Here is a 110,726-nt window from a genome sequence, read left to right as displayed (position 1 = left end):
ACTTGCTATTGCCCTATGTGCCATAAGGACCAAGTAAGTAAGTAACGCATAGATCGGCACTTTATGTTTTTTTTTTATGTATGTTACTTCTTTTTCATGCTTCTTGCCGATATATCAGGCTGTTTCCGATAGATTTTTGGAGTTTGTTCTTATGTGATCCTGTTACACTACTTAAATTCCTAGTTTAAGTGGACAGTTGAGCGCTTCCAAATATTTTTAACACTGTCCCCTTATGTGCCTGTCCCAAATCAGGAGTATGTGGTTTAGCGGTTGTTATAAGTTGTTTTCCATTACTGTTAAGAAAGTTGGTATTCTAGTTCGCATTGTTTCACATTTTGTCTTACATCCACGAAATTTGTTATATATCTTTGGAGAAAAACATTTTCAAACGATCTCAATAGTAATATTTGCTGACGAAGATATAACTTAAGTTGACCAACTGTGGACAGACAAATTGACGTGTGGTGGGTTTAAACTGTTTTCAAGGGCTCTGCACCCATCTTAATGTTGTGATATGAATTATGGTTCAAGATTAACATACAAGTCATGTTTTAGTCTTTTAAAATACATGATTTGTTTTAATAGTGACCTTGAACAGGCTGTTATCAACAACGAGTACTCTCAGATCTGTACTTTGCGTTTGTTTGTAGTAAGGGATGTATCAATACTCTCACACGCCCGGTCTGTGTTTTCGTTAGATTAGTGGAAGTTTGAGCGCTTACAAACATGTTAAAAACAGCCACATTATGTATGGGCCTGCTCCTAGTCAGAAGTCTGTAGTTAAGTGGTTGACATTTATTCTTGTCACTCATATTTTTGATTGTAAATTGTAATCTTATAAAAAAAGACTGTTACTTTTCTTAATTGAACTGTTCAATGTGACGTAACTTTTGTGCATCAATATCTTTGGCTAACATATATGTAATACGCTGTTCGGCTGTGTTTATGTGCTGATTTAAATTGTTTACATATTCGTTTTCTAAACTGTAGTTAGTCACCACTTAGTGTTAACATGTATATCTATTAAATAATCATTTTTATAAATTTACTGTTTGCAAAGGTATGAATTATTCTAAATACTGAGGATTTTCTCATTACAGGAAGATAACCTTGCCCTGGGCACAAATGTTGGATTTTTTTGTCCTCAATGCTCTTCTACTTTCGGACTTTTTTTTTTTTATGTCAGCGTCACTGACGAGTCTTATGTAGACGAAACGCGCGTTTGGGGTATTGAATTATAAGCCTGGTACCTTTTGAAAGCTATAATTTGTGTGTTTCTTAGTCTTGTCATGTAATGTTGTCATTTTAAGGTTATATTCAATATTGTCATAAAAGCAGAAGGATTGTCTAGCAACAAAACTAGGTTCATTTATTTTTAAAATGTCCTGTACCAATTAAGGAACATGGCGATTATCATATTATGGTTCGTTTCTGTGTGTGTTTCGTTAGTGTTTCTGACGGTCGTTGTCTCTCATAATTAATGTGTTTCCCTCAGTTTTAGGTTGTGACCCGGATTTGTTTTCTCTCAATCGTTATTTTAATTTCGAACAGCGGTATACTACTGTTGCTTTTATTCATCTATTTCATTTCTTGGCCTTTTATAACCGACTATACAATATTGGTTTCCTCATTGTCTAAGGCCATACGGTCGCCTTTGATTGCTTACATAGATTTTTTTTGAATTTTGGTGGATAGTTGTCTGATTGGCAATCATGCCACGTCTTCTCATTTTTATATTAAACCTATATTCATAAGTATTTTGAACGAAAATGTGGAAGGGAAATTATCATACTTATTTTCTTTATGAATATTATTCTAATACAATTGTGTACAACAAATTCTTATATTTGAGTAGTTATTTAGGGCTGACAGATTTCTGATAAATGGATTTCGGATAAAGTTTGCTATAGTAATCACATATTACTTAATTTAAAACGAAAAGCTAAGACAACGAACGAGTTTAACACAGAGAATATCAATTGCCGAAAAACTAGGCAGAGCAATATTAAGGAAAGAAAATTAAAAAGAATAGAAAAGACAAAGTATTAATGCTTTCATAAGTTAAAATGAGTTTTTTTTTATGAAACATTATAAGTAAAAGGTCCGACTATCAATATTTTATAACTAACTAAGGAGAGCAAGCCTTACTTTGGTTGAATTGGATGCTTTAGCAAACGAAACGCGCGTCTGGCGTATATACTAAATTTAGTCCTGGTATCTATGATGAGTTTAATTAGACATAGTACATTTTATTCTATAATCAGAAATTTAAATCAAATAAAAGTACAATTAACTACGCCTCTTACTACGTAATTTCTCAATTTTCGAATTCTTACTACTCGACTTCTTACTACTCGACTTCTTAATATTCAATGGATGATCTTTAGGGCACTCGCATATCTTCTCTACAATAGTGACATATCCATCTTTATTCAATGACACCTTTGCACAGTTATTGAACTTTTGACCTGGTTTCAACTGCCTCTTCAATAGTCCCTTTTCAGTTTTAAAAGACGCAAAAGTGATGTCCTCATTGAAGTTGTTTTTACCCATCGTTACATGATATTTACACTCGTTGTTGTGTATAGATCTGTAGAAACATTCCCCTTTCATTCGGATTGTATTAACACAATCTTCTGTGTCCTCCTTGAAGTCACAGTTACTTGCAGCTACAATTATAAAACAAAGAGAAACACATTAAAAGTTAGGGAAGAAAAAACAACAAATGACACATCACGATATATGGTCAACTATTAGTACATGGTACACCTGTTATATTTTAATAGTAGATAAATTAGTTTAATCCATAGTTCGTCAGAAATAGAAAACCCTCTTACTCTATTGTCCATTTAGCTGCAATGTCAAATATTCATCTGTCTAATAGTAGCCATTTTTGAATCCTTGACAGTCATATGGAATTACATAGCAAGCAAACTTGTCTTAATCAGAATATTAGACGATGAAAATAATATCATGTGGAATATAGTTCTATACCGGTATGTTCCTCCTACTGCAAGCATATACATTTACAATGGTTAAATAACAACACGCCAGGATTTAAGTCAAACAAGTACATAAAACATATGTATCTTGATGGATACTTTCTTGCGATTTATGACCGTATTTACAATTTAAGCCAGAGGTCTGCGTCAAAGCCAGAAATATAGTCAAACCAGTAATTACAATACATATACACTAACGGTTATATGCTTGGGATCCGTGAAACAGTGTCCAAATCGTGTGCAATAATAAACAGGGACAACAATAGGAACATATATAGTCTTACAGTAGTTAAAATCATGAATACATTAATGAATATGCTGGATATCTATCACATAGTTTACAAGTCACATTTGGGAGGATATGATAGAGGCAGTGACAAATTTAACCCTGTTATAAAACACATGTACATGATTGAAAATATGCATGGTATCTCTGAGTTTACACATCTAGGTAAGTAAAAATGGCCAGTCCAGTAATTAAATAAAGTATACCTGTATTGACAATATATGATTTGGATCTATGACAGAGTTTACAAATCAAATCCATAAGTAAGTGACAAAAAAAGGAACATAGACAAACCAAAAACTAAATTATAAGTACATTGATGAATATATGCTTGCAATCTTGGAAAGAAATTTATGTCACCTTAGAGTTGAGACACATCAGTTATTAACCAAATCACGGTAAATACCTTGTGAAATGGAAAGTCGTTCTTTTTTGTACTCTTAATATCATTAAGCAACATATATTGATTTTATTTCATGGAACAATTCATCTTTCAAATTGACAATCAGCATGAAATATTTTTACCAACAAGTACAACGATCATAAGAATAGAGTTCAAACGTATCTTTACTTACGAGTGCAAGAATCTATTCCATTTCCTAAGAAACTAGGCAGACAAACACATGATCTTTCTCCAGCATGTATACCACAATACCCATCTCTGTGACACTTAACATTCTTCTTGGTTTTTTTAAGTGTTCCTTTCTTGTTGCCTGGTTTACATGTGAATTCGGTTTTACAATCCTTTGATCGCAAAATTCCACCACTCTGATTAAAAAAAACACCACAAAATACATCAGATTCAATTAAGTTTTACATGTACTTTGAAACTGGCATGAAAATAAGGATATTGTTCTATTATATACGTTTGTTATAAATCTTAACAGTATATGATACTCATTGTTTTTAACTCTCAGGAAAATTCAAAACAGAAATTCCCTAATAAAATAGCAAAATCAAAAACTCAAAAACATCAAACGAATTGATAACAACTGTCATATTCCCGGCTTGGTACAGGGAAATGGTGGATAATAAACCTGATTGTATAGCAAGCTATACCTCTGAATTGTATGTCAGTTGCATCAAATTCTATTATATTGACAACGACACGTGAATAAAACAAAAAAAAATGAAAGTGAGAACAGCTACGTTCTTACATTCTGATGAATTCTAACGATATATGATACTCATTGATTTTGTAAAAAAATGGACACAATGTGTCCTATCAACAATTACCCATTTTCAATCTTAAAGACAAATCATACCTTGATATATAGTCCATTCCTATTACATCCACAATTTGAAAACCTCTTTTTCTTTCTCAAAAGCTTAACGCATTTATTGCCACTACGGATATGTCCATTTCTGCAAACACAGTCTTCAATCCTAGGACGGAAACATCTCCTGGCTATACTTCTTTGTACACAGTTATTTTGACAGGCACTTGCTCTCACAGCCCATCTCTCCGTTTTCCTGTCACATTTCTTCTTCCCTGAATTCAGATATTTCATATATGATAACTTTGAATAACATTATATCTAAAAACTAGATGTAAAAATATCGCATACATTTGTTCTGTCTAAAACAACATACCTTTGAAATGTACACAGGTCTGAAGGTCTTAAACATATGTTTAGTTATAAACTTTTCTAATATGTCCATATTCAGCTATACCTGACAAATGATCTGTACACATTTTGCAGGTACTGTGTCTGGACATATCTAAAAGACCCGCCTTCTTAAAATCATATCAATATAAGGTATCTATCAATCAATTAGAGATGCTAGTTTCGAGGACGCATGCAGTCTATAAATTACAGAACTTACTGTCTAACAATTAACAACTACTTTTGAATTCTACGTTCTGCAAGAACTTAATGTGAATGTCAAAAACGTTTTCCTTAATTCACGAAAATTAGTACCTACGAATAAAACATCATTATATTTTGGGTTTTAGTCAATTAATCTTAATCTGTTTCGGTTTTTATGCATAATGGGCTTTCAAAACTGAGCGTTCCTGATAAAAGTAAATCCACACATTATGTAGACAGATGATAATAACGAATTATGTAAAGTAAAGTTAAAAAATAGCAAAAACAACTAAGAAGTACTAAATACCGAATGTTCACAAAAACAGGTTTGCTAAATTGAATTTCACCAGGTCTATGCAATCTGATTTCAATTAAATTTGAATAAGATTGTAATAATATGAAAATTTGACATTGCAGACAAAAACGATACTAACGGTATAATGCAATTTATTATGATTCCTTGGTTTCATCCAATCTATTGACAAGGACAATGTGTTCTTAGTTAAACCTTGTTTATACTAGCGCATGCAAAGTTAAACAAAATAAAGCACATAGTTTATTCGATATACTCACTGCACTTTCCACTTCTCCATCTTATTCCACCAAATCCATAGAAATGACACATTGTATATAATGCATTTTCACTTCTACAGCTAACTTCCTTCATCACTGGCTTATCTTTGTAGTTAGCACAATAATCCCGACGACATGCTGCCATGAGGATTTCAAAAAGTTCTTTGTTTGCTGCTTTACATTTCTTGAATGATCGCTTTTTGAAAAATCCACATGTCCTCTTCAATACACGGGCTTTCACTTTACATGTTGGAGTTTCACTCGTTTTGCAACTGAAATTAAAAAGGTGATAACTATCTGTCCTATAAACGTGGAGAATATCCTAGCATTGATTTCATTAATTACAATCAGTATCTTCTTTTTTACATGAATCTATAAAAGATGATTGTAAAACTAAGCTTAGCTGAAACACATATATTGAATACTGAAAACGGAAACATTTGATAGTTACAGCTATCAAGTGCTATAAAAATGGATAAAGACATTTAATTCGGTATATAACCGAAGGAGCATTGTATTTAAACTGGATTTATTAAGTTAACAGGAAGGTTTGGATACAACTAGCTAACTTCTAAATCTAAACTCTAATTAAATGTGAAATGTTTATATCTTAGAACAAGAAAAATCGATATATTAAGATATTTACATTTTAAGGGAGCGGTTACTACAGTAGAATTATTATGTCAGAGAGGTGAAATAATAACTGATTCATGGCTTTATAAACAAAGTTAAATTCAAGTCACCATAACTTTTTTATAGACTGAGTGTTGAGTTATGAATGTATTTTTGATTGAATTACAATTGTACCGCCATGATAGTGCACAGTTTGTTTACTATGATAATTAACATCAGCAATCATATAATACTATCTTATTGACGTTAACCTCACATCTCATTTGTAAATGTGGTTATCATTCAAACTTTCAGATAGATAAGCAACACTTTCTACTATGTGTAACAGTAATGCCATCATAAATCATCAGGTGTATGAAACCAAATTTCTAAACAAAAACAAAACGCAATCAAATTTACCTTCCTGTTGCAGATGCTGATGCTACAGCAAAACTATCCCCAATCTTTGAAAACTTCAAATTATCTTTGGAAACGTCGGTCTTGTCTTTAAGTAACCATTCATTTTTGTTTCCATTACATTGTCCACAAAGACCTTCCACTCGTTTACCAAATCTTTTTGGTAAAGATAAGATAACCATTCCTGCTTCACTCCATTGTAATTCAACGGAGCATTTTGTTTCAACAAGAACATTTAAGCCCATGGTTCGAATAAATAAAGTATTTTTTTTCGTGTGGTATGGAAGAGAAACTAATTCACGGTCTATCTGCAATAAAAAGATAATTCATGAATACATATTATGAAATGTTCAATGTCATGTTATACTTTTATCCTATTCATTACTGTGCTTATGATAGCTTGATAGGTTTCAAAATAAATTAAGTCAACGGTTTTCCATTTCGCTGTATGTATTTATTCATCTGATGTGAACACCTTAAACTATTTTTTACCTTATCTCCTTAGACGAGTATAATTCATAGAAATGTAACGATAAGAATGAATCAATTTTAGAAGGAAAGCTCCGCAAGAAGGATCTTTCATTACATTTTAGACTTCCTATTTGAATTTTGGAAAGCCAAAACGCTTAATAAGCAATCAATTTTCTTTTTAGAAATTAGCCATTACAATAGTAAAGTCACATAAAATATAAACTTGTTTTCACCTATGTGAATAATAATGATCAAGTTAAATGCAATAATTTTTTATCACCAGCACCAATAATTTTTGTTACAGTGCATCTTCTTCATACATAATTTATTTTCATGATCATTCATTTTATTACTTTTAATAGCAACCTGTCTTTTATAATAACTGTTTCATCAGATGTTTACATGAATGAATGGCAACTGATTACAACCTAAAACGTTTTTTCTGACTAACAAAACAATTCTTTAATAAGCATTGCTCATTAATGTGTAATATTAACTTTATAAGCCATGACATTAACATTTTATGATGCAACATTTCAATGCATCTAATGGAAATACAGACCACACAAAAATGCCTAGAAAAACCGAAGTTGATGAACCCTAGATTTTAAAGGATCAACATAACAAAAGCCAAATGATACATTTATAGTAAAATTGTTTATTGCCAATCCACTTTCGTGACATTATGATTGATGCTTGCCTGTTTCATGATCTCGTATTTATCTTGAATGAGTTTAAGAGATTTGAACTTAGGTAAATATTTGCTGCTTCTTATTACTACTAGTTTTAGGTACTTGGATGTAAAATATGATTTGATACATAAATGGAATCAACAGCTTTAAGAGCAAAATGTATTTTACAGTAAGGTAGTAGAATAAATGAAGTGATTGCTATTGAACTTTGTTATGTAGTGGTTGCTACCATTAAACATTCAAATTCTCTATGAATGCAGGTACAAATACATCTATTCAAGATTCGTTAATTTTCCTCACAAAACCTGATTTAAATATTTTCATGTAATATACTATCAGACTAAACATAAATATTTCTGGTTTAATATAGAGCAAAGGAGTCTTTGTTATACCAATATGCAAAACAATTCCATATTATAGCGTCTTAATTATCATTTCAACATGACAAGTGCCTGGGATAAATACACCAGTCAAATCTATGAAATAACATAAAGGTGACATTCATTTTGTATTAACAAGCGAAAATTATTCACATGTAAAATTTACGTACCCTGACTTCCAATTTTGGTCCAAGTTGTACAGATATTCCATACATGTTAAGTGTAACAAAGCTCACACTGGATGCGCCATCAGATTTTTTATTCCCTTTCTCATAATTTACTTCAACATTAAACATGCATCGGTTCCTAGGCATCAGTAGTTTTGACAAAGTGTATTTACACTCTCCAGCAAACGGAAGTGCAGAATTGCTAAATCTAAGAATGGTTGGATCGCCAAAAGCTGCACAGGTGCATTTTTCTGAAATTAAGAAGAAGGTAAATAAACCTGCAATTGGTTTCCCCAAAATATAAGACCAATGAGGGAGAGTACGAGTTCATTAAGTTTACTTCTTAGTTGTGTACACACTTTCCTAGAGAGACTATTTCATAAATACCTGTGACAAATGTAATACTCACCTACATTTTGATTGGGACGAAATGCTATTGAAAAATCACATTTTATGCATTTTTTGAAATTCGAATAAAGGCACCACCTACCATGTTAGAATATTTAATTTGTTGAATAATAAAATAATTGAACATGTCGATTGATACACGTATACTTTTGAAGTAAGTTTAGAATCAGACCTTTAAAAGCCATGATGATGATTTGATATATGTTGCGACTGGTACATTTTGGATTACAAAACTTCGCTTATTTAATAATATGAAGAAAAAAGTACAATGCAAAAATATCGAACTCCTAGATCAATTCAAAACGGAAAGTCCCTATTAAAAGTGCAAAACCTAAAGCCCAAACATATAACGAATAGAAAACAACTGTTCTATTCGTGACTAGGTACACAATACATTGTTTTGCTTTTCTGGATTGAAATCCTTTACAGCTCTGATAATTGTATACTGTCCTTTGTTCTTCCTTTATTTTTAATGCTGTTGCAAAATTTTCTTATGTACATATTTTTGTCTACAGATCGACCATTACAAATGGAAAAATCTTACCTGAGACACAATCATGAACATGCTCCATGTTGATAATCTTGTGGATGGTTGTGTAATATTACATCTGAGGGATTTGTAGAATGGGAAAATTTGATCTTTGGTGGTAAATCTTAAATAGTAACTGTATAAATGATTCACAGTTCCATTGTTTAAATACATGACACTTGAATGATGATAAATTTAAAAGCACCGATTTACGGTTGAAGAATTTATGTTAATTTATCTAATATCGTAGAAGAATCTTGAGAAGCCTATTTAATTAAGTTATACCGATCCATGAAGAAAATACGAACCTTCACATTTCTTTCCATTTCCAATAAAGCCAGCATTACATACACAATCTCTATTCCATCCCTTGCCTTTACATGTTGCATCACGGTCACATCTCTTCCTCCTACATAACTCTGTAAAACACCAACACCAGATGTGTGTTATAAATACTCTTGAATTGCTGTTATCTTATCGTTCGAATCTGTTTGTTGCATTGTCGTTTTTTTTTGTTGCACTTCAGTGTTTCTATTGTTTCGTTACTTTCCTCTTATAGTTGATGAGTTTACCTGTTTTTTTTGTAACCTGGATTTGTTTTCTCTCAATCAATTTATAGGTTTCGAACAACGGTATACTACTGTTGCCTGAATTGTAGTTGTCTATGTACCAATGAATTCAATTGCTATGGTATAACAATATCGTGGATTAGTATTTTGTATAGACAACTAAATACTTGGCTTTAAATTTAAGGTGACAGATATCTCCTTTATATCATATTCCATTACTATGGATTTAAAACTTAAGAAAGTAAGAGATAATCTTTCTACTAAAAGTAAAAACACAAAAATACTTAACTCCGAGGAAAATTCAAAAGGAAAATCAAAAATCAAAAGGCAAAATCAAAAGTCCAAACACATAAAACGAATGGATAACAACTGTCATATTCCTGACTTGGTACATGCATTTTCTAATGTAGAAAATGGTGGATTGAACCTGGTTTTATAGCTAGCTAAACCTCTCACTTTTATGACAGTCGCATCATATTCCATTACATTGTCAACGATGAATGAACAAAACAAACATACTCAAAGAGTAAAAATGTCAAAAATAGGGTACAACAGTCAATAATGTGTTATACTAAAACATCTTGGGTCTGATTCTGTACAATCTTTAAATATGAAAAAACAAACAAAGGCAACAGTAGTTTACCGCTGTTCAAAAATCATAAATGAATTTAGAGAAAACAAATCTGCATTACAAACTAAGACCGAGGGAAGCACAACAACTATAAGAGAAAAATAAAGGAATAATTGGAACACTGAAGTGTAACAAAAACAATCGAACACAGTATAGATTGTACAGATCATTTGAGCTTGAACAATTGCATGAAATTAAATCCATGGAAGCGGGAATCAATTATCATTGGACAACGTCAAAAACTTTGTTATGCTAGCTTGAATTGGAATATGTACTTCTGATAAACCAGTCGAAAATGTAATAAGTTATTGAAGTTAATATACTCAAGACATTAGTTCAAACTAGACAGAGCAAATTATTTAGGTGGCAAGTTTGATATAGAATATAATAAGCGTGTTACTAAAGATTCGTAAATATCTTCATGTGATATTAATCTTAATGCATATTCAGATATTTGGAGTTGAATGATTAAGCGGTTACGTGATAATGAAAATAATGTCAAACACTCAAATATTTTTGAATATCAAATTACTTTCTTGACCACCCAATAATGCATGACAACGATCAATAAGTTAGTTAACAACTGCCTAACACTAATTATAGAATTTCATACTTCTGCATTCAGTAATATCTCCTTTCTTATCTCTAATTCCATAGTGTCCTCTCCTGCAAACACATTTATTTCTAGGACAGATACCATCTTTAACACATATCTTTCCTTTACATGTTTCTGAAATATAACAAGGAAGATAGCACACAGGTATCTAAGAGTAAGAACTTTAAGTCGATTTGAAATAATGCAAACTAACTGCATGCATTGTTTTCTCTATTAGATCTAAACTGGTTAAGATTGATAAGAGAAATAAACAATTAATTTAGCAAAATGTTTCAGATTCGTAGAAATGATATGTAACAAGTTCCAACAGGTAAAGTGTTTGTTTTAATCCCTTTTTATGAAATGTGATAATTACCTGCACACCTGTTGATTCCATTACCATAAGGAAATTTACTGTTACAAACACACTTCTTCTTTTGGCATTTAGCTTCAGCATGACATTTCCTTCTACCACATTTCACTAAAAATTTTGTAATAAAATGATAAGGACTAGTATTAGTAAAAATTAAAATCACAAAAAAAGAAAGTCCCTAAACTGAAATATTAAAGATAAATTTTGGCGCAGTTGCTACTATTGAAAAACAATATTAGGTGCAAATGATACATCCTGGAATCGTACCGCCATCTAGGACCTTAATGATTGCAAATAATGTCGAACTACATATATTCGCTTTCCGGCAAACATAGTAAAGGGGAAATGCGTTCACAAGGTGTCATTATATTATGTAGTCCAACATTAAGCAAATCTAACTTTTGGTCAAGACAATCTTTAATAAAAACAAATTTAAATAAATACAATTTCAACGGCATTAAACATGATACCATTGGCTAAAACGTTTCTATTTTATCATAAAACTTTTCACTAATTTCTAAAGGGCATGACATCATTATTGTTTTAGAGTTTTAAAAACTTTTAAAAAATCCATTGTAAGAGTACTTACGTTTACATTTCCTTTCGCCTCTACCTACATAACCCCTATTACACTGACACTTGCCCTTTTTACATGAAGCGAACCTGGCACATTTATCGTCAAAACAGATTTCTGAAAAAAATGCAAGTGAAAAAATGTGTATGTCGACAAAAGAATATCGCAACCGAAGGTATTTAGTGTTACATACTAATATATTTAATGAGAGCAAATACTGTTAAGGTTCATCATAACAAATAGACAAATATGGCGTATTTTCACAAGGAAAAAAATGCTCATCAAAATCCAAAAACAATTTTTTTTCCTGATATACAAAATTATGAAAATTAATTTAACTTAAATATATCTAGTGGATGCCTTGCCTTAAAACTTCCAAACTGCACAGTTAAGTCTGTACACAAAAAGTAGTTTTTTAGGTGAACATACGACCATATTCGTCTATTTGTTATGATGAAATTTAGTTCGACGTAATACATGTTGTAATCGGTTACATTTTTCTTATATATAATTCGATGTACTTAATTGTCTTTATTTGGATTTTTCTGTACCTATTGTGCTGTTTATATTGACATGTTTTGAAGAATTGGTTTAATATAATGATATTTTTTAAAAGGGAAATTTTGCGATAATAAGAGATTTTGACATGAAATATTTCATATCAGATGTATCTTCGGACCTCGAGTCTTCGGCTATTGGACTAAAAACTTGACTAATGCTTTCATCTGATATGAACAGATAACATGTCTTAATACGATTAGACAACATAAATAATAAAGGAAAGCGGAATTCCAATCTATTTGTTAACTGTTAAGGTATGTTTTATTATATCTTGGCCTAGTAGAACTTACGTTTGCAATCACTATAACCATTTCCTTTAAAGTTTTCTTTACATTTACATCTCCCATTATCACAAACACCATCTGTATGACACTCACTAGATTGACTACAATCTCCTGTACAAAGAGTCAATTAGAGCAAATTAGATGCTTCTTTAATAGCAAGATAATGATAAAAAGTATAATTATGACTGACTTTTGGACTGTCAATGAACGAGTAACCTACCTTCGTTTATATTTGATTTAACAAGTCTGCACATATTAATCAAACTGCATATGAGAAAAATAGTTGTTATTTTTAGTATAGAAAACAAGAATGTGTCCACAGAACACGGATGCCCCACCCACACTATCATTTTCTATGTTAATGGACCGTGAAATTGGAATAAATTCTCTAATTTGGCATTAAAATTAGAATTATCTTATCAAAGGGAACATGTATACTAAGTTTCAAGTTGATTGGACTTCTACTTCATCAAAAGCTACCTTGACAAAAAACTTTAACCTGAAATTTGCACTATCATTTTCTATGTTCAGTGAACCATAAATTTGGGGTCTAAACTCTAATTTGGCATTACAATTAAAAATATCATATCATTGGGCACATGTATACTAAGTTTCAATTTTATTGAACTTCAACTTCATCAAAAACTACCTTGACCAAAAACTTTAACCTGAAGCGGGATATACGGACGAACGAACTGACGGACGGACGAACGGACGCACAGACCAAAAAACATAATGCCCCTCTACTATCGTAGGTGGGGCATAATAATGCCAGATATTAAAACAGTCGTTTCTCAAAGTTCACCAATAATGGTCATTTGCACTATTAACACAAAAATGTCTATATACATTCAATGTCTTTTTATAATTCTTAAACAAACCCACTTTACTGAAACATTACAAGGCAAATAAAGTAACAGTAGAATGCCATTGTTGAATAATCGATAAAGAAAAACACACCGACCGAGGGAAATAATACATCAACTATTAATGGTTTGAGAGGTTTGAGGTCTATAGGGGAGGTGACGAGACGAAACATTATGAAACATTTAAAATCGCTCATCGTAGATAAATATTGACATTTGCACAAAAGATAAAGAGACTGTACAAATACCCCCTCTCCCCCCAAAACAAAACACCCACCAAACAACAACAACAAATACTTGCCATGATTAAGAGCTTATTTTGAACAACTTGTTTTCTAAGACTAAAAGTTCACCAAAACAAATTACATTTATTTTGTGTTATTTAAAATGGTATTGCTATTTTTGCCTTACTGCATATTGCATTCACACTTATGTCTCTATTTTGCAATTTTGCACTCTTTCTGATATTGTCTGTTTTACTGAACTTCTTATTATTTAAATGACCTCTTAAAATGATCTCCTTCCCTTTTTAGGCCTGAAAAAATATAGCCAACACAAACCAAGAAGTGAATAAATGTAAAATGAAAAATATAGAGCTGATTCGTGATTAACAATATTTCAATTCAGATTTGTCAAATCAAATATTGTCATACATAAATCATAATCGTTTTGATAACCACATGCTTTTACATATTTAAAAAAACCACACATATATGTTTAAAACTTCATCTTTCAATTTTTTGATGATTCCACCATGTTGAAAAATTGTTGTCAAATTTTGGGACTCTATGCGACTCTGATAGCAGTAAGAGGTAAAAACGTGGTTTAATTCACTATTTTTTAGATAAAGAAATGTCTGTATCAAGTCATGAATAAACGACAATAGTTTTCCACTCTTTTGATGTTTTTGAACTTTTAAATTTTGCCATTTTAATTTTCCTTGGAGTTTTTTTGCTGTACGATTTGAAGTTCTCCACTCGCCCATCACAACTGCGATTGCGGAATGAAGTTTCTCAAACATTTAAATTGTTCTTGCTTTCAGTATGAAATTAAATAGACATTTCAAAATTTAAATTTCATTACAATTTCTTTATTCATTTTTCTTCAATTTTTCGGACAAAATACATATCATTCAGTTTATTTTGATTTAAAACACTGAAAAAAAAGAAGTAGAACGTAAAAATTTGTTAAATGAGCAATATATTGCTAATATTTTTTTCTATTCAACAAATGCTTATAAAAGACATATAGTACTAGTATTTTTAAAATAAATTGATCTTGATTTAACCTTTCCAACATTATTTTTTGCCATCTAGTTTCTAAATAAATGGTATTTAAGAAACAAAATTATTTCATATCAATTTTAAATTAAATATTGATATAATTATATATTAGACCTAAAATTGATTTTTGTTTATTGTTTTGTACAACAATCTTGTCTATAGTGTTCTTGTTTGTATTGTTTTATATTTTTTCATGCTAATATCTGATATCTATCCGGTATAGGTTTCGCTCATTGGTAAATGCTGTGTGATGAAAATTTGTTGCTAAATTTTACGTATATAATTTATCAGAAAAGTGTTTTCAGCACAGGCACTTGTCTCATAATTATTTTCCCTATATTACTTAATATAACAGTTATATTAAGGTATATATGATTTTTCTAAGATAGGTGCTTGTGGTTTTATGGTAAAAATTTGTCTTATTGGCATTTAATTCAAATCTTCTTATCTATAAAATATACCAACAATTTGATAAATGGAATTTTTAATAATTTTTACCTGGACATTTGTTTGTCTCACAAGCCTTAGTTTCCGTGGCACCACCTTCACAACTCTTACCACCATTAGATGGAGCAGGTTTAGTACAGGTTCTAGTTCTTGATTGCATTCCACCTCCACAAGATTTAGAACATTTTCCCCATGAAGTGTAATCAGACCAACCTCCATCCACTGTAATTATATTCATTGAGATTGACAAGCCAACCAAAACAACACATTAAATATTATCATTTCCCATGCATTATAGAAATATGCTAAATAATGTTTACTTTACAGTCTGAATAAAAGTCATTTTATCAAATCATAAAAATATTTAAATAAATCAATGCAATGAATGTATCTGAATAATATGTTTATATCCAAACTTGAAATTCATTTATATGAAATACTGATTGCTGATTATATTATTTTTTATAATTAATTGTGTTATTTAATTGTTAAATTATTCCTGTTCTCTCTACACAATTTACCCCTTTTACTGATTTTGATGTAGGCCGGTCATTTTATATATTCAAATGCAGTTTGATTGGAATATTCAATATTATTTTACCTTCATACTTTTATTTATTTTTCCCAAACGTGCATTGATTACACTAGAACATGCATGAATGTGTACAGAAACTTCAAATTTGGACACTGGTCGAGTCCATGTTAACTTTAATCCATGAAACTAGGGGTATGAAAGCTTACAATTGCCACTTGTTATATTTCCGCAAAATGTTCCATATATTGAGTAGATGGATTAATTTTGAACGGCTTATACCTTACTAACTCTTGTTATGCACTATGGCTTACGCAAAATTAATTTTCTTAGTTAAAGACAAATAAAATACAGTTGATCAAACTAAAGCCAATTGGTTAAGAAAATAATGGAGTGTATATATTGTCCATTGTTGGTTATATTTCTTAATGCAATACATTACTCTGTCATTCCTAAAAAAAAATAAAGACCGAACTTCGACAACATAGACTACAAAAATAAAAACCTCCATAAGAGTATATATTTTAGCAGAGCTAAACATTACACATATATCCGCTTTTGATTCACTTCATGGTTTAATATGAGTATATTGATGGAATAATATTAGAGTGGGGAATCAATAGAAAGTCCATTAACTGCACATAATAATGTGGTTCCTAAATCATTCTCCCCTTTTTATATATATTAGACCGTGGGTTTTTCTGTTTGAACAGTTTTACACTAGTAATTGTTTGACCCTTTATAGCTTGTTGTTTGAAGTGATTCAAGGCTCCGAGTTGAAGGCTTATATTTGTCTTCTTTTTATAAATTTTGACTTGGATGCAGAGTTGACTCATTGGCAAGCATACATATTTTCATATTTAAAGAAAAAAATATCTATTAACTAGTCTTGAGTACATGCTATTTCTCTACTTGTTATTGGCTTCGAGTCAGTTTTAATGACAATCGAGTTATCTCAGATTTGTTCATTAAGAAATATATTTTTTGTTCATTTGGTTTTGTTTTATGTGATCTGATGAGTCAAGTCTGTTCAGTTGATTTATACACCAGCCGTTTCTTTGCTGTTTATATTAATTATTTTTTGGTTAAAGTTTTGTACACAAGTCAAGTGATTTTTATATACATCAGCCGTTTCTTTGCTGTTTATAATAATTATTTTTTTGTTTAAAGTTTTGAACACAAGTCAGGTGATTTTTATATACCTCAGCCGTTTCTTTGCTGTTTATCATAGCTATTTTTTGTTTCAAGTTTTGTACACAATTCAGGCCGATAGTTTTCTAGTTTGAATTGTTTTCATGTGTCATGAAGAGGCCTTGTATAGCTTGCTTAGCGTTATGGATGATTGGTAAATTCGACATTATTTGGTCTCTTGTTATACGTTGTATCTCTTCTCAAGAGCTTTATCATTTGCATTTATTCCATATCTTTATATATTTATACTGTATCAAATAATTTGACAAATAACATTAGTAAATAAGCTTTACCTGGACATTTGTTTGTCTCACAAGCCTTAGTTTCCGTGGCACCACCTTCACAACTCTTACCACCATTAGATGGAGCAGGTTTAGTACAGGTTCTAGTTCTTGATTGCGTTCCACCTCCACAAGATTTAGAACATTCCCCCCATGACGTATAATCCGACCAACCACCATTCACTGTAATTATATTCAATGAGATTGATAAGCCAACCAAACCAACAAATTAGATGCATTTGTCATTCACTGAAGATATATGTTAAATAATGTTCACTTTACAATCTGAATAAAAGAAGCATTCTAAGACATTTGATCATATATAAATTTTATTTTATAATCAATGCAGTAAAAGTATTCGAATAAAAGGTTTATATCCAAACTTGAAATTCATTTAAATCAAATGCTGACTGCTGATTATTCAATTATCGCTATTTAATTGTTTAATTATTCTTTAATACTCATTTATTACTGATCAATCAATTATTTCCTGAATTTAATTTATCATGACAATTAATTAATTTCGTCTACCTTACTAACTCTTGTTAGGCACTATGACTTATGCCAAATTAATTATCTGAGTTAAAGACAAATAAAATACAGTTGATCAAGCTAAAGCCAATTGGTTAAGAAAATAATGCAGTGAATATTGTGTTCATTGTTGGTTATATTTCTTATTGCAATACATTACTCTGTCATTCCTAAAAAAAATTAAAGGTCTATACTTCGACAACATAGACTACCAAAATAAACCCTCCATAAGAGTATATATTTTAGCAGAGCTAAACATTACACAGATATCCGCTTTTGATTCACTTCATGGTTAAATATGAGTATATTGATGGATTAATATTTGAGTGGGGAATCAATAGAAAGTCCATTAACTGCACATAATAATGTGGTTCCTAAATCTTTGTCCCTTTTTTTTTTTATATATATTAGACCGTGGGTTTTTCTATTTGAACAGTTTTACACTAGTAATTGTTTGACCCTTTATAACTTGTTGTTTCGAGTGAGCCAAGGCTCCGTGTTGAAGGCTTATATTTGACGGTCTTCTTTTTATAAATTTTGACTTGGATGCAGAGTTATCTCATTGGCAAGCATACCACATCTTCATATTAAAAAAAAGATATATTCACTAGTCTTGAGTACATGCTATTTCTCTACTTGTGATTAGCTTTGAGGCCGTTTTAATGACAATCGAGTAATCTCAGATATCTTCATTAAGAAATGTTTGTTTTTAATTTTTTTTGTTTTATGAAAGTCTTTTCAGGTGATTTTTATATACACCAGCCGTTCCTTTGCTGTTTATAATAATAATTTTTTTGTTTAAAGTTTTGTACACTAGTCAGCTGATGTTTATATACATCAGTCGTTTCTTTGCTGTTTATCATATCTATTTTTGGTTTGAAGTTTTGTACACAAGTCAGGTCGATAGTTTTCGAGTTTGAATTGTTTTCATGTGTCATGAAGAGGCCTTGTACAGCTTGCTTAGCGTTATGGATGATTGGTAAATTCTACTTTATTTGGTCTCTTGTTGTACGTTGTATCTCTTCTCAAGAGCTTTATCATTTGTATTATTCCATATCATTATATATTTATACTGTATCAAATAATTTGACAAATAACATTAGTAAATAAGTTTTACCTGGACATTTGTCTGTGCCACAACTTTGAGTCTGCTCATCATCACCTATACAACCCATACCGTTTGCAGAAGGAGCTGGATTAGTACAGGTTCTAGTTCTTGATTGCGTTCCACCTCCACAAGATTTAGAACATTCCCCCCATGACGTATAATCCGACCAACCACCATTCTCTGTAATTATATTCAATAAGATTGATAAGCCAAACAAAACAACAAATTAGTTACATTTGTCATTCACTGAAGATATATGTTAAATAATGTTCACTTTACAATCTGAATAAACGAAGCATTCTAAGACATTTGATCATATATAAATTTTATTTAATAATCAATGCAGTAAAAGTATTCGAATAATACATTTATATCCAAACTTGAAATTCATTTAAATCAAATGCTGACTGCTGATTATTCAACTATCGCTATTCAATTGTTGAATTATTCTTTAATACTCATTTATTACTGATCAATCAATTATTTCCTGAATTTAATTTATCATGACAATTAAACAAAAGGAAATAATGGGTGATACAAAAATCCAAGTTTTTTTTCACATGACCTTTACGTCATATAAAACGAGTGACCGGTGAAAAATAATGTTTATCCAATTCTTGAATCAATGCATGTATATATCATAAACTTAATCTTATGTGCACGATTTTATCATTTTGTATGTAACCATATCGTATAATCGTCTTTTTTTTTAAATGCTGGTTTAGAAGCCGAAGTTTACCGATTGACACCTTATAGTAAACAATCAACAATTAAATGTGGATATTGAGCACGTGTTTAACATGTACAATTAGATAAAAGTTTATTTAAAGGACAGATCCATGAGTATTGGGGTAACTGGATTTTACGAGAGGGTCACACTGAGTCATTTTGCATACGGAAAATATATCGGCGAATTGCTTCCTGAAAAAAAGCAATTCAAATAAAGTAAACGTCTTCTAAATATGCACAATTTAAAGAATTTTCTTCAGAAAAAAGTATATGTGCATAAGTTGAATAATGAAAACTATCCATTTAGTTATAAAAACATATGCATTTTTGTTTTAATTTGAGGTTTCATATGCCTTTAAGTCATTATTTACTTATATACTATACTGGCCCTCGGCTGTTTGCTCTTAGGTCGGGATGTTGTCTCTTTGACACATTCCCCATTTCTATTCTCAATTTTATGTGACAATGAGTTCAGCAAATTATACTCGTGACCAAACAAAACTTTGATTTCCGAATGCTCTTATGTATGAATAAATTGTTCCTTTTGCAACGACACATTTGTATTCTTGGATTAGTCTTTGTTTCGCATTGTTTTCAAAATATTATAATTAGAAAACCTTTTTCTACGCGTTCTTATATCTTATGATTAAAATACCGGGCAGAAATATCTTGACCACATCTATTGTTGAATGACGTCATTATACAATTTCTGTAACGTGTGAAATAATTCGTTTTCAAAAAAAAGTTTGTAAATATCAAATTAATGAGATAAACCATTAATTCATTGGAATTAATACAGAGATGGTAATTTTTTGGCCTTTTACCTGCGTAGTAATAAGTTATATGTCGCGTTGAAATAATATACAAATAATCGTTCCAAAGCTAAGTGGTTAAACTTGAGTTTTGCCGGACTGACGGATACCAAGCTATAGAAACCGTCAAAGTTGGTAATATAGAACGAGTCAATCGTTAACCTTCAGAACATCAAATTATAATATCACCTTCTGATGGAGATTCTTGAGGTGTTGTAGGCAACACTTGAGGTTCCGGTGCTGGTGTTGGCTGTACTTGAGGTTCCGGTGCTGGTGTTGGCTGTTCTTCAGGTGTGGTTGATGGTGGCATTGGAGGCAGTGTTTCTTGTGGTGAATTTTCAGGTTGAGCGCCTGAGCATGATTCAAGGCCAAAAGAAGCATTTTTTAGAAGCATTTAATTGAGAAAAAACACGCAAACATATGACACAACGACTTTTTTCTTTATTTTATTCATAGATTATTTCATCGTCTAATTATTTGAAATAATGAGGAAAGCAAAATGCATGTTTTGCATTTCATAATAAAACTTATTATATGTTCACAACCACAGCTCCTTGTCATTGGATTGAATATTGTAATCCTCAAAGCTGAAACTGAGCTGTTGCTTATTTAAAGTACCATTTGTTTTTAATAAACATATGAGCAGGCCATATGTTTGGTCTATTGGAAGTTTCAGGCACATGCCAAAAAAGGCAAAAAAGATGAAAATTCACACAAAATGGTAATATCTGTCGATTGCAGCAGTGTCTTTTCAGAATAAATTGATTTGTTACAAATTATATATTCAAGCTCATATAAAAGGTAGGATTAACCGGCATTTTGATTTATTTGCTAGTCTTCGGTTGATCAGACCTTTTATATGAGCTTGAATATATCTATTGTTTCGGTTGTCTTTCATTTGTACTTTACATTGTATATTATACATGCAGTTGTCTAAATAAACACCGAAAAAAGGTCAAATAAGAAATGAACACACATTTCAATTTAAGAACATGGACAATAGAGATCATTGATAATGCATGCTAATATCAAGCTTGAGTCTATTATCAGAAATACTTATTAGCTCAATTTTCATGGAACTCTTTTTTTATATGAACTTTTGTTTAATCATTTCAGATGATTGTTTTAAGGGGAAAAATCAATGATGATTATGGTTTTATATTTTAAAAGTTAGATTGATATGATGTAAATATCCGGCTTTATAAAATATCAATGCAACATTGTTAAAAATAAGGAATCGTGACTATAAGATATAATAAATATATTTACCAGTAGGTACACATTTTCCATTATCAAAATCATTATTCTCCCATGCATACCCATCATTACATTCGCACATACTGACATTAGGGAGCACACATATTTTCGGCCCATTAGGGTCATTAATTGTTGCAGGACAAGCAGTAGTACTGTCTTTGAACGTCTTTTGTTGTGATGCTTCACATGTAGGCATAGCTATAAAGTAAGTATTATTAATATAATCATATTCGATCTTTGAAGTAAAAGTAAGGGTTATTATTTACAAAATTTTATGAAATAATGTTACGTTTATAATAATTGGCAAATTTAACATATTAATTCAATTATATTAACAAAAAATGTACCTATAAGCAAAGATACACAGGAGCTGAACAAGCCAAATAATGCCAACATGGATCGATGAATGGCAATATCGAAGTCGATATATAATTTACTTACGACAAGTAGCTGTATAATCTGTAGTACTCCAGTATTTAAATGGTTTATCCTTCATGCGAAGTGCACAACGTGTCATATAAGAACGTGATAAATCACACGTTATACTAGTTAATCCACAAGACACATCACCACAATGATCTTTGGCGTTTGCTTCTATATACTGACTACATTTTGTAAATGGACCTTCATTGTTTGTAGGGAAATCCTTACATCTGATAAAGGCTGGGAGTCTACAGTTAGCACCACCAACGCACCTGTATCATAAAAAAGGATGTGCTGAAGACTAAAGACTGAAGTTTTCTATTGAAGATACTTACTTCTTTGATATTTAGAAATTGGAATGGCAATGGTTACCACTTGATTACAATATTTTATGTGAAAAAAGTTTAGAGGCAAAACAATTGCGTTATTAATTTATTTGGTGAGAACCACCATTAAGTGTTTGATGCATAAAATAATAAGAAAAAATTGATATATAGCAGTCAATGTTGATGTTACAAACAGTTTGATGTTCAGTTTATATCATAATCTAATACACATTATTTTATATAAAAAATGAAGTACCTATAGAGACTAAACACAAAGAAAATTGATAAACAAACTCAATTAAAAATCAATATTTCCTCCATCTAATTAAAAAAACACCTCGGAACTGTGACTCCTCATTTTTTGAAATTATATACCTGGAAGTTTTTTTTCTCGAAAGCATCGACAGATTTTAAGAATACAAGATGACGATTCTTGAATACGTCTAAGACTCTAACTTTTAACATTGTCCTTATCAGTACTGTCTTTATTAAAGCGGGAGACATAAGACACGATCTATATTGTTGTTCAAAATTCAACATATACGCAATAGTTATTTTATCTATATAAACACCTTATTTGTAACTGTTTCAACCCATTTGGATAGTATGAAATAACTTGATTTTTAAAATTATCAAACGCCAAAAACATTTAAAGTCCGGTCCCTAACAAATTCCATGTCAGAGACTTTTTAAATAGTCTTGTATTCTTGCCAGTGTTTAATAAGAAATGCACACTATTTATAAACATTTATAACATTATTGTTTCTTTTCATGAAATGATACCTATAGTTTATCTTTTAAGTAAATGGGATATGTTTTAAACATAGAACATGAATGAACACCTACATTTAATATATATATTTATATATCATATCCTGCTTAAGAACAATTTAATACACAGCATCGTTCTTTTTATTCTGTAATATTGGCCAATGGACGTTAAAACTTCAACCACTTATTTTGTGAATAATCTTGAACTTTATCCAAATTATGTATTTTTTCCAAGACAACTGAATTCATGTGCAACATGTACATTGAGCTGCAAAAGTTTCTTATCATCTACATCCGATTTCGCCTGGATAGATACACGCTTGGTAAAGTTAGTTTATTTGTATGGCGAAATATTGCGTGTTTTAAACGTGTTTTGAACGTGTTTTCGTTAACATTGACTGGTTGAACATTTAAAAAATCAAGTTTTGTGAAACAAACACAGGGAAGATTGTTTCAGAATTATACCACTGGCTGAAATCGATTCTGAGCAAATCGATTTGTAACTATATTACTACTAATATGATAGTATTTCTTCAACCATATTTTTTAACAACAACAAAAATTCCTGAAATCAACGTCTTATATTTCCTTTGGTGACGTTGCTAAATGCCATCTATAAACTAAACCAACCTATATTTCTAATAATGGGCTTTGACTGCTTATTTGAATAAACTTATCATCGAAACCAGTATTAAACAAATCGTTCTAATAATTTTTAGGGTAACAAATTTTTACGGTTATATGTCAATGACGTGTTGCATATTTTTTGTTTGCTAAAATATCAGAAAAATGCCTGTATCAAGTCGGGGATATGAGCTTTTGATTTTGCCACTTGATAAGAGACCTTCTGTTTTAAATTTTCCTCGGAGTTTGGTATTTTTATGATTTTACTTTTCCTTCTAGGCGTGTCAAAACCAAAACCAATACTGATCTGCCAGTTTTGCTCCTAAACTACAAAAACTATTGTAAAATCCTTACTCGATGGTTTTTGGTACAAATTCCTTATGTTTTTTACTGTTTCCACAAATAGGTGATTCCTCCAGAGTTTCAGCGTATATTTTAGAAACCAAAACATCTACAGCATGTCTATTAAACAGAACAATCAAACCACATATATGGGACAACTGTAATCGTCCTCCAATATAAGTGATGAAAAGACGATTGCCATCATTTGTATATGGTAGCTGGATGTCCGCACCATTCACCTGAATAATAAAAAGGTTATTTTTTCAGATTTTGTTTCTGAATTAGTGCTCAAATCACAAATGTTATAGAAATTTTCAATGGTCTATTTTCTAGGTGCACGAAAACCCCAGTTATTTAAAGGCAAATAAGAAGTTTCGTAATGGCATATACCATGTGAGATGTAGACCTATCTTATTGTGATTTGGTATGTTGGGCGTCAGTTTACTGGAGACTCGCATTGTATTTAACACCAAAACATCTTCAATTATTACAGTCAATTGTTTATATTATGATTATTGCTTTAAAATAATCAGTAATAACTGAACAATTGAAATTCAGAGAAGAGGATGGGTATTCGAAAGAAAAGAAGAAAAAAACGCCCCTGAAACAACTGCCCTTTGAATACGAAAATAATCAAGTTCTTTGGTGGATCAAAATGTTTTGCCCTCGCCTTTCTTATCTTCACTTGCGGTCTTTATTCAGCGATCGTATAATAAGTTGCATTGCTTTTTAAAGCACTTATCATATTTTTTCAGAACATTAATGATTTGATTTTGCTTAAGAATAACCCGTTACTGCTGGCATGTCTGTTAACTGCTAGTAGTCAGTTGGTATTTATGTATTATTGTCATTTTTTTTATTTTCTTTGGTTACATCTTCTATCATCAGACTCAGACTTCTCTTGAACTGAATTTTAATGTGCGTATTGTTATGCGTTTTACTTTTCTACATTGGCTAGAGGTATAGGGGGAGGGTTGAGATTTCACAAACATGTTTAACCCCGCCGAATTTTTGCGCCTGTCCCAAGACAGGAGCCTCAGGCCTTTGTTAGTCTTGTATTATTTTAATTTTGGTTTCTTGTGTACAATTTGGAAATAAGTATGGCGTTCATTATCACTGAACTAGTATATATTGGTTTAGGGGCCAGCTGAAGGACGCCTCCGGGTGCGGGAATTTCCCGTTAAATTGAAGACCTGTTGGTGACCTTCTGCTGTTGTTTTTTTCTTTGGTCGGGTTGTTGTCTCTTTGACACATTCCCCATTTCCATTCTCAATTTTACTCCTTAGACAAAGTTTTTAAAGGTTTTATGTTTTTTAGTGGAAGAAGACGTCAAGTCTTCTGAAGACTTAAGGGGCCGACCCTTGGCATTGAGTCTCTGTATTCCGCATTCATTTCGTGTATTACAATTTCAAAACAACTTAGATTCCTTACACCGATTTTTACACATGATTAGGCATCTGAATCATTTAATTTGTAAATCATGATTGTAAAACAATCACTATCGTAAATATGAATCTTTTATTTATGTAAATTATTAGATTTCATCTCATCCACACGAACGTTATTTGTTTACTTGTAACAGGATGTTTTAACTGTAGATATTTGTATTACGCATGCGTGAATTTGGTATTGGGACAACTCGCCCTGTTTACAAGTTCGCCCTTGAAGTTACGAATTAGAAATCCTGCAGACAAGAAGATTTTGTTTTTATATAAATAAAAAGGATATATAAAGTGTTGTCTTTATTCATGGTTTTCCTGTGTCATATGAATTAGATGCCCTTCGTAACATTCATCCCGTTTTCAGGGGTCTCCTCCCGTCCTCTCGTTTAGGAGAAAAAAACTCCCGTGTATGAAATATTTCATGAATGAAAATTTTCAGACGCCATATTTGATCATTTCTTACTACTGTACGGGTGTAATTGACACCTATGTTAAATTTTACCTGAACATCAAAGAAGATGTATAATGATATGGCTTCACTTGACAGCTTGGGTGTCAAACATACTGGTAATCAACGATGTTTACCTCCGGCTAACTGCCGTTGTGTTAATCAAAACGATGTGTATTGGGAATATTGAAATACTTTTTTGTTACTTCCCTTTGTTTTAGCCTGTTTTCAGTTATTTTGCTTTTAAAAGTGTAAATTGTAAAAAGACTATAAATGATTAATATTTTAATCAAATAATCATAAAATGATGTTGATTAAATGAATTTAAATGATTTTGGACAAATAAAAAAATTAAAATTTATAAATTATTTTAGCAATCTAGACCTCCTTTCAAGGATTACATTGAAGTTTATATGATAAATTTGTTTCTTATTGATCAGAAGTTAACAAACAATATGTACAACTAGACTAATAAAAGATCTAGTAGTCAGATTTATAGATTACTACCTAGTAAAATCTTGAAATTTATAATTGTAAATGATAGTATATATGAGATTTTATTGTGTAAGCTAAGAAATAGCAAGATATTTTACATTGTATTTAAGTCTTTTTAAGCTTTCTACAAATATGACTTTCATAATGCTTAAAATCCATGCAGTACTAGTGTTAGTGTGTGTTATTTTTTTAATTAATTTACGATGTTGCAAATATACATGTGGAGCTTATTTCTTTCTTATTTGTCTAAACATTTACAAATGATAAGGAGATGGAGACATGAACAAAAATATATACAGATATATAAATATAATGATTTATTTGCAAGCAGTGAACAATCATTTGTCAAAAACAAAACAAAACAAGAAACAGATTCTTCTTATTATTTTATTTTATTCAAATAGAGAGTCAATAAGGGAACTATTAACATTACAACTTGATGGAAATTTGAAGAAAAAACACAATTTCTACATCATTTGGTCACATTTACGACAAAATTTATGTCGATAAAAAACATGATGTTTTGACCATTCAGTACTTAATAGATGCATAGTTCTTAGGGGAAAGTTTCATCAAATAATATGAATATATATGACTTTTTTTGTGCTCATTTTTTACAGTGGGTTGTGATGATCTTCCAGTTAGGTTACCCTCATTTGGAGTGTTGTTCCCAACCTGTTAAAGGTCCATCTTTGTGCATTATTCAAAATTGGAAATTTCAACAAGCATCTAATATTCTTAATCTGGAAAATAAACCCTGGTCTCCTAGCTTCATGTATATTTTTTCTACCGATTTAATATATAAGTAGAATCATGCAAACAGACTTAAGGAAAAGTCATGTAAGTTCATCATACAAATATGACACTTTTTCCAGATCTTGCAAAATACGTCGCTAAAAATGGTAACCTTTAAAAACCCATATGGGAACTTTCAAAAGTTGGCGGGTATGTAACAAGTCTTACTATTTTTATGCTCCATTTATGGGCAATATGTTTTCTAATCTGTCCGTCCATCCTGCTTCTGGTTATAAAGTTTATGGTCGAGGTAGTTTTTGATGAAGTTGAAATCCAATCAACTTGAAACTTAGTACACATGTGTTCCTCTTGATATGATCTTCTTAATTTTACTGCCAAATTAAAGATTTTACCTAATTTTCATAGTCAACTGAACATAGAAAATGATTGTACGGATGGGAAATCCATGTACTTATGACCTTTTCTTGTTTGAAGAAAAAAATACATTTTAACAATAATGGAACAAAGCAGCCTGGGTAAGTGGGCCTGCTTTTATGGTAATTCAAGTTACTTTTTATTCACCTTCTTCCACTTCAGAGCTATCAGCTCTTTGATTTTATGTTTCAATGGAGTTATTTGTTACAGAAGTTATTATCTTTCAGATATCTTATATTTGTTATTTAGAACATCATAATTAGAGATTTATTTCTAAAATGGGCAAATTTTATTTTTTATCATTTTGTATAATTTGTTTTGCAACAATAAACTATTGCAATGCTTCATAATGTTTTGCTGTGCAGTAATGCATTCAATAATACAAACTGGGATATTTTTACCCCCCCTTCCGAGTCCCCAATTATCACTGTATGAAAAGTTCTTGAGAAAATTCAAAGCAACATCAGGCATGATCTGAACTGCCAATCTTTCCAGGGAAAATATAAGATTAAAAATGGAGTGAAGTTCGTTAGTGCTTTTAATTCCCCTTTTAAGAATTTAAAGGACTCACAGTGAAAGGACAATGGAAATCTCATTGATCGTACACCAAAATCAAAATAACATTACATCATTTGATAAATTCCCATTGTCTTGAAAGTTTTAAACCAATCACAACGTTTCACTGTACGCTTTTAAAAATATCACCCAGAACGCATTAGATTCCGAAACTGTGAGTTTTAACTAACCTTTACACTGTTATCCTGTCCCATAACAATTGTGTAACCTCTTATAATAACAAATACTTCTTCGGGTGTAGAGTATTTCAAATAACTCATTCTCGCATTTGCTGCAATTCCCATGCTAACTGATACATCAAAACTGCATTCATCATAAGAATCAAAATTGCTAGTCAATGGTGCCTTGTAGCTACATGCCTTAGTAGGATCACCAATGTTTGTATAAGATCCATCAAATAAACTCGCACGGTTTTTGGCAAGAAGAGTGCATATTAGAAGATCTGCAAATCAATTGTGCTATCATTTAATGATATAATATATACAACACGAAACGTATACCATACTTATATACATTGCTAGGATTTGCATTGTGTAAATATCGTATAGACTACATCAAATTTATGTGGTATCGGTTATCGACGAAAACAACTAGAGGCTCTAAAGAGCCTGTGTCGCTCACCTTGGTCTATGTGAATATTAAACAAAGGGCGCAGATGGATTCATGACAACTTTGTGTTTTCATGATGGTAATGTGTTTGTACATCTTACTTTACTGAAAATTCTTGCTGTTAACAATTATCTTTATCTATAGTGAACTTGGCCCAGTAGTTTTAGTGGAAAATGTTAGTAAAAATTTACAAATTTTATGAAAATTGATAAAAATTGACTATAAAGGACAATTTCTTCTGAGGGGGTCAATTGACCATTTTGGTCATGTTGACTTATTTCAAGGTATCACTTTGCTGTACATTATTGCTGTTTACAGTTTATCTCTATCAATATATAATAGTATTCAAAATAATAACCAAAACAGCAAACCTTAAAATTACCAATTCATGGGCAGCAACCTATCAACAGGTTGTCCGATCCATCTGAAAATTTCTCGGTAGATAGATCTTTACCTGATAAACAATTTTCCTTAGCCAGATTTGCTCTTAATGCTTTGGTTTTTGAGTTATAAGCCAAAAACTGCATTTACACCTATGTTCTATTTTTAGCCGTGGCGACCATCTTGATTGGATTGCCGGATCATCAGACACATTTTTAAAATATATACCCCAAAAATGATTGTGGCCAAGTTTTGATTTATTTGGCCCAGTAGTTTCAGAGAAGAAGATTTTTGTAAAAGATTACTAAGATTTACGAAAAATGGTTAAAAATTGACTTTAAAGGGCAATAACTCCTAAAGGGGTCAATATCTTACTTTGCTGGACATTATTGCTGTTTACAGTTTATCTCTATATATTATAATATTCAAGATAATAACCAAAAACAGCAAAATTTCCGTAAAATAACCAATACAGGGGCAGCAACCCAACAATAGGTTTTCCGATTCATCGGATAATTTCAGGGCAGATAGATCTTGACCTGATTAACAATTTTACCCGATGTCAGATTTGCTCTTAATGCTTTGGTTTTAGAGTTATAAGCCAAAAACTGTGTTTTACCGCTATGTTCTATTTTTAGCCATGGTGGCCATATTGGATGGTTGGCCCGTCACCGGACACATTTTCTAAACTAGATACCCCAATGATGATTGTGGCAAAGTTTGGTTTAATTTGGCCCAGTAGTTTCAAAGAAGAAGAATTTTGTAAAAGCTAACGACGACGGACGACGACGATGACGGACGACGACGGATGACGGACACCAAATGATGAGAAAAGCTCACTTGACCCTTTGGGCCAGGTGAGCTAAAAATGATCAACATATTCTTTTGAAATATCTTTTTGAAATATATCAAATTTGATCTGATCCATGTAAGAAAGAAAATATTTCAACTGCAAGACAGACTGTACATTCGATGGATATCGCTGTTCTTTTGATGTCCCCTTTGAGGATATATAACCTCCCGTATTTTAAGTTTAACTTCAGTGTTTTTGTGGATTCGTTGTTTTCCTCTAACAGTTTAAGCGTTCTACTCAGTTTTAGTTTGTAACCAGGATTCGTTTTCTCTCAACCGATTTATGACTTTTGATCAGTGGTGTACTACTGTTTTAGATGTATCGCTTTCAATGGTTTATTTGCTCTTCAACTTTGTATTTGTTTTGGCTTTTTAATTATTTTGATCTGAGCGTCACTGATGAGTCTTATGTAGACGAAACGCGCGTCTGACGTATAAAATTATAATCCTGGTACTTTTGATAACTATTTATGTTTTAAAAGTCCCCGATTAATGTAAATGCCAACAAACAAATTTAGTTGTGATATAGACAATGGCTTGAACAAAGAGCTAGGTCACTTGGGAAATATATACTAAAACATTGAGGATTGCATATTCCTATTATCTCTCAAATAACTTCCGGTCATTTGTTTCTCACCAAATTGTGATAAAATAATTACCATTAGACTCTGGAGTTTTTCCCGGTGTCCATGGAAACTTAGGTCCAAATGGATCTTCTTCTTCGAATGGATTTGTAATTTCTACAAAAATATGATTTCATTTACATTTCTGTTAAGAAATAGAAACAAATGTTGACGTACATTTTACTCAAGAAAAGATTCTTAATAGCAATAATGCAAACAGTACATGACAAAACATTGTGCAATGGTTAGATGCAACCAACTGTATATGATTGATATTCAGAAACACAAACGGAACATTTTCATTTCCATTCAAATCTCACTCCAAAACAAGCCAGACAAAATAAATATACATCAGTAGTTTGAAGACAATTTTAATCAATTAGTTATGACATCACGGATCAATAGTTTTTTTAAAATGTAAAACTGTTGATTGAAACCGTTTTCAGTATATAAAATTAATAAACGTATGTAACATGACAGTAAAACGGAGTGGTAAAATATGCGTCAAAATGCGAAAGATACAACATAAAGTAGGTCAAATTTCAATCAGATCCAAATACTTCAGAGAACTTGACGAACAATTTCTGTGTAGTTGTTTGATAATTTATTTCAAATATTTTCAAATTTATGGCAAAAAAAATCCAGTGAAACAGTGAATATCTCTTACCCCCGTTAGTTTTTTTTATGCTTATAAAATTAAGAAATAAACTGAAGGGGTGCATGGAAAAATGATAATGAGATGTACTGGTTTACTATAAAAATGAATAGTTAAGATTTGTTTAGAGCCTTTTATGTATTAATAGTGTACAACCTGGACATTTGTCTGTATTACAGGATTCAATCTCTTGGGATCTCCCAACATTTATAACAGCAAAATTCGTACACGGTCTTGTGCATGTTCTCGTTTTTTAATCGTATCATTGAAAAGAGTTCAAGTAACAAACTGTTAATTGTAAGAAATCCATGATCATTATCTGCAAGCATTTAAACGTTAAAAATATCTACTGTAATATCATTAAAGAGATTAAATAGTAAATAATGTCGTATCACCTGGACCTGGACATTCCTTTGTATTACAAGGTTTCTTTTCTTGAGATTTCCCTTCACATTCTTTTCCACCATTAGCTGGAGCAGGTTTACTGCAGGTTCTATATCTTACACTTTCTCCAGTACCACAAGTTTTTGTGCAAGGTGACCAGTCTCCATAATCTGTCCAACCACCAGGCACTTGAGGTTCGGGTGCTTGTGTTGGCTGTACTTGAGGTTCGGGTGCTTGTGTTGTCTGTACTTGAGGTTCGGGTGCTTGTGTTGGCTGTACTTGAGGTTCGGGTGCTTGTGTTGGCTGTACTTGAGGTTCGGGTACTGGTGTAGGCAATAGTTGAGGTTCGGGTGCTTGTGTTGGCTGTACTAGAGGTGTGGGTGATGGTAGTTCTGGAGGCTGTGTTTCTTGTGGGGAATTTTCAGGTTCTGTGCATGGTTGAAGGCAGAGTAAAGGATTATTTGAGACGTATTTAATTGTGAGAAAGCAAGCAAACATGTGACACAATGACTTGTTTTTCTTCATTTTATTTATATATTATTTCATTGTATAATAACTTTTAGAGCAATGTTACCAGTCTGTATAATCAGACCAACCACCATCAACTGACAAATAAAATTATACACAGTTAGAACAACGAGATTTTGCCTACTAGTATGTCATGAGTTGATTATTACTTACATGGAAACTCTCAGACGACTATTGGTCTCAATATGAAACCCGTAAAACAATGATTAATTGTTATCCTCAAGAATCGTACGAGGAGTACTACTAGTAACTTAAGGCGAATAAGCCACAGTAATCAGAGATGAGCTGTTTAATTCCGTACGTATTATCTATGCCAAATGCAGTGTATTTTACGAAGCTTACGGTATTGAAAATATCTTTGAAAGAGTTCAAGTAACAAACCTTTAAATTTCAGACATCTCAGATATCTCTGCAAGTAATTAAAACTTAAATAATCTATTTTGATATCACTGAAGTGCTCAAATATTTAATAATGGTGTATAACCTGGACATGGTGCTGTATTGCAAGGTGTCTTTTCTTGAGATTTCCCTTCACAATTTTTACCACCATTGGCTGGAGTTGGTTTTGTGCAGGTTCTTGTTCTTACACTTTCTCCAGTACCACAACTTTTTGTGCAAGTTGACCAGTCTCCATAATCCGTCCAACCACCATCAACTGACAATTGAAATTTTGTTATGAAGTTCGGGTAATAATAGAAATACTAAACGAATATCTAGAATGGAAATAAAATATTGATGAACCAGCATAAAAAAGATACATGCATCTAAAAGGCATCTCAAAGTCAACAATTTTTTTGTAACAATAGGCAAATTCCCATCTAGTCTAATTCAATTTTTAAGATTTGAAAAGATGTGATCAACATTGACAGAAATGTTCAAAGTCAAATATTCAAACTACAAACAAATCAGTAGTAAATAAAATTAGAAATTCTATGGTGAAAGGATGTGCCTTTGCCGCTTTGATAATGCGGGTTTACTTTTTGTTTTGTTGCATCTGAAGCACCGACCTGAAAATATTTATTAAATAAATTTATTTTGTTATAATCTTACAGGCAAAAGGGTTGACAATACACGAAATGCAATTCTATTAAAATGGAGTCTGTTTATCTTACTGCTAGTGTGGGCTTAAATGTATGCTTATTTAGTTATCTATACTGTCCATCGTTAAATATGTATTAACGATGTCCGAATAAAATCCTGTAGTTTTCTGGTTTGAATTGTTTAAAGTTTGTTCATGCCCTGGCCTTTTGTTGTAACCTTTAATGGCGTGTGTCTTCTTTATTTAAAATATGGTAAATAGTTGTCTGATATCAGTAGTTAAAGGTAAAAAAATCATTATAACGCAAGAAAAAAATCATGGAGTAAACATTATTCATAGAAAGATATTATGTTTATCTTACTGCTAGTGTGGGCTTAAACATATGCTTATTTAGTTATCTATACTGCCCATTTTAAAAAATGCAAAATACATACTTATTGGTTCTTCTTCTTCAATGATTTTTTGTGCTGAAAAAATATAACAGTAATTTAAGTTAAGGAATAGACAAACATCGATGACCTATACATAGATATATAAAGATGTGGTATGAATGTCAATCAGACAACTCTCCATCCAAGTAACAATTTATAAAAGTATACCATTATATGTCAAGTTACGGCCTTCAACACGGAACCTTTGATCACACCGAACAGCAAGCTATAAATGGTCCCAAAATTACTTGTGTAAAGCATTCAAACGGGAAAATAAACGGTCTAATCTATATAAAAACGACAAGCATGGTTGAGGCGTTAAGAAAAAAGAAATCCTAATTACATACAGACAAATAAAACCTGGAGAGATTTAAAATATTTTATATGAAAATGACAATGAGAAATATGGTGGTAGTATAAACAAAGTGGGGTCGTAAGAAGAGCGTGATGAGGACGACAAGGGCGTGGTAGAATCGTACTGTGGTCTTGAACAGCGTGGTGTAAACGTGGTATGATTGTCGTGAAAGTGTACTTGTGTGGCGGTGAGAGCGTGATGATCGTAATAAGGTCGTAATAACGTTGCTGTAAGATCGTAGCGCAGTCTCTCCGAATAGAATCACGCTTTCATTACGCTCTCGCTACGATGGTACAGCGACCTTTGCGATCTTAGCACAACCTTAGTGCGCTCTCACTACGCTTCTATTACGACCTGATTTCACCACGACAGCACCTCGATTGTTTTGAACATGTTCAAAATTTGCCACGCTCATCACGATCTTGAAGAACTCGCCACGACCGTGATACGACCTTACTGCGATCAACACGGTCGTACTACGATCATCAAAATTTTTTTTTTTTCTCAGATCGTAGTGCGATCGTGGCCTAGTGGGACTGCGGTATTACTACCTGTATGACTTATTAAACTTGTTACTGTATGTTCAAAGATAACAAAGAAAAAAAAATGGAACTGTGAGACACAAACACCACAGACATCAGGGGTGATGGGGTGCTCAAGAAAGATAAACAAATCCTGCTGTACATTCGACACCTGACGTGTCAATTTTACAAACTATATTAAGTTTTTAGGACTTACGTTATAGAAGATAATTGACTCTAATATTACCATAAGACAACACCAAACTTGTAAACCATTTATTATAAAAACTCTCTAACCTTTAAACTTGACAGACCATCAAATCGACAATGATGTTTATAAGATATTGACCTTGAAAATGTTAGTAAATAAATTTTCAAAATTTAAATGATATCTGCATGTTACAGTCTGTTGCAACAAAACGAAAAAAACTTAACAGAGGACATAACATGCAAGAAAAAAAAAGTGGAAATCAAATACAAAATACTCTTATTTAAGAACATACCGTTACAATTTAGAGATTCAGGATCGCTTACATATCCATCTAAACACCCGCAAACTCTTGAACCATCAATGGTTTTACACTCCTTATTATTTCCAGGGCATTTAACATCCACAAAAACTTTTACAGTAGGTGTTCCTTCGACATCTTCGCAGCTAGAGTAAGAGCCACATTCAGAGTTAGTTGGGAATGTTTTGCCCACCTGTTAGAATAAGAAAGTTTTATCACAAATTTCTCAAAATTCTATAGAAGTATTGTCATGTATATCAAACTTAAAAAACGATGCATTGAATAATATCATGTGCTCTTTTGTTAATTTTGTTGTTGCATAAATGATATTTCGAAGAACATGTACAACTACCATTTGTCATACACGTAATGATTATTATTAAATTTTAACACAACATGTTCCAAATGTTTGACATTTGTATCTAATATGTCTGTTTGTTTAGTTAACACATCGTTGCATTATAATGCAATTTTATTCTCGTGTCAAATAAGCGAGATTTTGAGCAAGCTATACAACTAAGTTAGATCCAACATTTTCATCTGCAGAAGATGCCTGTACCAAGTTAGAACTTGAATTACAACTAGTATAGAATTATATTCTAGTGCTATAATTAATCTTTTTTTTTAAATTTCCAATTGCTCTCGTTTTTATCTGCAACACAAGTTCCTTTGATAACAAACATATATTTATAATTTTGTATTGTCCTATCAGTAATGTATATCTTTCATCTCTGTTACTTCCAAAAGAGTGAAATAGTATTAATAATTCATGCAGTTTACAAACCTTTATGGATGGATAAAAAACCGACAATAAAACCCAATAATGACTGAGTAAATCAAAATTGTCTAAATACACACTGTCTTAATTTTAGATGTGAGTGGACCAACTTAATCAATCATTCTTTTTAGTTTTAACAGGCAAGTTAAAACAAGCCCAATCTACAGCAAACTTCTTTGAATTATTTACAAAGGAATGATAATAGATAATGTATTCGTTACTGAGAGAGTTTTGTAAAAACATTACTTAGTACGGGTTAGTTGTGACCATTTTGTTTATATACTGAGATACATACCTCAACATCAATAAATGTTTTATCATCCTGTACTTTACAGGTGCCAACACATTCACTTTCCGGAACACAGCGGTCATCTTTATCAACTTTTCCAGATTCACACGTGCAACCTTGATATGGAGCTGTCGTACAGTCGGAACTCTTATCTGCTTTTGTATTCATACAACTTGAAATACAAGTTACACTGTCAGATGGCACAAATGATTCAGCACATTTCAAAGCTACAATGAAAAATGTAAATATAGTGTAAAAAAATCATTTTTCTACCGGAAATTTAATGACATAAATATGTTGACCAAACCTTAGAAGTACATTTTGAATATACCAAAAGAATTAATGAAAAAAGTTAAATGATGGAAATTTAGAGAAAGAGAGAGATTGATTGAGTTGACAGGTTTGACTAAGTGTCTTACCAACAACAATTTAGGTTAAGGAAAACGACATAGAAAGACTATAAGTCCGATGGTTTCTCATTTTCTCATAGGCTTTACTTGACATCTTATACGACAAATCAAAATATCTGAAATATTTAATGTTTGAAAGTGTTAACAAATAATTATAAAGGAAACAAAACCAATTTTAAAATAACATTGACTAGCAAGCCATACTTACGACAATCAGTAACTTCTCTCCACTCCAACAAATCAATTCTCACTCCGTTCTGGCTTCCAAAGAAAACGGCTTCCTCCAATATTGGACAGTGTAAAGCTGTGTCGAGATTTTCACAAACATCAAATACACAGCTTGAATAAAAAGCTGACAGATCAAGTCCCGATTTGAAAGCCTCTTTAAATAAGCCGTTTTGAGAATCAAGGAGTCCACACCTGCTTGTTTTCTTGGCTTCCCTTGTCGCTTTGTCAGTACAATCGACAAGAGGAGTTTCACTTGGACAACTGCAATGTACATCTCAAACTTGAACCTATTATTACTGAATGTCGTTAACTGTTTCTTACTATGCATGTATCAATTTACTAATTGAAACATTTGGTTTAGTCGCTCAGTTGTGTGACTAAAATACTTCCTATTGAAACTTGACATGCATAAGATCTTCAATCAAACATTTTCTACTATGTTAACTAAGCTTTTACGTTTATTTACATGGATCATAATTTATTATCTTTGGAGATAATTATTTCATAGTGTCAATGTAATGTATGTTTTACAAGGAATTTAGGAAATATTTGTTTATTTATTTCGTTATATTCAGCGACAAAATAAAGGGCAACACTTAACTTCATAGATATTGTGTGCTGGCTGTTAAAAGATATAGATATAAGTAGATAGGCTCCATCAATGAGATATTCTTTCGTTTGATATGGAGTTTGTGATGCTCTATCTTGAGGTTTAGTTGTTGTGCATTGTGTAGTGTTTATCGTATTCTTGTTAAATTAATTCTCGGGTAGCATTGTTAGTTGGTTTCCGATTTATGAGACGGAATATCCGTTTGCCTCTATTGTTTTTATGTTCTGATTACACTTCCTAATTCGTTTTTAACACATAGCAACATGAATCGGCAAATCAAACATGGATTTTGATTTACCCTATTTCAACTTCAGTAAACCCCTTATTAGCGTCATTTATACACTTTTTACTAAGTGTTTTGGTCTGGAAAATTGCTGTAGAATTCGATATACCTTTAGATATTTGCTTTTATTTTATGATATGCGTGGTTATCTGGCATGGATTCATTTAGTGCTTTAACTGGTCTAATGTCAATCTTTTCTGTTCCCTTAATCAAGGTGTACTACGACGAAAACAATTTATAACCTGTTGACATATATTGACCTTCTTCCCCAAAATATGAAAACATTATGTATTAACTTCATCTATCTAAAAATATAACCTTTATACAAATAAAAACGACATTTGATGTTTTTACTGCAAGATTTGGTTATCTGACATTGATTTTTACATTTATCCATATGGGTCAATCAATTTTTCCAAAATTAAGTTAAGAGGGGGTAGAGGGGGGGGGGGGGGGTTCAGTGAAAAAACTATGTGGATAAAGTTTTTGTTATCCTGCATTGAACTTTTGATGTCGTCCCTTATCTCTAAATGTATAATTGATTATTCGAATCATGTGTTTCCAAAGAGAATACAAAACATGTTGATTTGATTCTTGGTGCCTCAACCTCTGCATCAGTAATATTGTCTGCGACGAATACAAACTCATGAGTTGTGATTCACAATGTCACATTCAAAATAAGGCAAATAAAGGCCGAATATGCCATGATTTTGAAAACACTATCATAAGACTACCTTTTGAAAAGGATGAATATTTTAGAGAAAAAAAATATATAGAACACAACCTTCTACTACTTTACTTTAATATAATAAACTGTTGACCATGTAATATGTCTCGTGTGATAGTATAATGAAAATGTTGAAATAAAATGGCGATACATCTAGATTATGCAAAACATTTACAAAGTCTTTGAGCCATGAATAAAGTTGCAGGGTAAAATAACCCTCATTCATGGAACACCAATTCAATTAAATACAAATGACTTATCAAGTGTTTTAACTGAAATTTACCTAATCACAAACTAATACAGTGTTAACACAGTCAGAATTAGCTTGACAAAGTTGGACTTTTTGGACTTCGTTGAGGCGAGACAAAAATAAGAAAACGTTATATGATCTCTAACGTTGAAAATTGTTAACATTCTTTGTTTACTTTTCCAAACTGTCATAATTTTGATACATATACATTGCCTACCTTTGACCAGGTGACTCCCAACTTTTTCCAATACGATAGTGAAATTTACGTGGTTTGTTAAGATTTCCTTCGCGGTCCATATAGTCATCATTTTTATCTCTATTACAGTTACCACAAATCCCAATGAACTGACCACTGTATGCACTAAATGGAGCTTGAATCATTACTTTATGTCTTCCATCAAAACTGACATCAATTTCACATTTTGTGTGTCGAATATGAATAGATCTTGCTTCTCTTGTTATTTCTATATTCTGTTCTTCAAAGTTTTGAGGTGCACTTACTGACATTCCATTAAACTGTTGAATGAATTTTTTATTATTGGCAAAAACAAGTTTATTTTAATTTATATTACACATAATAAAAACATTTAAAAATAATGAAAAGGATTTACAGGATTATATTACAAAATTAAAACAGCCCGTTATGATTCACAGTTATGACGGAAGCCAGTAAAGAGACGTCTACATTGCATTAAATTGATATATTCAACAATACTTACTTTTTACTTATTATTTTGGTGATATTTTCTTTTCGAATTTTCTTCAATATATTGCTGACGTTTATTTAAAGGAATTTACTATAAATAAATCAAAAATAAAAGGTAATACCAGTCCTTTCCTAAATTTAGATATTTCAGTTTATCACGGGAAATTTCACACTAAAGTTTACGACTCAGTTTTCAATTTTTGATAGTGATTTTACATTTGCACAATCTTACGGTGTTTATTTATCAAAACGAGTTTGCTATGCCTGTGTCTATCCTGGAGTGTTGAATTTCAATGAACATAACTATGGTAAACACATAAATCCAAGATTTTGCATCACAAATTACTTAAAACCTTTACTAAATTATTGCATAGATATACGAACTTGATTATGAAGTTTGTACCTGCCGCAAACTTTATTTCAAACGGGATAGTACATCCTCATTCCTACAATCTGTTGATACCGGTACCTTAGCATTGCAAAATGGTACTTTGTTCTCTGTTTTTCACTGTTTTTTTAAGTCTTGGCATTAAAGCTATTGAATGTTGGATGTGTACTGATGGATAATTTAGTCTTAGATTTACTTTTGTTTTAATAAGTTGTTTTTGGATTTGAACTGGTTGAAAGTAACGGCGAGTACTATCAGATGTTGCTGTATTACATATTGGTTTGTCGTTCATTATTTTGTGCATAAATCATTTTGTTAGTTTTTTCGTTTGAATTGTTTTGAATTTTTATTTCGGGGCCTTTCATGGCTGACTAACAATTATGAGGGAAGAGGCATTATTTTTCATAAAAGGAAATAACACTTAATTTGATATGTGCAGCCGGAGCGTTTTTTCTGAATTTAAATTCCTTAAGACGTCCCGAACCCAAAAAACAAGTGCAATGAATGAGTGTATAAGAAAACTCAAGAAGCTATGACTAAAAAAGACATGAAGATATAACCAAACTTATCAAAGTCATCTTTGTCCGAATGAGGTGCATCATTAATTTAACATTTATTAATTTATCAACGAATATTTCGGGAAACACATTTTTGAAATCAGCACTTATATAGTTGACATTTCTTGATATATTTTTAAAATCATGTCGATGGATGGATTATTGATTCAATCACAGTTTCATTTCATACAAATATTTATAAATGTATATTGCTATTTGTCATTATTCATTTCTTCATGCTCTAAATCAAATGAGTTATAAACATTATTTATATCAAACGTACCATAACCTCACCACCCTTTAGAATGCTATATACACCATCCCCAATTGTAAAATCTACTCTCTTGTTATATGCAACTGGTCTATCGTTACGTTTTTCTGTTGTAGTTTCAACTCTGAAGGCACATGGATTTTGGATATTTTCCAGCGCTGATAAAATATATTTACATACACCCATGTGATGTACAACGGCAGAGTCATATGTCCTTGTGTGAGGATCTCCAGATGATATACAGGTGCATAGTTCTGAAAAATGATGGAAATAAAACTATTTAAGTACATTAATTCAAATTGTAATTACCATTATACACAATCAAGAACTAATTGACAGGTTCATTGCAAAGGATGAATAATCTTAAAATAACTTATTTAACGGTCACTTTATCGGAGCTATCTAGGGTCGAATAAAGAGAAAATTTATCAAGTATGACTTGCTTAAAATAGTGCTAGTTTATTTTATTTCTATTTTCGTTCGTTTCTACAACAAAAATTGTTATCTCAATTTCTAAAAATCAAAGCTTCCAAGAAACTTTACAATAGGATAAATGTGATGATGCTAAATTGTGTGATAAAATTTCAAATTTATCAACTTCTTGTTTACCGAACATATAAATATTGTACAAATATTGCCCATGTATGAAATTCATGCCAATCTTTTTTTCTTAGAGTCTATAATTCAGAGCACCCTGAAATTTAGTACCAAGATTCATGTTGTTTGCTGTACTACGTAATGCGTTTTATTGTATGACTCTCTTCCTAAATATCTCTTCTCCGAGTACTTATAGCGAAGGTATCATTAATGAGCAGTTTTCATAGTTCAACATGTATTTTATAAAATGACATGCCATATGCTATACTATTAGATGAATTTTTATAACTTCTACAAACAGCTAACAATCATAAATAGAGGAATAAGAAGAATAAACATGTAGTTACTGTGCTTATCCAATGATCTTTGCAGTAGTGAATTACATTTTGCCTGACCAGTTTAAAAAATTGTGAATACAATTTGTCCATTTAAATTGTACAATAGGTTATCAACAGGTGGTCATTTAACTATCTGTAGATTTACCTGGTTTGTTTTTGACAGAGCTTATTTAAATGAATGATAGCTCGCTTGCTTTTTTCATGTCCAATGTTCTGAATGGACTATTATATTTAGGTATGGGACATTTTACATTTAATACAATATTTGTTCTTTCTAATAAAGATATTTATTGTAAATTTATTTATTTTGCTGACAATCAAAAATAAATCAATGCTTGTAAATCCCACTTTCATAATGAAGAACAAAGCACTGAAATTTCTATTCACTAGTAAAGCCATTTTTACTTTTTTTATATTGAAAATAAATGATTAACAGTAATTCCAATTGAAGAAGATCCTGAATATTAAATGAAACTTAGCATCACTACTATTCTATTTCAGGAATCGTAATATAACATGAAAATATATCCCATTAGAAAACACCAAACCACATATAATTCATCTTTTAGAATTATTTACAATTAGATGGGCTATCAAAACAAAAAATCCATTTCTCAAACACTTTAATTCCATATCAGGAATCAGAAACTTAAAATACATCCCTTATTAAAAACACCATGAAGCAAATATATATCTACTTTTTAGACTTAATTCACTGATTGAAATTTCCTTCTTGACTATTTAGAGACACAAAAAGAAATGGCTTAAAATGGCCAATATCTAAATAGAATAGTCTATTCAGGACATCGGTCATGATACATGAGGAAAGCAAGCTAGCTATCAGTTATTTAAATTTTGCCTTTTAGTAAAGATTTTTTACTGGGTATTTAAACGACCACCTGTAGATAAGCTCTCACAATATACCTGTTGTACAATTTAAATGGACAAATTGTGTTGACAATTTTTTATACTGGTCAGGCAATAGGTATTTAACTACCACAAACGTGATTGGATAATGACAGTAAATATAAAAACAACTTAATGACCAAACAACTATAGGCGTACATACCTGAACACTTTTTCCTTGGATCACCAGTGTAACCTCTTGGACATTTACATCTACCATTTTTAAAGATGGCATTTTCACCACAATCGTTTGCACAGTTTCTGCCTGAATAAAAATAAAACATAAATATAGGTAAGAATTGTCATAGGAATAAAGGTAAGAACATTGATAGCATTCAACAATTAGTTTATGTTTCAGAGGACATTCAGTATAGACGATTAAAAAGAATCAGCATGTTTGATTTTAATCCTGGTATCTATGATGAGTTTATTTCTAGAGATATTTTTTTCTATTGTTTGTTTGCAGTCTTCGTTAACAATTACTTTAAAAACATCTCCTTTAGTTTTTCTTTAGGGGTTTAGCTAGTTTTAACAAGGTTTAACCCACTATTTTCTACATAGAAAAATACTTGCAATAGTATTTTTGCAATGTTACTTTTTAGTTCAAAAGTTCCGAAAATAATCTTTCATAATAATGAGATACTTAGTTTATATCGTATTCTTTAAACGAATTCGACCATCTATATTCTACAGAAATATATAAACCCATACGTTATAAATATACTTCAAAGAACATAACTAATTTAAATGGACAGAAAAACAATAAGAATATATGATTATAGAACAAGTTAGAAATAAATGATGTGAGTCCGAAACACTTATCAGAATATATCTTAACCAGGTACACAGAAAGAGAATTATAAACTGTTGACACAGAAGTATGTAAAAAGTAAAATCACAAAAATACTGAACTTATAGGAAAATCAATTCGGAAAGTCCATAATCACATGGCAAAATCAAATAACAAAACGCATCAAAAACGAAAGGATAAGAACTGTCATATTCCTGAATTGGTACAGGCATTTTCAAATGTAGAAAATGGTGGATTAAATGTCTGGCGTTTAGGTAGGTTTGATAGTACAATGTAAATATTGATTTTCCTATGGAAATACTTTCACATGTAAACTATACAGGACATTCAAAATAAAAAAAAACATAACATCAGAGTCAAAAAGCAACGGTGTGAATGAGAAATGTCAAAGCAGTTAACCTGCATATCAAATAGAATTGTCTTATCCTATAGCCATTTAGACTTAAAAAAACACAAACTTGAACATATTAACTGTTCAAAGAATTCAAAACTAAAGAACATCATGAGGGGCAGAGACGTTCTTTTTCAATAGCAAAGGAATGTAAAAATACGCATACAACTACACACCAAGTATCATTGAAATTGCAATAAGAGTAAATCTTACACTGACGTTTTATCACTTAAACTATGTATAAGTGCCAAAGTCAATATACTTTGACGTATGGGATGGAGTCACACAATCGTCATGTAAATGAGAAGGGACTATTTTTTTTATAACTGCGTTCAAAAAGTATTAACCTACCTTTAGTGGTGCACCTTAAATACACCAAATCAAAAGTTTATTATGTAAACAATGCGAAAATCGATTGACTATGACGAGGATACTGTGTCAAATTATCACTATGGAAATGAAACGTAAAAAATATACAACTGCATACCAGCTATCGTTGAAATAACTAGTTGGTTTTCAACTAAATCAGATGTCAACAAAATTTAAACATGTAAACTAAGCAAAAGTGGATACACCAAGCATGACTAAAGTGGCAGAGAGGCAAATAATCTCAATTAAATGTGTTTATACTTATACAACTGTGCACCAAATATTATTTCCTTTTACTGACAGGATAACAATACTTTTCTGACAGCCGTACTGCCGACGTGGCATTCGGAAACATTATGCTCAGATTGATATGTTCCGTATTCTTCAAGGCGATACAAAGATCGTAGATGTACAAAAACACAGAAGTTGAATAATAAAAACTAGTTTTTCTTTTTTTATTGTCATATCAAAAAAGGTTCGGCATGAAATAGTCAATAGCAAAACACTAAAAAAAAATACGTTACAAGGCCGAAAATTAAAACAGAAATGAACATTAACTCTGCCACATTATATATGTATATGGTGGTGCTATGTCAGGAACCTGCAATTCATTGGTTGTCATTTGTTGGTGGGTGACATACAAATGTATTTGTTTTTTAGTTCATTTTATTGTACATCAATTAGACCGTTAGTTTTCTCGTTAGGAAGGCCGTACAGAGACCTATAGCTGTTTATTTCTGTGACATTTGTTATCTGGTTGAAAGTTGTCTCATCAGCAATTATATCGCATTTTCTTTTTTTTTTATATAAAAAAACCATCGTAGAAATGGTCTAAGAATATATTACAGATTACAATTGATGCGATATTCAGATTAGGGAAGTGACGATATAATTCACTGTCGACAATAATTTGGTATATGGTATAGTTTAACTGCATGTCATTTTTGTACCAATATAAAGTGAGATATGCAGAAGTAAAAGAAATTTCTACATTTTGGTTGAATACAAAAATTGAAAAAGAAAATCACATTACTATGAATATTTTTCGTTGAAACAAGTCAATTTATGATAAGCTTTATTATTCATCGAACAATAATTTTCTAAGTAGCGAATTAATAAAAAAAAAAAGAAACATTTTTTGTCGAAAGTAAATAATATCAAGATTTAGAATTCTTAAAAAAGTCGAAAAAACCCACGAGACTCCCTTCATTTCAAATGTAGAAAAAAAGTATTATAATTATAAGTTGTATATTACACAGAAAGACTTACCTTTTGATAAATACGTGACTTGAAATATTGCCCTTCTACAGTTTCCTCTAATCAAGAACCTGTTTCCTCTCTGTCTGATGAATCTACATTTGTTACGACGATTTCTTCTCCTTTTCTTTTGTTGACGTTTCTTTTGAGCCTTTCCCTTTCCCTTTCTTCCTTTCTTCTTTCCTTGCCTCTTTTTACCTTTATTTTTTCTGGGTCTTTCTGGATCCAAGCTAACATTTATGATTTTTTCAGCACTCTGAATTTTGCATTCCATAATCCTTCTGTTTTTTCTATGGGGTTTACAACGTCTTGACTTTACAAAAACTTTCTCATTCTTTATACAAGAAGCTGGAATTTCTATAAAAATGGAAAATAAAAATATATATTAGTTCTGAAATGTCAAGATATATCACAATCTTACATATTTGTTTTCGCTTTTGTCTAAAGGAATAACTGTATTCTAGAAACATATTCATATAATATCATTCATAATAAGGATTGAATTGAACAGGAAATTGATACATCACTAAAGAGAGATTTAGAATTAATGTATAGATGAATTTTTCAATAGCATGCCATTTTCATTTTAGACATAACATCTGGCCTCAACTGATTTCTATAAAATGATCATGTGATTGGTGTCTACGAAGTTATTTTAGCAGTTGTAATTCATATGGCTTTTATTTACTGGAAAGTAACTGAACAGACTTGGTTGAATATAAGCAAAATAATTGAAAATGACAGAATTTGCAGAAAGAAAAAATATCTTTAAAAAAATACAAACTATATTTATTAACTATAATATAAACATTTAATGACGTTAAGATTAGTATAACAGTTTTCCAAATAAAATGAAATCAAAGTAGATATTTTTTTGTAGTTGTGGACTTTTCAATGCTAGGGAAAAAAGAGCTGGCTTCTTTTTAATGCTTCTGAATAAATTATTAAAATGACCCCCACTCTAATACCCACACTATCATTAATGGATTATTTAACATTAGGCTTAAGCCTTGTAAGTTATGTAGAGTTAGATTAAAAAAATACTTTTTTGATATACTATCATTGTTAATGAATAATTACATAAAATCAAAGTTAATTGTTTCCCCTATTCCTTGATTTGAGATCATGATATTCCCGTAGTTTTTTTATATCCGGATTTGTATTAAGTGTTACAATAATAGATTCTTAGAAGTATATAAAATCTTTACCATCACACTTTTCACGCCCATCTCCAAGATAATTAGGTTTGCATTCACATTCATATTTGCCCTTTTTGACAACACACCATCCATTCTCATGACATCCATCACTTTTCCAAACTGTTTGCATCTCGCCACCAGCCGTACACTGTTCCTCAAGTGTGCAGTCGTCTTCTCGTCTAATAGCACCAATCTACAGTAAAACATCTTATAGCATTAACCTATGAAAACAAGTTTTATCTCAAGTGTCATCATATTGTTTCTAAGAAACTTTACTTGAAATCTATAAAAGTTTGTTAGAAAGTAATTTTAAAAGTAATATGATACTTTACAAAGGAAATTTAAATGGCTTATGGCTGATTGTGCTCATATACAAATAGTACACTTACTTTTTGACATATGATGAAATAAACAAGAATATTTTACAGACTATTGAAAAGTTGCTTGTACCTTCCTTAGAGTTTAGTATTTTTTTTGTGATTTTACTTTTTGTAACGAAGATATTAAGAGATTGGACATGGTGAATCACAGCTGTTAATTCAACATATGCGTACACATTAATTCTGCAATATAAGAATGTTTTAATTCAGATATATAGAGGGTGAGCAGAGAATTATGTATGTTTTAAATGAAATGTCGTCATTTTGATTGTTCGTATGTTCGAAATCTATATGACGAAGTGTGTCTAAACAATAATTTAAAAGAGTGGCCTACTGACACTTATGTGACAATTGACTGAAGAAATTCGAACAATGTCAATATAAATTGAACGTTTAGATTTGCGTCAATTCGGTTTTGGTTTTGATCGAAAAATGAAAACAATGAGTCTTGTGTTTTTTAATTTTCGTTTCTGATTTCTCAAATAGTAAATAGGCATGGACGCAAAAATGTACAGACTCAAATTCTGAACTGTAATATGTCTTAAGTGGATTAAACTGGTAACTAATATGGTAATAAATTAAACACATACAAACAGACCAATGTATTCTCATATCGAATAATCCTTTTAAAAGAAAATAAACTGAAGCATTGTCCGAGAGGACTAGTTCTACCTTATAGTACTCATTAATCCACATTACTAGTCCCCCCCAATCCTCCCTATATATTGCTCCTTAATCTAATTAGGGACTATGTTGTGAATACTAAGATACTTTCCCTTTTGGGGCCCGAACCAAACGCTGAAAATATACAGTGCAAATGAAGCATCTGTTTCACACTAATCAGAGATCAGTAAGGGGCCCAAGATATGTTAACCGGTTCTTAGTTATAGTAAATAGGCATGGACGCAAAAATGTACAGACTCAAATTCTGATCTGTAATATGTCTTAAGTGGATTAAACTGGTAACTAATATGGTAATAAATTAAACACATACAAACAGACCAATGTATTCTCATATCGAATAATCCTTTTAAAAGAAAATAAACTGAAGCATTGTCAGAGAGGACTAGTTCTACCTTATAGTACTCATTATCATCAGCAATACATCCACACTGACTTTCCAGGACACATTTCTTGTCATCTAGATAATAATCTTCGTCACATACACAGCCTTCAACAGCTGGTAAATCACAATCTTCTTCAGTTGGATTTTTGTTTTCACAGGTTGCTGGACAGTTTGAGGTGAACTTATATGTTGAATGTTCATCGCACTTCATTGCTACAAATATTTAATCATATAAAATGATACATCTATGATAAATGGTTATGCATTGAATATTTAATTAAGAAAAAAAAAACACCAGGAAAACGGCATTTTCTTAAATAGTTCTTCTATCCTTCTGTTTAGTTTTTTTGAATATTCATATCCTACTGTATCCTTGGAACCCGTCTGGACGTGGAACCCGTATGGTTGCTCATCTTAGTATAGACCCGGTGATTAGTCTTATATTGTAGATCACATCTGGAGAAAAATGTCGACAATTGTAGTGTGAGTGCTTTATCTTTATTTAGACAAATCGTTGACAGATCAGAATACAACCAAATAACCTAGACATTTTGTATATCTTATAGTAGAAACTTTTGTCAACATTTACACCGTATTTTTAAGGATTTTATTATTGAAGTTATAGTAGCACTTACGACAAAAGTCTGATTTTCGCCACTCATCATAATTAAAGTCATTTTTCCTACAATTCTGTGCCACTGCATCTATGGCAAGACAAAGTGCCTCTTTTTCATATGGGCCTCCTAAGTTCATACAAACATCTACAATGCAAGCATCAAATAGCTCCTTTGCAATTTTTTCATCGCGTTGTAAACAATCAGCAAATGGTGTCACCCCTTCTTGTCGATCTGGATTTATTAGTCCACAATATTTATCAGTTGCTAACATTTTGTTCTGCTCTTCAGTACATTCTTTTACAGGCAGTGATACAGGACATCTAAAAAGTATAGAAGTAGAACATGTGGTATAATTGTCAATGAAAAAACCTTAATTTTTTTTCATAATGCTTGAAATTACAATACTGTAACCACCAGACAGGCATTTATAATTTGAATTTATTGAATTTTGACTAAATATGTAGTAGGATGAGATAATCTACTACATATCTTGTCTAAATTCAATAAATTAGAAAACAACATTTGTAATAATTTCTGATAAACTGATAAATGTTTTCTTTAAATGATTAAACATATTATGATTATACTGATGAATACAACTTAAGGAACTCACTTCATATATATTAGTAACATACATTATTGTCCATATGATTCGAATATTTTAGTTTCACACGGATATCTCTACATGTATACCGAAGAGTTTCCAACTTCAAATATATGCAGTGAGGTTTTACATATAAATGCAGGTAAGCTGAGTATGAGTGAATTCTTTTAACTTAAAAAAGATATCAAACAGAAATTAAATAAAAAGTCGTGAATCACAAACCCGAATACTTTTACTAGAAGCTCTAAACTGTAGAGAGTCCTGGTCGCTTATTTTTCTATATACATTGTCCATCTATCTTTTATAGTTTTCTAGATGACAGACAAAAACGCATAATAATAAATGGTAAAAATTGTCATTAAAGGAGCAGTCAATTGATGATTTCGTACATTCATTTATTTGAAGAGCTTGTCTTATTGATAATTTTTTTTATATTTCATGTGTTTATTTACTAGGATGAAATGCAAAAGCCTTATAAAATAGGCAAAAATCAATAGCTCCAATCGGGAGTCGTCCAAAAATTTCGAACATTATTGAAGAAATTGTCTTACTTTTCAGTTTTTGCTGATATTAAGATTCAATCTATCTTTATTTTTTATGATATAAGACAAAATCGCAACCGAATGGATACAAACCCTCATTCACTGGCAATAATTCATATAAGGAGCCGTAGGACGATTTCAGGCATGTAAAATTATTTTTAGTCCTGTTTATCATTTTTGCGATTCATAATTTTTTGAACTTGTTTTTACATGATATTTAAATGGTTGTCTGAAGACAGTATCTTATTTTTCAAACTGAGCTTTGAGATTTATAATGTGTCAAAGATTTTGAATATAACTGTCTGAATTGAAAACCAAAGTTTAATGGAAAAAAATTAACGGTACCAATTTTCTTGCACCAGATGCGCATTTCGACAATACATGTCTCTTCAGTGATGCTCGTGGCCAAAACATTTGAAAGCTTATACTCTCGCGGGGAAAATTCCTATTTTAATATCATGACTATCATACTTCGAATGTCATTTAGAAAAAGTACGTATATAGGAGCCCCCAATCAGTTGTTAAATGTAGATCAGTCATTCGATTCTTAGTATTAAATGTTGGAATATGTAGGCACATTATTCAACTTCTCAACGTAAAACGGTATTGATATCACTACAAAATTAGCCCTTTTACAGAAGGAAATAGGGCTTTAAATAACAAAAAAGCCTGAAACGGTAATTCAGACATGAAACTACACAACCAAGAAAACTAAGGAACTATAATCACTTGTTGGTTGAGGAATATATCATTCTCTTACAGGAAATACAACCTTTACAAAGTATGAATATCCTACAAAAATGACATAATATTTGCTTACTCTTCAAGTTCTTCTCCAGAATCATCAATAACTTCCCATTCTTGTCCCCAGAGAACATCTCTTTGTCTTTTAGGTACAGTTGAAACGTCAGTTCCGTTTCTTAGCATAAACCGGTTACCGTCTGTACAATCACCACATATTCCCTCTGCGTACTGTGAGTAGTTCTTAGGGACATCAAGTTCTATTCTTGACTTCCCATCCCATATAACACGTATGTCACATTCTTCTGAATATATTTCTAGTTCTCTAGTTTCTTTTCGAATGTTTATTCCACAATTTTCGATGTTGTGCGCTAATGATGAAACTTCCAAGTTACCCACCTAAAAAGATTGAATTTGTAAAATCAAAAAGAATTTACAACATAAAGAGACTTTTCATCTATATTCTAAAATAATTGATTAAAAAATACCTTATTACGTAAAACAATGATTTTTAAACACAAAATATGAATAAAAAAGTGAAACGAAATATTCTCTGCTTGCTTTCGGGGATTATAAATATCAATAAGAAATTCTCTCTCTTTTTTAATGATGTTTGTATTAGGGAGCACATTCATAACATCATCCGTTAAAACTTTGGAAATTTAAAAACTATAACATAATGTTTTATTAAAGTTAATATTGAATCTTTTAAAACTCATTTTTTGCGCACCAACATAAATATTCATAGGGGTAAAAAAAGAAGTTTTGCTTTTGATTGGTTACTGGTTTTTATGCACGGTTTCCTATGATCGCCTAATTTAGAATGTGTCTGTATACACGCCTTTGCAGTTTAGCCAGATTGTACTCTTAAACTCTGATTTACATAACATTTTATAAGTACTGCTTATTGTGGAAAGGAATACTTTTACGGAATCGTAAGATTAACATGTTCTTTTTTAACATTTTGACACAAGTTTTAATATCCTACATGAATTCTGGTCAAGGATATTACGTGCAGTCATGAATATTAAATTTAATAAGGACAAAATAATCTAATGTTGGAACGCATCAAAACAGTTTTTTTCTATTAAGAATTTATGTAATGTAATTATCACTGTGTAAAATACTTTAAATTTTTTAAGAGGTACCCCTTGATTTGAAAGTTGATAAATGACTAAAAAAGTAGCTCAAGTACATCGCTGGTGTTTTAATGACTTGCAAGTCAATAAAATATTCACTCAACCAGATAAGTTGTGCATGTTCTAGGCATGTACTGCTTGAAATGGATAGTTAAACAAGGGTGACCGATTTAGTAAGTGATTCGATATACAAAATATCATTTTTATACAATAAGATAGCATCTAAACTAAACTACACGCAATATCTTCATGTACATTAAAGTAAGACATGTACCAAAGCAAAAAGAAGTTATGAATAATGAATACCAACCATGAATACACGATCTTTCATTATTCTAATTTTTTCACCACATATTGTAACGTCCGCCATTTTGGTGTAGGACACCGAGGTTTTTGTTCCTCTACGTTCATTTTTGACTTCAATGTTCCATTTACACTTTTCGTATGGAAATTCCTCTGTGGACCTAGAAAACGTGTATTTACATATTCCTTGGATATCCGATTTGATGTTATTAAAATCGTAATAATGAACATCACCAGATCCAGTACAACGACAACCTGCAATAGAATTGTGAAACACAATAAAAATTCTGGCATACCTTTTAGTTGCTATTACCTGACATACAATCTGATCTTATCAAAGTCCAAATTAATTGATAGACACACATAACTAACAAGACATGACAACTACAGGTGAATCTTAAGAAAATGACAGATATTTTGTTCAAATGAAAGGTGACAAGCTCGAAATCGTTCTTAATTTATGAAGCAAAACTGGATTATTCAGTCTATAATGTAACAACAGATACGGGCATAACCAACAAATCGGAATACAAAGACACTAAGATAGGACAAAAGGACCAACCCTGTAAAAAAAGACAATCAATACAACTAGGGAAAAAAAAGTCAAACAACAAAAAAATCGATCTCCATGGGAATATCAAAATAGAGAGTCCTTTCTACAATGACAAAAATAAAAGATCAAACAAATCAAACGAAAGGCAAGTAACTGTCATATTCCTGGCTTGGTACAGGCATCTCGTATCTTTTTTTCGACAATTATAGTATACAGTTTTTTGTATGAAACAGGAACAACTCTATCTTGAAGAAGTCATATATTGCTGTTATATCATATATATTTCAGGTACTTATTCTTCTTGAACAAATCTGACGCGTCAATGGATCATTGATTATTCAACGAATTTATATCATAAAATATTGGTAGTTGATGTATAATTTCTCACCATAGGTGTATTCAGCCCATTAGTAAGTGCTAGAGTAATGTCATGATTATTCTTAGTTACCATTCATAACTATAGAAATCATTTAGGTAAATGGAGTTTAAACGGTATACGGGCGTGGCTAAGCTATAACGTCTTATTATAACAAAACAAGAATGTGTCCAAAGTACACGGATGCCCCACTCGCACTATCATTTCCCATGTTCAATGGACTTTGAAAGTTGGTAAAAAATATAATAAGGCATTAAAATTAGAGAGATCATATCATAGGGAACATGTGTACTAAGTTTCAAGTTGATTGGACTTCAGCTTCATCAAAAACTATCTTGACCAAAAACTTTAACCTGAAACTCGCACTTTCATTTTCTAAGTTTAGTGGACCGTAAATTTGGGGTCAAAAGTTTAATTTGGCTTTGAAATTAGAAAGATCATATCATAAATAACATGTGTACTAAGTATCAAGTTGATTGGACTTAAGCTTCATCAAAAACTACCTTGACCAAAAACTTTAACCTGAAGCGGGACAGACGGACGAACGAACGGACGGACGAACGAACAGACGAACGGACGCATAGACCAGAAAACATAATGCCCCTCTACTATCGTAGGTGGGGGCATACAAAAATCACACTTCATATATTCAGGTGTTTATAATTCATTTTTTTTTCAAAAAATATATATGGATTACCTATTTAATTACACACATCATTGATAACGCATTTTGAGTTTTCTAGGGTAGTGGGTAGCGATGCCCGGGTATAATTAAAAAAACAGGCCAGTGATAAGTGTTCATTTTGTAGACGTATCATTACCCAAATCGGACCCGGGGAAAACCTTAGCCGGGATACAATTTAATAACATCCTAGGAATTTATATTTCTTACCTGAACCACTTTTTCTACGTTTATTTCTCCTTTCTTTCCTTATCCTTCTTAATTCAATCTTTCGATCTTCCCTGTTCTTTCCAACTGAAATATATCAATGCCCACAAAATCAGGATAGCAAAAAAATATATTTCAAAAAGCATAGGAAAATGCCTATACGGTCATTTTTATAAAATTCCTGTTACCAAATCTTTTAATTCTTCGAAAAAACTAAGGATTTTCTTATCCCAGGCACAGATTACCGTAGCCGTATTTGGCACAACATTTTGGAATTTTTGATCCTCAATGCTCTTCAACTTTGTACTTGTTTGGCTTTATAAATATTTTGATATGAGCGTCACTGATGAGTATTATATAAGCGAAACGCGCATCTGGCGTACTAAATTATAATCCTGGTACCTTTGATAAATATGTTCACCCCTGGGTCGATGCCTCTGCTGGTAGACGTTTCGACCCCGACGGTGGTACCAGCTTTAAAGTCAACTCTTAAGCGATTAAGTGTTGACAGGAATATCAATAATGTGGTCATTTTTATAAATTTGCTGATTTTTCGAAAAACTACGGATTGTCGTATCCCAGGCATAGATTACCTTAGCCGTTCTTAGCACAACTTTTTGGAATTTTGGATCCTTAATGCTCTTTAACTTTGTACTTTTGCCTTTACCAATATTTTGATATGAGCGTCACTGATGAGTCTAATATAGAAATTATAATCCTGGTACCTTTGATTATTATTATTGGGTGCTCAGTTTGAAGACTGTCATTTATCTAGAATAGGTATACAATGGATGCTGTGCTATTTGTATATTCTTATCTTTATTGCAAGAAGTATTGGAAAGTGTCAAACACATCACCTAATTTCAGAAAATGAACTTCCACAAGCACGAAAACAGTCCCCTTTATAGAGTGTTTACAATAAAATACCAAACATATCATTCAAAACAGGAGTAAAACCATAACCATTTCCAATGTGTTAATTCAAACATATTTTTACAAGGAAATGAAAGATCTTTACAGAGGGATTAAAAAAATACAGAACTTCCAAAAAAATTAAATAAACAAGAATGTGTTCATAATACACGGATGTCCCATCCGCACTATCATTTTCTATATTCAATAGTCTATGAAAATGGGTAAAAACCTCTGATTTCACATTAAAATTAAATTAGAAAGAGCATACCATAAAAAACATCTGTACTAAGTTTGAAGTTGATTGGACTTTAACCTCATCAAAAACTACCTCGACGAAAAACTTTAACCTGAAGCTGATATTATTTTAATGTATTTCTGTAATAATATTTATAAGAATTAAAAGAGTACATACCACATGTATATCTGACAACAAGATACGTAGAGGTGTTTGGACATGGATCACCAAAAAATGCTTTGTTTGCTTTTAGTCTACATCGTTTTCTCTCATCACATTTCTTCTGAACAATTGCCTCGGCATCCTCTTTCAAACAACCTGTTGTTTGAGCGCTTCCGTCATTACACGTATCTTTGTCAGCTCGACCATAAAATGCACTCAAGATCTTAATACGCCTTCTGCCTCTACACCTTATAACCATTCTCTTATTATAACAGGCAGTTTTACTTTTTTCTGTAATATATGTTTGATTTAAACAAAAAGAATAATTCATTAAATTGGACTACCTGAAAATATTGCATCAATAATGATAGTCTTATTATCACATCAAAAACGAGTAAATCACAACTAAACCGAAGCAACAGTAGTAAAACGAGGTTCGGTAGATGTCAACACGAAAGCTACTGATACATACCACAATGTTTCAACTAAGTTACACAAGATTTTTTTTAAATGAAGTAGAATCACTGAGCACTTGTATGTTGGATTATAATGCCTAACACATTTTAATTTTTTTCCAATTTTGTTTGACCAGAGAATTATGCTCACCGTCATCATGTTCATATCATATTTTTGTAAGGAATATAGCTAACGACCAAAGGTGTAATAAATTTATTAAAGTCAAAATCCTATATTCCTTTTTTTAGTTACGGCTTATCAACATATACTATTAAAATGCGCATTTAACTAGCATTCCCTATACAGAATATAAACTAAGGGTCTACGTATAGATGTACCAACTAGAACGATGAAGAACAGCATTGTACAAATACATCATTGATTTTTCAGATTTATGCATATTGCTTATTTGTATGAATTGAAACGCAAAATCAAAAAGAAAGAAATGAATAGTTCCATGATGTTTCGTCATATGTTTACTTAACACCGGCAGTGATTGTGCGATTGAATTAGCTGTTTCAAAGTATCACCCCACTATCCAGTATTTCCCGAGTACTGACCTAAAAGTATGGACATTTAAAAAATGATACAGTAGAAAAATCAAGTAGTTAATTAATGTATTTCCGCCCAACAAAGCTTTGATTCCTTGTTTGATTTCCATTTTTGTGCCTTTGGTTGTATTAGCTCTCTAACGTTTGTATTTAGTTTTGATATTAAAATATGTTAGCTTTCTACTTCACTGAAAACCCATTAATTTACAGAAGCTGTTTAGTTAAACTGGTACCGGAAATATTTTTTGTTTAATGAGCAAATATGTAGAATCTTCTTTTTATGGAATTCAATGTCAATGAAGAAACATGAAAATGGAACGTCCTATTTGACCACCTTATTAACTGTGAATGCATTTATAAATTTTTTTTCAATCCAACTGAATGTTTTTCACTCCAATTGATGAACATGTCAGTACTGAGTTCTGTTGCATTTTGATAAACACATTTTGTATGGTCTATAAAGTCATGCAAACACTGATCTGATAAACATAATCGATGTTCACTCAAGCTCATTCATATTTGCATAATCGTCTTCTAATACATCTCTTACCTTGCAAACAACTAAATGAAAAATACATATTAAAATATACTTTTAATAAGTAGTGAATTGCATAAAATGAAACGTTTTAATTTAAAAATCAATGTGATATTACCTTTAACATTTCTTGGTTCTTTTTCTGGTTTTGCGCCTGGAATAAAATCATTTATACACCCTTTAGATCAATTCGCAAAAGTACTGGATTTTTCTTTCATTTAAAAACCATACGTTGATGAGAAATAACTCTTTTTTGCAAGTTCGTTTCAATGAATTTCAAAACATAGCTGATATTGGAAAGTGTTTTTTTTTCAGTTTAAACAAAAATGAATTATTCTAATATAGTCTTTTCATATTATAAACCGTAAATATGTTTATCACATAAAGATATATGTTTGTAAAAATAACTTAGTAAACAACCAAAATGCAGTTCAATTTTCTTTAGCTGCAATTGGAAACAAATTTCAATTGACATATTTCAGTTAAACAACACATCAATAATTAAAGAAAATGTTGACAAGTACATATGGTATACGTTACATTGGATGTTAGTTTCTGAGAACATTTTGTTGAAAAAAACAATTTTCTGGATTGATTGATTGATTGTTGGTTGCTTTACGTCCCAATTTTCTGGAGAAACGAGGACAATGCGGATACCTCAAAACACAAAAGTTAAACTTTAAGAATTAATTCAAATTTGAAAACAGTGGTCAAAGTTGTTCTCCAAACGGAATTAGTTTTGGCACACTTTTACAAATCATGTCAATGATTTTCACCATAAATTGTAAACATTATGCTTTACTTAGTCTAGAAAATAATCTAATGACATATAAAAAAAGTATAAGAAAGCAAAAAGAATCCAATGTAAATTCAACTAAAGAAAGGGAGCTCATAATCTCAAGAAAGAGAATGTTAATAACTGGTACATTCATGGCTTGCTACAAGAGAAACAAGATGAGTAGTTGTTTTTGCAAGTTTAACCTTGTATTTCAGTTGTTTATGGTTCCGTCATATTGACAAAAATAACAAATTACTCTTTAAATACTAAAATTTCAAAATATTTCTGTCTTTAACCGTCAGAAAAAAAAGTGAAAAATTCAACTTTATTTTTTCATTTGAATTATAAACTATCTTAAACATGAAGGACATAAAATTCATTTTACAAATTAATTCACAGTATGTTTTGCCTGTTGAAAAGGGAAACCTGACGGTAACCTGAAGGATATGTATATGTTTACATAATAAGGACTAAATACTGTTGATATCAGAGCAACAATGTTATTTTTGTACTTACTATTTCTTTTAACTTTTAAATATAAAACTGGACTATTAACTTAAATATTTCTGTTTATAAAGATATTTCTGTCATAAAGTCAGGTACATCTTGCAAGTAAGTTACGTTCTTGATGGGTAATTGTAATAGAAAATATTACTTCTTTGACAAACGTGTTTCAATCCATTCAACTTCATTTGAGTTTAAACTCCTATATGGCGGACAATTACAAATTGGCTAAAATAAAATAAAAAAGATGCAAAGCAGATAATGTTAGTTATTCGTTCAATTGATATCATTTTGATAACTAAGCTCTTCTACATAAAATGTCTAATTAGCTTCTAACAAAAATAAATATTGTAAAAGCTTACCTTTACAGTCTAAAACAAAATGATATGTGACAAATTAATTTTTAGTATAGTATTGAAACATAATATTACAAGACTAAATGTGTATACCTTTACCTTAATCACATGACAAACAAGACAATACCTCTACATATACTGGAATTTCACATTTCGTATAGTTAATTACAAATCAGAAACCTTCGAAAATCAATTTCGAAGCCTCATTTATATGAAAACGTAAATTCATATTCAATTGAATTCCTATAAACTTTTAGGAACTTCATTGATTAAAACGAATTTGGGGAAACCGTGTAATATTAATTCAGGGAGCTTGGTTTGTTTAATATTAATACAATGTTTCAAGCCGTATGTAGTAGATTAAGTTTTCTTTAAAAAGACGAAACGGTGTTGTTTATAATTATCTTATATTTTTAACAAACATAATTATATTCTTTCAAGCTTTTAGACAAAATATGTATTAGAAACGTTGACATTTACTCTAAATGAAAAATATAACAACAACTGCGAATGATTTACTCTATGAATTATAACTTTTAACTTTACAAAAATTGATAGTTGGGAGGAAAACTGTGTTGCACATTGTGCTTGTAACCCCGTATATTTCTGATAAGGTCACGGGCGCATTCTGTTACTTATATCATCACTCCAAGTTTTTGGTGGTGTTCGTGTGGCTTATTTTTTAGTTTTCTATGTTGTGTCATGTGTTCTACTGTTTGTTTGTCCTTTTTCATTTTTAGCCATGGTGTTGTCAGTTTATTTTCGATTTATGAGTTTGACTGTCCCTCTGGTATCTTTTGCCCCTCTTTTTTATTTGTAGGAATATCATGGGTTTACAGGGAACATATGTTGAAAGTGTATATTAAAACTTATGATAGCGGTTGTGTTTTATTTTAATACACGGTTGGTATCAGTGATGCTTTCCTTTTTAAAAAAGTAGGTTTCTTATATTGAAGATTTGATTACTTTAATAATCAGCCACAAGTTTAATTCAACATTATATGAATAACACATAGCTGAGAGGGTGATAGAGCAGATTGGTACCCCGAGATAACATTGTCAACCGCGGCGAAGCTAAGTATTGTTTAATTTATTATACTGAATGTCCTATCATTATTGTCTTTTAAGGATTAATTCTATTTTCTTAACTTATTTTCTTTGACGTCACGTGATTGAGAACGTTACAGGTACTAGAAAAGACAACAAAAGATCGGCAGGTTATTATATTTTTTTAATTTGACAGTCAAATAATAAAAAAAATAAGCATTATATTTAATTACTTGATGTTAATACAATTCATTGTCCTTCAAATAAATGATTTCTGATTGGTCTGGACAGAAAGATTAACAAAATATTCACCCGCTCAGCCATGTGACAGAGTAAATAAACATCCTCGTGTTAGTCAATCAAAATTTGGCATTGTAACGTTCAGTATAATAATTTCAGTTAATCAGAAACATAAATTCGTTACACAGCTATTAACCTGATACGATATATACGAGGACATACAATTCAATATGGGATCAAAGGTTCACACAAATCTCATATGTAATTTACTGACTAAGTTTATATAGTATTAGTATAGCACACTATCAAACATAATTTATCTAGAGTTAATCATTTGTCTAATCAACAAACTGTTTCATGTCCTTTTCTATATTGCACTGGAATGTGAGTTTCAAATTCTATGAAAATAAGTTAATTATCCAGTCATTCATGTGCTGTCCTTTATAACGTCTAAAACGTCGTTTTAAAATGTGTCTTATTTTACTTTATACGATTTTGGTTATTTTACAGTTAAAAGTATAATATTTATTGACCTACGTAGATGCAACCCCGATTGTGAATATTTATCTTAGCTTTTTGTGTAGATGTTTATAAGAATAGACGCATCGTTGGCGTATTTTTTTAAAATTTCAAATCAAGCAACTTACGTATAACATTTAAAGACTTGAACTAAACGATTCATATATAAGTAGAACAAAATGAATTACAGGATGTTATTTTGAAATCAAGCAACATTTATATAATTTTATAACTAATATATACCTTTAATACGATATGTGACTTTAAATTTTCCAGAACATTTATTTCTAACTCTAACGTCATTCTGCTTCCTTCTTAATCTGTATTCTTTCTTTTTACATGAACCTTCCAAAAGCTCAACTCTTACAACTCTTTCAAGATCTGATGCTTGAACTTTACAAGATTTCCACCCTTTAGTTTCAGCTGTACAGTCAACTGTTACGTCTTTTTTGCAAGATGCAGGAAGAGCTGTAAATAAACATATAACAGATCATTCAGCACTATGTATGAAAACATCTGACATCTATTAAAGTTATAGTTTACACATTGTTTTGTCTATTATGGTAGTTATACATTATATTTGTATGAGTATGTCAAATGGTTAAGTGAAAGAAGTTAAACTTTTAGAAATACTATTACTAGTATATTAAACCCTGCATATGTACGGACATATATACATACTTGGTTCCTCTTCCTCTTCCTCTTGTGTTGGTGTTTCAGTTAGAGGTTCAGGTTCAGGTTCAGGTTCTGTAAATGTTTAAATATTTAATTTATATTTATATTATGGTACATTTAGATCAAATTTATAACGAGACAAAAATGAACGTAACCATCAATATTATTGTTAACTACAACTCCCAACAATTAAAAGTTATCATCAGACAAAAAACTATTCGGAGTTTCTATTATAGATGAAAACAAGAAACAATCAATGCTACAAAAGATGTAAATTTTATCTTTAAGCTCGATGTCGCGGAAACCCAATTAATATTTTCGCAATTAATTAACAGTAATCTATAAGTGTATAACCGCTTGTAAGCTGCTTTATAAGTACTCAACAAAGTACACATTTTAAAAAGCGTGTGTGCAGTTGCAAAAATGAATGACTGAGACTTGATAAAATGGTCACAATAAAAAATCAAAACAGAATGGGAATGTTAACTTTACAACTTTTCAAGGCAACATATTGTGATATTTAAGAATTTAATGCTTCTTGTCAATTGGTTTGGAGTGTAATAGCGTTGACCAAAGTACATTGTCTAAAATAAGTGCCTGGTCAATGCTTTTACAACCTATACTCCTATCTGACCAAAAAGTGCACAATTGCTAAAATCTAAAGAAATCCGAAGCTAATAATGTTATAATGCAGGACTTATTAAATCAATTGACAACATGTTGATTACTAGTTTCTTCTCCATAAGGTCTCTTATTAGGTTCGAACAAAATCAAAAAGTGTTAAATTTATAGCTTACCTTCACAGTCTGCAAACAAAAAAGATAAGACACATGATAATTGATAAGACAAAAGTTAACCGATAAGACACATGCTAACTGACAAGACACATGTCAACTTATAAAACACATGTTAAGACGCAGATATTGTTCGAAGAACAATGGGAGAATGTTCTGAATATTTGAGACGTTTTCCTTTATATAATCGGGCCATCACTTTAAAATCAACATGTTAAGATAAACGTTTACGTATAATGATCAAAATAACAACATTTTACAAATATTTATATATTTCATACAACGAATAAACCCACCACTTTTGATAGTCGGAAAGATAAACACGCTACAGAGTAGTCTTTTGTGAACGTTTATATCTTATTATGTCACTGACACACTGTGTAACAAAGATTATCCTACATATCATTCATTTGTAGAAATATCATTGGTTTATAGTAAACATATGGTGACAGTGTGCATTAAATACTGATTAAGCTTGGCTTTTTAAAAAATCACATTTTAACAGCAGAGCTACTTTCCTTTATCAAAACAAAATAAATGATAATACAGAAAAATATCCGCAGACACATGGTTCATGGCTGCGTTGATAAAATATTCTAAACTATGTGCATATAAATGACATATATAATTATCAGTCTTTTTTCGTTTTTTAAAAAGATATCTATCTCTGTCTCAAAATAAATCATTCTTGATAAAACTTCACTGATAATGTAAGATTGCTTTCATTTAAATTAACACAATCGTGAAAGAACAAATTGAAAATTTGACTTTGTTATTTAAATAAACATGGAATGCAAGTTTAAAAACTCAACCTAATCAAGTTTTTTTTTATTTGTTGCGAATATATTCCAATGGAAACAGAAGGTTGCTTGATTAAAGTCATAATAAACGAGTGACCGTTGAAAAATAATGTTATTCGAATTCTTGAACTAATGCATACAAACATCATAAACTTAGTCGTCTGTGCACGATTTTATCATTTGTTTTGGCTTAATTCCGTATAATCGTAATTTTTTTCAATCGGTCACTGTTGTTGATAAAATATGACAGGTAATTAAAGTTCGTGATTTGAAGCCGAAGTTTAATGAGTGTCACCTGTTTGTCAACAATAAACCAAAAATGTATGGATATTGAGCACGTGTTTAACATGTACAATCAGATAATAGTTTATTTTAAGGACATCCATGCTTATTTCGATCACCGGATGTTTACGTGATAGGTCACACTGAGGTCACCTAGCATACGGAAAATATGTCGGGGAATTGCTTCCTGGAGGAGGCAATAATAACAAAAGTAAACTTCTTCTAAATATGAACATATTAAAGAATTTTCTTCAGAAAAAAGTATATGTACATAATTTTTATAATGAAAACTATCAATTGAGTTATAAAAAAAACATATGCATATTTTTTTTTAATTTAAGGTTTCTTATGACTTTAAACAAAACCCAAATAATAAGAAATTTGGATTTGTGCTTAATTAGTGTCTTGATTTGATACATGCATACAAATAATCTTAAAACTAATATTTACCTTTAATACTATAAGTGACTTTGAATTTTCCAGAACATTTATTTTGAACTTGAACGGCATTCTTCTTTTTTATTAATCTGTATTCGTTATCATTACATGAACCCTCTATAGGCTCAATGACTCTAACTCTCTTCAGATCCGATGCTACGACTTTACAAGACTTCCATTTTCTGCTCTTAGCTGTACATTCAACAATTATGTCTTTTTTGCAAGATGCAGGAACAGCTGTAAATAAAGGCGAGTATTATTTACTAATGTTCAATTAACGCTATTCGAAAAAAAGAGAAACATCAAGGTCTCAACTTAAACACGAGGAAATAAGAGAAGCAGTGTTCTTCTACATCATATATACCATTAAGATCTAATACAAAATTCATTTGAAAAAATATGGAGTCAGACCAAGTAAAATATTTCGTATACACAAGTGAGTAAATATATAGTTGATTGATACTTAGCATGTACAGAAATATATACATACTGGGTTCCTCTTCATTTAGCGGTGATGCTTGATCCTCTTGATTAGGTTTTTCTGTAAAAGTTGAAAAAGTTATTAAGCTTTATGTAAATTATAACGAGACAAAAACAATTAATTATGCAACTTACTTTTGTCAATTTGAAGAAAGATATTTTTTCTTCATAAAATCAGTTTTCAAATTAAATCAAAATTGTTTATAAATAAAACAAAGATACCAGATACATGATTTGTATTTTGTTAAAAAGTCTCAGAATTAATTAAATTTTCTTTTAATTATGGAACGCAAAACACAAATGCCAAATAGCAATATTTGAGGAAGATTTATTGTAGTCTTTCATTTTTAATGGTAAAATAGCAATACACAATCAGTCTAGTTCTTCGATTAATTCTGCAAATTGTGAGACAAATTTGCAAATAAAATATGAAAGACTAAATAAAAATGAGAATTGAAATTAAATTGTTAAAAAGACGACATCTCTACCAAATAGTAAGAAACAACCCTAGGCAACCCATGGGTCTTCAACGAAGAAATCCAACACACAGAGGCGTGCCTCATATTGCCCTTAAACTGAATGAGTACTAAAAGTATTCTATATTGATAAGAATCAGATATTGTTTTAAATAAAACATCATATATTCAGTTATTCCCACGGGGAGATAACCTCAAATATTACTCTTTTGAATACAGACTTTTTGAAAGCAAAAAAATATTATCTCCCCATGGAAACTTGCTACAAACATATTGCAATTTTACACATATTTTACTGAATATGAAATGTGTTAATTCACATTATGTCTGATTCTTATGAATATAGAATACTTTTAGAAAGAAAAACTATATGAAAGCTTAGTTTGGACATGTTTATAGCAATTCAAAATAATAACAGTTCTTTCAGCATGGAAATTACTTTAATATACCTATACAAACTGATAAACTGATTGTGTCACAACATCTTTAAAGTGGAGTTAAAGTCTTAAAGGATTGTAAGTATGTTTTTTTTTATCACCCTGCACTTTCATGACTTGGCTGTGGTTTTCTGCAGCAGTAAGTTCAAATTTCTGACCAGTTAAACAATTTGATTTTATGAAACAAATTGCAATTTGGTCAGAATTTTGAATAAGTTGCAATAGGTGGAGATCAACACTAACAGTCAAGTCACTGTAAGAAACAATAATTATTTGGTTGTGTTCGATTTAAATGTTCTAATAAGCTTTAAAAAGAGAAAATGTAGTTTACAGTCTTAACAGATGAGAACACTACCAACATAAATATTGAATTAGATTTCAAAGTGTCGTTTTGTCGTAAATAAGTTAAAAAAAAACACGTTTTCCAATATAAGGAACGTACAGAACGTCAGATGCAAAAATGGTCTAAATAACATAACTTTGAAACGTACCTATACATTTGGAAGGATCATCAATATCTTGTTCAAATCCTTCAACACACATGCATTTCATAGTTCCGTCTTCCATTCTACACTCTTGTTTTTCCCCAGTGCATTTAACATCAGTTTTTTCGATAAGAGCTTGTTCACCATCTTTATCAACACATTGCTGATAATTACCACATTCAGATTGATATGGATATGTGTCACCAACCTGTAACAACGAAGTAGCAATGCAGTAATTTACATTTATTTAAACATGCTCAATATTCTTTATCCTGAGAGGTATAACTCTTTTTTTTTTAAATTCAGAGATCTTTATCTTTCAATGATTTTGGAGAAGATCGTCAACATGATGATACGAGATAAGTTTGTGATAACCAAACCCGAACATTTGCTACCTATCAATTGGTTGGTTTTGAAGGCTAGTCGGTTGAATGCAGAATTAGAAACCCTTTGAAGTGAAAACCCCGTTGACGAAACGGAATATGAAAGAAGCATATAGGACTTTTGTCTTTTAATGTTAATTTATTTATATTTTACATCTAGACTGATTTAACACTTACAAACACATTCACATTGCGTGTGTCTATATCAATGGAACAAGCCCTACATTCAGCTAAATCTACACAGCTGTCATCTTTTTCAACTTTTCCAGATGCACATGTGCACCCTTTATATGGAGCTGTGGAACATTCGGAACTTTTATCTGCCTCAGTATCCATACAACTCGGAATACAGGTAACTTTGTCAGATTCCACAAATGTTGTATCGCATTTCAAAGCTGGAATAAAGCCATTAAATATAATACTATTGATAATTTATTCCACAATTTTTGTTTCCGTTTTTTTTTAAATACGATTTGTAATAATTCATCTTTATAATAACGTGCTATGGACATTTTTATTCTGTACAATTGCACGATTTATTAAAGCATGTACGCTTATACGACTTACGATTTGCTTAATTATTTCGGAGTTTATGCAATTATTTTAGTTTATATCGTTAAGTTTATTGTCTCTTTCTTATCGATCAGATTTCATAATATTTTTTTTATCACATGTAAGAGCTAAAAAAGAACATTTAATCAAATATATACTTTTGGCGTCGTTTTTTTTGGTTTGAGTTTGACATTAAACAAATTATCATTTTTCTAAATCGATATCTATTTAAGCGTTTTACTAGTAAAATTAACATCCCGTACAAAAATTACATCCGGCATTTCTGCGCATTATAAGCAACGCATTACAACAATATTTAAAACCTTATCTGTTAAAGGATTTATCAAGCTTTTGCTCAGTTTTACTTTCATGCATTCAAGCCACATTCTCTGCAATAGATTTTCTATTGAGATTCACTTAACTTGTATCACTAACAAATCTACCCATTTTGTATATTATCATATTTATCAAATAAAACTACTTAACTTAAAACGCTTGTGCACACGGTTGACCATCATCATTCAGTAGTTTTAAAGAATAAATCATACTATGTTAAAAATTACTCTCAAAAAGAATCAAGTGTTAAAAATGCTTTGTTTGAAGTAATATGCTGTTTTGTCTAGAAAAAAAATACTTATTTTGTTCAATTAAAAAGACGACAATAAATAGTCAATAACAACGAAGCACTTTATAAAATATTGGGCATGTGCTATTTTGGGTTTATCTCCATAAAGAATGCTAAAAACAAATACTTAAATTCAAAACCTCAATGAAAGTATATACTACAGGAACAAATTGACAAAAGAAACCGTTACTCATCGTATTGAATAATTTGCTATAATATAAAGAGTTTCATAGTCTTTCTGTATTCCTGGGAGTTAAATGTTTTTTATTTTCCTTTTATGTAATATTCTCATAAGGAATGTTTTTTGAAAGTTATTTTTTTAATAAACTTTGCTATATATGATAATGAGTGTTTAATATACCATCCAGAAATAGAGATCAGCATATACAGAAATTAAAGACAAAAAGGTCCATTAAACAAAATTAGGAATAATGCAGTTAATATCAAACTTACGACAATTTGTAAGTTCTCTCCACTTCACAAGATCAATTCTTATTTCAGACTGGCTAGCAGTATAAACAGCATCTTCAAGTATTTGACAGTGTAAATTTAAGTCGAGGTTTTCACAGACATCAAATACACAGCTTCCATAATAACCCGACAGGTCAAAACCTTCGTCAAAAGCTTCTTTGAATAGACCATTTTTAGAATTGAGCAGTCCACACTTATCCATTTTTTCAGCTTCTTTTGTTGCTTTGTCAGGACACGTAGCCAGAGGTTGTTCATCTTGACAACTTAAATAAACATAGCTTTCATTTAAGTTACTTTTGACTATTTTTCCTTGATATATTTATATAAATGAATATCAATTTCAATGCGAAACAAAATAAAACTAGCAGTGTCTTAGTTATTTATTTAAGTAATTGATGTCAAATATTGCAAAAAAGGTCTTACAAATTTTAAAAACAACCATGATCAATTGACCTTCATTGGTATAAAATTAAATAAAAACGTTTTTTTTCAGCGTACTTGCTACGTCATATTTGCTGTAGTTTGTTTCTTATTTCAACTGGACAATTTATATGCTCCACTGAGGGGCATTATGTGTTTTGGTCAATGCGTTCGTTCATCCATCCATTCATTCGTCTGTTCGTTCGTCTGTTCCAGTTCAGGGGTTGAAGTCATAAAACCTTGCTCAGTGTTCGGAGCACAAAAATCATGCTCGAAACATGAAATCATCCATCATTTTGATTGGTTGTTTCTCGAGTCTGAGTACAAAAATCATGCTCGAAAGTTTTATGACTGCAAGTCCTGGTTAAAATGTTTGGTTAAGGTAGTTTTTGGTGAAGTTGAAGTTTTATCAACTTGAAATTTATTTCACGTGTTCCCGATAGCATGATATTTCTAATTAGAATGCCAAAATTTGAGTTTGGACTCCAATTTTATTTAACATAAACAATGATAGTGCAAGTTTGTCATTCATGGTCTATTGACACATTCTTGTTTGTAAATAAAAGAGACATATCATGTTACTATCATGACTTCTATAACCTTCTGCAGTTTGGGTGCTTATTTGCTTATCTTTTTAGTCTATAATGTAAAGTTTCAGAAAACAAACTCATAAAGAATAGCATGAGGCGTGATCTCAGTTATTTACCCATACATTTTATATGTTGACTACTTTCCAGATGTTGTGAAGCTAGTCCATTTTCTGTAAAAATGTCATAATAACTAAATTGTTATTGTCTCGCAGATTATTATTATACTAGAAGTTCTTGAATATAATATTAAGAGTGTTTATTGAGCAAAAGCTAATTAACTGCGTACACAAAAATATCAAGATATGGAGGACTTTTATAGAAATGCTATTGGAAAATCGCTTTACCTTATTCTGTTATTAAGAATTAACATGCAAATGAAAAATTTCGGAAGAAAGTTTAAAAAAAAATTATGACTGCTTTTTTCAGAATATTTTTTGAAATTCAGGAAGTTCAACATAAAACGAATAAACCTTAGATGACTTCTTAACATTTTTCGATCTCTTTTTGTGTTTTGTTGCTGTTTATTTCTAGGATCTTAAAAGGGTCCGTCCGGTTTTTTTAATCATCGAAACTAAATAGTTTTTATTAAACTAAAAACATCTTTTCATCTTCACTTTCATTGGATCAACAAACTCTCATACAAGTCTTTTTAACACATTGAGATTGATTTGCCATTTAATGATCAGTTGTAAATGTGATGTTTGTTTTTGATGGAACAAAAATGTAAGAAAAGGGGAAAGAAATATAAAACTTGACATGTTTAGTCAATATCTGAAACTGATCATAAGAGTTGTTATTCTTTCAGGTTTGGTTTAGAATATTGCTTTTTACCAGATGTTGATCCGAACTATACAGTATGGCGTTTGGTGTAAGAAATTAATATTCTCAGCATAGACACCAGGCCTAAATTTGTATATACGCCAGACGCGCGTTTTGTTTACAAAAGACACAAGCTCGAATTCAAAAATGTTTAAAAGGCCAAATAAAGTACGAAGTTGTTTAGAACATCGGTAAACTAATGTTGCCTATAAAATATAAACTTAAATACACCCTACGTGATGTTTTACATTTCTTTGCGTGAAGGCTTGATTGTAATTTGAAGGCGTTACTAGTTTTTCATTTCCATAATTTTTGAAATATGTGAAAAACTTACCTTTCACCTGGTGATTTCCATTTTTGCCCTAATCGATAATGCAGTACACGTGGTTTAGCAAGATTTCCGTCACCGTCCATATAGTCATCTTCTTTATCGCTGTTGCAATTTCCACACATTCCAGTAACACGACCACTGTATGTACTAAATGGAGCTTGAATCATTATTTTATGTCTACCATCATAACTTACATCAATTTCACATTTGGTATGACGTATCACAATAGATCTTTCTTCCCTTGTAATAACTATATTCTCTGCATCAAGATTTTGTGGCACACCGACCATTTGTCCATCAATCTGTTAAATCAAGATATCATTTTTTTTATTGTTTTATTTCTGTGAAAGTTATTTGTAATTTTGTTTCAACATTTTGTGTTTACATTATCTGAAATTTCCGTAAAAGGATATATATCCCATCTCCCAATTTACAAAAACGACACGTTTGCAAGATACGTGAAAATAGAGATGTTGTATAATTGCTAATGAGACAAATATCTACTATAGTTCAAATGAAGTGATAGTAAGCAATTATTAGTATAACTGCATTGCTTTCATGAATGCGGAAAAGCAATATAGTATAGACAGCTATAGAACAGGCAGACATAAAAAACATGAAATAGTTCAATTGAGAAAACTGACGACTTAAAATATCATCAAACAAATACCGAAAATCATCTGATATACATAAACAAATGACAACCACTTAACTACAAATTCTTTACTTGAGACATGCACATTACACATATAGCAGGGTTATGCTTGTCTGTGGTCGCTCCGCCCTCCCTTTATGTGGAAGAGTGGTGTCAGAGGACACAGTACGAACTACATTTAAACAACAGTTGAAAAGGTTACACTCAACAGATACATCGTAACAAAACTGAAAAACATCTAACACAAACACAGACCATACGTCAACGACATTTAAACATCTCTAACAAAAATAACAAAAGAACACAAAGTTAATATCTGAGATAACTTGCAGTTACTGATAAATAGTTCATCTAAATAACAAATAAAACATATATCCTATACAAAGATGTAAAACATTATTCAAGATTGGAGTGGAATGTTTCTCAAAATAGATTGGGATACCAATGGAACATTTCAACGCATAAACCGAAAATTGACTAGTAATTACATTGAAAAACAAAAGTAATACCGACCACATAAAAACAACAGTTTTTAAAACACAAAAGAAAAACTGAAGAAGACGGAGCGTCAAGAACAAAGCAAAGAAAAAACCCAAAAACAACAACGGAGTTTGTCCTGTATGCTCCAGAAGGATAAACTAATCTACTTCACATATGAAATTTGTCATGTTGCTGATCTTAATAAATTACAATATGGTTATAAGTACTATTTGATAGGTCATATTCGAGAAAGTACAATGGCAACGTATTTTAAAACAACAAGTGAAACATATCCGTTGTCATCTAAGAAATATATAATTCCATTTAGAACTCATTTGCGATGGAATCTGAAAATATTTTTGATGCATTTACATTGTGATAGACTTTTGACACATTCATTTATTTTTTGGTTCGACTAAAATATACAATAACCTATACACACTATATTTGCCTTACCTTTCTGCCATGCCATTTTCACCGAATAATTATTTTAGTTGACTTACCATAACGTCACTTCCTTTCAAAATACTATAAACAACGTTTCCAATTGTAAAATCTACCCTCTTGTTATAAGAGACAGGTCTTGAATTACGTTTTTCTGTTGTTGTTTCAACAGTGTAGGCACAAGGATCTGTGGTATCTTTCAGTGCGGACAAAATATATTTACAAACACCCATCACATGAAGCATGGCGCCATCTGTTGTTCGTATATGAGGATCTCCAGCGGATACACATCTACACATTTCTGAAAAAAAGGTCGAACATGGTAATTAAAATCAGCTATACCGGAATATGAAATTTTGTACGTAAGTAGCGCCTACAAAAGTTTCATCAGTGATGCATGACTAAGAAATTAAAAGGCCAAATAAGGAACGCAGTAGAAGTACATTGAGAAAAAACAATCATGGAAAAAAAGTACAGCTAAGACTATGGAATTCATCTCAATTATTTACATCGATTCCAGAGTCGTTCGAACATACAAATAAACTTGAACAGTTATATAGCTTTAAAGCTGCCCGCTTGTTATTTGAATATTGGGGGGTTTGGGTCAGAGAGGTCTTGATCCCGAAATCCTGGGCTTAAGAATATGAAGTCCAGAGGTCCCGAACATAAAGAATTTAAAGTTTGAAGTTGGATTCATAACAAACTGGACATATATATATATATTACAGTTAATTGCTATTAATAAGTATTGCAATATGCATTTTGTTTAAATGAATTATCAGTATTTAGTTCTAAATCAATCCTAATTCTATCTCATTTTGGAATGATAGTTTTTCATATGTGACGTCATGCTGTTTCTAAATTTCATAAATTCAAATGTGGCATAACATTTCTGCCTTTTCGCCATCGTATGTGACGTCACAATTTTTAAAATTACGTTGACGCCTGGACTGATTCGGATGTGTGTCTATTTTGTGATAAACTTGGGTTTAGTTTTCTATAATTAGTTAATATTTCAGTTTCATTATGTATATCTCTTTCATATTCATTTGTTAAAATTAACTGTTTGCAATAGCATTAAGTATTCTATATAATAAGGATGTTCTTATCCCGTGCATAAAAAACAATGCCGTATTTGTCAAAACCTTTTCAACTTTTGATCTTCAGTGTTGTACAACTTTGTACCTTTTTCACGTTCGATCTTTTATATCTAGGCGTTATGTATTCAGGTTTAGTTTTCTGTAATTAGTTAATACTTTAGTTTCTTTGTGTATATCTCTTTCATATTCATTTGATAAAATTTACTGTTTGCAATAGCATGAATTGTTCTATATAATAAGAATGTTCTTATCCCGGGCATAAAAACAATGCCGTATTTTGCGAAACCTTTTCAACTTTTGATCTTCAGTGCTGTACAACTTTGTACTTTTTTCACTTTCGATCTTTTATATCTGGGCGTCACAGGTGAGTCTTGTGTGGACAAAGCGCGTTTTTGGCGTATTGAATTTTAAACCTGATGCTTTTTGTTATCTATTAATCATGTTTTTCCGTGTCTAATATGTTCTCCTATTTATTGGTATTGTAGTCCTGTAATATTATGTTGTCATTTCAATGTTATATTTAACTTTGCCATTAAAGTGCGAGGTTTGGCATGCCTTAAAACCAGGTTCAACCCACCACTTTTATTCCCCTTTAAAAGTGTCCTGTACCAAGTCAGGAAGATGGTCATTGTTATTATATTGTTCGTTTATCTTTGTGTTGCATTTTAACGTTGAGTCGTTTGTGTTTTCTCTTATTTTTGAGATATTGAGATAAGACGTGGCATGGTACTTGTCTATCCCAAATTCATGTATTTGGTTATCATGTTACATTTGTTATTCTCGTGGTGTTTTCTCTGATGATTGGTCTGTTTCTGTGTGTGTTGCGTTTCGGTGTTGTGTCGTTGTTCTCCTCTTATATTTAATGCGTTTCGCTCGGTTTTGGTTTGTTACCCCGATTTTGTTTTTTGTCCATGGATTTATGAGTTTTGAACAGCGGTATACTACTGTTGCCTTTATTATAAATCCCGACATCCCGAAATTAGTAAAAAGACTTCTCGGATCCCGAAAGGATCAATGGCGAAATCCCGAGCTTAAAAACACCCGATTCCGGAGTCCCGATAGATGTCCTAATCCCCCACCCCGACCCCACCACAAATATTGGGATAATTGCAATTAATTGGGTCCTCGGTCTGTTACAAATGTAAAAATGAATGTCGGTCAGCTGTGTCGTTCAGGCATTACCTTGTGTCAGTTGTTTCTTTCGGTATAACAAAACACTTATTGAGTGGATATTTGGTAAATATTAAGTCAACGGACCTCTCGGATACAACTTTTGTTCTCTGCTATGCCTTATGGCAGCAGTTACACCTCAGGGACAATGAACATAATTTTCCACTCATATATATTCACTAGGTATGATGTAGCAAATTTGAAGTTTGTCAAGACATGCAATGTTTCGGCTTTCCTGTTTCTTTATATTTGGGCATTCAATGCAGGCTAATATCAAGCTGAATTTGAATAAGACAAACATGAAGGTTTCTAAGAACTACGTCGAATTCGACTTGGTCTTCAATTTTAACAATTGAAAAAAAAAACAGGCGAGGTAAATAGCTTAGTAGATATTGACTAACGAAATACTGTCTTCATGTGCTGTAATTAATGTGGCAAATCTTCAAGAACTAAACCGATAAATATAAGTGGAACAAACAAAGACTTGATGTTTCGTTATCATCTGTTTGCTGTCAGTTTAGTAAAAACCGGTAATATCAAAATGGTATTAGTTGGACACATTAAGTTTTTAAAGTGGTCTTTTTCATTAATTTTACCTTTGTTTTCACATGTCAACGTAAAATTGTATACCGTATTACATGTACTATACCATGAATACTATTAACCACAAAGTATTTTATTTGTATATTTGTTTCATTTTTAAGTCAGTTGTTTTGTATGTGTGTTATGTATTTTTACACAATTGTGGTTACTGGATTGCCGCTTAATCACGTTAAACAATTATGAACGTTTGGGGTTATATAGATAAAAGAAGATGTGATAGGAGCGTCAATGAAACAACTCTTCATCAAGTAACAATTAATAAAAGTAAACCATTTTAGTTCAAAGTACCTTTTTTTTGTTGACATGACGCCACTATAAACAAACGTCATCAAGGTGAAAGGTGAAGCCATTTATAAAACAAGTTTTAACTCTCAATTTTTGTCAGAAAATTATAAAACCAAGTCAGAATTATCACAGTTTTTTTATTTTTTTATTTCGTACGCTGGTAGACTGAACACCAAATACATATCTCATGTTGTTGTCTATTTCGTTAAATGTAATATTTGACTGCACACACCTTTTCTAAAAATGGATCATGGATTCATGATACTGACATCAGAATATAATTACATTGTATACCATAACTCAAATGAGCACAACGTATGTTTATGTATCTCATGAATTATACATCGTAACTATTTCTGAAATGTTTATATTAAAGGATAAAACTGCTATAAATTTACGTACTTGAGCATTTTTTCTTTGGATCTCCTGTATAGCCTTTTGGACATCTACATTTTCCTTTTCTGAGAACGGCATTTTCCCCGCAATCATTTTCACAGTTTCCGGCTACACGAAATATATATGTTTATAATGATAAGAAGAGTATGAATAAGTAAACTATCAAAACAAGAAACTAAAAGAACACATTGCATACAGTATAACTATGTACTTAAAACTAAAAACGGTAATGATACAACAGACATGTCATAGTTTTGACTAAAATTTGTTCAATTTAAAAATAATGCAAAGCGTTGCCATGAGTTTTAAAAACGAATACAAAATCGCATTGTGCTTAACAAAGAGAAAACGTGTAGCTGCAGATGTATAATCAAGTGAAATATTTCTTTCGAAAATGAAAAAATCCTTATACACAAAGTACATTAGTTTATCAAGGATATCTTGTATGATTATTGCAATCAACTTCTTATATGTATTTACGATGGTAAACAATAATATTAATTCTTACCTTTTGATAAATATGTGACTTGAAATATTGCTCTTCTACAGTTTCCTCTGGTTAAAAACCTGTTTTTTCTTAATTTGCCGACAACTCTACATTTGTTACGACGATTTCTTCTTCTTCTCTGCTCTGCTCTTTTCCTTTTTTTACTTTCTTTTTTGTTTTTCTTTCCTTTTCCTTTCTTGTTTCTTTTATTTGCCTTTTTCTTTCTACTTTTTACAGATACTTCGACATTCATAATTTTTTCAGCACTCTTGATTGTACACACTAAAATCCTTTTGTTCTTTCTATGAGGTTTACAGCGCCTTGATCTAGGATTGACTTTCTCGTTCTTTACACACGCAGCTGGGATTTCTATAAAATGAAAGCACATGTTATTATGAGTTTTCAAACTATTTCAGCAGGTCATACATTAAACCTTGACAAACGCCTTCTTGGTTTCCAAAATAATCCATAATCCAAAACTTGATCCATCAACTATTAATGTAATTTTCAACTTTTGACAGAAATCGATGAAAAAAAGGATTAAAAAATAACTAATTAGGCTAGTTTAATTATTTAGTTAATTTTTAGACAGAAATGCTGATGTCAATAATGCACACTTAGTTTCCAAGCATTATGATAAAAACAACAGTCGTGTACAGCTTTACAATAATCATAAATCCATTAAGTAAAAACAAATCCGGGCTACAAAATAAAACCAAAGGAAACACATCCTAAAACACCTAAAAGAGGAAAACAACATAGCAACAAAAACACCATTATCTAAATTATTTTTACCATCACACTTTTCCCGACCATCTCCACGATAATTAGCTTTGCATTCACATACATAATTGCCCTTTTTGACAACACACCATCCATTTTCATGACACCCTTCATTTTTCCAAACTTCTTCCATCTCACCACCTGGCAAGCACTTCTCTTCAAGTGTACAGTCGTTTTCTCGTCTGATAGCACCAATCTACAGTACAAAAAAAGAAAAAAAGTTGAAAACGAGAAGTTATTTTAGTATAGCATCAACCGTCTTTCATTCCGAATGTTTGACTCACCATTTAGAGATGAAGACAAAATTAGAGAACAATGTGCAGGCGGAAAACTGAACCCAGCCTTAGTACTTGACACAGTTATATTATTAAATATTAATTTGGTAGACCTGCTTCCCGTCATCTCTCCATCTTATAGAATTAATCTACGTTAACAATTTTATGAATTAAAGTTCGTTCATAAGTATGATTAAGTTGATTCTGATATCATTTGTTTATCAACAATATTAGAAAGTAACATTTTTAAACATGGAATTTTAAATTCTTGAGGATTGGGTTGAACTTTCAAAACTAACATTTTGAAAGTACAAAATTCTTTTTATGATGAGAACTGACATTTAATTTCATATCATCATTCAAAGTTTAATAAATGTAAGGATCTTCACTGTATTTCAAACAAATTAAAACTAAAAGTTATGTACGTGATATAAACAGGTGTAAGAAGCCGTTTCAGTTTAAAATATTTTTTTTATATATCATATGCAAATAAAAAAAAAGCAGCTTAGCACATCTATGTAAGCATATGTTTATATTGCGGAAGAGATTATAAACATAGTATTGTAGCTATTGTAGCAATACACATGCATATATGGAGGAATTTTCAAATGTTAAAGCTCAATACAGGTATAATATCATTATGTAAACATATAATTTAGTTTGAAACACAATATTTGTTTTTAAATAAGATAGGCATTACATCTGATAAATGTGCGATTTTACATTACCATTTCATGATCTGCTTATAGTACATTTGATCCCGTCTATAGTGCATATAGATGTAAACTATAAAGTAGTGGGATGCTTATTTTTATCAAATGCCTATTCGTTAAAAGGGCTCATTTACCATAGATAAAAACAATTTCTTACGATTCGGCATACTATGAAATAAACAAGAATGTTTTACAGATAAATAGTTGGTGTATTCGAAAATTACAATCTAGATTTGTTCACGAATGCTGATATATACTAAGGTTTCAACACCCTCAGGCAAAATTGACCGCTCTTCAACTGTTTCGGTTCGTAAACATTCTTGACTTTCACATATTGTGCAAAAAGCGTTCTTAATAAAATTACATGAAGAAAAATGATTGGGACGAATGAAATTTTGTATAAAATTTTGTTTACCCTAATAAAGAACGTTACTATCTGCTGAACAGGGGATTATTGTTGGAGTAGAAAATACACCTACTTTATAGTACTCATTATCATCAGCAATACATCCACACTGACTTTCCAGGACACATTTCTTGTCATCTAGATAATAACCTTCGTCACATACACAGCCTTCAACAGCTGGTAAATCACAATCTTCTTCAGTTGGATTTTTGTTTTCACAGGTTGCTGGACACTTTGAGGTGAACTGATATGTTGAATGTTCATCGCATTTCATTGCTACAAATATCAAAATCATATGAAACAAAAATTATTATCATGAATGTTATATCATATTACTAAAAATTTACCAGAAAAACGACACTGTCTTTTTTAATACTTTTATTTTTCTATAAGGACATGAAAATATTTTAGCAACCTTTAATGTAATATGTCATAAGTGAGGTGTTCATTCTTGACATCACATGACACTTCGTTAAGTGTTAGCAGGAACGTGAAACAATTGTCATTTCCAAAATGCTATACTGTGAAAGTACTTATATATGGGCAGGAATTCGCTAGTGAAATTTTAGGGTCAATAGTGTTTATCCAATTAAAAAATAAAGAAATCATGCAAATATGGAGAATAAACATTGTTTAAATATCAAAGTGGGTTAGTCTTTATTGCCACATGCAAAAAAAATGGATCCAATTAAAAAAATCAACAAAAAATCAGCACTTGTTATGTGCTGGCAGTTGAAAACTGTAGACAAAAAGTGTGACATTTCTGCAGTGGCAAAACCCCTACTCATATTTAGAATATGCCTGAAGAATTGTTCTACTATAATAGTTGAAAATCAACTGCAAAATGATCGGTCTATCATTTAGAAACCCCATTTTGTACAGAATCTGATTATTGCTGCAAATAAAATACGTTTGAAAATGGACAAGTGCATGTAACTTTTCGAGTCAACAAATGTTACATGCACCTTTTCATTAGCTGATTAGCTTTGGAAACAAGTTATTGGTCCAGCATGGCAAATTTTGAAAGGTGTCAACAATGGTTACAATTTGGATTTCATGATTTTTATCAATCAACTGAAGTTTGAAAAATATAGAAGGTAAGAAAATTTATTTCATTTTCGTGTCAATACTGCCCAATAATACTCATCTTTTTATAACAGTTGTATACTTTTTATAGTAAGCATTAACACAATTATTTTTTTCACATTTCAACCCACTGACAATTACAGTAAAATGTGGCTTTGTCATCTTTCACACTTGGCATCTACCAGTGATCAAGCAGATGATAAGAGAGTGGGACCAGGTTAATTTGACCTCAGAATGTCGTGTTACATGCACTTTTTGTGTAAATTAGGTTCTTTGATAATGATGTGCGACTTGCTTTGCAATTTTGTCAAAAAATATAAGTTTATCTTGTATTTAAACAGGTTTGACCCTTACGATATTCATTTTATTGCTGGAGAGATTTCTGTACATAACATTGACACGAAAATCTTTACCAAGGAAAGGTGTCTATGATACATGCAAAAGCTTTTTTTTGTACGGTTTGCCTTATCAATCTAATTTTTTACATGAAATACCACAGATTAATTGCCAATTTGATTAACTAGTACTTGTATTCATTCTCAGCATTATAAAGATAACTGGCCACTTAATTTGAAAACATAAAATGTAACATTGACACCAGAATAAAAACAATATTACTTTATTACACTTAATGCATAATTGGCCAGTGCATAATATTAAATCAAATGTAAATTTATGCTGAATTCTTAACAGAGAAGTTGTTGATCTTTCTTGATTTCTAGACTTTACAATAATTACTTGTAATTCTTATCGTTTAAAGGCATGTAACATTGACACATCTTCTGCGTCCAGGTTACATGCTACAACCTAATAAATGTGCATACAATTATTCAATCAATAAAATCTTGTTGAAATTTAAATTTGCTTCATTAAAATGATATTAAAGAAATAAACGAGTTTTAATTATTTATGGTATTTTTTTTCCTGATTGACTAGCAATTTTTCCTCATCATTTGTTGGTGTTCCTGTCAATGTTACATACATAACCCAGAATTATAATGTTTTAAAAGCATTGATTTCCAAACCTCTGTTTTGAGCTTTAAAATGAGTTTATCTGAGATTATAAATGACTAGCATCTGAAATATTGTCATCACACAATTTCTTTGGTGCTCCTATGATAACTTTAAGAGTAACATGGACTACGATTTTTGTATGAGGTCTTTTTTGTGTTACATGAGAAGATTTTACAGTGTTGAAATCAACAGTTAATCTAATTTTTAATATTCAAAGTTATTATTATGATACTTATTTTAAAAAATAATGTATAAAGTAAACCCAAATTAAACTTTTTTTTCATTAAGAAATTGTGTATGTAACATTGACAGAGTCTATTATTTAGACTTTAACATGTTCAGGCCAGTGTTACATGCGTACACAAAACTTACTGCCATATGGAGCTATTATCTTATTTTTATTTTACAAAATTAAAGCGTTTTCATGTTTTCCTGTTTAATTTGTCTTTTAACACTAGTTAGTAACATTGACAACAATATTTTGTGTCAAGATTTGTTTATGTTACATGCAAAGGTATTACTTCCTTAAAGTCAGACATTAATATAACATTTTATAACCTAAATAATTAATTAGATATTACTGGGCAGCAATTATATTATTTCTCCAAAGTTGACTATTAAGCACACCACTTTCATCTTCTTGTCTTCATGTATGTAACATTGACATACAATCTTTTACTTTCTGTCAATGTTACACGCATGAACAGAACTGATAACATTTACTAACTCCTTTGCTCTATAAAGAGATTATTGGATAATTTAACTTGTTTCACCACCATCAAACTTCATCTTTATTTCTAAATATAGATATTCTTTTTAGAAGTGTATTTTCTTCATTGACAACAAAATTGGTGTCGGTCTTGAAAGTTTACATGCAATTTTTAATCTACCGGCAATATAAACCTAAGAAAGAAAAAGATGATCAGCAATAAATGTGATGAAGAAAACTCTCAGGAAGATGCTGCAAAAAGATACTGTCCCTGTCAACCAGTCAGATGGTGATGTCCCTGACAGCATGACAGATGGTGATGTCCCTGTCAGCCTGGAAGATGGTGATGTACATATCAGTCAATCAGTTAGTTGGTGATGTCCCTGTCAGTCAGTCAGTCTGTGATGTTCTTGTAAGCCAGTCAGAGGGTAATGTCCCTGTCAGACAACAGATGGTGATGTCCTAGTCAGCCTGGCAGATGGTGATGTTCATATTAGTCAGTCAGTTGGTGATGTTCCTGTCAGTCAGTCATATGGTGATGTTCCTGTCAGCCAGTCTGACAGATGGTGATGTCCCTGTCAGCCAGTCAGATGGTGATGTCCCTGTCAGCCAGTCAGATGGTGATATCCCTTTCAGCCTGTCAGATGGTGATAACCCTATCAGCCTGGCAGATTATGATGTCTGTGTTAGCCAGTCTGATAAGGTCCCTATTAGTGAGTCAGGTGGTGACGGTCCTTTCAGCCAGTCAGATAGTAGTGTTTGTCTTTGTTAGAAAACCAGATGATGGTGACTGTGTATGCAGACATACTAGTGATCTCCAATTTGACCATTCTACAACCATTCTACAGCAGTGTAGAAGATAGTTATTTCAAAATCTTGTTTATTTATCCCTTTTCAATCACCAGTCAACACATGTATCATGTGTATTTACTGATGCTCATTATAGAACTCACGAGGAATTCAATTTGTAACATTTTTTTTTAATTGTTATGCCAATAGTTGACATTCCAGAATATCTTTTGCATTATAAGAGGTGCAGGCTCCTTCTGATTTCAAAATAATAATAACAAACTCATCATGGATATCAGAATTGAAATTTTGTAGGCCAGAAACGCTTTTCGTTTACAAAAGACTCTTCAGTGGCGCTAATGAAACAAAAAAGTAATAGAAGGCCAAATAAAGTTTAAAACAGGACTTTGGTCTAGTGGGTGTTGGTTTTCTCTTCTGAATTGTTTTACACTGGTCATTATGGGACCCTTTAAATTGTGGCTTCCTGTAGTTTAGGTAACAAGTTTTCAAGATGAAATGGCATTGAAAAATCGAAACAAGATATTTGAGAGTTTCTATATTATTGTAAATTTTATAATCTATGCATGGATTTTGGTTCTGATTGAGGGTAGATTAATTGTTGTTTTGTTTTTTTCTTTTTTCAGATAGATAGTTGAAGCTGTTGGAGACAGAAAACAAGAAACAAGAAACTTGTTTTGAATGTTTGAAAATAAAATTTATTGTTTAAACCTTAAAAAGTTATCATAAATGTAAGCTTAACCAGCAGAAATAAAACGAGATATGGGGTAATATGTCTATCAGACAACAACCTCAAAGATGAAACCCAAATTATTCTTTATAGAAGTTATGTAAACCATTGAAAATAAGATTCTCAATAAATGCAGCTGTATCAACCTCTCGTAGATTTGTCCATATTTTGTCTTAGTTTTTCATACTATTAGTTTTAAGTGTAACTGTGTCACATGAATGAGGGATACATGTAATCATTTTGTACCCTTACTTTGTCATTATAAGTTATTGAGTGAGAAACTTGTGGATGCTGATGGTTGTGTGGTTGTCTTCTCATCAATCTCATCCATGTGCATAAAAAAACGGGTTGCTAATTACTTACTGATATAAAAATGTTTCATGTTGTGGAAATTTTGGATGACTCCTTCATCAATTGATCTATCTTTGGTCTTAATTTTATTTTTCTGGTTATTTTGACATTTGAATATCTTTTAATTTAGCCTTCCATAGTGTACAACCATGAACAAGCATAACTACTGGTATAGTTAAAAAATATGTCTGCTGTCTGAAATTTAGGTGAATGGATTTGGTATTAACCACTATTTAAATAATATCAAATATGAGAAATGTGGCAGTATAATTGTATAATTTACATTCAGATGGTTGTTTGGAGGCTTTTTATATCTTTTAAGGTCAATTCTGGCATGGTTCATTATTCATATTTTTTGTGTCCACGTTACATGGAACATTTAAGTCACTATTTTATGACAGAAATGAGATAATTGCAAAAATATTAATACATTTTTTTAATGTGAGGGTAACACAATGAAAAAGAGCCTTTACATGTTCAGAAAGAAAATGATTCTTACTGTATTTATCTCTTAAACATTGCATGTAACATTGACAGAAAAGTAGAGGAAACTTGTTTTCACAAAATTTCTGAAAGAAATGAAAATATACATTTTAGAGTTTTGATGATAGACAATGTTTTGTGATCAATATATATGATATTGAATGTTGAATAAGTTAGGAATCATTAATCTCAATTTGGAAAAAGTGTCCATGTTACATGCTCCAAATTCATTATTTGCTTTGGTTCCAAACTGACACAAGTTTAAAAATGATTTTTTTGGTTACAAATAGAAGGACATCATTTGTAGCAATAGTTTGTAAAAAATTTAGAAGCTTATAACGATTTTTATTTTTTTCTTACAATGTCACACTAAAGTAGCATTAGTGAATTCATGCCCATATAGTATCAATTTTGAGGTTTGAGAAAAATTTACATGTTCGTGGGTTTTTAAATTCGTGGATTTTTAATCTTTAAATAAAGAAAAATTAAAAAATTGAATCCGTTAGAAACAAAGGTTATGAATTGTCTGAAATGAAGGAAATTGCAAAGTAAACATTGACCTGTGTAAATCATAGTGATCACACTAATTAACCCTAGAGAGAGTTACCAACAGTTCAATTACACAAAAAGAAGATGTGGTATGACCATAAAAGGTGTTAATTTATAGGCCATAAACATGTAACTTAAAGAAAACAATCGTATAAACAAAGGCTATAAACGTATCTTGAATTGTAAAATAGTTCTTATCAAAAGCAAGCACAGAATTAAATTATTTTTTCCGGTACGAGAATTATGATGATATAAAATTAACACTTTATCATAGAATACCGGAAATCTTACTTTCATCGATCAAATTTTTTTTTTTAGAATTAAAATATCAAAAGTGGTACACTTTAGGTTGTAAAAGATTAAATGGGTAAAACCCTGCCAGCAGTTGTAGTATAGTGCGTTTGTCCTGTGACTACTTTTTTAGTATTTGGCAATATTCAATATATTCTCTAGATCATAGCATTAGTCAAACCTACATGGGGATCTTTGCATTTCTTGCTGTGGACAACGAACACCGGTTGTTTTATTTCGTTGGACGCTTAAATTCGTGGATAAAGTCATCCACGAAAACCACGAAAATTGGTTCCCCACGAATAAAAGTACTTTCAGAGTATTTCGAGTCCCTTGTAACACTAAAAGGGGGAAACGATAAGAAATAACACTGCTATATGTATCAATTATACATGTATTAACTCTATATGATATTCCTGTGGGTGGTGGAGATTTATCTAAATGCAGTCTTATGTAAGTTAACATACAAGATTTCCCGCAATTGAGACTTATATTTGCCATACCATAGTATTCATCTAAAGAATATACATATTTTGTTGACATTATATGTAACTTCTGTCAACATTTACAAAGCATCTGCGTCAATGATGATATAAATGTTTCCATAGAAATCAATGAAGCCGTAACAAAATCCAAATTACTTATCATATTTATATAAAATGAAGTTTAACTAGTACTTACGACAAAGATCTGATTTTCGCCACATTTTATAATTAAAGTTATTCTTCCTACAATGTTGTGCCAGTGCATCTAAGGCCAGACAAAGTGCCTCTTTCTCATACGGACCTCCTAAGTTCATACAAACATCTACAACACATGCATCATACAACTCCTTTGCCATTTTTTTATCGGCATTTATACAATCAGCAAAAGGTGTAACTAGCTCTTTACTGTCTGGATTCAATTTTCCACAATACTCATCACTTGCTAACAATGCATTCTGTTGTTCAGTACATTCTTTCATCGGCTGTGATACTGGACATCTATTAAAGACAACGTTAAAAACGTTCATACAGTTTGTAAAGATTGTTGCCAATATTTAATTAAAAAAAATATCTGGTTTATGGATATTTAATAATGACTGAACAACTATTTAAAGAATCAGAGATTATTATTTTCATATTTTAATAATAAATACAGGTAAATAAAATACAATATGTTAAAACGGTTGAATGTGATTTCGTGTATGTTTTATTACCTCTTGAATTCATTCAAGATCAGTTCAAATTCGTTTTGCTATAAGAATAATCGGACTTTTAAAGGTTTTAGCACGCCTTATCCTTGCGCGTGAGAGTATAGTTCGTTATCGGTCAAGGTTTATCATGTAAATAACTGTCAATACGTACATAGATATGAATTATAAAGAAAGCAAACACGATTTCGAACGTCTTGACAACGATTTACCAATATAAAGCATGTAAATACAGGTAACTAAAGAAATGTAAGATTCAAAAGAAGCTGGAAAACAAAGATGTTATTCGAACATCACACGTTAGCGGAATTTCGTAACGTAAAATCGGCAACTGTCAAATTTGCCGGGAACGACGTAAAGTTTACAAAAAGGTATTGCCGCGATATTTAACGTTTATAACACAGCAGCTTAAATGAAACGCTTTCATAGTCAGATAGACATGAATAACTTGAGGATAGGTTTTCATATAACAAATCTAGTCTTCAGTCCATGTTTTGCTAGGAATGATGAAAAATAAATCCCGTTCAGGGATAACAGTTTTGCCTTAAATAATATATCATTCTTTGGAATAAATCATAAGAAACATACTCTTCATAACTAATATAATACTATTAACAACGATACATGTGCATTACTTGATATGGATATTTTAGTTACAATCTATTTTAAACTACAAGAGGAGATTTTTTTTTTTTTTTTTTTTTTTTTTATCTTTGTTTAATTTTACTTTGACATTGATGTTTCTATGTGACTCTCTGGCTGTGTACTGTGTTTAAAACTCAATAGCTATGCATAATATGTAGTGATACTTTATATTTGAATGAACGTACACCAGACTTGGGGTAATTGTAATTGTAATCATTAATCAGCTGTAATTGATTACAATTTTTCAAGTAATCATTGTAATCATTAATCAGCCTAACATCAGATAACACGTATTTCAATTAAATCAATTACATTTCAAAATACCCTGTAATGATGATTACTTTTTGATTACATTCTGATTACAATGAAAAAAATCTTAAACTGTGTTTATGGTCAATAAATTAATCTATTTGTTATTCTTATTTGATAAATATTGAACACGTTTAAATAGTTTTGTTTACTTTATAAATCATGTTAATTGATTTATATACTTCAGTAAAAAAACTTTTACAGAATTGAAAGTCATCATTAGCCTAAGAAGAAACATACTACAATTATATGTCTCTAGCCTTAGTAAAAGATATTTGTATATATATATTCAAAATTTTAAGAGAAACATATATACACATGGAAAAAAGTATTGCAACACCTTGATTTTTTAAAACTTGAAAAATCAGCCTCTTTTTTTTGGATGAAATATAATAAAATATGTGTATAATATTATTGAAACATAGTTTATGATAACATTGGCATTGAAACGAACAAAACATTTTTGAAAAAAAGTGATTTATATAACCACAATTTTAATACCAAAATGGAATGTTTTTTGTACAAAAAAATGCATTTTATAACTTTTACTGTAGTCGGAATTTACAATGTCAGACATTTCAAAATTAATCCTTAGATGACTGTTCATATCATGATTGATCGTTATACGCCAAAGAATTAGTACTTTGTGCGCAGCCTCCATTCAAACGGATAACCGCATCTAAACGTCTTCTGATTCCTGTCATAAATCGACTAATTTGTTGCTAAGGTAGCAGCAACCATTTCCGATGAAGGGCATTGTTTATTTCATGATGTGTTTGAACTGGGGTGTCCTTTCGCGCACTTTCCGCCAAATAGTGTCCCAAATATGCTCGATATGGTTGAAATCCGGGCTACGATCGTGTCAAGGAAGGTGAACCGAATTCCATTTGAACATTGGATCTTCCTCCACGATGCTAATTTCCAACTTTGGCGAGCTCTGCACTACATTGGATACGGAAAACTGTGTGTCTGTTCGTTAGCAAAGGTTTCCGAAATGGTCTTATCGCACGATAACCAGTAGCGATGACTCGATCTCGAACAGTTCTTGTTAAAAGGCTGCTGTATGGCCACCACTCTCTTTTTAGGACTGTCTTGTATGCAATGGGTTTCCTTCTGACCAACCTTCATTATGCTTGATTTTCCTTAGCATAAGGTATAGGGGGTCTTCATTATCTCGGAATGTCTTTTACAGCGTTTATTGCCTGATTTATTCTCAAAACGACTTATAGTGAAATGGTGATGACCAACAAAACGTGCAGTTTTTACAGCGACATCACTGCTTCCCTTATGCTGATAATCTGCCATCTTGCTGCAGGTAAGAGTTGTCAAGGACCCATTATAAGGTGTCAATCACATAACTTTAAAATTTTGGTTATTTAAAGGGTTAAAAGCAATGAGGATAAAAACAAATGTTTTGCTGTTTACGGGTACAGTAGCTGCATGTGCAGATAAAAAATCATCGAGTCGATATTTATTGATTAAACTCAGGTTAAATAATGTTTAACTAGTTCTATTTTACCAAATTATATCCCAAAAAAATGAAGAGATTTTTTTTAATTTCAATTTCCATTTGGTGTTTCAATACTTTTTTCCATGTGTATATATTTGATAATATTTAAGTGAAACCTTTCTTTAACCCTGAATTATAATCTTTTGTTCATATTGTGATTTTTGTCACTTTGAATTGACAAGTAGGAAACTAATTAAGGTTTGTTTTTATTGCAATTACCAATTGAGTATAGCTGCAGGACAATATATATGATAAGAGATCAATCAAAAATGTGAAAATTTAGCTTCTAGCTCAAGCTAAATTAAAAGTTGGACAAATATCTTTTGGTATGTATTTGGACTGGACATGTAAAATGCACTGATTTTAGTAATTGTTTATGTTTACAATTTGATTACACATTTCAATTAAAATTTTACATAGTTTTTAACTGGTAACGTTGTTTTATCCATATCTTAACTTCCATAAACAGCACCTTGACCTACATACAAAGTCCGGAAGAGATCAGCAAACTTTTTATCAAGCTATATTCAATTGAAGTCAAAATAATTCAGAGATCATTGATGATAAAGTGTAATGGGTCATAACCAGTGACACAATGTTCATATATGTATGTAGTGAACTTTTGTGGTTTAGCAAATACATGAAGTTTGAAGTTATCAGTTTATAATATATCAAACAAAATCGTTTCTAAAAATGCTCTAGATATATTAAATGTTTAGTTAATCACATCATTCAAAATGTTTTTTGTTTTGAATTCATTGTAATCGGATGTAATCATGATTACTTTGCTAATGGAATCATTAATTTAATCAGACACTTTTAGAAATGATGTAATCATTAATTAAATGTAATCGTACAAATGACAAAGTAATTGAAGTTTAATCAATTACATTGAAAGTAATCGGACCCATCTCTGACGTACACTGCGTATAATTAAAATCAAAATAACTAAGTAAGACAGTTCGTTACTAGGAATTACGAAAACCTCATACAAAATGGTTTTATTTGATATAAATCTACCAAGCATTATTTTATTTTCTGTGAAAATGCATGTGGCTCCCAGATAAGTATTTCTACACAACCGGAAACGTGACAGCAATCGACATATAAAATATAAAGTTTGGAAATTGCTTAATGATTATGACGGTTTAATTAAAAAAAAAAACATTAATCGCGTAATTACCTCAATATTAATTTACTATCTAAGCTTACCTACAACATAACTAATAAGCAAATATGTGTATTAAGTAGGTTATACGAGATACTAAAATATTCGGTCTTAGGTCTGAAACTAATTGTTTTCCAAGTTTCATTGGAGATTCCGCTATCTGATGATTAATCATAAAGCAGTCCATTACGATTTGTTCATGTATATAATTCGTCCGATTGGTTATGTCTTTGTATTGAATGTTGTAATTTTTAGGGAGATAACTACTTTGCAATTCATTAATCTAGTGGGTTCGACGTCTTAAAGGGTCATTATTAGATAACAAATGAACACGTTTGTGTTTAATCAAGGAAACTAGAACACAAAAGTGAAATTGAGGGTCCATGGAGGATTTGAGTTCTTATGCCTTATATTAAGGCTTAAGTTCAAGTCTTCGTATTGTCATCTCATAATGTCATTCTAATCATAACTTGAACAGTTGTATCTTCTTATAAACTCTTTCTGTTTGAACCCGTTCTGTTTCCCTTACTAAAATATACTTACAATAAACTAGATTAACTTATTAACCAACAATTAATGGTTGTATTGAGGTGGAAGAAAACATAATTGCTAACTATTGTACTTTAGTGTGAAAATAGAAATGAAATAACTAATGAATAAATTCCAGGAAATATACGGTGGGTATTTTATCGGACTCGACCGAGACTTGCATATAATTGTTAATATTAATTTCATGTTTGTGGGAACAAAAGTGTTTTGGATGTCGTACATTTTCCACAACATCATTATCCTTCAGAACATATGTCATATATCAAGCCTTTAATAAACATCTTCCTTACTCTTCAAGTTCTTCTCCGGTATCATCAATCACTTCCCATTCTTGGCCCCATAGAACATCTCTTTGCCTTTTAGGTACATTTGAGATGTCAGTTCCGTTTCGTAGCATAAACTGGTTACTGTCAGTACAATCACCACATATACCCTCTGCGTACTGTGAGTAGTTTTTAGGGACATCAAGTTCTATTCTTGACTTCCCATCCCATAAAACACGTATGTCACATTCTTCTGAATATATTTCTAGCTCTCGAGTTTCTTTTCGAATGTTTATTCCACAATTTTCGATGTTGTACGCTAATGATGAAACTTCCAAGTCACCCACCTTAAAAGATTAAATTTGTAGAATAAAAATATATAAAATTATATCATGCACATTCAAAATCAATCTTAAATAGGTTATAAAGGAACTAAGTAACGTTGATAAATAAATTTCGAACTAAGAGACAAACTATCAAATGACAATCTTAACAATTATTCTCTGTTTCCTTTGTTTTTTTTATAATTTCATGAAGTATTCTCTTTTTTTATTCATTTGTATGAAACTTTACTTTACTTGTTCTACATGGTTCTAATTTGCAAGCCAATAACACATCAACTAATTGATCGAAAGTCTGAACATAACAAAATAAATGAATAAAATGTTTAATCTCTAAACAGTTGGTCAGATCAAAATAAGTTGACTAGTATAACAACAAATTCGGGGACAAATTTGATTCAAAAACAAAAATTAAAAACGGCTTTACAAAATATTGCTGATAATATTTGAAAGTCTAATTAATTCAGTTACGAAATATGAATTAATTTACTTGAAAGGATTTTCACGACCGATGATTGCACGTAATTATATGAAATGACTTGTAACTAAAATTAAACATAATATATAAAAGCCTAAAGAAGTTAGCATGTTATTAATAATAAACACTAACCTTGAATACACCATCTTTCATTATTCTAATTTTTTCACCACATATTGTCACATCCGCCATTTTTGTGTAGGAAACCGAAGTTTTTGTTCCTCTTCTTTCATTTTTGACTTCAATGTTCCATTTACACTTTTCGTAAGGAAATTCCTCCGTAGACTTTGAAAAAGTGTATTTACATATTCCTTGGATATCCGATTTTGTATATTTAAAGTCGTAATAATGGACATCACCAGATCCAGTACAACGACAACCTGCAAGAAAATTTTGAAAAAAATAAAAATTCTGTATAATGTCCTCTTGTAACAAAGAGCACTTAATATACATGATATATTCAAGTGTGTGTACGTCAATTTGGTAGGTTTGAGTAATTCTCATGACGGATATTCCAGAAAAGGGGATCGGATAAACGATTTAACATGAAAATAAAGGCAATGTCTAAATCATGACAAATTCCTTCATAATTGTTATTTTTGTTTTATGTTAAACATCTTATTAACGTGCTACCATATAAAAAGAATCTTTAGGATAATATCTTAATAAGTGATCTACGCACATATCTGTAGATATGTATCTTTCAACAATCCTGAGTACCCTAGTACACCTTGAAGTAGATGATATCGAATTCAAAAACACATCAGTGATAACGCATTTTATGTTCTCTAAAGTAGTGGATAGCGATGTTCGGGTAAATATTCAAAAAGTCCGGCGATATGTGTTGTTTTTGTAAACGCATCATTAGGCAATGGAAATCAAAGAAAGAAAGAAAGAAAGATACTAAGTCGGGCATACCATTTTATAACATCTTAGCATTTAATATTTCTTACCTGAACCACTCTTTTTTCGTTTATTTCTCCTTTCTTTTCTTAACCTTCTTAACCTTCTCTTTTGATCTTTCCTGTCCTTTCCAACTGAAATATATCAATACTTACAAAAACATGACCACAAAGAGTCTGTATTTCAAAAAGCATATGAAAATGATATGCATTTGGAGCTCAGTCTGCAAAACGTAACTTATATAAAATAGAATGTAGCTGTTTTATATGTATAATCTTATTTTATTTGTAAGAAGTGTTAGATTTGATTTGTTTTTTTTGGTGTTTTAACGCCACTTTTAAGCACTGCATTTTGGCTATTTCATGGCGGCCAGTTTGTATTGTTGGAGGAAACCGGAGTGCCAGGAGAAAAACACCGACCTTCGATAGGAATACTGACATTCGTAATCAATGAAATTTTGAGTCAAGTGCACCCGCACGAGCCGGGTTCGAACTAATATCATCAGTGTTGAATGGCTAGTGATAACAGTAGTAACTACTAAGACCATAAGGGACGGGTTAGAAAATTTTCAACCGCTTCACCGAAATTCAAAAATTATATTTTCACAAGCAAGAAAACGCTGGCGTCTGTGGAATATATACAATAAAGTACTAAACAAATCATACACAACAGTAAAACAGCCATTACCATTTCCGTTTAAGTAGGATCAAACATTATATTCTTCAAAAGTTTAAAAAACAATTGCCACAATACTGACCTGACAAAACAATACGCCTAAGAGAGGTTTATAAGACAGAAAATTTAAAATTAAGGGATATTATTACATTATTTGAATTTTTTTTTGTAAGAACTTAAAGATACTAACCACATGTATATTTGACCGCAAGATACTTAGATGTTTTTGGACATGGATCTCCAAAAAATGCTTTGTTTGCTAGTAGCCTACATCGTTTCCTTCCATCACACTTCTTTTGAACAATTGCCTCGGCATCCTCTTTCTTACAACCTGTTGTTTGAGCGCTTCCATCATTACATGTATCTTTGTCAGCTCGACCATAAAATGCACTCAAGATTTTAATACGCCTTCTGCCTCTACATCTCAGAACCATTCTCTTTTTATAGCAGGCAATTTTAATTTTTTCTAAAAACAAATAGTTTGACTTAAACAAATAAGTTTTTAATAAACTATGCCTTCCTGATATAATTACATTAAGAATAATAGTAAATTTTATTCATTCATTTGGGATGATACCCTTGACAAGATAAAGCGGGATCTTCTATGTCAGGAATACTTCCAAGGTCTAAAAATGATTAATTTGAGAAATTGTATACAAGGGTTAAAACTTACTTGGGTTAGAAGATTATTTAAGTAAAAATCTAAATGGATTCAATTATATACCACCACCCAAAATATAAATTTTACAGAGTTAGCTTATTTTGGAATTATTAAAAAAAACAAAAAAAGAAAATAATTTTGGGATGAAGTTTTTCTTGCCTTGAAAACTATGTCAAAACTCAGACATCCATTTTATTTTGAGGAAGTCATTTTTACATTTATATAGCATAAATTAAGGCAACAGTAGTATACCGCTGTTCATACTTCATAAATCGATAGTGGAAAAACAAATCCGGGTTACAAATGTATGTACATGTGATAATGAAAATCAAAACTTGTCGGAAAGTATCTAAATTCCGTGTAAACGATCATAGGGTGTAAATTAGGTTTGCGGAAAGTTGAATAAAAAATCGACACATAATTGTCTAAGAACTAAATAAAATTTCAAATTTGTTTAAAAATATTCAATATGCAAATCAAGTTATGGTCATGTTGTAATTAATGGGCTGCAATATTGTTTTTTTCTAATTTTTTGAAATCTCAAAAAATGCCAATTTTTTTTTTAATTTTCGTTTCTAATGAACGCTTTAGATATGAAAACAACACACAGTAAATTTAGAACCTTTTGGATTAGTTTTAAGACTGTTACCGCTTTTTGAATATCACTTTACACATACTGTCTATGGTAAATCAGTTGATAATGTATACATTTTAACGATTTCTCGGGGGGCCGAACTTTGCTTAACAAATAAACGAAAAAACTGTATGATTTTTAAAAACAAATTGATGGCAAACATTGTCTTACCTTTAAATGAGAGGTTGGCACCATTTATTAGAACTTCTGTTTTTAAAATTGTCGTTTATGTAAATTTGTTAAAAAAACAAAAATCGCAAAAAAACGCCAAACGGATTTATAATTGCATAATGATAAAGTATTACTACCTTCAATATTGTTTCAATGAACGGAAAACTTTATCTTTAATTTAAAAAAAAAGTCTTGTATCGTTTCTGTTGTTGACTAGTATATTAGAAAAAAATGTTAAGGTATTCTTAACAAAGTTGTAGAAAATTGGAAAAACATACAATTGTGTAGTAATATTCAAAAAGTTTGCAGATATGTTTAACAAATGTAATTGTGCTGATGCATAGTACCATGCTTACATTGTGTTCCACAAGAAACATTTTATTTGAAGTAGGTCACACAGCACTTTTTTGATTTATAGATGTGCATTAAATAGTGTCTTAAAATTCAAATCACAATAACCCATAATGAAAATCAAATGGCAAAATCAAAAGCTCGAACACATCCAACGAATGGATAACAACTGACACATTCCTGGCTCGGTACATGTTTTGTCATATGTAGACAATGGTGATATAAACCTGGTTTTATAGCAAGCTAACCTCTCACTTGTATGACCGTCGCTAGAAAATACATTAAATTGACAACGAAGTGTGAACAAAACAAACATACATAATAGGTAAAATTGTCAAGAATTGGTAACAAAAACGTTACTAATTTTTCGGCATTGAATGTGCATGTCGATAATCAATGCCTGTTCAGTGATATGCCAGTTCTAGGAGTTTTATACAGGACAGTGTATGAATCCGTGTTACTTTCCCCCTCTCTTCTGAGTGACGAAAACTGCTCAGCGAGTCGTGTGCACAACTACAAGAAACATTCAGCGGACACGTTGTCCAGAGGAACAATTCGTGACTAACCACAGCGTGAGTTACATTCAAATCATGACAAATCATGTCTTTACATCCGCGATGAACTGTTTTAATATATTTCATATGATTTAAAGAAACTATGAACATTTCACCGTTCAAACTGTTCGTATCTGCGATTACACAATTTAATTCAAGACAGAACCCGACGTGTGTAAGAATATTCATTTATTTATTATTATAAAGAACATTAACAGCTTTATATATCTACGAACTATTTATCTGTATTTTTAATGGACTTTAATTATCATTGAACACATTGTAAAATTGTAGTTATATTTGTATTTTCAGTTTTTCACCATTTGGATTGGTAGTGAAATAAAAGTCAGCTCCTGATTGTTTTATCTTTACTTAAACTCAATCATTTTGGTTACACTCACTGATCCGGCCAGTACAATGTTCATGGCCAACATAATTGAAAATCCAAAGCTTATTAGAAGGATGAATAGCAATGTAAAGCAATCAACATTGCGTTATCACTATACAAACAAACCAAAAAATATATAAGTAAATACGCTAAAAGACATAAAGACAAAGCTGTATCATATTTGGAAAGCAAGGTCAAATGTGTTGGGGAAATTTTAAGTACCAACAGTTATCGTTTTGAAAACTGTTGTCCAGGGAAAAAAAGGTATACAACTTTTAACAGTTTCAATGCCGTATTGTCATAAGTTTACGGTATCATTCTAATATTCAATATTTATCGGGTACTGGCATGAAAATAAGGACATTTAAACTGTAGAAAATAAACCGGAAATAATTGTAAGTAGTTAAGTTATGTATCTCCGTCCTACATAGCTTTTATTCCTTGTTCGATTTTCATTTTTTTAGGTTTGGGTTCTACTAGCCTTTCAACGTTTGTATTAGCTTTGATTAGCAAAATATGTTGGCCTCCTAATTCACTAAAACACTTTAATTTTCAAAGGATGGTCAGTTGAACTGGTACCGAAAATAACTTAGTTTGATGCGCAAATATGTGATATCATCTTTGCATTAAGTTCATTGTACCATCAACATAACCTGAAAATTTAAAGTCATATTCGACCGCTTTTTTAACTGTGTATGTATGCAAAATATTCGTATATGCAATTGATATACTGAGTTCTTTGGTATTTAGTTTAACAAGTATGTTATTACAAAAAAGGCAATTGTTTATATAAAAAGAACTGAGAAGGAGTTCGACGGTGATTTTTTACATGCAAAACTAGCACGAGCGCAGTAAATTGCAGCAACATATTGACATTTGTAGTTCATCCATGTTACGTCATATTTGGATATAGTCTACAAATACATCTAATAACTTGCGTGCAACATGTTGAGAGAAAAGATAGATATCAAAAGATACATTATGTATGTGCAAGTGCATTTGATGAAGCATTTCTTAACTTAACTAAGGTTTATAAAGTCTATGTAAGAATACCTTTATTTTTTCTTGGTTTTTTCCCGTCCTTTTTACCTGAAACCAAACAAAAAGAGAAGCTTCATTGTTAAAGTTCGATGTAAGCTATACTAATATAAAGATCAATCTGTAAAATTTACCAGATACATATGTCGGAATTTCGCTTTCTTTTTTATACGGGGTATATATCTCTTAATTGACACGATATTCCCGTGCTTGCATTTCCTATTCGATTTTCTTGATAGAGAGTTGCTGCTCACAAGGAAGCTATTAAACCAAGAGTTGCATATAGTAAAGTTGAAATCATCCCTTCTTAAATTTTACGGACGCCATCACGAGTTGGTTGACCGTTATGGAATAACCGTTTCACAAATGATATCGGATATGTTCCTTTCGTCGTAACTACAACCCCCTTCCCTTTCATGAATGTGACCTACCGAATTAGACTATTTACCGGATTTGTTATCATATAAGCAACACGACGGGTGCAACATGTGGAGCAGGATCTGCTTACCCTTCCAGAGCACCTGCGATCACCCCTAGTTTGTGGTAGGGTTCGTGTTGTTTTTCTTTCGTTTTCTATGTTGTGTCATGTGTACTATTGTTTGTCGATTTGTCTTTTTCATTTTTAGCCATGGCGTTGTCAGTTTATTTTAGATTTATGAGTTTGACTGTCCCTTTGGTATCTTTTGCCCTTCTTTTTTTAATATATATATACACATAACCTTTCAAAATTCATTCTCTAAGTCGATATTATATTCAAAACGTACATTTATGTTAATCTGTCTTTTTATAAACTATTACAAATTTCATTGATTAAAACGTGCATGTGGAAACAGTGTATTTTTGATATTAAGTGAGGGAGCTTGGTTTGATATATAGGAGTAAAACTCTTAAAAAATACTATTATATTAAACCCTGCATATGGACAGAAATATATACATACTTGGTTCCTCTTCCTCTGGTGTTGGTGTTTCAGTTTGAGGTTCAGGTTCAGGTTCAGGTTCTGTAAGTGTTTAAATATTTAATATATGTATTTATATAACGGTACATGTAGGTCAAATTTATAACGAGACAAAAATGAACGTAACCATCAACATTATTGTTAACTAAGGGAATAATATAATGCTTCTACATAACATATACCAACAAGATATGATGTAAAGATCATTTCAAAGGACAAAAACTCTTAAATTGAGATTCTTGTTCAGTCTACCATTTATATGAACAAGTGTTTCCTATAACCAATTCACAAACAAAGGCATTATCAGCAAACATTTGTGATTTTAATCATTTATGATGAATCATTCCCCAAATAAGATTCTTAACAGTGACAAGTTCACATATAAATGCATCATACAGTTTTTTTTATTATTGGTGGAGTGATTTGTGACAAGGGTTAAACATATCTAATACTGAAAATAATTCCAGGATACATTTGTAGTATTACATATATGTGTTTAAACAAAACAGAAAAAAACCCTGAATTTGAGTATTGATAGCGAACAACGGAAAATCCAATTTTATTACAAAGGCATGAGTTATTTTTATACAAAACTTTCATTAAAATAATGCATTACATGGTCGTTTTTGTTTCCTAATATACAAAAGAATTTTACCTTAAACAAAACAATATAAAAATGAATAAGAGTCATGAAGCCCGAGTTTTTTTTTACATGAACAGAACACTATTATTTTTAATAAACATATCTCAACAGCTCTGTTCACATCATTTATCATATATAAAGGTTGTAGTTATCAGAATTTTATGTATTTTATTTGAATGTCGATTGATTTTTATACTATAGTATTGAAGCATGCATATGTACAGAAATATAAACATACGTGGTTCCTCTTCACCTTGTGGTAATACTTCAGGTTCAGGTACAGGCTCTGGGGAGTTTTCTGTAAATGTTAAATTTAAAAAAAACTACAGTATGTAAAATGTATGACATGACAAAAATGAGGTAACCCTCAACATGTTTGTTCACTACTGCTCACAACAATTAATGTTAACATCAGACAAAAACCTAGTTTAATTATAGAAGAGAACTATCAATAAGCAATCATTAAAAAGATGTAAACTTTATCCGAAAGCACAATATTTAATTAAATACATCGGTTTAAATAGGGATTTCTATCATTCTATTTTGTTGACATATTTTCCCAAAAAACATTAATTCTTGAAGGAAATGTTGCTCAATTTTATCAATGCAGATGGTGTATTTAACCTGGTTTTATGGCTAGTCATACCTCCCGCTTATATTGCAATGTTACAAAATACAACAATAAATAATAGAATAATACGTCACAACATCATAGTAGATGATTTAAAACAAACAGTTAATATATCAAAATAATTTTCAATCTACAATGAGTTATTTGTTATAATAGAAAATAGAGTGCGTATTGTTAATAAAGCCCAAATATCTAAGGTAAATCCATATATATTCTAAGAACTGGATGCTTATTATTATTAAGAGAAATATGGTAAAATTGCTAATGAGAAAACTATACACAAAGACGTCAAATATGATATGTTATGTTAAGGCCATGAAACAGTGCACAAAAGCAACCAATTTCATGATCTTGAACATTTTCGTGATTTCTCGTCATGAAAATCAAGTATAATTTCTACTTATAAAACCTACAGTGAGAAATTTCTCATACCTGCGTTTTAAGAAAGCTTAATGGCGAATACCAAAGGCAAAAAATATGATAGCTAGTATAGAAGTACGTAACAAAGTAAAGATTTGAACGCATCGGTGTACAGTTGAAAAAAATTGATGTGTGAGCCTTGATAAGAAGGTCACAATGAAGACCATCACCAGAGGATAGGAATATTTACTTTACAACTAATTAAGAGGCTGTCGAAGTAAGTATCAGGCAAATCCTATGATATGGGTGGAACAAAATAATTTTTTTCCCTCTGAATTTTTGGTTCCAATGCAATGTTTATATCATACAAAGGATATATATGTTTAATATATTTTTGAATCAACAGTAGATGGCTCAGAAAATGATTTGAAAGTTCACTAACAATGCAACAAAATTTTGTACAAAATGAAAAATTATCTCCCCTTTTCAATGAATGTTCAGTGCTTTCTATTTATTTTTTCCTCTTTATTTAATACAGTTATTAAAAAAACAAGGTTTACCTTTAAGAATGAACTTGTGATATGAAATAGATGAACAAAATTTTAAAACAAAATATGTCATGTGCCATCCACTGCCTGGTTTTTCCATGGACACCATCTTAAAGACAACATATTGTTGATATTATATTATAAATATTATCTTCACTAGAAATTTCTTTTTACTTAATATGAAACAGTCATAGTAACATACATTTTTCTGTTTATATATATAATTCTGACATATAGTGACTACATCTTCTAACTAAGTAAAGTTTAGTATGGCTTCTTGTAACAGCCCATATCCCTTTTTGAAAAAAATATTTCAAGCAATATAACTTCATGCCATTTGGTGTAAAACTCATATCAAACAAACACGTACAAATATCTTAAAATCCAAAGAAATTTTTAGCTGACCATCTTAAAAGGCAGGGCAGGGCATTTTAAACCAATTGAAAAAAAGTTGATAACTAATCCCTTCTTTCTACGATATCTTATTACTTTCTGTCAAAACTAAAAAGTGCGAAAGTTATAGCTTACCTGTACAGTCTGCAAACAAAAATGATAAGACACTTCTGTACTGATAAACACAAGTTAAATAAAAAGACACATGTGAACTGATAAGACAATGTTAAGGTGGCTCGGGATTATTCGACTGCGCATAATTTCACGCATGAATTACAAAAGTATTTGTCGTAAATTCGATATAATTTTTTTAAATATTTTGATTGATTATAAATGCTAAATCATTGTAGTTATGTGAATAATAGAATATTTTCGTTATAATCCGTATTTGTTAAAGGGTCAAAATGACATTTCACCCATTTTTACCATTTTCCCGCCAAAATTTGGGTTTTAAGGCAAAATATATTTTTTTCCTTATCGGTGACCTATTTTTTTTATTTGCTCATTCTTTGAAGCTATATTTCAGCTTTTTAATTTACAGTTTTGGACCAAGTGTCATAGAACGTTTTTTTGATAATCCGATAAAATTATGTCAACACCTCTATTTTCCCTATCATTTCATTGAAAAATGGTCCCTTTTACATACCTGTTCAAAAGTAAAATTTTGAGCTTAAATGGTCCGTGACCCCCTATTTTTTTTCGACCAATTTGATTTAATTTCTGTAAAGAATAAAATATCAAAAAATACGGCACTTCTGATAGAAACTTTTAAAAGGCCCCGAGCCACCTTAACTGATAAGACACATGAACAAAATCATAACCAGAATAGTTTGATAACATCGATAATTGAGTTGAATATCCTTAAATCTTAATAGGAGGTTGCTTGATTTAAAAAAAAAACCAATATCTTGACAATTAAACTTCATAAGTGACTATAACAATATATAATCTAACTAATATTTACCTTTAATACGATATGTGACTCTAAATTTTCCAGAACATTTTCTAACTGTAAAATCATTCCTCGATATTCTTAATCTGTATTCTGTATCTTTACATGAGCCTTCCAAAAGCTCAATATCTGCAACACTCTTAAGATCTGATGCTTCAACTTTACAAGCTTTCCAGATGTTTGTTTCAGCTGTACAGTCAACTGTTACGTCTTTTGTACAAGCTGCAGGAGGAGCTGTAAATTAAGGTGATATTAGTTTACTGATGTTTAAATTTCATTAATTTTTTAAATTAAAAGGCTTGTGGAATAACACGTACTCTGAAAGGAGAGCGAACGTGTTTTTCTACATAACATATATGAACAAGATAAAATGCAAAGATCATTTAATAGGACATCTAGTCTTAAATTGACTCCGTTGAAAAGAAAAAACAATCAGACAGTGAGATTAAAGGGAAATTTTGTAAAATAACGATAAAATGGTAGCTATTCCAATTTGCTTTCATTAGTATGTTGAATGATATAGCTAAAGGATTCGAACTCTAATAAAACATTTATATAACATTCAAAAAGTACTGCATATTCAAAATGTAAAGAAATATATACATACGTGGTTTCTCTTCAGTTGGTGATAACGCAGGGTCTTGTGAAATTCCTGGAAAAGTTGATAAAGTTATATAACAGTAAGAAAAAATTATAACGAAACAAAGTTGAAGGTAACCCTCAACACTATTGTGTACTACTGTTCATAACTATGACCACGAGAGAACACAACTTTTCTTTATTTCTATATGAACCTCATTACAGCTCGATATCAGTAACTTTCTTAAGATCTGATGCTTCATTTTTACAAGATTTCAATTTCGCGTTTCAGCTGTACTTTCAACTGGCATGTCTTTTTTTACAAGATGCCAGAAGAGCCGTAAAATAGTCCGACATTGATTTTGAGATGTTCAAATGTCGTTCAACGAATCAAACAGAAAAATAGCAAGGCCTCAGCAAAAAACGGAGGGAATTGCATGAATTTCGAAACGCACAATAACAAAATAAGAATACAAATTTAAAGTCCAGTTTCAATTAGATCTAAAACTAAAAATGTAACGAATAAATGCGGCGCGGCATGATATTTGGAAAGCAATGTAAAAACATGCTCACTATTTAAGGAAGCCAGCGAAGGACAAATATTGGTTCAGGAAAAATAATGATGAAAACCTCCTAGCAGATGTCATAAAGTATCATCCTATAATAGATTGTGAAAGTAAAAAAAAATAATCACATCGACAACTCACATACAAATGACAAACCCGAAAGCTCAAACAAATTGAACAAATAGAAAAAAAAACCTATCATATTCCTGACTTGGCACAAATATGTTCTTAAGTAGAAATTTAATTAAACATAGTGTGATAGCTAAATAAACCTCTCACTTGCATGACAGTTGCAATCAATTCCATTATAATGACAAAAACAGTGTGAACAAAACACACATGAAATAGCGTACTTTGCAGTATAGGCTTTTTTGCTCATTGTTGATAGCAGAACGATGACCTTTGGTTTTTAATGAATGTGCCATTTGGTCACTTGTAAAGAATTTCTTTATTGAAATCATACCACATCTTCTTTTTTATCAAATGTAAAAATGTCCAAAAAAAAAAGGCGTACAGCAGTCAACATTGTGTTATAATCTTAATCATTATAAAAGAGAACAAATATGTCAACGTAGAAAAAAATGGCATAAATTAAAACCCTCATCCAAGTTCTGTAATGAACTTATGGATATTTCAAATAAAATTCTGTAACAAAAATTGATAATCATTTTTAATAAAGTAATGTATCTCCGTATGGCATAGATTTTATTTCTGACCGATTTTTAGATTTTGGTTTTGTATGTGTTTTCAGCTCTTTTTTTATCTTTTTTTTCTTCTGTCTTGCCATTTGCACATGAAAAAGTGTTACGACAGGATGCTTTGTTCATTTAAAGTTTTCTGTGTATCTATAGTAAAGACCGCACATGACTTTACTAACAGAAGCGATCTAATATATGATACATGATAAACTGTTAATGGATGATCTTTTCCCAAAGATGTCCTTGACGGTAGGTGCTTACATTAAAGATACTTTACTATAATAAAGTACACACTTTTAAGTTGCACGTTTTTCGGTTTTCAACATGTCATCAACAATCATTAATGGTAATAAAAAAAATATTACGAAAAAGGTTTTTTTACGAAAGATGTATATTCCTGATTTTTATTTTGTAAAACAAATCTAGCAAGAGAAAATATGTAATATGTAGAGTAATTAGTTTTCATATCAAAAATCTGTGTAATATAAAATCACGTAAAGGATAGGGTGAGAAAACACTCACATACTTGCAAAATAACGATTATTGAAGTTAATTTCATCAATGTAAGATTGCTACGCCCTACCTAAATTCCCTACCACAATGTACAAATGGAATTATAAAAGGCATGCGACAAATAAGTATCAGTATAATCGATAAAGAGATGAAAGAACAACAATCAAAGGACAGACGGATGAACGAGTTGATACTAATAATATACCTCTTCCCCGAAACAGTGGTCAATTTAATATTCAGTTTGTTATAATGACTATCATTCTACCTGCGCAATAAAATATCCAATCTCCAGTTGAATCAGTTGATATTCCTATATCAATTATGTTTAGTGGTTCTGATTGGTCCTTTCCAGACATTATGTCTCTCCCGTTCCCATTTGTTAATTTAATGACTCCATTAGTCCAGCTTATTCCAAAAGCAATAATTCTTCTCCGATTCAGCAATCTACCTTTATAGGAATCTAATTCTTTACCGTTAGAAACAATACTTGATTCTTCAGATCCTATTATAATTTCATAATGAGGATCATTCTTATTCTTAGTTGTTGTCATTAACAAAATGTGTGCAACTTTCCCACTCTTTACTCCAATTTTGAGGGATGCAGCTTTCAGTGATTTAAGGTTCAAATCTGATAAAAACTTGATGTTATTTTCTCCTTCTGTTTTGACACGAATGTCTTTGCAATCTGAAATGCAAACACCAATATGATTAAGTAAAAGTTATGATGAAATATTTTTGTTTTGCTCTAAGCACATGTAACAAGATAACCACAACCGCCTTCTACAAGACCAATTTCGTTTTGTCAGAAAACACAACTAAAATAATTAAAATGCATTATTCAGATAACAATTATATTTTGCAACAATAGCACTGTGCTTAAACGGCTGCGAGTAACTTAAATTGTCCAAACACATGACAATTATCAAAGGTTCAACCTTTTTAAATGTTGGCCTTGCGCTTTATTGAACTCTAAATTAACAAACTTATGGTAATTGTTAGTTACTTCTTTATTTAATAAGCCTATAAATATTTACACTATGCATGAAAAACGTCGCAAAAGGTACATTTTAATTTAAATATCAATGAGTTAAGAGTTTGTCATCTTGGGCTGTGGTTAAGGTTCCCACAGCCGTTTAAGCACAGTGAATGGGTTGTAATGAAAACATCATGTTTTTAACCAAATTGAAATATTTTCTTTTATGTTGTTTTGGATGTGAGGCTATTACTGTTAAGACTTCACAGTTAAAACTCTGAAGATATATAACAGAATAGTATTAAAAAGATGTATTCGACGTCAGAATCACAACTTAATTATAAGTTAATGAAGAATTTCTAGATTCTAGATAGCATGTATATATTTAGCCTTATATAAACCCTTAAATCAGGTGAAGCTGTCGAAAAAATCAAACATTACCAAATTAACATAACTATAAATACTTCCATTACTACAATTTTCGTTTTTAGAATGGATTGTTTTTTATAATTTATAATTCCTAATCATTATGAAAGATGAATATACTGATAGTGTAAGTGAAAACTATAACAACGAGTCCCTAGAACTTGCATGTAAAAGAATGCAAAGAGTTTGTACGAAGGTTTTGTATTGTGTTTAAAAATGTTTAAACCTCAAAATTAAATTCCCACTGTGACAGTTACACATCTTTGTTTGATAAAAAAAATAGCAATTTGGTCAGAAATTTGATTGAGCTGCAATATGTTGATAGCAACACTTACAATCAAGTCATAGTAAAGCGTTTTTTCCCCAATTACTAATTATCAAATAAGATCTATATTTTTGCATTGAACAAACTAATTATAGGTTAAAGTAAAGTAAATTAGCAAGTATGTTTACTTTTATAATTTGCGACTTGGGTGGAAAGTGGGTTTTTTTTGGCACTCATTCCGCATCTTCTGATATCAACAAGAACTACAGTTATCTATTTTCTAAGATAATATTGTCAATAAACATAAATAAGCATCCCTTTCCACACATTTAAAAAAACATGTATCAGACATTAAATGGTAGTGTCTATATACTTATATTCTCAAATTGTGATATTAAGTATGGAAGTTTGTTTTTACTACAATTTCAAATGGGCCGTTAACAAATTATATTTTATTTGCTTTTATATCAAAGTTATAGTTATGTAGGAATGCTTTTAATTACAAACTGTCTCCTTTATAACGTATGTTATATGAACAACTCTTATTTCTACTTTTAGTAAAATAAGACGGTATACAAATAGAAGGTATCCTGTTTTGTTTTATAAATTACTTCCGATTTTGAATAAATTACCATATATTTCAAAAATAATCTATGATAAACTATATTCAAGTGAGATCATTTCACATTTAGTGCGTTTCATTTCTGTGATCTGTATTTGCTTAAGTGCTTTCATATACAACTTTAATTGTTACTACAATGTTAAACCATGCTTCCAAATATATACATACCTTTTGGCTCATCATTTTTTTCTGTAAAAGTATAAAAAAAAATGCATTAAGGTCAATGCAAAATACAAAGAGACGAAATTGAATATAACCTCTATATTACTATGTAAGATTCACAAAATAAACAAGAAAGTCACGTTTTGAGCACCAAAATCTTCTTTTGTCTACTTTGAAAACATGCCGAAGCGTACAAATTGTTACACACAGTTTGACACCGTGAATATAAATATGACGTCATATGGTATAGACGATGAAACAGTTTCAAGAACTTTATTCAATTATGGCGCATTATTATGGAGATAACTAAATTGTATTTTAAGCTTGGACTTCATAAGCTTGATTTTACTGTCGCAAATAATCGTTTACCTAACTCCACTACGTGTCGCTAGGTAAACCAAATGTGTGACAGCAAAATTAACGTTTTAAGAATGCCAAAACTAATATATATATACAGTTATTTCCTAATTTTAGATAAAAACACAAAAAAAATCATGTTGAAAATGAAAATATCACTTCATTAATTTCGTTCGAGCAATTTCCTTGTCAAGTAAAACAAAGTTCAAGTAAACACATAGTTTTTGTAGACATTCTTGTTTTTTCTATTTATTTATTCATATTTAAAAAAAAAAGCATTCTAATTCACTAAGTTTTTTTACGAAAGATGTATATTCCTGATTTTTATTTTGTAAAACAAATCTAGCAAGAGAAAATATGTAATATGTAGAGTAATTAGTTTTCATATCAAAAATCTGTGTAATATAAAATCACGTAAAGGATAGGGTGAGAAAACACTCACATACTTGCAAAATAACGATTATTGAAGTTAATTTCATCAATGTAAGATTGCTACGCCCTACCTAAATTCCCTACCACAATGTACAAATGGAATTATAAAAGGCATGCGACAAATAAGTATCAGTATAATCGATAAAGAGATGAAAGAACAACAATCAAAGGACAGACGGATGAACGAGTTGATACTAATAATATACCTCTTCCCCGAAACAGTGGTCAATTTAATATTCAGTTTGTTATAATGACTATCATTCTACCTGCGCAATAAAATATCCAATCTCCAGTTGAATCAGTTGATATTCCTATATCAATTATGTTTAGTGGTTCTGATTGGTCCTTTCCAGACATTATGTCTCTCCCGTTCCCATTTGTTAATTTAATGACTCCATTAGTCCAGCTTATTCCAAAAGCAATAATTCTTCTCCGATTCAGCAATCTACCTTTATAGGAATCTAATTCTTTACCGTTAGAAACAATACTTGATTCTTCAGATCCTATTATAATTTCATAATGAGGATCATTCTTATTCTTAGTTGTTGTCATTAACAAAATGTGTGCAACTTTCCCACTCTTTACTCCAATTTTGAGGGATGCAGCTTTCAGTGATTTAAGGTTCAAATCTGATAAAAACTTGATGTTATTTTCTCCTTCTGTTTTGACACGAATGTCTTTGCAATCTGAAATGCAAACACCAATATGATTAAGTAAAAGTTATGATGAAATATTTTTGTTTTGCTCTAAGCACATGTAACAAGATAACCACAACCGCCTTCTACAAGACCAATTTCGTTTTGTCAGAAAACACAACTAAAATAATTAAAATGCATTATTCAGATAACAATTATATTTTGCAACAATAGCACTGTGCTTAAACGGCTGCGAGTAACTTAAATTGTCCAAACACATGACAATTATCAAAGGTTCAACCTTTTTAAATGTTGGCCTTGCGCTTTATTGAACTCTAAATTAACAAACTTATGGTAATTGTTAGTTACTTCTTTATTTAATAAGCCTATAAATATTTACACTATGCATGAAAAACGTCGCAAAAGGTACATTTTAATTTAAATATCAATGAGTTAAGAGTTTGTCATCTTGGGCTGTGGTTAAGGTTCCCACAGCCGTTTAAGCACAGTGAATGGGTTGTAATGAAAACATCATGTTTTTAACCAAATTGAAATATTTTCTTTTATGTTGTTTTGGATGTGAGGCTATTACTGTTAAGACTTCACAGTTAAAACTCTGAAGATATATAACAGAATAGTATTAAAAAGATGTATTCGACGTCAGAATCACAACTTAATTATAAGTTAATGAAGAATTTCTAGATTCTAGATAGCATGTATATATTTAGCCTTATATAAACCCTTAAATCAGGTGAAGCTGTCGAAAAAATCAAACATTACCAAATTAACATAACTATAAATACTTCCATTACTACAATTTTCGTTTTTAGAATGGATTGTTTTTTATAATTTATAATTCCTAATCATTATGAAAGATGAATATACTGATAGTGTAAGTGAAAACTATAACAACGAGTCCCTAGAACTTGCATGTAAAAGAATGCAAAGAGTTTGTACGAAGGTTTTGTATTGTGTTTAAAAATGTTTAAACCTCAAAATTAAATTCCCACTGTGACAGTTACACATCTTTGTTTGATAAAAAAAATAGCAATTTGGTCAGAAATTTGATTGAGCTGCAATATGTTGATAGCAACACTTACAATCAAGTCATAGTAAAGCGTTTTTTCCCCAATTACTAATTATCAAATAAGATCTATATTTTTGCATTGAACAAACTAATTATAGGTTAAAGTAAAGTAAATTAGCAAGTATGTTTACTTTTATAATTTGCGACTTGGGTGGAAAGTGGGTTTTTTTTGGCACTCATTCCGCATCTTCTGATATCAACAAGAACTACAGTTATCTATTTTCTAAGATAATATTGTCAATAAACATAAATAAGCATCCCTTTCCACACATTTAAAAAAACATGTATCAGACATTAAATGGTAGTGTCTATATACTTATATTCTCAAATTGTGATATTAAGTATGGAAGTTTGTTTTTACTACAATTTCAAATGGGCCGTTAACAAATTATATTTTATTTGCTTTTATATCAAAGTTATAGTTATGTAGGAATGCTTTTAATTACAAACTGTCTCCTTTATAACGTATGTTATATGAACAACTCTTATTTCTACTTTTAGTAAAATAAGACGGTATACAAATAGAAGGTATCCTGTTTTGTTTTATAAATTACTTCCGATTTTGAATAAATTACCATATATTTCAAAAATAATCTATGATAAACTATATTCAAGTGAGATCATTTCACATTTAGTGCGTTTCATTTCTGTGATCTGTATTTGCTTAAGTGCTTTCATATACAACTTTAATTGTTACTACAATGTTAAACCATGCTTCCAAATATATACATACCTTTTGGCTCATCATTTTTTTCTGTAAAAGTATAAAAAAAAATGCATTAAGGTCAATGCAAAATACAAAGAGACGAAATTGAATATAACCTCTATATTACTATGTAAGATTCACAAAATAAACAAGAAAGTCACGTTTTGAGCACCAAAATCTTCTTTTGTCTACTTTGAAAACATGCCGAAGCGTACAAATTGTTACACACAGTTTGACACCGTGAATATAAATATGACGTCATATGGTATAGACGATGAAACAGTTTCAAGAACTTTATTCAATTATGGCGCATTATTATGGAGATAACTAAATTGTATTTTAAGCTTGGACTTCATAAGCTTGATTTTACTGTCGCAAATAATCGTTTACCTAACTCCACTACGTGTCGCTAGGTAAACCAAATGTGTGACAGCAAAATTAACGTTTTAAGAATGCCAAAACTAATATATATATACAGTTATTTCCTAATTTTAGATAAAAACACAAAAAAAATCATGTTGAAAATGAAAATATCACTTCATTAATTTCGTTCGAGCAATTTCCTTGTCAAGTAAAACAAAGTTCAAGTAAACACATAGTTTTTGTAGACATTCTTGTTTTTTCTATTTATTTATTCATATTTAAAAAAAAAAGCATTCTTTTCACTAATTATAAAAAAAGAAGACGAGTTATGATTGCAAATTAGACAACTCTCCACAAAAGACCAGATGACACAGAAATGAACAACTATAGGTCACCAGACGGCCTTCAACAATCAGCAAAGCCCATACCGCATAGTCAGCTACAAAAGGCACCGATAATACAATGTAAAACTGACGGCGTAATTTATGTTCAAACAATGAACGAAAAACAAATATGTATCACACCAACAAACGATAATAACAGAATTACAAGCTACATTTATTAAAATGAATATTCTTCGGATATTTTATTTTGTTAAAACCGATTAGAATTACGAAATGATGCTGTAAAAACTTTCAAACAAGAAAGATAGCAATGTTAATTATGTATAAAACAATGAACAGTTAACAAATGCAATATGAAATTGAAATTTCAGAATAAAAAAAAACAGTAGCTAATTCACATATTAGTTTAAAGTATGCTTTCAGTAGACGAACGTCACTTCTTACAGCACATGTCGATAAAAACTGAAATAACACAAGTTTTTATCTTTATCACCTCAACCCTCCCTCACGTTACAACTTAAAAACAAAGTTACAACACAAAACAATCAATATCTTAAAATAATAATGAATCATGGAAAGCCTTGCTTTTAAATTCACAGCAAAAACAAGGACAATCGGGTAAAGTTAGACACTGTTTTTATTTACATGCACAGTCAAAACGTCGAAATTCATAGATATTTTGTTGGCTATCAATTAGATAAATAACAGACGAATAACATGCTTTAAAAGATATAACCGCCTCTACAATAGGAGCGATAGAACCCAGAGGGACAGTCAAACTCATCGATAAATAAACTGACAATACTAAGGCTAAATTCTTCGTCATTCCATTGAATGGTAGCTCGCAATCTAAACATAAGTTCTTACACACATAATTAAAGTAAAATTAGATTCAGATTTGCCGTTATGTTTAAGATAAGATCGAAAGACCAAGTTTTAGATATTTTTAAGAGATGCTCATACAGTTAAAAGGAAACATTTCTTTGATAACATACCTTTACAATTTGAGGGATCATCAGTAGCTGGTTCAAATCCATCAACACATCTACATTTTCCAGTTCCATCTTTCATTTCACACTTTGTATTCTCCCCAGGACATTTCACATTAGTATTGTCCTGAACATTTAGTTCACCGTCAGTTTCAACACATTTCTTGAAATTACCACATTCAGATCGAGCAGGGAATGTGTCCCCTACCTGTAAAAACATTTGTTTTGTACTAGAACATTGATGAAAATCGGTAAACAGATGTACTAACATCTTTTCCAAAATGGTACCAGGAGTTAAAAAACAAGTTTCTGCAACAATATGATACAACTCTTTAAAATCCGTATTTTTTCCTTGATGTATTTTAATATTTGACATACACGAACTGTGAATATTAAATTCGTAATGCTTTGTCTATAAATAAAAACAAAGTCATCAGATCTCCATGTTAGATTTCTTTTTTGCGAAAAGTGTTTAAGACTTACAATAAAAAAATAAAGAAAAAAAACCAGTAATGTTATTTTTTCATAAATATTAATTAATTTCTTTTAATGGGTTGATTTCAAGTGAAAACATATATTAAGGTAATTTTTATTATTCCAAATTATTAATCTCCATTGTGTATAAGCCAGGCAAGGTTCAAATCAATCATATATTTTTATAAGCATATTTTGTGTTTTGGTTTCAATTACAGAATACGCATAGGTATAATATGCATTCAAAATTGTTTCATGATCTCAAAATTGTACTTACTTTTGCAAACAGATATGCTAGTATGATTTGCTATATATAAATGATTCTCTCTGTGTGCCAAAACAATATTAGTTGCCCATTAATGAAAACTCCTACTTTAATACACAGTTCTTAATATATTTACAAAACTTATATTTGTCGATATTACACCTTAAATACTTTTCTGGTATCAAAATTTATGATACTTAAAACCCATAACCATGCATTGCGTTAAACGCATCGGTCGTTCTTCCTTAACACAAGACGTGTCATTTTTCAAGTTTGATTGAGATTAAAAATAAGAGCGTTTCTGTGTGTATTGCATTTTAACGTTGAGTCGTTTGTGTTTTCTCTTATTTTTGAGATATTGAGATGAGACGTGGCACGGTACTTGTCTATCCCAAATTCATGTATTTGGTTTTCATGTTATATTTATTATTCTCGTGGTGTTTTGTCTGATGCTTGGTCCGTTTCTGTGTGTGTTACGTTTCGGTGTTATGTCGTTGTTCTCCTCTTATATTTAATGCGTTTCCCTCGGTTTTAGTTTGTTACCCCGATTTTGTTTTTTGTCCATGGATTTATGAGTTTTGAACAGCGGTATACTACTGTTGCCTTTATCTATTAAACTTATTGATTTTTCCCACACTTACACTGTGGATTAAAATATTTGTATAACTGTCCAAATTATTTGGCAATTAACAACACATATATGGCTCAGACGAATTAAATCTCAAATTGAA

At 31.0% G+C, this 110,726-nt stretch overlaps 2 protein-coding genes across 2 annotated transcripts; both read right to left on the bottom strand.

Annotated features, from left to right (window-relative positions):
* Positions 1-2,209: 2,209 nt before the first annotated feature.
* On the bottom strand, positions 2,210-75,142 carry LOC134710933 (uncharacterized). Its single transcript, XM_063571352.1, has 50 exons — positions 75,049-75,142; positions 74,547-74,648; positions 71,046-71,287; positions 69,411-69,709; positions 67,230-67,510; positions 65,777-65,994; positions 65,223-65,424; positions 63,829-63,879; positions 63,351-63,575; positions 61,822-61,830; positions 61,031-61,096; positions 60,593-60,817; positions 57,024-57,059; positions 55,379-55,654; positions 54,055-54,138; positions 52,241-52,488; positions 50,871-51,190; positions 48,923-49,224; positions 48,298-48,500; positions 46,851-47,034; positions 45,655-45,999; positions 42,978-43,079; positions 40,986-41,227; positions 39,269-39,567; positions 37,162-37,442; positions 36,550-36,770; positions 35,471-35,669; positions 34,095-34,127; positions 33,106-33,276; positions 32,105-32,521; positions 31,091-31,171; positions 28,760-29,031; positions 24,471-24,697; positions 22,414-22,667; positions 21,985-22,170; positions 20,905-21,066; positions 19,184-19,354; positions 17,548-17,718; positions 15,583-15,753; positions 12,942-13,046; positions 12,106-12,207; positions 11,520-11,624; positions 11,162-11,278; positions 9,657-9,767; positions 8,415-8,662; positions 6,705-7,009; positions 5,673-5,944; positions 4,554-4,780; positions 3,864-4,056; positions 2,210-2,669 (listed from the first exon to the last, which is right to left on the bottom strand). Exons 3-50 carry the CDS (start codon positions 71,283-71,285, stop codon positions 2,290-2,292), a joined length of 9,639 nt encoding a protein of 3,212 aa, XP_063427422.1. The 5' UTR covers positions 71,286-71,287; positions 74,547-74,648; positions 75,049-75,142; the 3' UTR covers positions 2,210-2,289.
* Positions 75,143-83,894: 8,752 nt separating this feature from the next.
* On the bottom strand, positions 83,895-90,050 carry LOC134710932 (kielin/chordin-like protein). The gene is made up of 3 exons (XM_063571351.1): positions 89,812-90,050; positions 88,888-89,207; positions 83,895-84,207 (listed from the first exon to the last, which is right to left on the bottom strand). Exons 1-3 carry the CDS (start codon positions 89,869-89,871, stop codon positions 83,895-83,897), a joined length of 693 nt encoding a protein of 230 aa, XP_063427421.1. The 5' UTR covers positions 89,872-90,050.
* Between the last annotated feature and the right edge of the window lie 20,676 nt (positions 90,051-110,726).

The sequence above is a fragment of the Mytilus trossulus genome, chromosome 3 (genome assembly GCF_036588685.1).
Source record: "Mytilus trossulus isolate FHL-02 chromosome 3, PNRI_Mtr1.1.1.hap1, whole genome shotgun sequence".
Lineage (NCBI taxonomy): Eukaryota > Metazoa > Mollusca > Bivalvia > Mytilida > Mytilidae > Mytilus > Mytilus trossulus.
Note: the sequence above shows the minus strand (reverse complement) of the source record. Positions and strands in the feature narration are given on the sequence as shown.

What these genes read in the sequence shown, in the direction of transcription:
- LOC134710932 (XM_063571351.1), bottom strand. Translation starts at nt 89,871, where the DNA reads ATGGCGGATGTGACAATATGTGGTGAAAAAATTAGAATAATGAAAGAT. An exon ending in TGAAAGATGGTGTATTCAAG is followed by an intron (nt 89,208 to 89,811) that starts GTTAGTGTTTAT and finishes TAATCTTTTAAG; the next exon opens with GTGGGTGACTTGGAAGTTTC. An exon ending in ACCGGAGAAGAACTTGAAGA is followed by an intron (nt 84,208 to 88,887) that starts GTAAGGAAGATG and finishes TGTCTTTAATAG; the next exon opens with ATGTCCAGTATCACAGCCGA.
- LOC134710933 (XM_063571352.1), bottom strand. Translation starts at nt 71,285, where the DNA reads ATGTGTAGATGTGTATCCGCTGGAGATCCTCATATACGAACAACAGAT. An exon ending in ATGATAATGAGTACTATAAG is followed by an intron (nt 47,035 to 48,297) that starts GTAGAACTAGTC and finishes GTTTTACTGTAG; the next exon opens with ATTGGTGCTATTAGACGAGA. An exon ending in AAATGGAAAGAAATGTGAAG is followed by an intron (nt 8,663 to 9,656) that starts GTTCGTATTTTC and finishes TCTTAATTTCAG; the next exon opens with AAAAATGCACCTGTGCAGCT.